We start from the raw sequence: 107,185 nt of genomic DNA, 5'->3' as shown, positions 1-107,185 counted from the left end.
TTAGTATAGTTATATAATTATTTTTTTTAGCGCGTCAAAAATCATTTAAAAAATAATTATAATAATAAAATAATCAAAAATACCTTTTTTTTTAAATTATTATATTTAATTTCATCCAAAGCGTTACTTTAATTATATAAAACACTCACATCACATATCCTTTTTTTATATATATATAATTAAAATTTTATCTTATTTTATTTATATATATTTAATTTTTTAAAAAACTATTATATTTTCTTAAAAATTTTATTTAAAAAAAATATAATATTCTTCATTGTTTACTTTTTTATAATTTTCTTTATTAGTAAGTATCATTTAAAAATCATAGTTTAATAAAATATTGTTCAATTTAATATATAGATATATAAATTGTTATTTGGATAAATTTAGGTTTTTTTTTTTTTTTTCAAAAAATAAAATAAAATAAATTTTAAATAAAATAAAATATATTTGAAAAAAAAAAAGTTGACCTACTTTTTTTTTTCTAGAAATTTTTTTTTATTTTTTATTTTTTATTTTTTAAAAAAAATTGCCGAAAAAAAAAAAATTTGTTTTTCATACAAATATATAATTTTAAATATTTTCTTTTTTTTTTTTCATTAAACTAATTTTTATTCTTTTTTAAATAAAATGAATCAAATAAAATTAGTAAATACTATAATTAAAGAAACTGTTAATAAAAGTACTTCAATTTTAAAATCAACAAGTAAAAATTATAATACTAGTTATTTCAAAGGAAATTTAACTGGTAACACAAGTAGTTTTACTTATCCAACTCAATTTAAATCTTCAACAGTTTTTTGCAACAAACCATATCAAACCGTAGTAGGAGTTTTAATTACCCCAGGTTTTTTAGTTCAAACATCAAATTTTGATAATTTTAATATCAATCAATTAAAATCATATTGTACCAATACAAAAACAACAACCACAACAACAAATACAATGATCGATACAATGACAATGCAAGACGTAGATGCTAGTGGCTGCTTCAACTTCAGCCACAGTTGTTGAAGACTGCCTTAGTACAACCATTGGTGCTACCACAATTTCAGATAATACCAATATTGTAGACCAAGCCATGGAAGAGCAAACTATACAAGATAGAAAGTCAATAGATAATATAGATATAAATAATGAAAACAATAATATAGAAGATATAAATAAATTTAATACATACAATAATAATAATAATATAGATAATAATACATCAGAAGATGAAATAAATATAAATAATGTAAATAATAATAATAATGAAAATATAAATTATAATGAAGAAGAATTCCATTTACATTCAGGTATTTGCGTAATTCCACATCCAAATAAAAGACATAAGGGTGGTGAAGATGCCCATTTTATTAGTGTTGACCGTCGTGTCATCGGTGTTGCCGATGGTGTTGGAGGTTGGGGCGATGTTGGTATTGATCCATCAGAATATTCAAATACTTTAATGGAAGGTTCAAAAATCGCTTCAGACTCCATTCAATGCGAACGTGACCCATTAATAATTATGGAACAAGGTTACCAATATTCACAAGATGTTAAAGGAAGTAGTACCTGTTGCATCGTAGTTTTAGGAGGTAAAACTCTTTTATCCGCCAATTTAGGTGATAGTGGCTTTTTAGTCGTCAGAAATGGTGAAGTTATTTTTAGAACTCGTGAACAACAACACGCTTTTAATATGCCATTCCAATTAGGTACTCAATCAGTTGATCGTCCAATCAACTCTGTTACTGCTAGTTTCCCAGTCGAAAAAGGTGATCTTATTGTTATGGGTACCGATGGTGTTTTTGATAATTTATTTGACGACGAAATCGTTGAAATCGGCGAAAAAAGTAAAGAACCACAAACTATTGCTCGTTCAATCGCCAAAAGAGCTTTCGAAGTCGGCTGCTCAACTACAATTTACACTCCTTTCGCTAAAAACGCTGGTCATAATGGTTATATTTATAATGGTGGAAAGTTAGATGATATCACCGTCATCGTTAGTATCGTTCAAGATGGTCCAATTCAACCAATCAAAACCGATTTATTACTCTTAGATGAACAAGTTAAAAGTGATTATGAATAAAATATTTAATTTTTATATATATATATATTTAATAATAAAAAACCATTTAAAAAAAAATTATAAAATTAAAAATACTTAAAAAAAAAAAATACACCCGCCTTTTATTTATTTCTTTCTTTCTAAAAAACATTTTTTATTGAAATATAAATATTTTTATTTTAAAAAAAGATAAATAAAATTTGTTCAATAAGTTATAAAATACAATGATGGTAATACGAATATTTCTTTTTAAAAAAAATAAATTTATTTAAAAGTTTTTTGCTGTTTTTAATAATTTTTATGTACACAAAGAAAAAAAACAATCAAATTCATTATTAAAAGATTGTTTTTTTCTTTTTTTTTTTTTTTTTTACTTTTCGACCAATTCTTTCCACTGAGAATCACTGTCTAATTCAAAGTGACGATCAAATGAGGCGCCCAACAATAATAAAATTGAATCATCAATATTTAAAACACTTGCGATGGTAACCAATTGATAGTTTTCTCTTTTGTTCATATAGTCATCAGGTTCATCACCTTCAAAAATTCTCCAACCTGAATCATTTGTGAATGTTGGCTTTTCTCTGAAAATATACCCAATGTTTTCTTTGTCGACAAGAATACGATTACTGACTAAACATAATTGATCAAACATTTGTTTAATTGCCAATGGCACAGTTTCGAGATCTGGGTGATTGTATTGGTTGTTTTGATTGTAGATGCAAAGGATATTGTAGTCAAAAAACTCGACTTTGTCACCAAGTTTTAATGATTTCAATTGGTATGGGTTATTATCTAATACACCTTCAAATTTAATAAAAGTATTGTTATTATTGAGATTGGTATTGATTAAATTTGAGCTGGAGAGACCACCACTTTTATTAATGTTACTTGTGCGATTATTTAAATTGATACTACTGTCAAGACCGCCATTGGTACTGTTGGTTGGGCTACCATTACTCTTGTTTGAGGATTGACTATTTACAAGTTTGTTTTTTTCATCTTTGTGGGTACTAGACTCTCCACTACTACCCTCATCAAAGTCACTATCATGGAAATTGGTTGAATTGCCACCAGTTGCTTCACTATGGAATATTTCATCACTTGTATAAATATCTGTTACCTCAACCCACATTCTTTCGGCTTGATTATTTTCACTAAAGATTAATTTTACCAAGTCACCTTGCTTTAAATTTAAAATTTGTTCTTTGCTGGGCAATGAAAATGTATATTTGAAATCATTACCCCTAAGTACTTTAAAAAAAAAAAAAAAAAAAAAATTAATATTTGAAATTTCATTTTTTTTTTTTTTTCCTAAATTTAAAACATACCAACATTGTCTATAGAATATCCAGGATGCCCTCCATTTAAATTGAGACTATTCATTATTTAATAAATAAATAAATAAATATATTATTATTATAAATTATTGTTATAGTTTTTATAAAAATACAAATATATAGATATATTTAAGTTGTATAAATATATAAATATAGAAATAAATATAAATAAATTATTATATAAATGTTAAAAAAAAAAAATAATTGTTATTAGGTTTTATTTTTTTAAAAAAAATATTATTATCAAAAATTGAAATTTTGTTTTTTTTTAAAAAAAATTTTTATTAAAATTAAATATTATTATTTTTTATTTTTTGCCAATATTTTTTATTTTTATTTTTTTTTTGGGTTATTTCCTTTAAAAAAAATATAGACCCCAACCCTTTTTATGTTTAGTTGTAAGTTGTAGTTTGTTTTTTGTTTTTTAAGGGAAATCCCTTTTTAAAAAAAAAAAAAAAAAAAAAAAAAAAAAAAAAAATTATTTTATTATAAAAAAAATAAAAATAAAAATAAAATAAAATTTTAAAATAAAAAATAAAAATAAAAAAAAAATAAAATTTCAAAAAAAAAATATTTTATTGCAGTATAAATAAGATTATTATAATAATTTAAATATTAGAGATAAAAATTTAAATGAATTTTAATTCTTTACTATAATACACACCATATGATATTTTTAAATATTATAATACGCTTTATTTTTAATGTGAATAAAAAAATATATATATAAAATAATTTGTGTGTATGTGATAATATTTTCGACGTCATAATAATTATTTTAATTTATTCGTTTAAAATAAAAAATGATTTATTAAATTTATATGTTTAATATGAAAAAAATAAAATTTAAATTAAATATATTAAAATTATATAAATTAAATAAATACCGATTATGGCTAAAATTTTATTATAACCACTCATATGAGTTCATTAGTTTTTGAAAAGTTACAAATTGTCAAACCAATTTAACTTAACAACTGATTCAATGAGATGCCCAGAAAATAGTGTGTATCTAAAAAAATTAATTAATAAATGGATTTACTAGCTTCAAATTTTAAATTTTAACTTTTAATTTATTTTTGTTTAATTTTAAATGGAATAATTCCAGTTTTAATATTAAAATCATTTTTAAAAAATAAACAATAAAGATTTTAATTTTTAATTTTTTATTTAATTTATAAATTAAAAATTAAATATTAATTTTATTTATATATATATTCTTTTATATAAAAGAATTAGTAAGATTAAAAATTATTAAAGATATGAAATAGTTGATTTTAAAAAAACAAAACAAGAAAAAAATAAATTATAATTATTAATTTTTATACAAGTTGGGGGGAGGGAATCTATTATTAAATCATATTTAAAGTGTTAACTATTTTAAGATTTCTTTGTCCCAACTGTCTTAAATTATTTCTTTTTTTATTTTTTTATTTTATTTTTTTTAATTTTTTTAATTTTTTTTTTTTATTTTTTTTATTTTTTATTTTTTAATTTTTTCAAAAATTGTTTTTTGCCTCCATAACCAATATTTGTTAAATAATATTATTATTATATGCTCTTTTGTAAAGTTTATTATTGTATTTGTTATTTATTAATGAAATAGTTAATTATAGGTTTTTTATTTTTTTTTTATTTAAATTAAAAAAAACAAAATAAATAAAACTGTATTGTATATTAAAAAAAAGAATCTTTTAGTTTTATATATATAAAATTAAGATGCTTGGTACAAGAAAAAGGTCAAGCCCACCATTATTTAATGATAATAGTGGGGTACCAAATAGCAACAATAATAGCAATGGATATATTTCACCACCATCACCATTATCACCAAAACAAACAAATCAATTTTTATTTAATAGTGGCTTAGATTATAATAATTATAATGGTGGTAGTAATAATAACAATGGTTTTACAAAATATCAACCACAAACAACCTCATTTGTAAATAATAGATTAAATCAATTTTCATTAGTTTCAGATTCTGAACAATATTATGATAATCAACAACAAGCTTCATCATCAACATCTTCGTCACCGACATCACTTACATCACCAAATTTATTACCTCCGTTAAACTACCAAACTTATCAATACATTGACGAAAATGATAATTCAAATATTAATAACAACCACACCAATAACAATAATTTTAAAACAAAAAATAAAAGTAATATTAAGAAAAATAATAAGAAATCAAAAGTTAAAAGACATATAAATTTTAAATTAGATGACGGAGTCGAACAACAAAATCAAAATCAAAATCAAAATCAACACTCACCATCGCCAACACAAATAAATAGTAATGATGATGATGAGTTTTATGAAACAAATACCGATTTTGGTTATTTAAATGTATCAACTAAAGAAGATTTGCTAGTTTGTTTAAATGTTTTAAAAAAAGAAATGGGCCAATTTAAAAATTTATCACACAATTTATTATCAAGATTAAATACATTGGAAAGGGGTATTGGTCAAGAAAAACAATTAAGATTAAATGGTGATACTAGTATTAATGGTCATAGTAGAAGTGGTTCAGATCAAGATTCATTCGAAAATAATCAATTATATTCACCAAATTTCTTATTACCACAAAATTCATCTAATAATAATGTAACAACTATTCAACAAGAAATTTTAATATCTACATGTTTACTAGAAATTCAAAAGATAATTGAAAAACAAAGAACTTATGACAGTTTATTAGCTCAAAGAGAAAAGTATTGGGATATCGAGTTAAATAAATTAACAATGCAAATTTTAAATAAATTAAATAACGGTCAGCATCTGCACGAGCATCCACATCACCACCATCACCAAAACCATTTATTAAATTCACCCAATTCATCAGAATTACAAACATTTCACCATGATCAAGAGTTTTACCCCAACAATAATGGTAGTGTTTTAAATGATGAAATGTTTGACTCATATACTGCATTAAATAATATTAATAATAGTATCGTTAGAAATAACTCTAGCAGTAATTTAAGTGAATCAAATAATAGTAATAATGGTCAAATTGCTAGTAGTAATAATAACGTTGGTTTAAAGAAAAGAGTATATAACTCTTTTAAAAGTGCTTATGTTTATTTATTTGGTACCAAAAAGACCATTACATTTTGGAAGAAAGCTATTATAATTGGAGTAATAGTTGTATTATGGCCATTAGTCGCAAATTTAGTTTATAAATTAATAATGTATATTGTAAATAAAAGAAGATTAGCAAAACAATCAAAACAATTAATTACAAATAATTTACCAACAGTACCTAAATTATCATCAACTTTAAAACCATTAAAATCATTAGCTATAAACAATAGTAATAATAGCAATAATAGTGGTAGTATTGCCAATAGTGCTACCAGTTTAATATCTTCAGCATCATCATTAGCACAATCCAATAATAATAATAGTAATAATAACAATATTGTTAATAATAATGTATTTAAAAAAATAAAATCTTCAATTCTATCAAGTAAAAAAGGAGGGGATCTTTTAAACAGCAATTCATCAAATAATAGTCAAATAAGAGCCCCAGATATTGTTAAGGCATTTATTCAAGGTGTTAGCACAGGGGATGGGGGTAGTACAAATAATAGTTTAACTTCATTAACCAATACACTGGGTAATTTAAATCCTGCAGCTTCAATTGGTGGTAGTATTGGCTCGAATAGCAGTGGCAGTGGCAGTGGTAATAGCATTGTTAGTAATACTAGTAGTTTATTAAGTAACGGTTTAAATAGCTTAACTTCATCTGCAGTCTCATCATCATTTTCACCAAGTTCAACTTCATTAGCATCAATGATTATACCAAATTCTACAATTTTAGAGAATAATAACAATAGTAACAACATTAGTAACATTAGTAATTCAGCAACTAATGCTATTAGAAATGGTTTGAATAGGGTATCTTTAAATAATAACTCTAATAATAATACCACACATAATGAAGGACTTGAAGGAAATATGATAAAAATTGTTAGAAATTTACTCAGTCAAAGATAAAAATAAAATAAAAAAAAAATTATGAAAAAAAAAAAAAAAGGTATTTGTTTAATATATTTTTTAATTTTTATTTGTTTCATTATTTAAATCAGATGTTGTGGTTGAAGTTGCGGGAGATGTAATTTTATCACTTGAGTTACTTATATTATTATTATTACTATTGGTACTACTATTTAAACTATTTGAACTATTTGAACCATTTTCAAATTCTTCCAACTCTTCTTCAAGCATTTTCTGTTGATCAATAAACCAGACTGGTAATCTGTTTGGCAGTGTTACTAAATCTACATCAAAAAGTTCAATAAATTGTTCGTTTACATATCTAGTATTTGATTGACCACTAAATGCTTTATACTCCACTAAAATTGATGTAAGATTCCAATTTTGTAATCTTCTTAAACACCCCACTAAGACACCAGTTTGATGAACACCCGATCTATATTAATAAATGGGGGGTTAAATAATTTTATAAATTTTTTTTTTTTTGGTTAATAGTTTGAGATAGTTACGTGCAAGTAATCATTAATGGATAATAATCATAGTTTAATACAATTTCTAAACATTCTTTGATTAATTCATCTGTTAGAGGTTTCCAATTAGAATCTACTTTCCATGATTTTAAACCTAAATGAATCTATAGAATTAGAAATTGAAAAGTATGGTTAATATTTTGATTGGTAATTGTGCAGGTTTTGTTTTTAATATATTTACTAAATTGATATTATTCTCTTGAAAAAAACTTGATACCGCTTTAATTGGAACCTCTGGTGATAATTGTACAACTGTCTTTAAACCTAATAATTTTATAAATGGGAAGTTTGCTGGATATAATGAATTGGTTCTATAAAGCTGTGGTTCAATCGTTCCAAATATTGCAGGTGGTGATAATTGTGGGGGACCACTTTGAATTAATAAATTTATTTGTTGTTCTTGGTGTTGTTTTTTCTTTTGTTGTTCTTTTTGTTGTAGTTGTTGTAGTTGTAATGTATTTTGCTGTATTGGTTGTTGATCTTTTTGGTCTTTTTGTTGTGTAGATGGCTGATCCTTTTGCTGTTGTTGTTGTTGTTGTTGTGATGATGATTGTTGTATTGTTACAGATGATTGATTTAAATTTAATTGTTGTGGAATAATCTGTGATGGTTGCCCTGTTTTCTGTTTTGATGGTGTTAGGGGAACTTTTATTGATGCTTTTAAATTATCATTTTCGCTATTGTCTGTATTCATTTTAAAACAATTTAGTTTTTCATATATATATTATAAATAGGTAGAAGTATGAGTAGGATATCTAATTGATAAAAATAAAAAGTATTGTGATGATTTGTTAAATTTTAAAATTAATAATATGATTTTTTAAAAAAAAAAATTTTAAAAAAAAAATTTTAAAAAAAAAATAAAAAAATTAATTTAAAAAATTATTTGTAAATAGTTTTTTATGGTAATAATTGATGGTTTCACCCAATGTTGATTTTTAAAAAAAATAATAAATGTATACAATTGTTACAAATGATAGGTCAAAAAAAAAAAAAAAGAAAAAAAAAAAACACTTTTTTTTGGTAAAAAATAAAAATTAAAAAAAAAAAAAAAGATCTGTTTAATTAATTTATACAATTATGCTTTGCAATATTTTTTTATTTATTTATATTATTATATACAGTTATTTTTTAGAACTTCCAAAGTTTGTTGGTAATCCTAAAGAAGAGTAGTCAAACTCGTCCTCTTCATACTCTACTTTTGGTTTTTCTTTTTCTTTTTCTTTTTCTTGATCTTGATTTTTTTCCTTTTCTTTATCCTCAATATCATTTTTATTATCTTCTTTGGTTTCATCTTTTTTACCTTCTAGTTTTTCTTTTTCTTCTAAATCTTTATAAATTTTTTCATATTCTTTTTCAGTGTTTTTATTTTTTCCAACAATGGTTTGGTTTGATTTTGCTAGTTTATCTTCTTTAGCTTTTTTAAGTTTATTTTGAACTTGTGATAAGGTTGAACTTTGCACTCTCATTGAAACACCTTTTAACCTGTTATCTATGGGTATTAAATAATAAATAATAAAAAATTAATATTTTAAAATTATAAAGCAATAAAAAAAGGAAACTTACGTCTTTTACTGTTTTCATGATCTAATGCAGAGTTTGAATCTTTAAAATGCATGTCACAGGTTTCACAATAAAAACCACCTTGTTTATCGCCTGGAGTGACACCTTTAATATATGTTGCTTTACCGACTTTAGTTGATAGGTTTAAATCTTTATCTCTTGCTTTAAAAAATTCTAATGGTTTGTCAGTGGGCAAGTCATATCTAATTTTCTTTTTATTTTTATCAGCCTCCTCTTCGTCCACTATTAAACCAGCTTCCCTATCCTTGACCTTTTGTTTATATTCCTCATCATCCCATTTCCTTCTTAATGGTGTGTTACTTTCTTCTTTTTTTTTATTCATTATTTATGAAATCTTAAAATAAATTAAAAATAAAAAATTTAAAATTAAAATTAAAAAAAAAAAAAAAACGAAAAAAATTAAAAAAAAAATAAAAAAATATTTTTTTTTTATATATATTTTATTTTAAAATAATAAAATAATTTTTAACCCAAATAAATAAATGAAAAAAAAACAATTAAAAGAATTAATTCAAGATACATTATCACCAGCTTCATATGAATTTTGGGACGATTTTTATGAAGATGGACTGGGTAAGGGCGAACAGTACGAATGGTACATCCACTATAATCAATTAAAGAACCATCTATTGGAATTGGTCAAGGATAAAGATAGATTATTGCACATCGGATGTGGCAACAGCTTTTTAGCGGAGGATTTAATAGAGGACACAGAATCAATACACATCGAAATACTAAACATCGATGTATGTGACAATGCCATCGAAAGAATGGTCGAAAGAAATCAAAAAATAACTAATCAACGTGTAAAAAATAGTTTAATTTATAAAGTTGCCGATGCCACCCAAATGGTCGATATCAAAGATGGCCATTTCAACGGTGTAATCGATAAAGGCACTGCTGATGCATTACTCTCAACATTGGAGTTGGAAACTGGTGAAAACGAAATGGTAAAATTATTATTGCGTGAAATGTATCGTGTATTAAATAAAGAGAATGGTTGGTTTATCTGTGTATCCAGGAACACTTGTTTAGAGCCTTATTTTTATCAAGATGACCAAGCAGAATGGGATTTAAAAAAAATAGATTTAACAACCAATTCATCAAAAGGAAAAGGAATCCAACAGGTAAATTATATATATTTAGCAAAACCTTTACAATTATCAAACGATTAAAAATAAAATAAAATAAAATAAAATAAAATAAAATAAAATAAAATAAAATAAAATAAAATAAAATAAAATAAAATAATATTGTATAAAACATTCTTTTTTAAAAAAAAAACAAAAAACAAAAAAGGTTTTTTAAAAATTTTTTATAAATTATGAATTTGTATTAAATATTTTGAATTTATCTTTATTCTTTCATTCTTTATTATAATACCATTTCAACTCATATTTTTAATTTGATAGATCAAAATGATTTATCAATGCACGTGTACTTGTAATTTAAAATTCTTTTTTTTTCTAAAAGTGTGTGTGGTTAATTATAAAATAGGGGGGGGAAATTTTTTTTATTTTAATGAATTTCATTTGAATACAATGTCTTTATATAAAAATGCCAAGTTTTTACCAGTACTAATTTAATAATTTCGATATCGAATCGCAAGTAAAGATTTAATTATATATATATAGTAAAAATGTTTACTTGAATATTTTATTCTGATTTCCATAAAATACCAATTTGGCTTTTTTAAAAAAAATATTAATATTAAACATGCAGGTTCCACGTGACATCGTCAAAAAATCTACCAAGTTGTAAAATTAAAAATTAAAAATTGATATTTTTCATATTTTAAAATTTTATAAAATACAATATTCTAAAATTTTATTTTTCTATAAATTGAAAAAAAAATTTTTTTTTATTCATTTTAAATATTATTAAACAATTAAAACAAATATAAAAAAATGGTTGAATTCAAAGTTAAAGTTGGTACTCTTACCCATGGTGTTGTAACCGTTTCAGTTAGTTCAGAAGATACTATTGCATCTTTAAAAGATAGATTAGTTGGCCCAACTGGTGCCCCAATCGATCAACAAATCATTCTTTTGAATGGGTCGCTTTAGCCAATGACAAAACCTTAGGTTTCTACAAGATCAATGCTAATACTAACCTTATACAAACAATTCGTTTAAGAGGTGGTTAAAAACTTAAATTTTCAAATTATTTTTAAAAAAAAATAATTATAAACAAAATTTTGGTTGATAAAATAAAAAAAACAAACATTGTTTGTTAATTCCAAAATAAGAATTTATTTTTAAAAGAGTATTTTAATTATTGTGTTTAAATATAATTTTTTATATTTATTAAATCCAATTTCTTTGGATTTAATTTTATTTTTTTGGAATTTTGTGTGGGTCAAATAAATTTTTTTTAATTTTTTTTATTTTTTATTTTTTTTATTTTTTATTTTTTTTATTTTGCATAACAATGAGCAATAAAAAAAAAGATAATCACAAATTAAAAAAAAAAGAACCCAATAATAAAGATAATAATATTAATTTATGTAATAATATTAACAATAATTTTAATAATAATAATGATGATGATAATCATAATCAATTAAATAATTTGTTATTTTATAAAATTTGGCACTCATTATATTTAAGATCTTTAATTTTAGAAAAATTAAAGATATATAACATTTATCAGCATACAAGAAAATTTGAATCATTTGAGCTGTTTTTAAATCAAAGATACAATACATATATCGAAAGAGTTGAATTCAAAGTCAAAGATAATGATTGCTTAAATATTATAGAAAAGTTAAATCAACACAGCCATTTTAATATTAAAAAAATAAACTTTGTTGGCAATGTAGAGCAAGATATAATCATACCCAGCACTTCAACAATAACAAGTTTAAGTATATCAAATTTTACAAAAGAAACCTATGACTCTATATTAGTTTTATCAAATAATATAAAGAAATTTAAATTTGGAAATTTATATAATAAATTTATAATTAATTCAATTAATAATATTACCAGCAACACTAAATATAATAATAATAATAATAATAATAATAATAATAATAATAATAATAATAACAGTTCATTTTTAAACAGTTTAAAAGAATCATCAATTGAAAAGTTAACTTTTAATTCATTCAATTTCAGCAATTGCGAATTTTTACCAAAGCAACTCAAGAAACTTAAAACCAAAACTTATTTTTTAGGACCAGATTTAATATTTCCACAATCACTTACATATCTAGATATAACTCTAAATGAATTGGATGTCCAGTTGCCCAATACCCTAAAAACATTAATAATTTCAGCAAGTAGAGTTGGCGAAGGAACTCTACCCGAATCATTAGATCATTTGTTTATTGACACATGGGAGCTTAACCACGAAATAATACCTCAGCAACTAAAAAGCCTTGTCATAGGTGGTTTGTTCGACTCTCCTCTTGTAGATTCCAATGGAATATCAATGATACCTAAATCATTAGAATCATTAACGTTCAGTTCACTTCATGTTATTGGTAGACCTAGCAGACCAGGGTTCAATCAAACTATTGGAAGAAAAGATTTAGCAAATTGTAACAAGTTAAAAACTTTAATATTTAATTGTGATTTCGATCAACAGTTGCACCCATCAACTTTACCAAACAGCATCACCGAGTTAAGGTTTACCGAATTTGATAATGGTGGTTTCCAAATGACCCAAAGGTTCTTATTTCCATCATCCTTAACATCTCTTGACCTAGGTTTAAGATTTAATCAAAAAATTGGTGTAGATACACTGCCAAAAACAGGCAAATTAAAGAAACTATGTTTAGGTGAATTTTATAATCAAAAGTTTTTAGACAAATCTTTACCAGATAGTTTGACTGAAATCGAAATTTTAAATCAAAATTTTAGACACCCAATACCAATTAATTTTAGTAACACAACAATCAAATGCAATTATAATTTAAAAAAAATCAAATCATTCTCACCAGATAATTTAACATCAATAAAACTATCAGAGTGCAAAAGAAATCTCAATTTTAGTGATGACCAAGAAAACATTAATAATAACCATAATGATAATAACAATAATAATGATAATAACAATAGCCCATCAAGCAATATAATAAAAACTACACAACCATCACTTAAAAATAAAAAATCATTACATTATTTAGAATTTGGTGGAACTTTTAATCAAACTATATCAATCGAAGATTTACCAAAAAACAATATAATTAAAACTCTAGTTTTAGGTAAATATTTTAACCAAGATATTAATCTCGAAGATTTTAAAAATTTAGAAGAATTAATAGTATATGGTAACCCAACAATCAATCCTGCAGTTACAACCAAAACAAATAGTCTGGATCAATTAGAAAACCAATACAGCTTTTTTAACCTCAAATATATCAAAACTCCTTTAAACAATGATTTATTTTTGGATAATTTAAATCCAATGTTTTATAAATTTTTATTTTTATTAAAAAAAAATAAAAAAAATAAAATTTAAATGTAACTATTTATTTATTATTTATAATGTTATTTGGTATTTTTCTGTAATAAAGAAATAAGTTGAACCCAAGATCATTCCATTGGCATCAGTAACAATAACTTCTGGTAAGAAATGGCTTAAACCACAGTATTCTGTAGCCCCTCTTTGTGCATTTACAATATTTTTAAAATCTTTGATGTTTCTGATAATGATAATAATTATTACATGGTCTAGTACCTTTATAATTACAATATCACTGTTTGGATCTTTTGGGGCATAGTATTCGAATCCAATTTTGTTCTTTCTTGTGTTAAAGCTTAAGGAACCCCATTTTGATGGTAAATATGTTTTAAGAATTTTATTTTCTTCAGTAACACTTAAATATTGAACAGAACCATCACCGGTTTTATAACGTTTTGTAATGAATGAATTAGAATCAGAAACTCTTGCTGCCACTACTTGTGTTATCTGTTGTATTCTTGAAAACTATCAAACTGAAGGTGGTATTACTGTCCCAGAACCACTTAGACCATTTTTAGGTAATTGTTTTAAATATACATTTAAAAAAAGAAAAAAACATATTAATTTTATTAAATTCTCTATCATATTAACAGGCAAAGACTTTATTCCATTCGTCAAATCAAAAACAAAGCAAAAGAAATAAAGATCTGAAAATCCCAAAATAAATAATAACCAATATAATCTTTAAATTAAATGATTTTATATTAAATAGAACCTTTTTTTTTTTTTTGCCACATCCCAAAAATATACCAACTATCTTGTCAATCTAATGATCATTGCTATTTTTTATAATAAAATTTTGCAATAATTTAATAAAGATATTAAATGTAAAAAATCTCACAAATATCAAAAAATAAGCATATCGAACTTATTTTTTAAAACTTAAACTGTGGGTTTTTGTTTTTTAAAAAAAAATTTTCTATAAAAAATTTTTTTTTATCATTAATCAATCCACAACAATAACAAAAACAAACATATATATATAAATAAATAAATAAATAATTATTTGTAAAAAAAAAAAAAATGAAATTAATTTTATTATTACTCTCAATTATTTTTGTTTCCGTTGCTAAAGCTAGTATTACTGTCAAATATGGAACATGTCTTGGAGTATGCTATTGCCCTGCAAAATACATTGAAAATGGAAAGTACAAGGATTTAGATGAAGTTACTATCCCAGATTATCCAAATTATTTAAATCTAAATATGTATTTAAATGTCACCTATAAACCATCTAAAAAAGTAATTGAATTTGTTAAAATTCATGACAAAACTCCATATCACACAGAGTTAGCATATCCAATTGACGAAGATGATAACAGCTATAATGTTACTCAATGTGCCTACATTTTATCATCTAGATTCCACTCAACTCGGGAAGAAACATGCTATTACGAATTTATGTGCAATGCTGATGGCTCTTCATCATCATCAAAGTTGGTATTTAACTATTTTGCTTTTGCAAGTTTATTAGTATTATTTGTTTTATTTATTTAAAAAAAAAATATAAATAAAATAAAAAAAAATTTAAATAAAATTTTTTAAAGAAATTATAACTTTATTTTTATGTATTTAATAAAATATTTAAAAATACATTTAACAAATTGTTTTTTAGAAAATTAAAAAATACAATATCGAAGTACTTAATGCTTATTTAATTGGTATTAAAAGTAATCATTTTAATCACAAAGTAGCCTCTAAAGCCCATGTTGACTTTTCGCATACTGAAATTGTTAATAACATTTTCTTAAGCAATTTTTAACCGATACAAGTATTCAAATGATTGGTATGTACACTCTCATGGCCAGTTCTCATCTTCTCTATATTACTGATTTAGTTTTAAATGGTGATTGGAAGCATATAATTTAAGTCAATTAGAAATTATGATTTTTTCACTGTATTAAGAAATCATTATAAACAAAACATTGATAAATTTGACGATTATATCTCTAAACAAAATATTAAAAATGCTGACGAATGGAGCAAAAGAAATGAATTTTATGATTATATGATTTCAAATCATTTATTATGTTTCACACCCACAGTTATTGGACATTAAATCCACTTTTTATTAAAAACTAGAATTCTTCTTTAGTAACCTGAATGAAATAATATCGCTGTGTGGTATTTTGTAAAAATATCTAATTTATGGACATAATATATTATAAACAAAAAACTATCAGATACTGATATTTTAAAAAATGATTGAACATATATGGTAAGTTTTAATTTTTGATTAAACATATCCATAATTTTTCTTTTTTTTTTTTTTTTTATGTGATAAAATTTTAAAAATTACCAAGTTTTTTATGTGGGGTTTATGAAATTTGTGTGGTAAATATGGTGTGTGGGTTTCGAAAAGTGTGGTGCGATAATTAAAAAATAAATTTCTTTGATTTCTTTTTAAAAAAATAAAAAAAGATTTTTCTTTTTAATAATTTAATCCAACTATTGCTTCGATAATGACAATTTTAAGTAAGTATTTATTATAAAAACTATATAAAAAAATATTAATCGAATATTTTTTTTTAAAATTTATTACACTTTTTTTTTATTTTTTTCACACAAAATTTTAAAAAAAAATAGATTCTTTTAAATACTTGGATTTAAAAGTGATAAATTATAAAAAAATAATAAAAAGTGAAGAGGAATGCTGTAAATATAATAATGGTCATATAAATGATACTGCACATTACTCACCCATAGGAAACAATAATACAGTATCATTATCAAACAGACTGAGCATCACTACATTTTTACACCAAAATTTTGGTGGAGGTGGCTATTATTTAATTAAGGGAATAAACCCCAACAGTTCTATCACCAGTCATAATAACCACAACAACAATAGTAACAATAATTTACCAAATATTCACGCCGCATCTTCTATCTCTACAAATAATATCACACCAACCATAAACACTTTACACAAAAAAATTTGAAATTTTCAAAATATCAAAAAAATAATAATCAATAAAATTTTTTTCTTTTTTTTTTTTATTTTTTGAAAAAACTTTTTGGTGCTATTATTAATATTATTTAGAATTTTCAAATGGGAAAAAACCCTTTAGTTCAATTGTTTTTTATAAAACACTTTAATCAAAAAAAAAAAAAAAAAAGGTTCTATTTCTTTTTTCAAAACAATTTTTCTTTTCATAAAAATTACAAAAAAAAAAAAAAAAAAAAAAAAAAACAGAAAAAGATGAGAAAAAAACGGAAAAGATAATTAAGTGATTATATTTATATAAATATATTTTTAAAAATATGGGTTATATTTTTGATTTGATAGATTAAATTTTATAATAATTATTTCAACCCCCTTTTAAAAAAATAATTTATAATTTTTCAATGATATAGCCGAAGATAAAAATCTTTTTGTGTTTTTGTGACCTGCGCACCAAATTTAGTGCATTGTGCGTTGTGTATATATGTTTGGTGAAAATGGAACCAAATTAATAAAAATAATAACAAAAATTTTTTTAAAAATGTATTAGGTTTTTTGTTTTAGGTTGATAGTTGAACGAAAAAAAAAAAAAAAAAATTAAAAAAAATAAAATTTAAATTAAAAAAAAAAAAAAGAAAAAAAATTTCAAAACAATTTATTTTTATTTTTTTTATTTTTATTAATTTATTTCAATTTAAAAAAAAAAAAAAAGAGATATATATTGCGAATAAAATAAAATCAATTAAATCTATAATTATAATAATAATAATAGTAACACTAACAATATAATATTAAAGAGGTTTTATCATAAAAATAAAATAAAAAATAATGATTAAAAGAAATCAAAAAAAAATCTGACATTAAATATTCTTTTTTTTTTTTTTTTTAAAATTCTAATACCGCCTATACAAAAGTTTTTGTAAATTAATAGTAATAATAATAATAATAGTAATAATAGTAATAGTAATAGTAATATAATATAGTAATATATCTTTTTTTTCTCTTTTCCCTCTTTTTTAAAACCACACAAAAAATATAAAAAAATGAAAAATAGGAAATTTTTTATTTTTTTAATTTTAATAATTTTAATCAATACCATAATAGTTTCGTGTAATAATAACAATAGTAACAATAAAAATAATAATAGTAATGATAGTAGCAATAATGATGATAGCAGTTATATAGATAATAATATTTGGAACAATAATAAAAATTTGCCATGGGGCAAAGATAAACCAAAACCACCAGGACCTAATGGTGATAAGCCCAAACCAAGACCACCAAGACCAACCAAAACACCATATAATGGAGCAGAGGAAAGTTGCGATGATAATACTGGGGATTTACCGGATGATAATAATAATAATAATAATAATAATAATAATAATAGTAGCAGGGATCTATTTTCAAAAGAAACCAATGAAATAATGAAAAAAATTGGATCAGATAGAATATCAGCATTTATACATAGTGGTTGGGAAAGATATAGAAATCAAACTTCAGCAATAAAAAATTCGTTATTAAATAGCCCTCAGTATAACCAACTTCTAAATGAATATAACGAAAGATTTAGATATAATAGTACATCAGATTTAGATAATAATAAAAATAATAGTAGTTTTCAATCTTTTGCATTAAAAGATAAATTTAAACAGTTTTATTTATTAACAAATATTCAAAATATTAATAATTTACAATCAAACAATTATTTATATACATTTAATAAACTAGAAGTTGATAATGCAATCAATATCAATATTAATAATAATAATAATAATAATAATAATAATAATAATAAAAATAAAAATAAAAATAGAAATAGAAATAATAAAAATTATTTTTCAAAATTTTTAATAACAAATAACACAAATAATAACTTTGTTTTTTCAAATAATACTTTAGTTAATATAACTCTAAATAATTATGTTTTAAGTAATAGTACAATAAATAATAGTTTTGTAAATAATAGTAGACTTTTAAATGAATGTAAATTAAATAATAGCACAATAATAAATTCAAATATATCAAATAGTTTTATAGAGAATAGCGTTGCGATCAATTGTACATTTATAAATACAACAATTATAAACAGTAAAGTTAATGGTTCAATAATTTCATACAATTCAAAAATAATAAGGACTATAGCATCAAATAATTCTACTTTTATAAATTCAAATATAGATTCAAGTAAAGTTGATTCAAGTACAGTCAATTTCACAATTTCATATAATAGCGAATTTAACAACACTCTAACTAATTCAAGTCGGTTCGATTTCAGTAAAGTTAATTTAACAAATTCTTTTGATAGTATATTTAATAATTGCACCTTATATTCCAGTAATTTTACTTTTTCATCTATTTATTATTCAACTTTAACAGATTGCAATACTTTAAATTCAACCTTATATAATTCAGTGATTAATAACAGTAGTAATAGTAATAATAATAATAGTAGCGAGAATAATAATGGTGGGAACGATTTAGATGGTGAAATTGAGGATATTTATAATCTTTTGTTTGGTGATAGCACAAGCGATTGTTATAGTTCAAAAGTTATAAGTAATTTTAATAAAGTATTAAACTATGCCACAAATGAAGATTTCAGTTTTGAGGGTATTAAAGAATTCTCTAAAGATAATAAAGATTTTACACCACCTCCACCAAAACAATCAAAACCTGGAGCCTTTCCCCCAACAAAAAAATTTTCAACCTCATCACATTCAACTGGTTCATCAAATACAACTGCAGATGGAAAACCCACTACTGGCTCAAATAATTCAACAACTAATTCAACAACTAATTCAACAACTAATTCAACAACTAATTCAACAACTACCGGAGGTCATTCTTCTAATATAACATCAACATCAACATCGACATCAACAACATTAACATCGACATCAAATACTGATGGTTCTAACTCAACAAATACAAATATTGATGGTTCTAATTCAACAATATCAAATAATTCAACGGGTTATGCTCCAGCACCAGATAATTCTACCTCAGGTTCATCAGGTACATCGGGTACATCAGGCATATTTACAAGTGGTGCTGCCAATCCAACACCTCCACCTGAAGCTGATTCATCATCTGCACATACAATAGTTTATCCATGGAATAAGTTATCAGTTAAATTAGATTTCAGTTATTTAAATCGTACTGGTTTTGCATGCCATCATCGTAATCAAACTATTCCAATCGGTAATCCAAGAAATAACACTGCTTTTTGTTCAAAAGCCAATAGTCTAGATTGTTGGTACCTTTGCAGAGATAGCGATGTTATGACCGATGATTTAATTGATTATTTGACCAATTATATTGTTCCAGATATGATATCAATATTCGAATCAATCCTTAAAGTTCAATCACCAACCCCATTTTTGCTTAGTCGATCCGTAGCAGAGTCCACTAAATTTGTTTGTTATAATAATGTTAGAATTCCATATAAACTAGTTAAAGATGGTATTACAGGTTACAATTTTTATTTATTTATTACAGCAACACCAATTCCTAAAAGAACTGCAGTTGCTTATGGTTTACCATGTAATTTCGAACAGTATTCTAGAGATGTTTTTGGGCGTCCTTTAGCTGGTATCATAAATTTCCAACCATCATCATACAGACAACATCAATTAATCTCGCAAGGTAATTCTGGTTTTTCAAAAGAATTCTATCACAAGGCTGTCAAATATGCAATGCACGAAATGATTCATGTTTTGGGTTTTACTCCTTTCTACTTTAATAGTTATAGGGACATCGATGGCAAAAGATACAATAATCCTGTTATTTCAAGAGCATTGTCCGGTAAAAATCCAAGTGGTGTCTCAGTCTCTAAAGATATAAGAGCTTTAAATACTCCAAGATTAAACTATGTGGTCAATAGATACTTTGGTTGTAAACAAAATGGAATTGGTCTTGAGCTAGAGGAAAGCTCTACATCTGATGCCCACTTTTCATCTCGTATTGCTTTTGGTGAGTTAATGACTGCTTCAACTAATCCTTCAATGTCTCTTTCCGTAATTACATTGGCCTTGCTTCAAGATATGGGTTTCTATCGTGTAAATACTAGTATTCCACAAGAGCTTTATTGGGGTAAAAATCAATCTTGTTCATTTTTAAAGGATAGATGCGAAAATAGAGATAAATTCTTTGGTCATCATTGCTCTTTTGCGGCTAATTCTTCAAATCCAACAATGGGTTGTTCTATGGATCGTCGTAGTGTAAATTTATGTAATATCAAATTCTATAATGAAACCTTAGATCCATACTTTCAACACTTTAAAAATTCAACTTTTGGTGGTTATAAATCTTTAGAGTATTGCACAGCTTTTATTTCAAAAAATCCCAAAATTCAATGTTCAGATATTTTAGTTTCTAACTCTACAGATTCAAGATGCTTTGATATTACTTCAAATAAAGGTGGATCACATTCAGAATGTTTATTAAAAAGGTAAATATTATAATAAATATAGTGGTAATAATATTAATATAAATAATAATATTAATTGATTTAATTTTAATTTTAGATGTATTAATGAAACATTACAAATTCAATATAAAAATGTTTTTTATACTTGCCCACACCAAGGAGGTATAATTAATGTTGCGAATGCTTCAATTAATTGCCCTGAATATGATTTCTTTTGTTCTCAATTAATATTACCAGCATTAGAGGTAATTATAAGATAATCATTATTATAAAATATTAAAAACAAATTTATTAATTTTTTTATTTATTTTTATTTTAGCAACAAGGTGGTGGTGATAGCTCATATCCTCCTATCGGAGATCCATTTTATGCAAGACATGTATTTTGGGTACCAATGGTTTTGGCAATAGCATTAACATTTGCATTAATTGGACTTTTTATCTTTTACAAAAAGAAATTCCCACCAATCACAAAAAAAACAAGATATAGATTAAAATCAAAAATTAGTGATAACGAATTACAAATGAAAAGTTTTAGTGTCTGTAAAAAATTCGAATCTAGTGTTTAAATTCAAATTCTTTAAAACATTTAAACTTTTTTTAATATCCAAAATAAAACTCAAATGGTATAATAATATAATTATATTATTTTTTTTTAAAAAAATGTGGTTTTTATGTTTTTTTTTTTTAATGAAATATTTTGATTACTTTTATTGGCTTGGGTGTTGTGATTAATTAGTTGATATCATTTGAGTTAAAAGACCAATTTAAAACCATAATTATAAAGAAAATACAATAAAAAAATTTTTATGATTTTATAAAGATAATAAAATGATACTAATACCACTATTTTATTTATTTTTTTATATTTTTTTATATTATTAGCCACTCTTTGTAAAGAGTGTTTTCAGCTCTACCATGGGGAGGTTAGTATATTAGAGCTGAATGGTTAGTTATTTATACATTCAGGCAGTATAAATAATTAAACATATACAAATATTGAAAAAAGTGACTTGACTTGATTGAGCTGAATGAATGGTTGTAAAAAAATTTAACTTGTACTTAATGCAAATGATGTTTTGAGTTTGAAAGCTAAAATTTTTTTTAAAGCACTTGTTTCTTGTTGGTGCTGGTATCTTCACTTTTTTTTTTAAAGTATTGTGTAACTTGATAGTTTTTAATGATCCATTATATATGATATTCTTGAATGTTACACAATGCTTGATATGTTTTAATGATCCAATATAATAATTACCTTATAATTATTATACTATAAATATTGATACTATTGAATGATCCAATCCATTTGAATGTGTATAATGATAATAAATTTTATAAAATTATGGTATCAAAATAAAAAAAAATAATAGTTGAATTATAATAATTAAATGCTAAAAAATCCTCGATATATTTTAATGCTAAATAATCCTCGATATTTTTTGATAATATATATTAATTCTTGATATTTTTTAATGCTAAATAATCCTTGATTATATTTTAATGATACACAATAGTTGATATGCTAAATAATACTTGATATTATCGATAATATTTTTTTTTTTTTTTTTTTTTTTTTAATGATATGATATTATATGCTTTAGTAATCTAAAATACTTACCTTATGATCATAATACAATAAAACTTGATAATCTTGAATGATCAAATTTGAATTTACCTAAATATGTATAATGAAAAAAAAAAATTTATGAAATTATTTTCTTTAAATACTTTTTAGTTTTTTTAAAAAAAATTAAAAAAAAAAAAAATTTAATTTAAAATTAATTAATTAATTAATCTATAACTATTTCCTAATTTATTTAAAACATCAATTCCAAAATAAGTAAAATTTGTATTTTCAGAAAAAATGTAGATCTGCTACAATCAAAATTGGTAATAATTTGAAACAGGGGAGGTTTTTTTTTTTTAAAATTTTTTAATTTTCAAATAAATTAAACACATCTTCCTTTTAAAGAAATATTTTTCCATTTATATTTTTTTATTATAATTGATTTTATAATGATTTGAAAAGGAATAAAGTAAGAATTTGGTAGTTCATTATATGATAATGAAATTGGTATGATAGCTGAATGAAAATACATTAAAAAAAAAAAAAAAAAAAAAAAAAATTTATTTAATTTTATAAATTTAATTTTTTTTTAAATTTCTTTAAAATTTTTTAATCATTTTTTATTTTTTTTTGATTACAATAAGCGCTTTTTTAAAATTTTTTTTTTTAAATTTTGAATTTTATTAATATTTTATTTTCCTTTTCAAAAATAAAAATTATGTGATTATGGTTTATTTTGATGATAGTTATTACATTATTCTATAAAAACTCACAATTATTTAGCCCATCACCTTCACCGCAGTACAATCATGAATAACCTCACAATCAAAGTCATAATCCAGCAATATAACAAAAATTTTTGTTTTATTTATTTTATTTTAAAATACAATTTAGTTTATTTTATGATAATTTATTTTTATACAATAACTAATAAAACTAATGAAATAAACAATAAATTAAATGATACAAATAATGTGGATGAAGCTGAAGCATGGTCTTCAATTGATGATCCATCTTTGCTTGTATTGATTTGATCGGCGTTGTATACTAAATTATAGGTGGAACCAGTTTGGGATTTTTTGCAATCAAATGACTTTGAATTTGTTGAATCGGAAAGAGACAATGTTCCATTAATGTTACTATTTGTGGATGTTATAATAGCAAATTCATCGCCTTTCTTTAATGTTAATGAGGCTTGAGCATCTAAATTTACTTCAATTAAACCATTGACGTTGACATTACCATTACATGAAATCTTTGAGTAGTTATTATTTGCAAAAATATTAACTAAAACAACTGCGCTATCTAATAAGCTAAGACTTCCATCAACTGAAATCATACCATTAATAATTCCACCACATTGACAGTTATTTGATGTAATTTTACCTGTACCACTAATTTTACCTGATAAAAAGCTTGCTGAGGTTTTTGAAATAATATTACTACCTGCTAAAAGTACCAATTCTGCGTCCCCTGAAATTTGTGAAATAATTGAAGAGCTAGTATCTACAATATTTGATACAATGATTTTACCAGAATTCTTAATACCTTTTGCACAAGTAGTTTTAGCAGCATTAAGAGTTAATAGTGAGTTTTTAAGTACATTAAGTTCACCGCTGATATTAATATTGTTTTTGGTATTGATTGTGCAAGATCCACTATTAATCATTAGGTTGTTATCTGTGTTTGTTGGATCACTGGTAATAGTGTTGGAGATTGTGGTTTCACCAGATGAGATTATAGTTGAGTTGTTTAAATTGATTATACCTATAATATTTGATGTTGAGTTTAATGAGAGGGTTGAGCCTTCCAATGATATAACTGAATTAATTTGACTGCTTAAACCACCATCCATCTGAATGTTTGAACCAGATAGGATATTTAAAATTGAATTACCTAAACAAAAAACTGGGGAGCTAATTAAACTATCTGCACTAATGGTTACTTTTGCATCAGCATTAATGTTAATTGGGGTTTTAAGGGTTGGAACTTTAATACCGTTCTTGAATATTGTGTTCAAAGAGTTAATATTTATTTTACCTGCACCAGTTACAGAGAATTGACCACCAATAGCAACATTGTTTCCATTGATATTAACATTTGCATTATTACAATTAATGAAGGAGTTAGATGTACTAGCAATACCGGCATCAAATTTGATACTACCAGATTCAAGGTTGAGCTTACCATCAATATTAATAGTGCTTGAGATGATTGAAGATGGGCCTGAGACAATTAGAGTAGCATCTGCTGGAATAATAATATTGGAGTTTGAATCAACTACTAAGTTATTATTAATATTTAATGCAATATTATTTGAGAGGGCCAATGTGGATTTAATCAAATTAATTGTACCTATAATGTCATAGTCGGTATTTTCTGGTAATGTACAGTAGCTGCTTGAAAGTTGTAATGTTGGTAACTTAATGCCTTCGATTGGGAAAATGGTTAAGCCATTTAGTGAAACATTTCCATTAATTTGTAAATTAGCATCACCATTTAAATGAATTGAATTTCCAAAAATAGATGGGGTTAAAATATTTACATTTACACCAGTACCAATATTTAAAATAGCATCTGAACCGGTTGTAATTTGTTTAATGGTACATACTTTATTTGTAACCGATGAATCAGTAGAGGCGACAATATTTAATTGGGCAACACCGTTAAGATTAAGATTAGTATCGATGTTTGAGTTACCACCAATAGTTAAAGAACCAGAGTTTTTATCGATATTAATGGATGCAGTTGATGGACAAGTGAAATCTTTAATAATTGTACTATTTTTAACAAAGGTGATTGCTGAGTTTGATCCTAATAAGAGACTATCAAGTAAAACTGGTTTATTAAAATTACAAGTATAGTCGAGTTTGATAGTTGAACCAATGGCACTTAAAATATTACCATAGAAATTGACGACTTGAGGAGTTGTTGCTGAAATGAAAATCGATGAGGTAGGGTCAATATCAAGGTCACAGTTGAAATCAAATGGTTTGTTGATGTTAAAGTTTGATGAGTTTGTTAATTTAATAATTGAATTTAAAGTTGATTTTAATGAGGCAATAGTACAATTTGTTTTATCTAAAATAATTTTAGAGGTGGCATCAATAGAAAGAGAGCCTAATGAGATGGTTGTTGGTAAGCTATGAATAGTAACAGAGGAGTCAATTAAATTAATTGTGGTGGTATCAGTTGTTATAACATTGTGGAATTGAATATTTGAAGAGCTGAATTGAATAGTTGAACCGGAAATTGAATTAACTTTACAAACAAGGTCACCAATTATATTTCCAAAAAATAATTTAGAACGATTTTCAATCGAGGCAGTACTTGATGCTAAAAGACCTTTAATAGTACAGATACCACTTTTAATAATCAAAGAGGCGGTGTCTAACAATTGAATAGAGGTATTAATATTTGAATCACCATTTAAAGTAACAACAGCACTTCCAAAAAATTTAGGGAATGCTGTAATACCACTTTGAATATTTAATGAACCAAGATTTAAAGTTCCATTAGATTCGAATATACCAGAGGCGATTGATAAAGAACTTGTTACACTTAATGAACTTTGAGAGTTGATATATAAATTTCCATTTACAGTCAATGAGTTACAACTTGACATACCATCGAGCATTAGTGAGCCACCAGCAGCAATAAGAATATTTGAAGAGACTGATAAACTGCCACTACTAGCAATCTTTAATATACCATTGGTAATGTTTAAACTCTTGATTGAGATTTGGTTTGATAAAATAATTGTTGACTGTATCAAAGGATTACTTGTAAAAAATACAACATCATCGGTAATTTTTGGTAAACTAGATGTAAATAAGCTACTAAAAGTACAACCTAAATTTGTGCATTTGTCAGCGTTGATTGAAAATATCTCTGAATTGCAAGAATTTGCTAGCAATACAATTATTAATAATTTTATTATTAAAAATTTCATCTAAATTAATAATTTAAAAATATTAATATAAAATTTAATTTAAATTTATGAAATTAATTATTTTATTATATTTACTTTTTTATTTTTTTTAATAATAATACATATAAATTAAATAATATTAGATATAATGATATAATAAAAATAACAATAATATAAATAAATAAATAAATAAATAAATAATATATAAATAACAATTATAATAGTTTTTTGATTAAGAATATATAAAATAATTAAAAATAATTTAAATCTTTAAATAGTTTTTTTTTTACAAAAAAATATAATATTATATGTTAATTAAAAATTATTTAATTATAATAAATTAAATTATTTATTTACATATTGTGGTTTAAAATTATGTTATTAAAAAGTGTGTAAAATATATCGTTTTTATTTTTTTTATTTTTTTTTCATCTCTCTTCCATATTTTATGTACAGTATAGAAGAGAATTATTGTAAAATATTATTATAATTAAAAGAATAAATTAATAAAGCTGATCATTTAGTGGGGTGTTGATTTTGAAACTTATATATATATTTGTATATATTAAACTATTATTGATTTGATTTTTAAAAGAGATTACGATAAAATAATTATTGTGGGTGTGGGGTGGGGGTGAGTGTGATTCATTCACAATATAAAATTTTATATGGCATATTTAATATACATTGTATGGTTTCTTGATAATATTTTAAATTTGGTATAAAAAAATTGTTATTTTAATTGTTAATCTTTAAAAGATCACAAGCCCTTTGAGATTAGTTTCACAGTTTCTGTTAATTATTTTTTTTATTTTTTACCATTTTTAAATTTGAAAAAATATTGTGTGTTATTTTTAATTAACTGATTTATTTGAAAAACATATTATTATTATTAATAATGGTTTTATTAAAAAAAGATTTGTTGTTTTTTATTTTTATTTTAAAATCTATTAAATTTGTACTATATGATTGATTAAGATTTTAACTAATCAATTATGGTTTTTGATATGTAATCGTGTAGTTACATTTATTGTTATTAAAACTTTAATTGGGCAAAGGGTGTGAAATATATTAAAAATTAAAAAAATTTAAATTTATGAAAAATATTTTTTTTTTTTTTTTTTTTTAATTTTTTAAAATTTTTATTTAATTTTCTTTTTTAACGAGATTGCAATTGGATAAAATAATGAATTCAGATAATAATAATAACAATAATAACAATCTTAATAATGATTTTAAACTTACTGAAAAGGTAACTATTCTATTTTTATTTATTTTTTTTTTCAATTTTAAAATTTTTTTTTTTATTTTATTTTTTTTAATTCATTATCAAATATATTAATTAATTTAAAATCCTTTAAGAATCTAAAAGATTTACAAAAAACATTTGAAGACCCAACTATTCTTTCAAAATTAATAGAATATTATGACGAAGTTGAAAAGTTAAATAAACCAGATTTAGACAATAAAATAGAAAAAGACATAAAAAATATAATAAAAAATAAAGATAATCAAAACAAAAATAGCAACATCAATATTATAACAGATCATCCTCCTCCTGTTAATAATAATATTAATAATACCAATAATACCAATAATAATAATAATAATAATAATAATAATAATAAAATAAATAACACAAATTTTGTAAATACTTCCGGTAATGTAAATAATATAAATTCAACAAACAATGTAAATAATAAAAATTCAAAAACAAAAAAAGTTCAAAGTATAAATGGATTTTGCTTTAAAACATGCAGCAATAAAAATGATAAAGTTTATGTAATGATATCACACTATCCTACTATTGGAACAGCATCATTAACAGAAGAACAAGGGTGGATTATACCGTACAGTTTGTTTGAATTAGAAAACCAACAATCATCATATACAAGTCCATATCACAAGGTTTATCATACTATATTTGGAACTGATACATATAATGAATCCACTAAAGTGAAATCATTAAATAGGTTATTAATTCAAACATCAATTCAAGCAATTTTTCAAAAATTTAAAGAATCACTAAATATTGTAACTATAAAAACCTCTAAAAAAGTATTTCAAAAGGAATTCATGGTATCAATAGTGGACGATAAAGAAATTGACAATAAAATCCAATATAAAGAACCCGAACCAAAAGAAATCATTAACGACGAAACAAATCAAATCCAACCTGTTTTTACAATTCAAAATATTGGTATAAACAATGAACATTTAGATAATCCAGTTATAATACCCAAGTTTATTGAATTCAATATAAAATTACCAAAAATAGTAAGTATATAAATATAATATTTTTATTGAATATAAAACACTAATTAAAATTTTTTATTTTCATATAGAATAATTTAGATGATTTAATAATTGAAATTGAAGATAATGAAAGATTAATTGTTATTGAAGATAATGTAAACTATTATTTAAATGTATTATTAAAACATCATGTTGAAGATGAACCAATTGCTCAATTTAATAAAAAAGAAAAAAATTTATACTTAAAGCTTCAAGTAATTGATGAATCACACAGCCATAATCACAGTCATAATCATAATCATAATCATAACCATAATCAAAATCAAAATCAAAATCAAAATCAACCACCAGATGATACAAATAAAATAATTAAAGAACTCGACAAACTTGGATTATATTCATTTAATGAAAAGAGAAACGATTTACCAGATAAAAATTTAACCCACATACCAAAGACAATAATATACAGTGAACAAAAAAAAAATAGCAAAATTGAAGAAATAGGTGGCGAAACTCAACCATTTTATATTTTAAAACAAAATTTTTCAAATTTAATTTTAATAATTTATGAAAAAGAAATAGACAAAAATTCAATAATAATTAATTCCATACCAGAAGAAAATAGTTTAAATATAATCTACAAAAAAATTAATAATAATAATGAGAATGAAATTAATTTAAATTTTTATTTATCAGATTTTTTTAATAATAATAATAATAATGGTAAAAACAATAACATTGGTTTTCCAGAAGAAAATGGAATTATGCTCAATACTAAAACTATTACATTCACCGAATTTAGTTTTGTCATCGAATTGGGAAAGAAAAAAAAATCGTGGTAAAAAAATTTTAAATAAAATAATTAAATGAAAAATGGTACTTCTCCAATTTTGAAAAATTTTAAAAAAATTAATTTATTTTTTTTTTTTTTTAATTTTTTTATTTTTTAATTTTTTTTTTTTTTTTTTAATTATTTAAATTTCTTTTTTCTTTCATTCATTTAGATAATTTCATTATAATAAATAAATAAATAACATATAAAAAATGACAAATGCTTTAGAAAAATTAAAAGAATTCACTGTAGTCGTAAGTATAATAAACAAACAAATAAAATAATAGTGCTTTTATTATTTTATATAAATTTCGAAAATTTCATTTTTTATATTAATTTTTAATTTAATTTATTAAGGTTGCTGATACAGCTGATTTTGAAGTTTTAAAAAATTATGGTTCACAAGATTCAACTACTAATCCATCATTAGTTTTTCAAGCTGCCAGTAATCCAAAATACAAACATTTAGTAGATAATGCTATCGAATATGTTAAATCTAAACAAGGTTTAAGCCCAAAAGAAAAATTATCATTAGCTATTGATAAACTTTTTGTAAATTTTGGTGTTGAAATTTTAAAGATTGTACCAGGTCGTGTCTCAACTGAGGTAGATGCTCGTCTTTCATACGATATCGAAGGTAATGTCAAGAAGGCCCGTGAATTAATTGCTCTCTACAAAGAAGCTGGTATTGAAAAAGAACGTGTTCTCATCAAATTAGCCTCAACATGGGAAGGTATTCAAGCTGCTAAAATCCTTGAAGAAGAAGGTATCCATTGTAACTTAACTTTATTATTCTCTTTGGTCCAAGCTGCTGCTTGTGCTGAAGCTAAGGTTACCTTAATCAGTCCATTTGTTGGTCGTATTACCGATTTCTATAAACAAAAACAAAATGTTAGTGGTTTTGAAGCCTCAAAAGATCCAGGTGTCATTAGTGTCCAAACTATTTTTGCCTACTACAAGAAATATGGTTACAAAACTTCAGTTATGGGTGCCTCATTCAGAAATAAGGAACAAACCACCGAATTAGCTGGTTGCGACCTTTTAACCATCTCACCAAATCTTTTGGAAGAATTAAAGAATACCGATAGCTCTGTCGTTGTCAAGAAACTTGATGCCAACAATTTACCATCAAACATCCCAGAAAAATTCGTTCCAGATCAAAAAACTTTCTTATACGAATTAAATGATAATGAAATGGCCTACTTCAAAACTGGTGAAGGTATCCGTAAATTTGCTGAGGATTTAATCAAATTAGAAAAACAAATCGAACCATTATTAAATTAAAAACAAATAAATAATTGGTTTTAATGTTGTAAAAAGAAATTATAAAAATAAAATAAATTGTAAAAACTTTTTATTTTTTTTTTTTTTTAAATAAAATATAATAATAGTATATATTTATTTTACTTTTAAGTTTATTTACAAGTGTTTTCTCATTTAATGATTATAGTTTTAAAGTTTTCATTTTATAAAGGTGCTATAGTCTTTAGTTCTTCTTTATATCTTTAGTTTTGTCGGGTATGTCGGTTGATTTACCACCACTTTTTATTCTGTTCACTTCGCTGCTAAACTCCTCTTTAATACCATCGAATAAATGTGAAAGAAATGATTTTTCATTATTGTTATTATTTGTATTGTAGTTATTGTTGTTATTATTGTATAAACTGTTATTTTGTTGTTGGCTTTGAAGTCTTTGTTGTTGCTCATAAATTCTTTGGTTTGCATAAATATCATTTGAATATCTCATTGTTGTATTATTACTATTATTACTATTAAAGTTATTTTTGTTGTTGTTATTATTATTATTATTATTATATGTTGAATTAAAATTTTTAGAATTAGCACCTGAATGGTTATAGTGATTTCTACTATGATTCTGGTGTTGATTGTGACGAGTTTCTGAATAGTTATGTTTATTTGGGTTCTTAAGATTTTTTGGTGGAGTACCTGTTAATTCATCTACCTTATCCCTGAATTGCAATGACATTTTTTGAAATTGTTTATTTTTTGATAAGGTTTCGACTAATTTCTTTTGAACAAAACCTGCAACGAATCCATGTATTATTTTATCCATGTTTGGCTACAACCTTAACAAATTTATTATGTAATGTGTTGTTATAAATTTTAAAACAAAATAAAAAAAATTAAAATAAAAAAAAAAAAATTAAAAAATAAAAAAATAAAAAAAATTAAAAAACAATTTATTATTTTTCGTTATTTTAAAAAAAAAAAAAAAAAATTATCCTTTTAAATATCTTATTAGAAAAAACAAAGAAATAAAGTTTATTAATATCTAATAAATATAGTTTATGACCAACTTTATGGATTTCTTTATTTATCTTTTTTTTTTCAAATTTATTTAAAATTTTTATTTTAAAAAAAAATTAGTAAAAAAAATTAAAAAAGAAAATTTTAAAAAAAAAAAAAATTAGTAAAAAAAATTAAAAAAGGATTTTTTTTTTTAAAATTTTTTTTTTTATTTAAAACCAATTAATTATCTTCAATTCTATTCATATATATACAAAAACTTTTTTATTTATTTAATAATAATTGTATTTATATATTTGTTTATTTATTTGTATTTGTTTATTTATTTATTTGTTTTTTTTTTTATAAAATAGAAAAAAGAAAAAAGTGTAAATGGAAATTGAATTTATAAACAAACTCGAAAAAGCATGTTTGGATTTAACATCACAAAAAAATGAACAAAGAAAGAATGGTGAGGAAAGTATTTCAATGTTAATGAAGACACCTCAACCATATAGCCTTTGTTTCAATTTGTTGGCAAAGAGTACAAGTACATTTGCACATTTTTATTCATTGTTGATGATTAGAGATAGTGCTGTTAGAGAATGGGCTGCATTAGAGTCATCCCTCAAGATCTTTATCATCGAAACATTGTTTCAATATATAGAAAATCAAAAATCAATGAACTTTTTAAACTATGCAACAAAGAATCAATCATTTAATACTTTAGGTGTGGTTTGCAAAAGAGGTTGGCTAGACACTGACAAATTTAATGGTAATCAAGAATTAAATCAAATTATTATGGAAAAAGTGTATCAGTATTTGGACAGCTCAATAAACTCATTTTCACCAGATACCATCGATCTCTCTATTCGTATTGTCAGTTCATTAATCATCGAATTCTCTTCAGGTAGTAAGGCTGCTCATATTCAACTAAGTTGGGAATTTCATCAAAAGTGTTTATTAACTTTTCAGAATCTCCATCTCCAACCAGCTTTTCGTAAAATCATGGAACTATTACACAAATTTCAAAATCATATTCAACAACAGCAATCACTTTTAAATGATAAAAACTTTACCTCACTCTTACATATGACCATCAAGTGTTTTACAGATATCTTAGACTGGCGTTTCCTCGAATCTGGATCACCTACATTAGCCTACATCACTTCATTCAGCACAGTCCAACCAAATTTAAAACCAACAATGGAATGGGCACAACTATTCACCCAAAGCCCATTTCCTGTTTTAACTCTTATCTTTTCACTTTACAGACAATTGGAGAATTTAGAAAAAGTTCCAAGCCTTTTACGTCATTGTATGAATCAATGTTGTGGTCTTACTGGTATAGTTATTAGAGATGCTGGTGTTAAAGATCAATATCTTAAAGAATTGTTGGGATATTTGACTCCAATGATCCAAAAAGCAATCACAACACGTAATTGGAGAGAAATGGAAGATGTATCAAATATTATTTACAAATTTTGCAATGCCTACAAGTTTAGCAGTCTTTTAGTTTTACCAAATGAACTCGTATTACCATTCTTAAGATACACTACCGAATTTGTATTCTCATCTTTGACCTTAATGAAAATTTGGGCAAAACATGGTGAAGAAGAATTGGAAGAAGAGTTTGAAAATGATTGCTTTAGTATCCTCTTAAAAGCATTTGTTGCTCTAATTTCAGATGCCGATATTATCGTATCAAGAAGAAAATCATCAACATTTGAAAACTTTACAGAACAATTCACCTGCTTAAAACAGTGCACAGCTCAAATTTACCAAACATATGTTCAAAGCAGATTGGAACTTTCAGAAATCGAGTTAAATAAGGATAGTGATCAATTAGAACCATCAGCTGTTCAAGAAAATGAAATTGATGAAGATAAACATAAATACGAAGAACAATTAAAATCAGTTGCATACATTGGTCGTTTAAATCCAGGTCAATCGATGGATCTTTTAAAAAATGAAATTAATAAAAGAATTTCGTTATTAAAAGAGCGTATTAGTGATCCAGTAATTTTTGAACATCTCCATTGGTTATTCATTTTCTCTGGCCATCTCTTATTTGATTCAGAAAACAAAACATTATCTGCAATTCCAAATGCAATCGAAGATTACACATTCCAATTATCCTCTGAAAATCCAAATGCTCCAGACAGTGTAGTCGAATTATCAAATGCAGTTTTCCGTTTTGGTTTAGAATATGAAAATCCACTTTTAAAAAACAATCAAGCCGATAAAGTATCCCCATTGGTATCCCAAACTAGCTTGTGGTTTTTAAGTGGATGGAGTTTAGTTTACTTACTACCATCAAAGAGCTTGAATGTTAGAGTAAGCCCAAAAATTTTAGAGGCTTATGGAAGTGAACAATCAGTATCAGGTATTGCAGATTATCTTGTCGATAAAGTTCTCTTCAATTTAAAATGCTGGTCAGGTGACATCGATGTATTAAAAGCAACCTCAGTATTATTAAATTGTTTATGTTCAAATAAAGACTTTTGCAAATTTTTAGTTAAAACCAACAACTGGCCAAAGCTTTTTTATTTAGAAGGTTTACAAGAAGGTCAATTAACCCCATCAGTATACGGTCAACTCTATCAAGCATTTAATAAAGTTGTTTTTTCATTCAGCGATGATAATAAAAAGCAATACTATATGGAATTGGTCAAGACTATGGTAGAGCAATTCGATTCAGTTCTTGGACGTCCAGATTTCACCAAAATTTCACAAGACGCTCGTGTTAAAGAAAATATCTATATTCTTTTAGAAAAATTGAATGGTATTGTTTCAGTTAGTGAAAGTCTATTCGTTGAAGATGTTGAAAATAGTTTATTCCTTACATTGGACCTTTTCACCAAATATGCAAATGCATTAATCGCAATGATTCCATTATATGACCATTGCAACGATGTTGTTTTATTAATTTTAAGATTATTTTCAAATCTTACAAAGAATCAATTAGAATTTTTAACAGAACCTAGAGCTAAGCAAATCTATCCATTCATCATTCAACTATTCAACTCTGTTAGTTCAACATCAAGTCATAAAAAATCTTTAGATTCGAAAGAATACTATTCAAGAATTAAAATGATGGTTAAAATTTTATTCAATATTATTACCTTTAATGATCAAAGTAACAATTGCCCAAATTTAATTGCCGAAACTACATTCTATGGTATAAATATTATTACACCATGCTTAACAAACAACGATTTATTATTAGTAAGTTTTTTTTTTGATGATCAATATTTAAAAGAAATTATTTTAGTTTATTAATTTTTTTAATTATATTTTTTAGTTCCCAAAATTAGCAAGAAATTATTTCATTATTACAACATTTTTATTTGGATCCGAATCAATTCAAGTTAAAGATATTCCACAAATCAATACTATATATTCTTTAATTGAAGCAGGTATTTTACATCACGATTTAGAAATTGTCAAAGGTTGTTTCGAATGTATCGTTAGTTTAACTAAAAATCTAGAAACCACTCACGAAAAAACTGGAGCCATTGATCAACACTATCATCAAGTTATCATTCAATTTATTGGTTCTGTAATTAATTTCCTTTTATTACAAGATTTTAATGTCGATGATTTATTAGCAAGTGCCTCTGAAACTTTATTCGCTTTAATGTGCTCAAGTCCTGATGGCTATAGATCAAAAGTAATTGACTTAATTACACGTCAAGATTCTAGTATCCAAAATAGAGTTGCTCAACAATTTGAAACTTTAACTATTACTGGAAAAGATAGAAAATCAAAAGAGGCTTTTAATAAAAGATTACAACAATTTTTAGTTAATGTTAAACCATTAATTTCTAAAAAATAAAAGGTATAATTAAAATAAATAAAAATAAAAACAAATATAATTATTTGGATATATATAAATCGTATATCTAAATTAACTATTCCCAATTACATTATTTGTTTAATTTTTTTGATTCTAATCATTTTTGTTTTTTTGTTTTTAATCTTTTTTCAATTTTTTTTTTTGAAAAATGTTATTTTTTTTATTTTGAAATGATTTACTCTAAAAAAAATGTAAATTATAATAATTGGTTTTATTTTATTTTTATAAATTAGATTTGATCGATTGTGTTAATATTAGGAACAGTATTTTACAAAGCTATCAATTTGAAGGAATTTCATAAAAATTCCTCAACAAAAATTTTTTTTAAAAATTTTTTTGAAATTTAATTTTTTTTTTTTTTTTTTTTTTTTTTTTTTTTTGGGTTCGTTGCTGTTTCTTTAAATTATTTAAATGATAATTTAATTTTCTTTTTTTATTTTTCTTATAAAATTATTAAATAAATATATAAACAAATATAGGTAATAAATAAAATATATACACATAAATAAAATAAACTTTTAATATTAAATAAAAAAATGGTTGTTGATGGAAATATTAAATTATTTGACCCAAGCAGTCCAAATGATAGCTTAGAAAGTATAAATGAAAAATTAAATGATAATCAAACCTCATTTGCATTAGGAGATTTATCAAATACAACATTTTGGATATCAGCAGCCACGCTCTATGTACATAAATCAAATAAAATCGAAAATATAAATCATACTATAAGCGAAACTTCAAAGATTATTCAAGATCTTACACACGAAAAAAAGTCAGATGATAAAAAAAAGAAAGAGGTAGTTCAACATTATAAAGCATTATGTGATGTATTCAAGAAAAGAAACGAACCATTATCAGTAGAAATGATTAAAGAGTGGCATGCAATTTTAATGAATGGTGCTATGCCAAACCCCGGTCAATTCAGACAGCAAGAAGTTATCACAGGTAATAAGCTATTTATCGAATACAAATCGATTCCATCTCTATTAGAAACTTTAGTAAATAAATACAACCTATTTGTACAAAAAGAAGCCAGAGAACATATTAACAATAGATCAAAGCAAACTCCATATTCATTAGCTGCATGGATCTCTCACGCTTTTCTAACCATTCACCCCTTCCTTGATGGAAACGGCCGTATATCCCGTTTATTAGAAAACTATGTACTATTTGAGTTTGGTTTCCCATTCCCAATCCCAGCTTTCGATAATAAAGAAGACTACTTAGGTGCCCTCAGACAAGCCGACAGAGATTTTAAAAATGGTAGAAATACTTCACAGCTAGCCCATTTAATTTTAAATGGTTCAAATAAAATATATACAATGTATTTAGCAAATAACGCATTAAAACAAGAATTAAAAAATGATGTAAGAGCTTCAACTGAAGTAAAAGATGTAAAATTAGATATTTAAAAAGATAAAAAACAAAAAATAAAATATAAAGTTGTTGTAAAATAAATAAATTTATTTGTTTTTTTAAAAATAAACCCTCTTCAATCCACTGTATTCACTCCTTTATTTTCTTCATTAATTTTGCTTGAAATTTTGTTTAAAACCATTGATATGTTTTAATTATTATTTGAAAGACTGAGATGAGTTAATGTAGTATTTTGAGTTAGAATTTTGATATTCCCTAATTTGATCAATAGTTACGTACACTGTAGCTTTACCTTTTCTTCCTAAAACTATTTTATTTCTATCATAGTTGTTTGGCCAGAGCGAATTAATGATATTCATAAAATAGTTGATATGATTGATTAGTGCTAATTTGATAAGTTGAAACATGATTGTACACTATCGGATCAATAGATTCCACTACTTTGACCAGAGATTATGCACAGCTTGATGAAACAGATTCGGTACTTCAACCTTTTACCAAAAAAAGATTCACTACCTGGCGTAAAAGATTCTTATGATTGATCTGTCTTTTGTTTGAACTATTTATGTGTATTTACTGTGTTGTGTAAAACAATATGAAAAAATTGAAAGAAATTTTATATAAAAAATGACAATCTGAGATTGGCACAATAAATCGACTAGAATACATTGTTGGTATGATTAATTACTGTATTTAAAGAAAAAATTAAATAAAAAGATTATTAATATATAGTTTAATATAAAATAAAATTTTAAATAAAGATACCATACCCAAGTTACGATTTCTACTATAATGAAAATAGCAACATGGTGAAAGCCTCTTATAAATCTATGGAAACTAAATATTCTACAATTCTACTTCTAGAAAATGTTGTGTATTACCAGCGCTTGAAATAAAATAACTAATTCTGATTTTTCACTTCCCTAGTTCTTTAACTTTTTTTATTTTAGTTTTTTTATCTAAAATTTAATACTTGCTAAAACAATATCATTTAAATTGTTTGGACCCTACAATTCTATATTTAACACTTGAACTACCACATTAATAACTATTAGATGTAGTACTACTTGAAACTGCATTTAATTCTACCTAAATCACTATTTGAAACACTACTTGAAACAAAATTACAACCGCTGTTTGAACCAACCACATTTGATTCAATATTTATACAACTGCTTGAACCATACTTAAAAAATTGCCTGAACCATTTGAATGACATTTGACCACCATTTTAAAGACTATTTGAACCATTATTGGACCACCATTTAAACTACTACTTGAAACATTGCTTGGGCTGCCATTTGAACTACTATTTAAAATATTGCTCGGACCACCATTTGAATCACTACGCGAACTACCACTGGATCAATATTTGACCAATTAAACCACTACTTTAAACATTACTTGGGTTACCGTTTGAACCACGACTTGAAATATTGCATGGACCACCATTAGAACCACTACTTGAAATATTGCTTGAACCCCATTTGAGCCACGACCCCGAAACATTGCTTGGACCACCATTTGAACTACTACTTGAAATATTGCTTGGACCACCATTTGGCCACCATTTTACCTATTACTTGAACCATCATTTTGACCTTTAATTGAATTTGCTTAAAGTTGTAAATACGTTTGGGCAATTGCTTTTCAGATGCTGCTTATCAGTTCCTTATTTAAATATATTATTTATTGAACCTAATTATTTAAATAAATATATTATTAATATATGTTTAAAAATAATTTGTAAAAATAATATTATTTTACATACCATTTTAGTCTATAAATTATTGATTAGTTGCACTAATACCGAAATATAATAGACAAATGTCAATACATACTATAACTTTTTAGTGTTAAATTATAATGTTGAATATAATTGATTTACATCTTGAACCTTATATATTTTTAAATCATTTGGCGTAAAGAACCATAGTGTTTGTCATGATGAGATAATATAATTGCTCTATAATTTTCTATTGAACTTGGAAGAATTTCAATGAAAGAGCTGCTATCAGATTCACCAGATGAAATAACTGTAATCTTTGATTTTAAAATTTCAGCAGCAGCAATTAAAGTTAAATGGTCACCCCAAGTACCTGTTCTTGCCATTTGGTTACAATATCTATTCCAATTATTGGTATTTGCAAATTGGTGTAGTTTTGCACCATTTGGGAGGGTGAAATTTTTATTTCTTATGAGCCATGTGGAAATGACTCTTCTTATCTCAGCACTATGGTTCAAGTTGCCATAAAGTTGGTCAGATAAGGCATGCATCTGACAATTGCCATCTCCTGGGATGTCCCTACTATTCTCTAATTGGTAGAGCTCCAAACGTTGATTTAAACGTCTTATAGCTTGATTTCCAGGTTGTGGTGATGGTTGTGGAATAGTGACACCTAAGTCAATATTCATATGTTCTAGTTTTTGTTGTTGCTGTGGTGGTAGTGGTTGTTGTTGTTGTTGTTGTTGTTGTTGTTGTTGTTGTTGTTGTTGTTGTTGTTGTTGAAGTAGTTTTTTATTTTCTTGAAAATTATGCAATAGTTCTTTATAACTAGGTTTTGATGCTGTGGGTTTTGGTAGTGGTTGTTGGTTGCTAGTTGTTGGTTGTAGTGGTGGTTGTTGTTGTTGGAATGGCGGTTGTTGTTGGAGTGGTGGGTGTGGCGTTGGTGGTTGTGGGCGTTGGTGTGGTTTTGGTTGTGGGGTTAGTGATTGTGGTTGTGACTATGGTATTGGTTTTGATTGTAGTTGTGGTGGATTGTGAATTTTATGAAACTCTTCATAAAATTCGTCGTTGTAGAAAAAGTCTTGGTCGTTTTCTGTTCCATCGGCGTAGTAGTATTTGGTGGTATTATTCTTAGTTTTTTTAAAAAACCAATAAAAAATGAATAAAACAAAAAAAGAAATAACAAAATAAATCATTATTCTATTTTTTACAAAAAATATTAAAACAAATATTATTATTTAAAAATTAAAATAAAAACAAATACAATTATTTAAATATTAAAATAAAAATATTTAAAAATTTTTTTTTTTTTAATATGATATACAAAAAATAACAAATATATATTATATAATTATTATGATATGTGTGAAGTTGAATGAAATGTAAAAAAAAAAAAAAAGTTATTTACAATGCAAAATTATGTGTGTGTTTTTGAAAGCTATAATTTTTAAAAAAAAAAAAAAAAAAAAAAAAAATTTAATATATACTATTTTTTTTTATTTAAAACAATTTAAAAAAAATTAAAAAAAATATAATTAAATTAAAAAATATTATAATAAATAGATAAAAAACATAAAAAATATTATTTTTACATTATTTTTAATAAATTTTGGAAAAATAATCTTAATTGGGAACTTGACTTTTATACAGATCACCCTTTAATCAACTATTTAAAGTAAAACTTTCATCTTTTCAAGAAATTTATAATTTTTAAAAAAAAAACAGGTTCTCAATTAAAGTAGGTGCCATATCTGGTTTTACAATTTTCAAATAAAATTTAATCAACACTTTTTATTAAAGAGCATACAGATGCATTTAATTTTTTGTTTTATTTTTATTTTTTTTTACTTTTAATATAATAAATTTATAAAATCACACAATATAAAAGATAATTAATTAATTTTAATTAAAGAAAAAAATAATTTTAAAAATAAAAATTAATATTAAATCAATTTTTTTTTTTTTTTTTTTTTTTTTTAAATAATAATATTTTTTAAAGCAAAATAAATAGTAAACATAAGAATAAATAATTATGTATAACCTAAAGTATAGTATTAATTTAAATATGGATAATTCAGAAAGATTAAGATTTTTAAATGACATAGAGAATAGACTAAATAGATTTCAATCACCAAATCAAGAGATATGATAAGAATGTCAATTGGTATAGAAGAAAGAAAAGCTAGATTTCAACAAAACCAATTTAAAAATAATTTTTCAACACAGCCACCACCACCACCACTACAACACAAAATGAAATCCATATTTATAGACAAAATATGGAGTGTTACACAATGTAAAGTAATATTTCATGAGGGACTTCTGATTGTCCACCCAAACACTGCCTTTATTTCTAACCCTTAAGAATAAAATAGATTATAAAATAAAATAAAAAAATAAAATATTATAATTTTAAAATAAAAAAATAATTTTCTTTTCTTTCAATTTCTTTTTACCTCTTTTCTTTTCTTGGTTTTTTATTTGAACTATTTTTAATTTAAATCATTTCTTATTATTTTAAAATTATTTTATATTCTCATTATAATAGAACTTTTAAATCATCTTCACTTTTATAAAAAAAACATTTAAATGATTAAATATAAATTTTATTAAATGGGTTGATACTACATCAAACAAAGTGTTTTATCCACCCAGACTAGCAAATTTAGCGCCACAATCATCATCTTTAATACGTTTGGATGGCATCTTGAAAGCATTGATGAAAAAACTTGATAAAGCAACAATTAAAATTAAAGAAAGTAATAGTTTCATTTCTAATAAGAAAATAGTTTAATTAATAAATAGTTATTATTAAACCAACATTTAATATTTGTTTTTTTTTTATTTTTTAATACTTTCCCAAAAGTTTTTATTTTTTATTTATACTTTTTTTTTTATTTTTTTGAAATTATATTTTTTTTAACAGTTTTTAAATTTTGATTTTTGTTTATAATCCGGTTTATAATCATTCTGGAATTATTATTTTTAAAGATGATGTGATAAATGTTTATAATAAAAATAAAAAAATAAAATTAGGGAAAAATTTGTTTTTCTTTTTTTTTTTTAAAAAGGTAAATAACCAATATATAGTTTTTAGTTTATTGTGATTTAATATTTTCGATTATTTGATCTAAATAAAGAGCAACATCTCTTCTATGATTTTTATCAACAAGTGACAATATTTCATATTTAAAATTTTCAATTGAAACTGCTAGACCAAGTCTAGCACCTAGAGTGAAATCGTCTTCTGCTAATAAAGAGACGAAGCCTAAAACTAAAGAACAACCACCACCAATAAAGGCTATTTTTTTCAAAAATTCTGGTTCCATTTTTACTATTGTGCTAATTAATTGGCTAATAATTATTATTTGTCTATCCTGGGTGTCATTATCTGCATCATATTGTTTTCTTTTATTTTCATCATATAAAACTCTATATGCATTGCTTATTTCTTGAAAAGCTGTGTTATCACCTCCTTTATCTGAATGTCTCAAGGCCAAGTTTACATAAGCTTTATATATTAAAAAACAATTAATATAATATTTTTTATTTTTAATATTTTGAAAATAAATTACCTTCTCTAATTTGAGCTTTAGTAATATTTTGTCTATTTTTTGTATCTAATTCCAATACTCTATATAAGTTGGTCATTTTTTTATTTATTATTTGTTGTGAGAGTTTTTTTTTTTGCAGTTAATGGTGAATTTTTTTTTTTGATTTAATTTTTTAATTTAAAAAAAATTGGAATTAAAAAAAAAAAAAAAATATAAAAAAATAAAAAAAAATACCAAACATTGATGAGATTTTTTAATTTCTAAAAATTCAAATTCTAATTGAGAGATAGGTTTTCAACAAAATACAAACAATTAAATTGGATAGTATCCAATATTTTAAAATAAAAACTACTTTGCTTTAATAAATAAATAATTGAAATAAAAAAATTTGTTTTTTAATTAAAGAAAAAAAATAAAAAATAAAAAGAAAATAAAAAACAAAAGTAAATAGTTGTTTTTTTTGAAAATAATGAAATAATGAAAGGTTTAATAGCACGTTATTTTATTTTAATTTTATTGGTTAAATATTTGTTCGTAATATTTGATTCCGTTTGTGATCAAAACAGGTGAACACTTTAATGTTGGCATAATAACGATTAATAAATTTTCAATTGTCATTTTGTTTTGAGATTCATAAAGTACAATTTGTTTTAATAAAAGTAATAAAATTTTGAAAATGTGAAAAGAGTTTGGTGTTATACTTTCAAAAATGAATTTGAATTCTTGAATTTTTTCATCCTCTGTTTGAGAGGTTGCCAATTGAACTGAAGTTGAATATTCGTCTAAATCGGATGGCACTAGTGAGTGAGGTAATTTTCTAAAGAATGTTTTAACTAAACCACTAATTGCATGAATATCATGTTGATTTAAATCTATATCTCTACCCTGTTCAAAATCTTCCTGAAGCTCTTGAATCTCTCTTAAACTTCCTGATACTCTAAATATACCTTCTTCTCTGATACCCTTCTCTAAAATATGACTCAAGCATACATGTAAAAGGTATGGTACTTTTAAATATTGTTGTGATGCTATCGCTGATTGATTCTCTATTATTTTGGTAATTGGTAATCCAAACATTGGATAAATTGGTGTTAAATTTACAGGTGTTGATGATAAATGTTGTGGGTTTGAGTCAAACAATGTATTATTATTTGATGATGTTGATGATGATGAAAATGATTTTTTATGTGATTTACGTGGTTTACCGCTACTATGACTATTATTATTATTATTATTATTACTGAATAAACTATTTATATTTGAAACTGTATGATATTGATTATATTTACTTGGGGTTGCTATTGGAGAGATACCGTTTGGAAGTGTATTTGATTGACCAATATTTACCACACCGTACTGACCTTGATGTTGTGTATTAAGTTTAATCGCATTAGATAAAATACTAAACCATTCAATGCAGTCATCCTCTCTATCACTTGCCAAATAATATGGCATTCTCTTTTTTTGTATTGCACCTGTCATATATTTCGATTGAATAATTTTAAAACAATTCTTTCTTGTTGAAACTGAAGCTCTCTTTAATTTTGTACCACCATTTAATAAAATCATACCACATGGGAAATTATCCTAATTTAATAAAAAAATAAAAAAAAAAAAATATTAATATTAAATTTTTTAAAAAATAGTATTTTATGGTTTTAAATATATTACATTTTGATGCTTAAAATAAAATAAAGAACAATCCCTTAATACAAAATACCTTTTTTTCCATATTCTTAAAATATCATCGCCTCTTTTATATAGCCAACCTTCTTTGAGAGATTTGGTGGAGGTTAATGGAGTAACACCATACATACTAATGGTTCTGTTCATATACTTTTCTTTACCATTTGCGCCTTCTTTCTTTTTTGATGATGGAGTATTTGCCAAATAAACTGATTTCCAATTGTGTGATTTATCAAAAACTGAAGCTGGTGTTATTAAATGAAATACAAATCTGATCCATAATAGGTTATCATTTGCTAGTTTTTGCCACTGTGTTGAAACCTGTGCACAAATTAATAAATCATTTGGTTCTAAATATGAAAATACATATAATGATAAATGTACTGGTAATAATGAAAATATATCCGATATCTCGTTATTGACGATGCCGTTGCTTAACAATACATCATCATCTTCATCATCATCTACTAAACTATCATCCATTGTTATTGAATTACTTGAATTGGTTAAATCTTGGCTACTATTTAATCTTTTTAATAAACTATTACTAAAAATATTATTACTATTATTTAAATTTGATATATTATTTATATTACTATTGCTATTTTGCTGTTGTTGTTGCTGCTGAAACAAGAAAAGTTCATTTTGGCAAGATTTTAAATAATTTATTTTTTGTGTAATTTTTTCTGATATTAATTTAATTTGCTCTTGATCTGGTTGAAATTTTTCTAGTAATGGTCTTATTGGGCTATCATTACCATTATTACTATTATTATTATTATTAAGATTATTATTTGATAATGATATTGCACTTAAAATTAGCTCAATCTCACCTAATTGATTTATAAAATTTGGATTTTCTATTGAACCAGTTACTGATAATGAGCTTTTTTCAAAATTTGCTTTTTTCCACTGATTTAATGTATTTACCCAGTTTAAAATTGAAGTTTCATCAATACCTCTTAAACTATATGTTTTCTTTATAAATAAAAAAAATAATTAATATTTTAAATTTTCATTATGATTTCTTTTTTTTTTTTGTTTTTTTTTTTTGCTTGTTATAATTACTTTTTCATTTGTTATAATAAATTCTAGTCTGAATGAAATTGATTGTTCTATATGAGTTGTTTTTACAATGGGTATTGATTTAATTCTTTCTGATAATGATGTTGGTGTAAGTGGCTGTGATAGTGCTCCGCTTGATGTTGTTGAATAATATAATGTTCCTGTGTCTGGTTCAAACCAAAACCATTTTTTTTTATATAATTTTACATTTGAATTTGGTAGTTGTGATTTTGATTGTTTTTGTAAATATCCCAATAACTAATAAAAAAAATTAATATTAAAAAAAATGATTTTTGTTTATATAAAAAAAAAAAAAAACTAATAATACCTTTGCTTCTTTATCTGCACCCCTTGTAGTACTTCTATTTGATGTTGATGGTGATGATGATAATCCAGCTAAACTATTTGATGAAATTGATTTAGAAACCCATGGTGTATATGATGAGGATGGATTACTACTCATATTTTAATTTTTCTATTATATCTAGATATTTATTTTTTGTTATTTTATTACTATTATTGTTATTACTATATGACTACTATTGAATATTTGTTATTGTTATTATTTATACTAATGTTTTAGCTCCTCCCTCTCTCTTCTCTCTTCTTTATCTTTTTTAATCATATGACTAATAATATACAGAATATATATAAAAAATTTAAAAAAAAAATAAAAAAAATAAAAAAAATAATTTAAAAAAAAAAAAATAAAAAATTAAAAAATAAAAAAAAAAATTTTTGTTTTGAAATTATATATTTTTATTCTATATTTATTACTTTAAAATAATGAATAAGTGATTATCATTAAAAATTAATCGATGATTTGTAATAAAAAAAAATATTAAATAATAAATATTGAATGCATGAAAAAAAAAAAAATAATGAAAAAAAAAATTATAAAATAAAAAAAATAAAAAAAATAAAAAATAAAAAACAGATTTTTTTTTTTATTTTTTTATTTTTTTTTTTAACTAAAAAAACAATCATATTCACTCTTTTGATCCAAATAAATAAAACAAAAATATATATCTTTTAAAAGATTTTAATATATCTATTTTTTATAATATATTTTTATATAAAAATATTATAAAAATGTTAAAACAAAATGTAAATAAAAAAAAAAGCTAATTTAATAAAGAAATTATTAAAATAGTAATTACTATTAATTTCTTATAATATTAATTTTTAGTTTTTATAAAATTTAAAATTATAAAAATATTTTTTATAATTTTAATTTTTTTTTTTTTAAAATTATAAAAAAAAAAAAATTTTAATTTTTTCCAAATTAAGTAATTTTTTTTATAACAATTATGTATCTAATATAGAATCACAAAAATGGAATTCTTTACCATATGAATAAATTATAATAAAAAAATAATAATCAATAAAAGGATATATTTATTATGTTAAAAAAATATTATTTTAATTTGTTAAATAAATTTATTTTAATTTTTATTTATTTATAATTTGAAAAATTGTAATTATTAAAATAAAAAAAAATTTTAGTTTTAAAATTCATTTCCCACACTTACTACTCATACAAACCAGTAATAAATATTAACATATATACATATATATTAATAGTAATAATAATAATAAAAAATGAATGATACAAAATCAAATGAAGTTATCAAACCAAAAATCTCAACAGAATTAGATGATGGAGATAATAAACTTTATTCATTCGAATCCAATTATGGCAAAAGCTTTACTTTTGAAAATGGTCAATTAAAAGAACATAATGAAAATAGTACAGTCACTAAAGGTAATGAACATGGTTCCATTTCAAAAAAAACTGAAAAGAATACCCAATTCCAAAAGCCATTACCACCAACCCCAAATGATAAAGGTAAAGATAATAATAATAATAATAATAAAAAAAACAATACACCAATGACTAATACTAAAACTTCAACTTCAATTAATAACAATGATAATAATACTGTTGCACCAAATACAACCAATTCTAAAACTCCCTATAATACACCAAACCAAAAATATCAAACATTAGAGGAAGCTAATAATCCAGTAGATTTTGGTAGATTCAAAGAAAGCATTACTAAACTCCAAAATCCAAAGAAAACAGGCGAGGACTCTACCAATGACCCTCAAAAAGAAGTTGCTGACAATTTAGGTCTTAAACATTTAAATAAAAATCCAAATGTTGGTCCAGAGCAATACTTTACCTCATTCCAAAAATTTGTTCCAAAGAACAATACCACTGATCCACTACCAGATACAAAAAAATAGAAAAAGACATAATTTATTAATAAAATTTTAAATAATTCTTTAAATGAATTATTATTTTTAAATAATTTTACTTATTTTTATTTTTTATTATGATTTTATAAAAAATAATTTCTAAAAAAAAACAGTTTATATTTATATTTTTTATTTTATATTTTTATTTTATATTTTTTTTTTAAAAAGGTTATGTTAAAGTATTTATTTTGGAGATGGAGTTGGAGCTGGAACATATTCTTTGGTAAGACCAATGCTAGTTGAAGTAGTCATAAGAATACCGACAATAACAGCGTAAAGACCTAAAGCACCACCGAAAATTTCAATAATAAGCATTTTAACAAAAAGGGCTGGATTTTGAGCATCACCGAGTGCACAACCACTACCACTGATACCAACACAAATACTGTTAATTATTTAATAATAATAAAAAATTTTGTTTTTCGATTTTGATAAAATTTAATTTAATTTAATTTGATTTGATTTGATTTGATTTGATTTGATTTGATTTGATTTGATTAGATTAGATTAGATTAGATTTGATTTAAATAAATTTTTATTTGATTTGATTTTAAATTAATAGATTAAATAAAATATTAATGTTAGTTTTTAAATGCAATGCAATAATTATTATAAAAGCTACATACCCTGAAAAAACATTACAAAAACCAACTAAGAGACCAGCACCAAACATCATGTAACCAGCCATATAATCAGTTGCTGGGAATTCAACATTTAAAAACTTCTCGATTTTACCCTATAATATTTGAAATGATAAATTAATTAATTAATAACCTGTGAACTTGATATAAATCATATCGTTTTTTATCCAAACTATATCTATCGAGTTTTATTAAACATCCATTAATCTAATCGCTTAATAATTTTGTTTGATTTCTTTACATTTAAAATAATAGCAAGAATAATACCGTAAATAGCTACGGCTTCACAGAAAATAATACTAATAATATTTTTTGAACGAATTCTTGGTTCTTTGACAGCAGCACCCATTAAAGAAGCAGCTGTGATCCAAATACCCCAAGCTGAACCAACAACTGATAAGGCCAATGAAATACCAATACCTAATTTTTCATTTTTTTTATATATAAATTTTTTATGATTATTACAATAAATTATTATATGACAAAAATTATTGATATATTTATAGTATATTAATAAAAGTTGTTAATAACTGATGGGTTTTATATTTTATTAATGAAAATAGTTAACTACATACCAATAGCACCCCAAGTTGATGGAGCAATAGTTGCAATAAAATATGTACTTAAACCATAATATGATGCACTATAGTCGATTGGACCGCTATAATCTGATGATGCAATTGAATTTGGGTTTACCATTTCTAATACATATAAATTAATAAATGTACAATTTATATATATAATTATGAAAAAAAAAAATTAAAAATTAAAAAAAAAAAAAAAAAAATTTTAAAAAAATTTAAAAAAAAATTTTAAAAAAAAAATAAAAAAAATAGTTTATCAATAGTTTTTTTCCAACACAAAAAAAACATAAGAAAAATTAATACGGAGATAATTTATATGCACACACAACCAGTTCCTTCTATTCCCTGGTTATGAAAAAAAAATAAACTAATGATTTTTAATTAGATAATATAAAAATAGGATTTTTATGTATTAAATTATATTATTTATATGATTATATTATATATATATAATAATAATAATATTTTAATAAAACAATAAGGAAAACGAATATAATTTTAAATGATTCAATTTTTTTTTTTTTAATTTTGGAAATAAATATTAAATTTGTTTTTTTTATTTTTTATTTTTTTTTTTATTTGTTTTTTTATTTTTATTTTTAATTGTAATATTATTTAAAAAAAAATAATTGTTTGATTAACTCAATTAGCTAAATGGACTACTATATTTGAGCCCTATTGTAAAAAAAAAAATAATTGGATATCAAATAATAATATAATCATTTTTATTTAGAATATTATTAAAATTACTTGTTTAATATATAGGAAATCGTTTTTTATAAATAAAAATAATAATAAATTTCTTATTTCAAAACTAGCGACTCGAGCCTGGTACTGGTATATTATGTTTTTATAAAAAAAATTTTAAAATTTTAAAATTTTTTTTTTTTCAAAATATAAATAATTCCAAACTAGTTTTTTTTTAATTTTTTATTTTAAAACACTTTGTTTCATAACATATAATTATAAAACTCTTTTTATTAAATAATATATAAGTTAAAAAAAGTTATAATTATTTTTTTTTTTTTTAAATTTTAAAATCATATACAGGTAAGAATATCTTTAAATTAAATATAATGTTGTTTGTTTGTATAAACCTTTCTCTTTTTTGTAATCAAAAAAAAACAATCTATAAAAAAGTTATTTAATTTAGCCCCCAACCACCAATATATTTTGCCTACACCGCGCCATAATTATAATTGTTTCTATTTATACAATTTAATAATAGTAATAGCAAAAATTAAAATAAATCAATTGGAATAGCTTAATAATCATTATCATGATATATTTATAATCACAACTCCTATATTATTTTAACATTATTGCCACCAGGTGTTATTTTTCCTTTTATTTTTTTTATTTTTTAAATTTTTTTTAAATTTTTTTTTTAAAAATAATTTTTTTAATTTTTTTTTTTTTTTTTTCAAAATTTTTTTTTCTATCAATTTTTTTTTTTTTTTAATTTTTTTTTAATTTTTTTTTTTAAATACACCCGTATTAACATATAATTATTTTTTAATTAATACACAGTATATATAAAGAACAAAATGTTCCAATTATTAAATTTATTAGCCTCTGCTTCATCAGCTGAATCCCAACTTGCCTACGGTACAAGAATTATCACTGACTCTTGGTAGGTTCATTTTATAAAATAAAATATACAGATAAAAAACCAAAAATATTAATACAATTTTTTTATTAAAAAATTTAAATAATAATTTAAATATTTTAGCCCAGTCTATGCTCCATTCTTTGGTGCTATGGGTATGTATATTGATTAGTTATTATTTAGTTTAGGTTATAATGTTACATTAGGGTTCATTTTTCAGATGGTGATTTACAAATTTTATACATTTTTTTATTTGTATTTCTTAAACAATACCATCTAACAATACAACCTTTAGATAACAGGATAATATAGTTTACAAAATATCAATCAAATAATATATTAATATTCATTTTATTTAATTAGGTGTTACTGCTGCCTTAGTTTTCACCGTTATGGGTGCTGCTTATGGTACCGCTAAAGCCTCAGTTGGTATTTCAAATATGGGTGTTATGAAACCAGATCTTGTTATTAAAGCTTTCATTCCAGTCATTTTTGCTGGTGTTATTGCTATTTACGGTCTTATTATTTGTGTCATTCTTGTTGGTGGTATTAAATCAAATCTTCCATACACTCTTATGAAATCATTCACTGATTTAGGTGCTGGTTTAACTGTCGGTCTTTGTGGTCTTGCTGCTGGTATGGCTATTGGTATTGTTGGTGACTCAGGTGTCAGAGCTTTCGGTCAACAACCAAAATTATACGTTATTATGATGCTTATTCTTATTTTCTCTGAAGCTCTTGGTCTTTACGGTTTAATTATTGGTATTTTATTATCATCTGTCTCAGATAAATATTGCCCAGGTACCCCATTATCCCCAAGCAACAAAAAATTAACCGGTCTCGAGTAATAAAATAATCAATATTTAAAAAATACAATTTTTTTATACAATAATAATATGGTAAAATATTAAAAAAAAAACTCTTTAAAAAAAAAAAAAAAGTAATATAATAAAATTAAAAAAAAAAAAAAAAAAAAATTTAAAAAAACTTTATTCAAATTATTTTTGGAATATATTGTGTGTTTTATTATCTAAAAACTATCATTTATTTAATTAATACTTAATTATTGATGATTTTCAATTTCATTTATTAATTTTTTCGGTTAAATACTCAATTATTTTTGTCAAACGAAATTAAACTAAACTAAAAATTTATTTTTATTTTTATTCAAAATATTTTCAAATCAAAAAAAAACTAATTAATACAGATTGTTAAAAAAATTAATTAAAAAATAAAAATTTATATATAGTTTTAATTATTTGTATTGAAATATTTTCATCTTTTTTTTTTTTTTTTTAAAAAAAAATTAACGTTTAGTTTTTTTTGTTTGGATTTTTTATTTTTTTTTATTTTTTATTTTTTTTTTAAAAACTAAAAATTCCCATAATTTAGTAATCATAATGATCAAACCAAATGAAAAATATTATGGATCTAAGCAATTTGGTAAGAATGCTCTCAATTTCCCAAGTCAAATTGCATTGGTTATTTCTAGATATAATCAGTGTGTCGATGGGAGCACAGAGTAAAGTTTCATTAAGTTTTTTTACGACTAAACGTTTTCACAGTTTTTTTGTTAATGGCCTAGTGAATAAATTTATTTTAAAAATTAAAGAAAAAAAAAAACTAAATAATTTATATTATTTAAACAAAATGTTTTTATAACTATCGGTTATGTAAATATTTGTTATATTTATAATAAGAGATTTCAACATTACTATCAATTGATAGTAATATTAAAAATTCTTAAAATAAAATATAATAAATATTTATTTACCCATATTATATTATTATATATTATTATTTATCACTTATCACTTATTCAACAATTAATCAATTTTTATTTTATTTTTTTATTTTTTTTTTTTTTTTTTTTTTTTTTTTTTGTTGAATCACAAAAATAAACATAAAAATAAAATTTTTATTTATATTTTATTTATATTTTAAATATGTATATATTATCCAATTTATTTAATAATAGTTTTTTTTTTTTTCTCATACCTTTAACACCAGGATATTGTGATACTGGTGGGTAAAGGAAAATTAGCTCCATATAAATTTAATTTTGTGTTAAGGAAAAAAAACTTTTTTTTTTTTTTTAAATTTTTTTTTAAAAATTTTTTTAAAAATTTTTTTTAAATTTTTTAAAATTTTTTAAAATTATTTTTTTTCAAAATAATTAAATAAATAAACTATATTTTTATATACATATATATATATAATATAAAATGTTTCAATTATTAAATTTATTAGCCAGTTTAAGTCCAGAATTATATTTAAACGGAAATCGTATTATTACTGATGCCTGGTAAGTTTTTTTTGCATATGCGATACACGAGGAAATTTTAACTCTTTCCTTTAACTCCTATATATGATATGATTTGATTAATCTTATCAAAACATCAATAGGAGATTTTATATAAAGTTTGATTTTTAAAATTAATACTAGTATTCTAGTTTTAAATTTTAACACTTATTTATATGATATTTCCTATTTTTATAAATTATCTATAATATATAAAAATAATTTAATATTGAAATAGTATTAATATTAAAATTTAAATTTAAATTTATAGTCCAGTTTATGCTCCATTCTTTGGTGCTATGGGTATGTTTTTAATATATATAGGTTATTCAGAATTGTGCAGTAGATTTTATAAAAAAACATTATAAATCAACAGATCACTCCTTCAATCAAAACCTTCAAACAAATTTACAATAATTATAAAACAAAAGATGGAACCATTTATATTCGATTATTATTTAATTTTAAAATTTTTCAATTTCACATCAATCATACAACTGATCAAACAGTTAGGATTATACAAATAATTAGTTATTATATTTTAGATCAATTTATGTATTGTTGTGGTTATGAATATATTAATATTATTATTCCCCATGAGAGATAATAATAATTATAATTATAATAATAATGATAACAATGATAATATTAATAATGAAAAAGAGGATTTGATAATAAAGTTATAGTTAATTGAATAATAATTATGGTTATTTTACAACTAATAAATATGCTGCGCAATCAAATTAAACTTACCAAAAATCATTGTTTTTATTATATAATAGTGTTACATATATATTAATTGTTATTCATTTTATTTAATTAGGTATTGCTGGTGCTTTAATTTTTACAGTTATGGGTGCTGCTTATGGTACCGCTAAAGCTTCAGTTGGTATTTCAAATATGGGTGTTTTAAAACCAGATCTTGTTATTAAAGCTTTCATTCCAGTCATTTTTGCTGGTGTTATTGCTATTTACGGTCTTATTATTTGTGTCATTCTTGTCGGTGGTATTAAAGTAGATAAACCATACACTCTCTTAAAGGCATTCACTGATTTAGGTTCTGGTTTAACTGTCGGTCTTTGTGGTCTTGCTGCTGGTTGTGCCATCGGTATTGTCGGTGATTCTGGTGTCAGAGGTTTCGGTCAACAACAAAAATTATACGTTATTATGATGCTTATTCTTATTTTCTCTGAAGCTCTTGGTCTTTACGGTTTAATTATTGGTATTTTATTATCATCAGTCTCAGACTCTTATTGTCCAGGTAGTATTTTAACTCCAAATGGTTATGTTGATCTTTAAATACAATACAAATATAAACAAAACAAACAATTAAAATAATATAAATCAAATCAACCTTTTTAAAAAAAAATATTTAAAAAATAAAACTATATAAAAAAAAAATAAAAAAAAAAATTATAAAAAAAAAAAAAAAAAAAAAGAAAAGAAATCAAATATTTAAATGTATTTGGTTTGATCACAAAATAAAAATTATTTTATTTAAATTATAAATATCACAATCAAATACACTCATAACAAAAATTAATAGGTTTATTTCCTTTTTAAATTTGTTGCACAAAATGGGAATTTATTTAAAAATTATTAAAAAAATAAATTCACCTGTTTGTTCACACGAGTTCGCACTCCGACATTAGTTTCCCACTCAATAAAACACGTCATTTGGAATAATTTTCAAATAATAAAAACTGCATGCATATCCATACAGACTCCAAAAAAAAACGATTTAGATATTTCCTTTTTTTTTTTTTTTTTTTTTTTTTTTAATTTTTTTTTTTTTGTAAATTTATTTTTTTTCTAAATTATTTTTTAATTTTTATTTTTTTTATTTTTTTTAGTTGAAAGTGTTGTGTGTGTATTTTATTTTGTTGGATTATAAAAAAAAATATCATTTGTTTTTTTTTTTTTTTTTATATTTTTTATTTATTATATTGTATTTATTTGTTTTGATAAAATAAATGAAAACATTACCAATTAATAATACTAATAACAATAAAAATGAAAATAACCACAATAATGATCATCATATGATAATTGGATCAATGTCCAGCGTTGGAAGTATCGAAGACATTGACATTGATTCAGAGCCACCACCAATCACAATCAATTTGCAAAGACCAAACACTAGCAATAATTCGTGCATTACAGTCGTTTTAGAAAAAGATAATTGCACAGATATAAAATCAGTTATAGAAAATTTAAAGGTACATAAAAATATATTTAATGTTTTTTTTAAAAATATATAAAATTAAAATTTAAATTTAAAATTTTTTTTTTTTTTTTAAATTTATAGGTTCAATTAGAAAGTACAATAAAAGATTTGAATTTTTTCAAAGATAATTTTGAACAGATTGAAACAAACAATCAAATTAAAGAATGGTCATATTTTATTCACAATATTAAAAGTAATTCATTAAACAATTCAAATGTTTATTTAACCATACCAACAAGTTTAACATCATCTGCATCATCATCATCATTAACATCATTAACATCAGCACCTGCATCATTAAACAATAGTGGTAATAATATCATCATTGCTTCACCAGATTCATTAAAATCAAATGAAATATCAAAAGATTCAAAAACCTCAAATAATGTACCATTAGCCTTAACACAAAAACATCAACCAAACAACAATAATAAAACCAATGAAGAAGAAAATACAAATTCTGAAGTTGATAACATTCAAATTACAAATTATACTCAAGGTCCATCTATAATAACACAAATGAAAAAGAGATTTGAAAATAAAATTAAAAATAGTAATTTAAATTTAAACACAAGTAATAGTAATAATAATAGTAATAGTAATAATAATAATAATAATAATAATAATATGAATAATATGAATAAAGATAATAATTTTTCAACATCATTATCACCACCAATATCACCACCAATATCACCACCAATTTCACCACCAATATCACCACCATCATCACCACCATCAAGTATTATATCACAATCTCTAGCTACATCAAGTGTATTAAATCCCTTATCAGTTACAAAAAGGATGAATAAAATTAAAACATGGACATCCACCAAACCTTCTTCATCATCTATCAATTTTGGATCTAGTGTTAAAACTTCATCACTAAATATTACTGGTTCAAGTAGATTTTTTACATCCAGACAAGATAGTTCAAAATTAATGGTTAATAGTAGTAGTGGTAGTAATGTTTCAGTACCATCCTCACCCCCATCTTCACCTTTAGTAAATCCTCAATCACCAAATGTTTTAAATGAGGAAGAAATAAATGAAACTAATAATAATAATGAATTAACAGTTGAAGAAGAAGAGTTAAAAAAACAAATTTTAAAAGAAAGACAAGAAAATGATTTATTAAAAAAGAAACAATATTTTTCAAAAGGTTATTTTGTAAAGACATGTAATGCATCACATGATGATTGTACAGAGGAAGAGGAGATACCAATTAATGAAGATCATTGGGAGACTAATGTTATAGTAGTTCTACCATGTAGACATCACGTTAAGGTACCAGGTTCATCAAGTAGCACTATCGAGTCTATTAGACAATTAGCATGGGCAAGTGGTAAAATGCAAGGTCATATCAATTTAGATAAAGATGAAAAATCATTTACATTGAAATGGTGTAACAAAGATTGTGCCTTTGATCAAGATACCCCGTTACTTCATTTGGTACAATACAACTTAAATTATAATACTCAAAAGGTGGGCAATATTAAACTAGAGTTGGTATTGGAGGATGAGCTATGCAAGGAAAGATTGGTAGATTTACAAAGTTTGGAAATTAATAATGGTAAACCAAGTTATTGGAAATCTCATATTGACGAGGTTTTAAGATTTAATAAGGTTTTACGTGACATAGCAATTTTCGCAAATCCTCAATTTAATAGTATTATTTGTGCCCGTACATCACCCTATCCACCACCTCAATCTATTCCAGAGTTTTTTGTTATTAGAGTTCACATTAAAGATCAAACTAAATCACTTCGTTGCTCCAATAACCATACAGCTTTAAGTTTAATGACAATCCTTTCCGAAAAATTAAAAAATACAATACCCTTCAATCCCACAGAATATTTGTTTATAATTACTGGTATAAATCAATATATTAATCCAAATTTAAATTTATTATCAGTAGAATATATATTAGAAAAAATTAAAAGAAAAGGTGAAATTGATTTAACAATTATAAATATTAATCAATTAAATAATAATCAATTATTAAAATTAAAACAAGATAATAGTAATAATAGTATAGATAAACAGGAATCAAATTCAACTTTAGATAATGTTAAATTATTATCAAAAGAATCATCAAAATTAATAAACTTATTATTAAATAATAATAATAATAGTAATTGTAATAATAATAATAATAATAAATTAAAAAATAATATCAATAGTGACAATGAAAATCAATATATTAAATCAATTTTAATTGAAGAAAATTTAAAAGTAAGATTGTTGCATGCTCATGAAATATTTTCAAGTAATATTTATGAAATTATAGGTAGTGAATCGACCAATATACAAATATATATAGAAGTTAGTCTTTATTTTGGTGGTGAATTACTGGCAACCCAAAATAGTAGATTGGTTAGTTATCAAGATACAGTAGTTTGGAATGAATGGATAGAGGTACCAATTTCAGTATCAAATATACCAAATGGGTCTCGTATGTGTTTGGGTTTACATGCAAAGTATCGTGGTGAAATTTATCCAATTGGTTGGGTTGGTCATAGATTGTTTGATTCTAAAGGTATTTTAAATACATTTGCTCCATTCTCTTTATTGTTATGGCCAGGTAAAATAAATCCAATAGGAAGTTGTGTAGATAATTTAGAATCTAAAGATCAAGCTATCATTATTGCATTCGAATTTAAAGAATATTTCGTCCCAAAGATCATCTATTATGAAAATGATATTATTGGTCATTTAAAGAGTTTGGAAAAAGATAAAGAAAGTAACTCCGAATTGCCATCAGCATTACCATCTGTTACCACAGAAGATATGGACCGTGTTGAACAAATTATGCTTCAGGATCCATTATATCGATTAACAAAGGAGGAAAAAGAGTTATTTTGGAAAACACGTTATTTTTGCCAAACTAAACCCCAAACACTTTCAAAATTACTTCAAAGTGTCGAATGGACAGATTATAGACAGGTTGGTGAAGCTTACCAGTTATTAGAAATTTGGCCTATTTTACCTGCTGTAGATGCTTTGGAGTTATTGGATCCCAAATTTGCAGATTCTGTAGAGATTAGAGAGTATGCTGTAAAATGTTTAGATCAAATGTCAGATTACGAATTAGAGATTTACTTGTTACAATTAGTACAGGCTATCAAGCATGACGTATTCCATGGCTCAGTTTTAAGTCTCTTTTTAATTGGCAGAGTTTTACAAAACATCGACTTGTTGGGCCATTATTTCTTTTGGCATTTACGTGCCGATATTGACAATCAAGAGGTTTGTGAAAGATTTAGAGTACTCAGTTCTGCTTTCTTACGTTATGCTCCTCCTCTTTTGGGTGAAGAACTTAAAAAAGAAATTACAACTCTTCGTATTTTAGAAAATTTATCAAAGCGTGTTAGAGAAGTGCCATATGAAAAAAGAAAGCAATACGTCGAATCACATTTAACCGAAGAGCAAAATTTCCCAAAAGATATATTAATACCCTACGATCCATCTATCAAGGTTCTTAATATTGTTCCACAAAAGTGTAAATCAATGGATTCAGCTAAAGTGCCATTATGGGTAACATTCAAAAACTCTGACTCATTCGCTCCACCTCTTCAAATGATGGTCAAAACAGGTGATGATTTAAGACAAGATATTCTCACTTTACAACTATTAAGATTAATGGACCACATGTGGAAATCTCATGATTTGGATTTACATATGACTATTTATCGTTGTATAGCAACAGGTGTTGGTACAGGTTTAATCGAAATTGTTCCAAACTCGGAAACTGCTGCAAGAATCCAAGCAGCTGCTGGTGGTTTTAGTGGTGCATTCAAGCAGACTCCAATCGCTAATTGGTTAAAGAATCATAATCAAACAGAAAACAATTACCAAAAGGCAGTTTCCAAATTTACTCATTCTTGTGCTGGTTATTGTGTTGCAACCTATGTACTCGGTATAGGTGATAGACACAACGATAACATTATGATTGATAAATATGGTCATCTTTTCCACATCGATTTTGGTCACTTCCTTGGTAATTTTAAAACATTTGCTGGTTTCCAACGTGAAAAAGCTCCATTTGTTTTAACACCCGATTTCGTTTATGTAATTGGTGGTAAGGATTCTAAAAATTTCAATTACTTTATCGATATTTGTTGTAAAGCATATAACATTGTTAGAAATAATGCTCATATATTTATAAATATGTTTGAATTGGTAAGTATAGATATATTATTATTATTTTAAATTAATAAATATTAATTATTTTTAAATAATCATTTAGATGTTATCAACTGGTATTCCTGAACTTAAAAGTGAAAGTGATATTGTATATTTAAGAGATAAGTTTAGATTGGATCTCAACGATATCGAAGCTGCAGATTACTTCAAAAAATTAATACACGAATCAATAGGTACATTAACAACCCAACTTAATTTTGCTTTTCATATATTTTATCATAGAGCAAATCTTGTAAATGGTCAAGAAAAATCAACAAACAATGTCAGCAGTAGTTTAGTTTATGGTAGTAGTTCAAACAGTTCAAATAGTAGTAGTTTAAATTTATTAAAGAGTAGTAGTGCAAACAATAATAATAATAATGGCAGTGGAAACAATAGTGGCAGTAGCACACCAAGAGAGACTAGTAGAATTGACAAATCGGAAATTAAAAAAAATATTAAAAATATAGAATATGAAAAAGATGAAGATACAGTCAGATCGATAGATAAAGATGAAAATAAATAAATTATTATTGTTAACATTTTTATAACAATAAATATTTTTTAGAAATTAATGTATAATATTTTTATTAAATACCCAAACATGTATTTTGATTTCATTAATGGTTTTATTTTTTTTTTATTTAATTTTTAATAAACCAATATCTTTTAATATTATTTATTTTGGGGTTCTTATATAAATTTTAAATATGACCTATTAGTTCAATATTTATCATTGGGGGTTTACATATTTATTCCGGGAAATACCACTACTATCACTTTGATATTTGGTACCATCTTAGGTTTAATAATAAATTTAAATATTTAACAATTTAAAAGTATAAATAATTCAATTAAATTATTATCAATTATAAGTTCATTTTATATTTTATATAGAGATAATAAAATACTCTATTTTTAGTTTATACAATTAATAATCTATCTATAAACAATGCATATATATTGAATAAAGATTTAAATTTATTAGATTAACTTTTATTTGTCTTATTTATTTATTGATTTTCTTTTTACATTTTTTTTTATATTCCAAATTATACTTTTTTCTAGCTTTATAATCATGATAGCATTGTGAGGGATTAATTTTTATAAAAATTTGTTAAAAGTTGATGCAAGTTATTCAAATAATACATTTGTTGCACTAACAATCAGCAATTTTCATCAATTTGGGGATGTAGCTCATATGGTAGAGCGTAAGGTTTGCAATAATACAGCAACATCAGACCTCCTTAAGGGAAGGGGATCGATACCCCTCTTCTCCAATTTTTTTTTTTTTTTTTCCTGCCGGGCTTTTTTTTAAATCCAGGGCCACATTTGTAAAGATCACAAAAAATTGGTTTGTTTTGGCTATGGAGCGTATATTTTATAATAAAACTATTGTTGTTTACAACCTCAAAATGGACTAAACTAGCTACTTTAGAATACTTAAAAGGTTTAAAAAACATCAAGGAAAGACACGCTAAACAACCACAAACAATTAGCAACATCAATGAAGAATATAGAAAATTCAAAAGAAGAATAGCAAGAGCATACTTCATCAGCATCAAATCTTTACCAAATATCAACAGTTTAGAATATTTTCTTTAAAAACATTACAAAAAACATTAAATAAAATTTACTGATTAATTTAAAGCATTTGCTTTTTATTATCTTCACTTTTAAAAAAAAAAAAAAAAAAAAAAAAAATATTGTTGTTTACAAAGAAAAATAAATATTTATTTTATTATTTAAAAAAAAATAAAAAATTTTAAAATATGATTATTCCTATATTTTAATAAAACACAGGTGTTATAATTATGATATTATTTCTTTAATAACAATGGAGTACAATTAATTTTTATTAAGTAGCCCCATCTTCATTACAATTAATTAAATAAAATAATTTTTAAAAATTAATTTTTCAAATTTTTTAAAAAAAAATTATTTTTATTATAAAATTTTTTTTTTTATTTAAATATAATTTATAAAAAAAAAACACAAGTGTTCACATAATAATAATAATAATAATAATAATAATAAAAATAAGTATTAATAAAAATGACAACTACATTACATGAAGAAATCAAAAAAATGGAAACAAATGAAATTATCCCTCAAATAGTAAAGTCAGTTCCATGTAAAAAATTAATAGTAAAGTATGGTATTAGAGAAATGGATTTGGGAGATGTTATAACACCAACAGCAGCAAAAGATAAGCCAACATTAGTAGATTATGTGTACGAAAAGGATCAATTTTATACATTAATATTAATAGATGCCGATGACCCATCAAGAACCAATAGATTAAATGCAGAGGTTAAACATTGGATTTTGGTTAATATAAAAGAGAATAATGTAAATAAAGGTGAACATTTGGTTCAATATTTGGGACCCACACCACCTGTTGGTACATTTTTACACCGTTATATTTTCATATTATGTAAACAACCTTCAAAATTAGATTTCAAAGGAGAATATAAAATACCATTCACGTATGAAAATTATATTAATTATAATTAAATACTAAATATTATAAAGAATAAAAAACTAATTTTTTTTTTATAATTTTACAGTTTGGAAAATAGAAAAAATTGGAGTTCTGATGAATTTATAAAAAAATGGGATTTAATTATAGAAGGAATAAATTATTTTGAATGTCAATATGATGACCAAGCACAATTTATAAATGAAAAATTAATAGAATCACAGGAAGAATCAATAAAAATTAAATAAAATTATTTTATTTAATTTTAATTAATTTAATTAAGATTAATCTCTTCATTTTTATAATAATATATTTATTTTTATTTTTTTTATGTATTTTTTTTTTTTTTTTTTTTTTATGTGTTTTTAACTAACAGTTTTTTTTTTTTTTTTTTTTTTTTTATTTATTTTTTAAAAAGTATTAAATTAATATAAAAATGTAAGTAAATTATATTATAATATGAAGATTTTAATTTTATTATCATATTAATATTAATGTTTAACTATTTCAGGAAAAATTTTTTTGATTTAAAAAATCATACACATCATGAATTACCAGACGTAAAATATTTTCTTCCTTTTTTTATTTTAACTTGGATAGCAGAATTTTTACTTCAGATATATGATAATGTATATAAGAATAAAAAAATTGAGAATGATATAAATGACTCAGTGCTTTCAATTTTTCACGGTGTTTTTCATTTTATTATTCACTTTTTTTTAAAACCTTTATTTTTTTTGCCATATATATATTTGTAAGTATTTATTTAACCTTTACAATTTTTTTTATTATATTAACTTTTTCTTTAAAAATAGGTGGGATAACTATAGACTCATAAATGAGTTTTCAAATAGCTTTATATTAAACTCTGTTTTATCATTTTTGCTAATTGACATATCAATTTATTGGTAAATATGGACTACTTTAAAAATAATAAATATATATTATATTAAAAAAAATTATTAATATAAAACATTAGGTTTCATATTCTAGAACACAAAACAAATATATTTTGGGCTTTCCATTTACCCCATCATTCATCAGATTATTATGGCCTTCAATTAGCACTAAGACAGAGTATCATTGTTTATTTTGTATTTTGGATACCATTCATTTTTTATATGCCTTTCTTGGTACACCCATATTACTTTTCACTATATTTTTATATTAATAGATATTTAGCATTTTTTTCACACACAAGGATGTTAAGTGGTATTAATATAAAGTATTTAGATTTAATTTTGGTAACACCAAGTGTTCATGAAATTCATCATGCTAGTAACAAGGAATATATAGATACAAACTTTGGTTCAATTTTAATCATATGGGATAGAATATTTGGTACTTTTCAAGATGATATAGGAATTAAAATAGAACTTGGGATAAGCGGTATACCAAATGCATCAAACACAATGGATTGGATAAACTTTAACCATTTTGGCCATATGTATAGAATATCAAAAAGATTAAAGGGTTTACACAAATTAAAGGTTTTATATAAATCACCAGGATGGTTACCAGAACATCAATATGATGAAAAAGATTTGCATCCAAAAGATAAAAGTATTTCAAAACAACCTGTCAAAACCATTGCAAAGAAAAAGGAACCCAATAGTGTTCTTAGTTTTATTATGTCTTTTTATTTACTCTCTGAAACAGCTCCAGCCATAGCACTACTATTTGCCATGGGTCATTTAAAGTATTATTTTTCAAATATGGACTATGTAAAAATAATGGTATTATTTTTAACTCAAATTCTATTTGTATCTTTTAACCTAGAAAATAATAATAATAACCCAATCATAAGAAAAGGCCAAAATAGCAATAAGAAGCAATCTTTTTTCGGAGTATTCAAATTATTTTCAATCTTTCAACTAATCAGATTGTTTATAACTTTATATTATTTTTATACATATATAATTTATGACACCAATGATAATAATATCATTTATATATTTAATTTTTTGTTTTATTATACCGCTGCACAAATTTTATTATGGTTATACTCAATCAACACATCATTTTATAATATTATATATTCAAAATAATAAAATTGGGAAAATTAAAATCAAAAATCAAATAAAATTGGGAAAATTTAAAATCAAAAATCAAAAATTTAATAAAATTTTATTATTGAACTGACCAGGTATCGGTAATTAAAACCAAAACGCCTATAATTGAAATGAAAAAGTATTTGGAAATTTATGATTTTTTATTTATTTTATTTTTTAAAATAAAAAAAATGATATTTCCATAGCACGATTTTTTCGTTTAAAAATAATTTTTTATTATTTTTTTTAATTTTTTTATTTTTTTTATTTTTTTTTTGTTCATTTTATTTATAAATTTTTTTTGTGCAATACCAAACAATGAGAATTTTAATATTTTTAATTTTATCTCTTTTAGCCACTGTATCATTAGGTCAATATAGTTGCTCCAACCCATGTTATGGCAATGTAAGAGTTATATTAATTTTATTTTATTTTTAAAAAAGATATTAATATTTTTTTTTTTTTATTAAAATACAGATGTGTTGTAGCACACCTTCAAACAATGAATATTATTTAACTACTTTTTGTGATGAGGTAGGTTTTTATTTTTATTTATTTTTTAAATAATTATTTATTAATATAATTATTTTATTTTTTTTTTTAAAATAGTCAACAGCTTGTGGAACACCTTGTAGCGCTCAAACATATTTCAGTAAATAATTAAAATATTACAATTAGTTTTTTTTTTATATATTAATTTTGTTATAATACTTTAGCTGCTGATAGTCAACGTTTTGGTTGTGGTGTAACACTCACCATTTGCTCTGCTAGTGGAGGTAGCACCACTACTGGTGGTACAGGTTCAGCTGGTACATCCTCATCATCAAGTGGAAGTGGTAGTGGTAGTGGTTGTAAGTATTGATTTTTTTCTTAAAAAATTGTTTCACCCAAATTAATAGTTTTTTTTTAATTGATATTTTTAGCTGGTTCAGGCAGCGCATCAAGCGGAAGTGGTTCAGGTAAATAAAAGTTATTTTGTTTAATAATTATTACATTCAAGTTTAACTAAATTTTTTTTTTTTTTTTCAGGCTCATCCAGTGGTTCAGGTAGTGGTATGTTTATAATACAAGATTATTTAAATAATTAAACAAATAAAAAATTAATAATTTTTTTTTAAAAAATAGGATCCTCATCAAGTGGTTCAGGCAGTGGTAGTAGTAGTGGAAGTGGTAGTGGAAGTGGAAGCGGAAGTGGCTCTACAATGGAAATTGGAGGGTAAGTTTAGAGCTCATTACTATACATAGTCATATTAAAAATATTAATTATAATTTCAATAAATAGATTTTATGGTGTTTGTGTTAAAGCTGTTACCATTGATGCTGGTCCAAATATCTCTGTTGAAGAAGAAGCTGGTATGGCTATTATTGATGCATCATCACAAGTTTGCCAAGATCTTTTTGGTTCAAGTTCATGTGGATGGTCAGATAAAAGAGCTATTACAGCTGTTCAATCATCACTCGAAGATGGTTTCCCAGTCAATACCCCATTCAATGTCACCTTTGAAGAATTTAATAAAATTGTTTACAGTGGTATGATTTTAAAAGACCAATGCTCCAGCAAAAATGATTGTAAATTCAATAAACAAAATTAGACATCAATTAAAATAACCAATCAAATAACAAATTAAATATTTAAATTTTCAAATAAATTATTTAAATTTAAAGTTTTATATTATAACAAAATAATTTGTTTAATTTTTTTAAAAATAATTTATAATTACAAATGTCTGATCAATTTCAACTTATTTATAATTATTAATTGGAAAAAAAAAAAAATTAAAGTTTATTTTTATTTTAAAATTAACATCATTGAGAAATGAAAATCAATTTTCAAATAAATTGTGGTTCTAAAAAAATTTGTTTTGTTTGTGGGTGTGTTTTGACCAAATTTTTATTTATTTTTTTTTATGAATTTAAAAAAAGAAAAAAAAAATTAAATAAAATATAATAATCACCAAAAAAGGAAAATAAAAAAAAACGAAATGGAATTACAATAAAAAGAATATAAACAAACAAATAATTACATTAAATTTCTTTAAAAAAAAAGAGGAAACACAAGAGAAAAAATAAATAAAAAAATAAAAAAAAAAATATAAAAAAATTTTTTTTTTTTTTTTTTTAAAATTTTTTTTAATTTTTTTAATTTTTTTTTTAAAAAAACATATTTTCAATTTATATATATATAAAATAAATTAAATAAATAATAAAGATATATAAATTAATATATAAATAATTAAATCGACTTTTTTTTTTTCCTTTTTCAATAATTAATCATCACAATATTAATCAAATAAAATAGTAAATGGACAATAGTAAACCCAAAGAAGGAAATTCCGATAAACCACCACAGAAACCTCAACAACAAAAACAGCCAAAAGAAAATAAACCAAAAAATAATAACAATAATGATAAACCAAAAGATCATAATAACAAACCCAAAGAAAATGGTGAAGTAAAACAAAATAAACCAAGAAATCAACAAAAATCGAATGATAAGAATGGAAATAAAAGTGAAGGAGGTGAACAAAAATCACAACAAAACAAACCACATCATAACAATAGTCACCATCATCACCATCATCACCATAATAAGAAATCAACAACAACAGTAACATCAACAACATCAATAACATCAACAACAATAACAGCCACAAATAATAATGCACCAAATAAAAATAATAAAAATAAAACTTTAGAATTCCAATCAGATAAATCATTAATCACATTATTAGATTTAAAAAGATATGAAAATCCAAATAATCAAGATAGTTGTATTATTTGTTGTGATCCAATAATATTTTATTCAGTGGGTATTTGTGACCATACAGAGGTATGTGGATTTTGTGTATTAAGACAAAGAGAACTTTATAAAGATTTCAAGTGTTGTATTTGTAAAACTGAATCACAAAGTGTAATAATCACCCAAGATAAAGAAAAAAAATTTGAAGAATATATGAAAGAGAAATCCAACTTATCACACAACAGCAAACTGAAAATTTACTTTACAAGACCGGAATTAGAGTTAAGCTTACCAAGACTCTGGAACGCAATTTGTCAAATCTGTAATGAAAGCCATGGAAATTTGAAAAAATTAGAACATCATTTGACCAGTGACCATGCATTAATGTATTGTAAGATTTGTTTAGACGATAGAAAGGTTTTCTTGGCAGAACAAAATCTTTATGAACCAAAGAAATTACCAATGCACATGGCTGATTGGGACGGTGGTACAGGTATGGCAAATAGCAAAAAGAAAGGTCATCCATCTTGCAAATTTTGTAATAAATATTTTTATGGCAACGATCAACTCTATGATCATTTAAACAAAAATCATTTTCTTTGCTTTGTCTGCGAAAACAAAGGCCTTCTCTATCAATATTTCCCAGATTACGCAAGAATCCGTCATCATTTCCAAGATGAACATTATCCATGTATGCATCCGGAATGTTTAGAAAAGAAATTTATTGTTTTCGCTGATGAAATTACCCTTCGTTCTCACGAAATATCGACTCATTTAGATATGAGTAGAATGTCTAAAGGTCAAAGACGTAATGCTACTGCAGTTAATGTAAACTTTGAGCGTACTTCTTTTTCATCACAAAACCAAAATTCAAATTTTGGTAATCAACAAATTCCATCAGCTGATTCATTTTCAACAAATTTAAGTGGCCATCAAGTTATCCCAAGACAAACTACCACCACAACCACTACCACCACTACTACTACCACCACTAATAACAATAATAATGTTGTTTCACCATCAGTTTCAAATGTTAGATTATTGAATGCTCCAGCTCCATCAACTTTTAATCCAGATTTTATTAAAGAAAAAGAAAAAGAAATTTCTCAACCTGAAATTGATGAAAGAAATAAATTACTTATAACAAAGATTAAAGATATTTTAAATAACGATAAGAAATATCAAACCTTCAAATCATTATCTGTCGATTTTAAGAATAGTAAAATTGAGCCAAATACCTACTACACCAAATTCCTTGGTCTTTTTGGCACCAAAGCAAACGATATTTTTGATGAATTAATTGCTCTTTTACCAGACAAATCAAAGAGAGAAGCTCTATCACAAATCCATTCTTACATGAAGGTAGTTGAAGATCAATACCCATCATTAGGTGGCGCTATTTCTGCAAAAGCACCAAAAACTTCAAAAAATGCTCCATCGAATATCTGGTCAACTGGTTCATCATCAAATCTTTCAATTGTCAAAAACAGTCCATCCAATGATGGAATTTTATCATACCCTTCTTTTGTACCATCAAATCGTACTACTACCACCACTACAACCACCACCTCCTCAAGAAATAGTAATAGTAATCCAAACTCGGCATCTTCAATGGCTTCAAGATTACAAAGTGTACCATCCAAATACATTGACGACTCTGACTCTGATGAAGACTCTTACCCAACATTATCTTCAAATAATAATCTCGGTGGAGATAGATATACCTCAACAAATAATTTTTCGAAAATACAGGTAGAATCAAATAAAAGTTTCGCCTCAACTATTAAATCAAACTCATCATCATTATCGTCATCAACCACATCCATTCCAAGCAGTAGTAATTATAATTTCCCATCACTTGCATCAAACCCATCACTTAGATCAAATAAAATCCCAACTAAAGATGAATTCCCATCATTACCAGGCGCTGAAAACTTTGTACCAAAACCAAAGAAGGTTGTACAAGAAGAAAAGAAAGAGGAAAAATTTATTAAAAAAGGAGGTAAACAAAAACAAGTTTTACTTAAATTTGGTTAAATTGATATATAAATTAATAATAAAAAATTCAATTTTCAACAAAAAATATTGAAAATAGAAGTAATTAATAAATAATCAAATAATAATAACACAACTTCAAAATCATTTTCATTTTCATTTTCATTTTTTTTTTTCAATCAATGAAATTTATATGACAATTATCCTCACAGATTTTTCGTTATTTTTTTTTTTTTTTTTTTTTAAATTTTTGTTTTTTTTTTTTTTTTTTTTAAAAATAATTTTTTTTTTTTTCTATAATTTTTCATTTTATTTTTTTAATAAACGACACTTATTCAATTATTTAATTATTTAACTTACCAAAGGTCATATTTCCTTCAAAATTAAATAATTAATGATGAACAATTTATTAAAAATCAAACCCGATTTAATAAGATGTTCAATTAAAAATAACAGGCAATTAATAAATAATATCATTGTTTTAAATCAATCATCATCATTGTCATTATCAACATCATCAACATTTTTATTACAAACAAATAAAACAAAAAATGAAATTGGTTTAAGAAATTATAATACAAGAGAACAACAACCATACCAACAAAAAACATTTTCAAAATACCCAACTGCAGAATTATTCAAAAGTTACAGTAGAACTCTTGTTGATCCATTAACTGGTGATATTGATTTTTTAAAGTAATAATCATTTTTTAATATTTTTATAAGACATAAAATATAAAATTAAATTCTAATTTTTCAATTTATATTACAGGATCAAAGAAAAAATTGATTTTTTTTCATCGGAACAAAAAAAAGATAAATTAGAATTTTTATTTACATGGGCAACTAAAGTAATGAAAACTAAAAATATATTAATCTTAGAAATATTTTTATATCAATTTAGAAGATTAAGAATGCCAACATTTTTACAAGCATTACAATATATTAATCAAAATGATATACCACAAAATATATTTATATTCAATATTTCATTGTACTATTATTCAGAGAATGCTATGATGGATGAAGCAAGAAAATTAACAGATTTATTATTATCATTGGGTTCTCAATTGCCAGAAAAAGCATATTTAGCAATCATCAACACATTTTCGAGTGACCATGCAATGCTCAAAAAAGTTGACGAATTAATAAAGACCGATAGTGTATCTGACGACAAGACTAGATTATTAAATGAGCTATTTATACTCTATATTGAAAGTCATAGGGATTTGGAGTCTGCTTTATCACTTTTAGATATTTTAGAAGGCGATCAACTACAGGTTTATTTCAATACAATGATATCTTTACTTCAATTTTTTACCAATAATAATATGCAGGACCATGCAGTTTCACTCCTAAAGAATATAGGCCTCAAATATCCAACTTGGTTTGGTAGTAAGAAGTTCTGTGAAAGAGTAGCACCAATGATTTTATCACTTGGTCCACATTTACCTGAAATTTTAGAACATGCCGAAGCAAATGACTATACCTCTGTCAATTTATTCAACACTTTAATCAACACTTTTTCAATTAATAAAAACACTAAAGCTGTAGTCGAGCTATACAATAAAATGATTAAAAAGTTTGCACCAAATCCAACTACAATTAAGAGTCTTATCTTTTTAGCAGTCAAAGAAGAGAATGTAGAGCAGTGTCTTTATTGGTTTGGTATATTGAAGGGTTTAGGATTCTTTTTAAATTCAAAGCTTTTCGTTTATTTCATTAGATTCTTTATTCAAAAGAAGCAATACGATGTTGTTGAAGAATTGGTTGCCGATTACAAGGTTAATAGATCGTTATGGACACCAATGTCAACCGGTTATATCATCTATTACTATAACTATGTTAAAGATAACCCAGAGTTAAGAAAAGACATCGATCCAGTATTTTTATCACTCTTTGAAGAAACAGAGGATTATCGTGCACAGAGCACTGATCAAATTATTCAATTATGCTTACTTGACGATCGTTATGAAGCCGCAGAAGATTGGTTCAAAAACAAATCATTAAAATATGGAGTTGCACCATCCATGAATTCATATTTAAATTTTATTTCTTACCATCGTATAAGAAACGAATATCAACAAGCTGACTATTGGATCAAAAAAATGAAGAACGAGATTGATCAAGATATAATCAATTCAAATGATCAAATTTTTGATTATTTCCACAAATTCTACCAACCAAAGAATGATAAATCTGTAAAATCAAGCTATAAAGAAAGATCATTAAAACGTCTAGAAATCATCGAAAAAATTCAAACCGATTCAAATACTGCTATTCAAATGGTATTCTCATTACTAGAAAAAAGAGATTCAACAATTAATGAAGAGTTCTTTATTACCGTAGTTAGAAAATTAGCAAATATGAATAGAATTGATGATGTTAAAAGAATTTATGAATCATCTCTAGTATTTGGTTATATTCCTACTTTCCAATACACTTATGCATTTTTAAATAGCTTCTATAGAAAATCATCCTTCTCTAAATACATAGACTACATCAACAATCCACCAGTTGGCGCATTCAAGAAAGATTTTGAAAAGTCACATATCTGTATTCTTGCTGGTTTCTCATTAAGAAAATGTCTTAAGCTACTAGAAAACGAAAAAAGATATACCCAATACACAGACTCTAAAGAATTTTTAAATGGATTATTATCAAATTTAATCAATATGAATCAATATTCCAAAGTAAACATTTTAATGCAATCAATGCTCGATAAAAGCGAAAGAATCAGAGGCTCACATAATATCATATTCGATGATAGTGTATTAGAGTTTTATTTAATCAAGTTTATTCACAATCAACACCATATTCAATTCATCAACAAGCTATTAAACTATTTCCAAATCAATTCTATTCAATTCAATATTCCATTAATTAAAGCAGCAATGGCATCAAATCTTTTAATTGAAGGTAAAATTCAAGAATCATACAAATTATATAAACAAGTAATTTCAGACTATGGTAATATTACAATCTATGAACTAGGTATTAGAATCTATTCAAAGATCTACCCAATTCCACCAGCAGAAAACATTCAAAAATGGGATGATTTAAGAAATAAATTCAATATCGATTATGGTGTTAACATTAAGTCAATGTATTATCAATACTTTAAATCACTCATCGAAATTGGCAGATCTGATGTTGTCAGGAGAGAAATAGCTTTAAAAACATTTGATTTCTCAAATCTCAACTTTGAAACAATCAATTTAATCTTTAAGGTATACGAAGGTAGTCCAGAAAAAATATTAAAATTAGCAACATTACTTCATAATAAGAAATACTCTATTAAAGATAAGCATATTTTAAAACAAATCGAAGACTCCCATGTAATTTATCCAAAAGTAAATCCAAAAGAAATTAAAGAAATTTTAGAGAAAGTCAAAACCTTTAATTATATCGAAGAATTCAAATTTAACGATACCGAGGTACAACAATTAGAGCAAATTATAAACTTAAAACAAAATCATATAATTTATAACGAAAATTATTTAGAAAATGGTTTCAACGATAATTATAATAATGACTATTTTAATAATTTTGGTAATAGCGGAAATAGTGGCAATATTAGCAAAACCGATATTTTAATGGTTTAAAAATCAAATCAAATAAATATTAAATAATAAACAATAATAATAAAACATAACAATACATGTGGTAATACATAATAGTACCCCAACAATTATACTAATTAAAAAATAAAATAAAATAATCTTCTATTTTTATTTCTTTTATTTCTTTTTTTTATTATTTATTTTTACTTTAAAAAAAAGAGGGATTTTTTAATTTTGATTAACAAATTAAATAAACAATTCCACCATTACATAATTGGACTGGTACTAAGTTAACTGTTGTGATATGTGGGGCACATGGGGCTGGTGCTGGTGCAGGTTTTGCACATCCTGATCTACCACTTCCTCCTAATAAACCACCTAATAAACCACCTAATAAACCGCCACTTGCATTTGAGTTGCCACCAAAAGAACTAGAAACTCCACCAGATACTACTGAGCTTGAGGCTGATGATTTTGGGTTACCTAAATTGATGATTGAACCTACACAGATATATATTGAAAAAATAATTAATATTTTTTTATTTTTTTTTTTTATTTTTTTTTTTTAAATTTACCTAAGATTGTCATTTTTGTTTAGAAAAGAAATGTAATAATACTTTATATTAAAAAAAAAGTTTTACAAAGTTTTTTAGTTATTAAATTAAATAATTGTTTTGAAATGATTTATTTTTAAAAAAAAAATTTCAATTTATAAAAAAAAAAATTAAAAGCTTTTATAAATTAATTAATTTTGAAAGTAAATTGGAAACTTTAAAAAGGATTCATTCTACATTTTCTATAAGAATTTTAGGATAAAGTAATTTAAACTCTTTTTAGAAAATCATCAATTTTAAAATGGAATTAATATCTATTAATTTATAGTAATTTAAATAATATGAATCATTAATAATAATATATACTTTAAATAATCTATAAATAAATATCTCTTTTTATATTATTGTATCAATAAATAAAATACCCTTTATCATTTTTAAAATAAAATAGTAAAAAGACAAACATTTAGAACATTCATAGATTTATTTAAAATTCGATTCCCCCCTTTTTTTTAAATTTTAAAAAAATATAAATAAAAATGTGTGGGGTGTGGGGTTATTAATGCTTTGTAAATATATTAATAGAGTTTTAAAAGCGTAATAAAAATAAATTTTTGTAAAAATAAAAATATTAAATATATTTTTTGAATTATAAATAATTTAATAATGGTTTATTTTATTTTGTTTTTTTAAATAATTTTATAAATTATTTATTATTATTTATTAAATTTTTTAATAAAATTAAATGATTTTTTGATGGTTTGATATTATATTGTTTCTTTAAATCTGTTAATCTGCCTAATAAAAACTGAACTAAAGTAGTATCAATGATAATAGATTTTTCGTTTGATAAATAATCTAAAACTTCAATTAGATTTTCAATATTATTATTATTTATATTGCTATTATGATGATTATTATTACTGTCATTATTATCATTATTATTATTATTATTATTATTAATTTCTTGATTTATTTTAAAATTATTTATTTGTTTGGATTTATTATTTAATAAATAACCAAAAGTTATTAAATCTAAAATTGGTTTACTTATTTGAGTATTATTTTCTTTTATGAAATTTATTAAGGCATCTGAAGGATAGTTGTAATAGGACATACAATAAAGTAATACCGAGTCATTCATATTATCGCTATAATTACTATTATTTGATTTTAATGTGGCGTTGATTTGTTTAAGTTGATTATAATAATTTAATGATTCTTTAATATTGTTAATTCTTGATAAACCCCAAATTAATTGATTTAATACAAATTTGTTTAATTTAAAGTTCCATTTCTTTTTTAATTGCTCTAAATTCTTTAAAGAGTTTTTAACATCTTTTTCAACAATTAGGTGATGATAGAGAATTGCCATGAATGTTTGACTGTTGCCTTTAAATTTATCACTGGATGCTTTCTTTTTACTTGGTTTATAGTTATATGCCAATGCTGATAAATTATCTTCGTTCAAATAGAGACCCTCAGTAGCTTGATATTTGATTTTGTTATTAAATGTTTCTAAATCTAATTGAATACCTTCTCTTTCCATTTTATATTCGAGCATCTCTGCAAATTCAATGTCACTATTTTTATAGCAATGGATTAAAATTGGTTTATATAGTTCTAAAGTTCTTAGTTGTTTGGAGTTGTTTATCGGGTTCTCTCTAATTGCCCTATTGATGGCCTCTTCTGTTAACGGTTCGCCTAAACTAGCCAATCTACTTTTCTCTCTTTCTATAATTGGGTTATACAACAACATATACTCCTTTTCGTTTGCAGAGAATTGATTAAATATACCCATAAATTCATCGAATACTTGAGATGTTGTAGTATTTTCTTTTTGCTTTTTAAAGTGCTCATAGTAATGAATAAATACCTCTGGATAAAACTCTTGGAAATAAGACTCCATGTTTGAAGTGAGCATTTCGGCTGATGTAATTTGGTCTTGATTTAAAAATGCTTGAACCATATCACTATAGTCTGTTGGTGTAATATGTTGATTTATACTAATGCTTTCTAATAATTGGAAAAATCTATATAGTTTCGAATTCTTTTTTAAATACTGAAAAGCATACGATATCGCTAAGTTATCTTGAATAAAGTTGGTTTGGTGGTACTCTCTAGTTTTTTCGAAAAGTTTGAAATAGTCTTCTTGGTCTAAAGCTTCCTCAATGACTTTCTTATCTTGATCATTTAATATTAACTTATTTAGATTATTATATAGCATTGTAGTGGGTGTTGATTCCTTAAATAAATTGCCTTGGAGATAAATTTGGAATGAATATAAATGTAACTGTAGTCTATCTTTGAATGAGAGTGATTCAGCTGCATTGTTAATGGATGATTTAGTTAAAGTTTTATATTTTTCTAAAATTTGCTCTAAATCGGTCATGTTAAAGTGGTGTTGGAATGGATCTGTTTTGTTGAACTTGATAGTTGAAAGATTGCTCGATTTAATTTTATTTGATACCCTGTTTTTACTTCTTTTTAATTCTAATAGTTTAATTTTTTTATAAATTTTATTACTTGCTTTTTTAAATCTTTCTTTTTGAATATCTTTAGTTTCGGTTGATATTTTATATGATTTTTTTTCGAATGATTTTCTTTTCTTTTCAATTCTTTTCAATTCTTTTTCTTTTTCAATTCTTTGTTTTTCAATTCTTTCTTTTTCTAATTTGTTTTTTTCTTCTTCAATTTTCTTTTTATCTTCCTCTTCTTTCTTTTTTAATTCATACATTTTATCAATTTTAATATTATTTACTCCAAACCCAAATATATCTGTTTTTGGTTGTGGTTGTGGTTGTGGTTGTTGTGGTTTTGGTTGTTGTTGTTGATCTGTTGTTGGTTTTATATCTTTTACTGGTTTTTGTTTTGCTTTTTCAACTTCTTGTTCTTTATAAAATTTATTTGTTAATTGTTTTAATTGATTTTCGAGTAAAATTTTTTCATTAACTTTTTTCTTTATATTTATTGTGGTTTTTGGAAAAATTGATTTTGGTCTCTTTATCCATGGCTTATATAGAAATGTTACTTTTGGGCCTTGTGAATTATTGTCATGATCATCGACATCTTCGCTGTCATCCTCACTGTAATCCTCACTGTAATCTTCTTCACTGATATCATCTTTTGATAAATCTTCGGTTTTGATATCTTCGGTATTTACGTCATTTTCTAAATCAATTCCTTTGTCTAAATTGAACTTTTTAAAATCTTTAAGATCCTTTATATTTTTTAAATCATCGAAATTTAAACCATTTTTTTGAAAAGTGTCCATAACAATATCTAAAATTTTGCTGCCTCCACCATTTGCACTACCGTCATCTTGATCATCATTCTTTTTTTTTGTTGAATAATTCCTATTTTTAATATCTAAATTATTTAATATATTACTCTTATTATTGTTATTATTATTGTAATTATTATGATGGTTTAAATAGTTTATTATATTTAATCTGTAATTTATTTTATTTAAATAATTTAAATTATTTTTTTTTATTAAATTAAACATTTTTTCGGTATGAAAAATAAAAAAAAAAAATGAATTAAATTTAAAAAAAATAAAAAAAATAGAAAAAAAAAAAATAAAAAAAATGAAATAAATTAAAATTAGATATGTATTTAAAATAAAAACTGATTTTATTATTTATTTTTTAGTTTTTAATATTATTTATTCATTTTTATTATTTTCAAATCGTTATTACATTTGGCTGTGTTGATTGATTTTTTAAATTTAAAATATCCAATGAAAAAAATGATTTTATATTTTGTATGATTTTATTTAATTGTGGAATTTTGGTTAATACTATCCAGATTAAAAGTAAACCTAACCCTATAGATAAAGGAATTAGGAATACAATTGTTAGGGCAAATGATACAGTAGATCTATGTAAAAATTCTTCAATCCACTGGAATAGTGTCGCCAAATTTAAACCAATAATAAAGAGGGCTATTATTGTATTGATTATAATGATGGCTATATGGTTTTTAAAATCTCCCATTATATCTCTACGACTTGTAAATATAACTAGTGGTACAACTGCAAATGGTAAACCTATTGATAAAATTACTTGAGATAAAATTAATAGTGTATAAGTTGCTTTATCACCAAATACTAGTATTACTACAATCGCTGGAATTATCGCCATGAGTCTTGTTATAATTCTTCTAATCCATGGTCTAATTGTAAGCTTTACGAATCCTTCCATTACCACCTGCCCAGCCATTGTACCTGTGATGGTTGATGAATTACCTGATAAGAAGAGAGCTAGACCGAACAATATCGCTGCTAACTTACCATCCATCAATTGTTCCAACATTTTATATGCATCGTTAAGTTCTGTAACCTCAATTCCCCTTTTCCAAAATACAGATGCTGCTAACATTAAAATTGAGATATTAACAAAGAATGCGCAGTTGAGTGCCAACACTGTATCGATAACATTATATTTGTATGCTTGTTTAATTGAGCTTTTAGAGTCGTGCTTGATCTTTCTTGACTTTACAACTGAACCATGTAAAAATAAATTATGAGGCATTGTTGTTGCCCCAACTATACCTGTGGCGACCATAACACTATCAGAGTTTAATGTTGGTATAAAGCCTTTGAATACTTCACTTGCGATTGGTTTGGATAAGAAAAGTTCAATTACAAAGCATAGTGTAATTGAGGTTAGTAAAAATAGAATTAGGAATTCTAATTTTCTAATGCCCCATCTTTGAATAGCTAAAAATAACAGAGTATCTAATGAGGTAATGGCAACACCTGCGATCAAAGGTAAACCAAACAAAATATTAAGACCAATGGCAGTGCCAATAACTTCAGCCAAATCAGTTGCAACAATAGCCAACTCTGAAATAATCCATAAAACATAGTTTATAAAGGTACCGAATTCTTGTCTGCACATTTGAGCCAAATCATTTCTTGTTACCAAAGCCAATTTAATTACTAAGGTTTGTAAAAACAATGCCATTATATTTGAAAATAGTAAAACCCACATCAATTGATACCCAAATCTAGACCCACCTTCAATATCAGTGGCCCCTAAATAAATAAAAATCTATATTAATATCTTTTTTTATAATGGTGAGTTTTAGTTTAACTACATACAATTACCAGGATCCATATAACCTACTGATATGAATAAAGCAGGTCCTAAAAATGATTTTAATTTTTTAAATGAAAAACCTTTTTGATTTTCATTTTGTATTAATACTGTATAATCTGTATTCTCGATATCAAATTCTAAATTTTTTGTTAATGGTCTTGATTCTTTTTCGTCCTCCGAATCATCTTCAGATGAAATAGGTGATTTTGAAATGATAAATTCATCAATAATTTTATTATTATTTGCGCTATTTTCGTCAACAATACTATGGTTTAATAAATTTGGTGATGAGATGGAAGATATTGGTGAATTTGACCCACCATTAGTAACATTTACATTATCAAATACATAAATATTTTCATTAAGGGAAGTTTTTTTAAAATCTACTAATTCAATTTCATTCCAATTATCTATTTCATTTAATGATGATTCTTTATTACTATTATTACTATTATTACTATTATTACTATTATTACTATTATTACTATTATCAATATTGATTTTATCAGAATTATTATTATTCATTATTTTTAAATAATAATACTGTATTGTTATTTATTTTTTAATATATTAAAAAAAATTTTTATATTTTTTTAATTTTGTTTTATAGTGTGATTAAAATAAAAAAAAATATTAGAATTATTTTTTTTTTTTTTTTTATTTTAAAATTATAATAACCACACCTGCTCTTTGCAATTTTTTTTCTATATTTGTGTGTGAATGAAAGTGTGTGTTAAAATTTTATTAATATATTACTTTTTTTATGAAAATATTATATTTTAAAACTATAAATTTTCATTTTTATTATTATTTATTTAATTCTAAAAATAAATTAACTACAATTATAAATTACTTCTTTAATTGTTTATTGCAAACCAATTATTATAAAAATATAAAAATAAAAAATAAATTAAAGAAAAAAAAAAAAAAAAAAATTATTATCTGGGGGGAGGGTGATTATTTTATTTTTTTTAATTTTTTTTAAATATTATCATAATTTTTTTTTTTTTAAAAAAATCAAATTAATTAATCACCTGTTTATTTTTTTAAAATAAAAAAATTTGTTGCAATAACAAATATTTATTAATATAAAATGGAATTTATAAATAAAAAAATAAATGAAAAGTCAAGAGATATTTTACAAGGTTTAATATCACATGCAGATAAACAAGCACGTAAATCAACAAGAAATGAATTAATTGAAATAAATAAAGGTCATTACAAAAAATATTTAAATCTTGTTCCTATGATTGCCACTGTAAAAGGTATGTATTTTAAATTAATAATTTATATAGATATAAAGAAAATCAAATTTAACATTTATTTTTTTTAACAGTTATTAGGACATGCTTTAAAGAACCCTTAAATTTTCACATGGTTATTGAGTGTGAAAACTCTAATACAACACCACAAAAAACCCAATCTAGATACAAATCATTTGACTCTAATTGGAGTGAAGATAAACCATTTGAATTGTTTGTATCTTTTTATAGTTTATATATATAAAACAATTTTTAATTTATTAATATTTTATTTTTTTAGTTTGATGGAAAAAATAGAAAAAAAAGGATTTAATATTAATTTTATGATTATTCAGGAAAATAAATATCTTTTTAATAATACCAAATCTATTTTATCAGTTCATATAGATCAAGGTTTTATTGGTTCATCTTTAGAGGTTCGAAAGAAAGTTTATTTCGAAAGTATTAGAGAAGGATTGGAGGACGATATTATTATAGGAAATATTGAATTTGAAATTACAATGGCACCAATTAAAGATTTCGGCCTAAGATATTGGGAAAGATTACCAGTTTTTGACCCAAACTTTACAGTTCCACCCTATGCAATGCCATCAGATAGTTTTGTACACCATGATGAGTTTAATGAACTTATTGTTGGTTTTGTAATTGTATGTAAAAATTAAATATGGAAATTGAAAAAAATTAAAAATATAAACTAATAATGTTGTTAATAGGTATACTGGTTATTAAGAGGTGAAAAAAATTCATTTGAAATGTTACCACCAAATATTCAATCAAGATGTGACTTTAGCAACACTGATGAATTTTTTACATCAAGAAGACTCAATGGTTGCAATAGACCTTACAATAATTTCGAAATGGTCCAAGATAAAGAGTGGCAATATGAACTTAACCTTTGCTTTACAGGGTGGGAAATAAAAAAAGATGTTTGGTTTCCAGATAACACCAGTTGTAGATTCAAGCTAATCAATGATGAGTTAGAAATTCATTCAATTGCATATCAAATGCATAAAGATGGTGAAACTATTGTACAGATGGCCGATGGATCTCAAGAATGGAATGATTTAAAAATAAAATATATGATGATCGAATTCAACTATAATATTAACTGGGGCCACGTCGGTGTACACTATATAGTTGAAATGTTTAACATGGCTTTCTACAGAAATATAGTTCACAACCCCATCAAGAATTTATTATATCCACATTTTGATGGTGTAATATTTAACAATTGGTTGGTTGTAAGACCCATGATTGACGGTGTAGTCACTTTAGCAGCAGCATTCACATATGAGGGTCAAGTTCAGATGCTTAGGGATAAATTCAAAGAAGTCACTTACAAATGGGAACCAACATCTCTTCCAGAGAATATCAAAAACAATGTATATGATCCAGCCAATCAAGCTATATGGAATGGAATAAAGGAATATGTTGAAGATTTCTTTTTACATAACCAAAATGAAATTTTAAAATACTGGGGGGAAATTGAAAAAGTTAGTGATGATTTAAAGGAACATAGTTTGAATCCTGATAACAATCAAGTTGAAATTAAAACCATTCAAGATTTACAACAGTGTTCAGTTTATATTATTTATCAAGCAGTATTTCAACATGCATGGATCCATTGGAAAGCATGGGATGAAGAAGCAGAAGCCGTAATTTTCAACAAGGGTGGAGAAACATCACTAAAAAATATTAAATACTATCAAAACTTGGGTAATGCAATCGAAGCTGGTGTACAATATCCATCACCATATGTAAGACAGTATCCAATTTTAGATAGTGAATTTGGTGGGCCCGAATTACTTCAAAAGAAAATATGGGAAAATGCTCATAAAATAAATCCTGGCATTTCAATTGGTTCTTTAGTTATGTCACCAAATATTTAAATAACATATATATCTTAAATATTAAAAAATAATAATTAATAAATAATAATTAATAATTATTAAAAAATATTAAATAAAAAATACCTTCTCTTAATCTAAATCTTTTTATAGGTGTTTTTAATAACAACACTTTGTGGGGTTAAAAAAAAAAAATTTAATATATTTTTTTAATTTTTTTTTTGTTGGGTTAAAAATTTTTTAAATTTTATTATATTGTTATAATGGATACATGTAATATAGAAAGTATAAGAAATTTAATAAAAGGTGATGTTTTATTTAGAAATTCTGAAGGATATAAGGAGAGTGTAAATAGTAGATGGAATATTGATGGCTTGAACTATCCATTAATAATTGTAAACCCCATCTGTGATGAGGATATTAAAAATTCAATTTTGTTTTCAAAAAACCATAATTTAATTTTTACAGTAAGAGCAGGTGGTCATTCATTAAAAAGTGTAAGTTTTTTTGTTATTTTAATATACCCTGTTTATCATATTAATTTTATTTTAGGATAATGTAGATGGGTTATTACTAGATTTAAAGTATTATAAAAACATTAAAGTGGATGAAAATAATAAAATATTAACTGTAGGAGGTGGATGTTTATTAGGAGATGTAGATAGAGAGTCACAAAAGTTCAAATTGGTAATTCCAACGGGTCAAGCAAGTGATACTGGTTTAGCTGGTTTATGTTTAGGAGGTGGTGTAGGACACTTGACAAGGTAATTGTGCAATAATTTATTTAAAATATTATAAATCAAAATAACTAATTCTATATTATTTTTAGATCATTTGGATTAACATCAGATAATTTAATTTCAATAAATTTAATAGATTGTGATGGAAATAAAAAAATTGCAAGTAAAAATACAAATTCAGATTTATTCTGGGCATGTAAAATGGCAGGTTCAAATTTTGGAGTTGTTACAGAACTAACTTTTAAAGTTTATGATTTAGATAATATTTTATTAGGAAGTTTTATTACAGGTATAGAAAATGGAAAAGAACTGTTAAATAAAACATGTCAATTTTTAAAGGAAGAGTACTTACCCAGGGAATTATCAGTTTCAATAACCATTGATTTTAATACAGTTGTTATTTATGGTATTTATAATGGTCCAGAAAATCAAGGGAAGGTAGTAGTTGAAAAGCTTTCATCATATTTACCAAAAAAAGATTTAACCACAAACAGCATAGCCAACATAGAGTTTACAAAGCTTCAGTGTGCCTTTGATGAATATCTACCTAGAAACAAATGTTATTATAAGAGGGGTTTTTTTATATCAATAAATCCAAATGAAGAATTAATTGAATTAATCACAACTGAATTTAGTAAACATCCAACTGGAACCATATCTGCAGTTTTCACTCATTTAGGGGGAGCATTAAAAGACTTTAATGACTCACCTTTTGCCTTTAGAGATTCAAAATTTCTTATAACAATTCTATCAATAATTCCAACACCAAAAGATAAACCAATTATTTTAGAATGGACTAATCAATTATTTTCAAAGTTAAATAAATTTAAAACAGCTGACTATTCTAATGTAACTGATGAAATCTTAACATTGGATCACTATCATGGCTATAATATAGAGAAATTAAGAGATATAAAACTAATATATGACCCAAATAATTTTTTTAAAAGTAATAAAAATATAATTTTAAATAAATAAAAATATTTTTTTAAAAACTACAAATTTTATTTATAAATGTTATAATAAAATTATTATTATATTTTCTTTTATTTATATTTATTTTTTTATTTTTTGTTGCTTTTTATTTATACTGTTATTATAGAAAAAAATTAGAAAATGGAATTAGTAAATATTTTTCAAAAATGTTATCTATATTAATATTTTAACTTACTTTTTTTGTGCTACTTTGATTTGATGGAGAATATCATTATATACAGTATCTCTATCTAAAAAACCAGAGAAATTATAAATTTTGTTTTCGTTTGTTTTAATTTGAATTGCGTTAAATATTAAAGCAACTTTAATTTTCTTTACTTCTACAATATTTAATAAAGCTACAGAAATCTTATTACCAATAGAAACACCAACTTGTCTTAAAAGATTATGAAAACCTAAATATCTACTACTAATGATTAATAAACCTAATTGGCCATTATATGAACAATGATACTCTGAAGTTTTTTTTAAAAAAAAAATTATATTAATATTATTTTAATAAAAAAACTAATGAATACTTTAAAGTTTTATACATACTGTCAATAATAAATTCAGTTTCAGGAATAACTTTAATTTCTGAAATATCAACATTTGTACCATCTACAACTAAAGGCTTTTCATCTACACCATTAATTTTATTTACAAATGTACGAGCCTCTTTATCAAAATCCACTCTTGTGGCTAATACTGAAATAACCAATTCTTTTGTTGGCTGTGGTTTGGAACTACTACTGCTACTTGTGCCGCTAAATGATTTCTGATTATATGTATCAATTAATGAAGTTGAATCCATTTCAGAAAGTGAAATTAACAAACGTAATGGTTGGAGTTTTTCTTCTAAAATGGGTGTTGCAATACCACTGCCTCCTCTATGGAATAATACGATTAACTCTTTAAGAACTGAATTTACAATTGCAATTTGATCAAAATTTAAAATTACAATGTTTGCTTTATGGAATGGTAATATTTTTTCTTTTGGTCTTTGAATGAAAAGGTACTGAAGCTCCTCAACAATTTGACACCATAACTTCTTAATGAATGGTTTAAATAATTGCTCTCTAAGTTTACCATAGAGCTCTTCAATTTTTGGTGTTAAAAATTCTTTAATTTGTGATAGAATCATCTTTTCATATCTAGCATTGATTTTTGCGGGATTAACTGAGTTATTACTGTTACTTGTTGAAAGGCCTTCCATTAAAGAACCTGATGAGTTTGATTGTGAGCTTTGAATTGAAACAAATTGTGTTGGAGGTTGTTGAATTGGTGATGATATACCTGTAGTTGATGTTGGAGTGTTATTACCTGAATTATATGACGTTGATAATGAACCACCTTCTAAACCATTATTTGTAGCTACAATTTCAACCTGATCACTAGGTACAACAGGTTCAGTAAAATGACTATTCTTTAATACCAATGGTTCAGAGAATAAAATTGATGAAAAACAATAAAATAAATAATTTTTAATTCTAATCACTAAAAAATCCTCTAAATCTTGAATAGTTTGATTAATGAACTTCATTGTATCGTCTAAACAAAGCTTAAAACTATCTTCAACACACTGTTTAGTTGTACGATCCATTTGCTGAGTTTCACCTTGTTTTTTTCTTTCTTTGATGTTGTTGGAAAGATTTGTATTAATAACTTGAGATAAATGTTCCAACTTCTTTATTGATTGTTCAATGTTATTATAGATGATGCATGGTTCAACATTTAGTGTGAACAGTACTGGTCTATCACCACTTTCAATTTCGGTATGTAATATGTAATGCTCAAACTCTTTCTTTAAATCGCTAACGTAATGCACTACCTCAGATGCTATAACTTCTAATAACTGCACAAATGAGAATGAGTCTGGTAGCCACATTAATGAATCGAAATCCTTAAGAGATTGGTCGCAGGCATTAAAAAACTCTATAAAACTTGAAGAGTGGCCCAATGTAATTGAAGCCAATGTACGTTTATCATCTTTTTTAATTGAATTGGTGCAAAGTCTTGATAGATTACTTTTAATTTCTTTTAACAATTTATAGACATATGTTACAAACAATTGTTTTAATGGCATTGGTTTAAATCTTTCCATTGAAATTGATTTGGTAAAATTATGGTAATCTAAAATTCTTTTTACCAATACCAAAATATTTGGATGGTATGGAGCCCAACTACAAAAGTCTTCCATTACTGCTAAAATACATGAACCCCAGCAATCAATTAGATCGCATGTAATCTTTACATCGATTGGGAATGATCCTTCATATTTTAATGTACTGTTGACTTCCTCTTGAATAATACCAATAAGCTCTACCAACATTAACGAAATCTCTGAAATTAATTTAATCTTTGATTGTAGATCTAATTGTAAGAAACCCATGGCTGCAATATTTTCTTCAAATTTCTTTTTTTGCTCTACCATAATAGTTTTGGTTAGTAATTGGTTAAAATTGAGTTGTGGAGCCTCGCTATTATGAAAGTTGATGATCTTGATGATAAAGTGCAAAGAATTTACCAAACTTTTTAAAGCACCTCTTGGCTTATTACCTGGGAAAGACTCCATATATCTACCGACAGTATATTTAATCTGTTCCATTAATGGTAAAACCGATGAATTTATGGTTGTTATTTCACTCTTTAAAAATATATTATCGAGATCATCACCAGTAGAAATTTGATAAATACTTTCTAATACTTCTTCCAACTCTATTATATAATTCTTACTATAATTTGAAAGAGCGGTTGTAGATGAAGCTAATGAAGGCTTCATCTCTGTAGAGTATCTCTCTGACATAATAGATAGCTGAATTGCTAATGTAGTTGATTTCGATAAACCATATCTAATACTATATTGATTTAAAAGCATTTTAAATGAACCCAAAATCCAAACATCTTCTTCCTTATCATCATTTGTGGTATCATCGAATGGGTTAATAAACTTTGGTGTTGTGGATGAAGATGAATGTCTCTTTGAAGATAATGGTGAAAATTTGAATTTTGAAAGTTTAAAATCCTCTTGTCTTTCTAAAATGAAATTTAGCAATTGGGTGTACAAAGGAGCATGTAATACTGTGCATCTGTGTTGATTATTAATTGAACTTGTTGGATTATCTGCTGGATTGGTGTTATTAGAGAGTGATTCGGATGACTTTAGTACCTCTTGACGCTTTGGTACGTTAATTAAATATTTGTTATACTCTTGGAATTGATATTGATACTCAAATGAAAGATGCACTCTACCAGTACCATGAATACTTGTAATATTAAACCAATGGTCTTTGTGTAACTCCAATTGGTCTTCAAAATGATCTTTAATAGACAATTCAATAATGCCAATACACTCATCATCCTTTCCATTACCCACAGAATTCATTACTAGAATTTCTAATTTCGATCTTGGTTTTTTAATTTTAATTATAAATGATTCTGACCAAATTGGATCGGTTTCTTGCATAATAGTTGTAGTTTTAACTAACTTTTCACCACTTGACAAAACTAAATAACAGTTGACACCTTGTTGATTACTATTTAATTTTAAATTCTCTGCCTCTAAAACATTAATAAAAAGGAACCCGATGAAATCCTCTTTGAAAATTACTGAACGCATAACCCTAGTTAAATTATTAATTTCTATAGACTTCCAAGTTTCGTATAATTCTTTTTTTTCAAATGTAAATTCACTATAATAAGGATTTGCATCTAATAAAAGTGATTCCATTCTGCTCTTCAATTCTACCAATATTCCTTCATCTCTGTATGATGAATTAATTAATAGATTCTTTGTGATTGTTCTGGCTTCTATATCGTCAATATTTAATTTTTGTTGCAATTTATCTAAAAAATCTTGTGGATTTTCGATGTCTTGTGGCTTCATTAATGGCAATGAATTACTGAAACAACATTGTACCAATTCATACAATAAATTCTAAAAAGAAAAAAAATTTAAAAATTTAAAATAAAAATATTAATATTTAAAATAATTTTAGTATTTTTTAAAAAAAAAACAACTTACTCTATCATTTTTATCAAAATATTTAAATTTATCGATAAATGATTTGAATGGTGGAATCTTAACAACCTGAATTAAAGAATTTGATTTTGTAATATTATAATCTCTTAAAGTTTTCTCTTTTTGTAAAACTATACCCCTCTCTGAATTTTTTGGTAAATAAAAGTAATATTCTTCTGCATAAATTTTATGTGAATTATAATTTGAAACTTCTCTATAGATATCTGAAATTTTGGTGTCGACTGATAATATTAATTTAATTGTTTTTAATTTATCTTCTACCAATTCAAAAATTAAATTGATTTCTTTAACTGGTATCTGTTTTTTGAAATATAATAACTCAGATGATGTAGTTGCTGGTGAGGTTAATGATGAGCTGAAGTAACTTGATAGGACTTTTTCATTTTCTAAAATATAAAATTTCTTTTCACCTCCGGTCGATGACAATGATGGTGATGAATTAATTTGATTAGATTTGACTCCACGGTGGCTTAAAGTTACTGATCTAGTTGGTATTATCATATCTTTATTGTTTATGTTGTTTATTATATTATTAATACTGCCTCTATCCGATGATAGCTGCGGTGATGGTGGCGCTTTTGAATTATTATCTGTACCATTATTGTTATTATTACTATTTATATCTATTAATTGATCTATGGAGTACATTATTCTTTTACTTGATCTTTTTGATTTTTTATTTTTGGATTTTGCTAATATATATTGCTGTTGGTCTTCATAAGATAAATTTGAATTTGTGAATAATTTTGATTTTAATTTTTCTAATAAATCTTTGACAAGTGAATCATTTGAAACTGAAATTGTGATAATGCTGGTACATCCTAAAATTTGATAATCTTCAATTTCAATTGAAATTTTAATATTTGTCGATGCTGTTGTTGGTAAAAAACTATCCTTTGTATCTGGATTAGTTGGAGTACCTCTTGATGGTGATGAATTCAATTGGTTTGGTGATGGCGCTTGTAAACTAATTGATAACGATCTTTTTTTAGTGCCACTACCTGCTAAATTTGTAGGATTTGCTGAAGATGATGACTGTGATGATTTGGGTAAAGGTGATAAATTTCTAACCAATTGCTGTTGATTTAATGGATTATTACTACTATGTTGGTGATGACCATTATTTATCATTGATATTTCTTCGTCCTCCTCCTCATTTAGAACACTAGTTGATAATGATGAAAGATTTGATTCATCGTCGTTACTATCATCATCCTCCTCGATATCATTTGCATTATTGCCGCCACCATTAAGTGTCCATTGGCTGGTTAAAACCTTGTAAGCTTTTGATCTGTGGATAAAAGATGCAAATACATATTTCTTTTTCCCTGTTCTGATTTGAATTGCATTTGGTAAATAAAAGGAGCCAATTTTTTTCTTTATACTCTTGATGTCTTTAAAACTAATTAAAAGTTTCTTATTTTTAGCTAGATGGGATGGACTACGAAAACCAATGTAACCCTGTGTAATATACATTGTACCAGAGTGTGACATACCAACCATTTTCTTTGCTTGCTTTGTACAATAACACTCTGAAATAACTTGCTCATTATGTGGTAATTCAGGAAACCATCTAAACATCAGTGGTAGTGACTTCATAGTAGTTGAATCATTTTCGGGCACTAATTCGAAATTTAATATAATACACATTACCTTTTCTTCATTTTCTTCATCCTTATTATTACTCGAGCTTTTATTACTACTATTACTTGTATTTAAATCGTTTTGTTGTTGTTTTTTATTTTTTAAAATGATTACCTTATCTAATGATGATGGTGCTAAAGTTGGTGTTGGTGATGGTGGTTTCTCATCAAAACCTTCTAAATATATTTTTTGATGATTGCTGTGGTTTGCTGGGTTAACACCATTTGCTATATTGGTTCTAATCTCTGCTGTAATAGGTGCTAAAGGTACAGTCGCAAAAGCAAATGATTCGCCACTAGATAACATTTCCCATGTTTCTACCATAATTTCCATTTCACCTGCTGGATAAACCTCTTCATTAACCTCAAATATAAATGTCTCTTTTTGAAATACTACATCTTCTCCACCATTAACATATTTAGTTTTATATTTACTACCATGTAATTTTAATTTTACTAATACCCATTGTTTCTTTTTTTTTAAATATTTCCCGCTTGTAACTATGTTTTAAAATTTCAAAATGAAACAATATAAAAAATAAAAAATAAAAAATTAATAAAAATATAAAAAAATGAAAATAAAAAATATGTATTTTTAAAATTATTTATTTTATAAAAAAAAATATCTTACCTGAAACTAAAAGTCTTTCTTTCATTTTAGTTAATTATTTTTAGAGAAAAAAATAAAATAAAATAAAAAAAAAAAAGCAATATTGTGGTTTATTTTAATATTTGTTTGTTGTTTGTTTTGTTTGTTTTGTTTGTTTTGTTTGTTTAATTAATTAAATTTTATTATTATAATTAAAATAAATAAAAATATTGTTAGGGGGAAAATGAAGGTAAAAAAAATAAAATAAAAATACAATTATAATTTATGTGTATGTATGGGTGGGGTGGTAAATATTTATTTTTGTTTTTATTTTTGTATGTACAAACAAATCAAAAAAAAAAAAAAAAAGAAAAAAAAACCAAGATTTCTTTGGATTGGATTTATATGAACCAATATTTATAAAAAAAAAATTTAAAATTAACTTTTTTTTTTTTTTTTTTTTTAATTTTTTTTAATTTTTTTTTTTTTGGGTTAAAAAGTTTTATTCATTATCTGAAATAATTTGAAAATATTGTGATATGGTGATGAATTTGCATTTATTTTTCGTTTTTTCATTCAAAAGAAAAATATTTTCCTTATAATAAAATAATAAAAATAGTAAATTCATAAATTGTTTATACTATAAATGATTATTTGTATAAAATATAATAAATAAATAAACACACACATTATTTTTTAATTTTTTAAAACACACCACCACACTTCCATAGTAAAAATGGTTCATTTAAAGTTTACTTTTATAGATGATTTAGATTATTTTTAATTTTTTTTTTTTTATAATAAAATTTATTTATTTATTATATATATTTATTTTATTTATTTATTTATTTATTTTTTTTTTTTATTTATTTATTTTATTTAATAGCTATTTTAAATAAATAAATATTTTATTTTTTAAAATTAAAAAAAAAAAAAAATTATTAGTAACCTTAATTATTTATATAATAATGTATATATTTATATATATTCTAAAAATATATATATATTTATAGAATAATAGTTTTAAAATGGTCGAATTTATTAGTTCAATGTTCGATTTTAGGGAATATGAAGGGTTTGATGAAATAGAAAAAGTACAGTTTCAGTTAAAGTGGATTTTAACCTCAATGATGATTATACGATTACCAATGTGTTTTATATCATTGGTCATAATTGTTGATACCGCAATAGAGTTTTTTACAATATTCATAGGTTTTTTAGGAATTTCTTATTTAAAAAAAGTTTTTTTAGTTTCGGTTTGTATAATAATAGAAAATGCAATATAATTAATATTTAAATACTAATATTGCTTTTTTATCAGTATTGCACATTATCAGAAATCAGTTTTTTTTTGTCATCATATGGAATATGCAGCTTTCTCAGTGATGCTCACCCAAATGATATCATTGTTATTATCAAAGTTGGAGGTGGTTTAAAGATTTTTTTCGTAGTAATATTTATTTTATGGAGTTTATTAATGGTAATTATTAGATATTTATAATATTTAAAATAATATTAAAAATTAAAATTTTAATTTCTTTTCTTTTTATTTTTAATATAGTTTTATAGTATCAAGTTAATATTAGATTTATTTCAAACTTCAGAATCAAAACCATTACTATTTAGTTTTAGTGCTTCTTCTGAAAGGTTTGATCCAAATAGCTCCCCTTCTTCCGAGAATAGAATGGTTTAGTACTATTATAATTCAGTATCATCTCATTACCTCATCATTAATATTATCAACACAAACATATTCTTTCATAAGATATTTATGAAAGTAGTCACAATAAATAATATATGATAATTAATTAATAAAACAAAATTTGTTTTTTATGTTAAATATTAATATATAAAATATTTTAAAAAATAATAAAAAAAAAAAGTATTATTGTTAATTAATTATTAAAGGTTTATATATTGTTTATTTTACAAAAAAGGTTTTTATGATGTCTGTTTTTCATTGTATATATTTGAGTAAGTTTATTCTTTAGTTACTTGATCTTGTACTATATTGCTATTGGTATTTGGTTGTGCTTGATTTCTTAATTGTTTAAAAAACTCGGTTGTGTTGTGTACTTTGATTGGTTCGAATTTAGGAATATTATTATTTTGATCTTGTGAGTTTTTAATTTGTTGTAAAATATCTTCTTCTTTTTGCTATAGAATAAAATAGGCAATAATTAATGTTAATATTAGTTTTTTTATATTGTATAGTAATAATCTTTTTACTTACAATGTGTGATAATACCCATTTTAATGGGTTTGATTTACCAGTTAAAGTTGAAATATGCTTATCAGCTTGGTTTAATCTATCTTCTAATACTGTAATGTTTTTATTAATGTTACCTGATAACTCTGCTAATTTGTCAATGATTGGAAATAATTGTTGAACCTCTTGAGTTTTTTCGAGTAATAATGGTATTAATTTTGATTCTGTTTTATCTGAATCGGTTTGAATCTAAATAGAAACCATAGTTATTAATATTAATTTATTATTATATTTATAATAAATAAAGGTTATATTATGCTATTTACAGTTTCAACAAATGCACCAAATTCGTCAATTCTTGCCAACATATATTCAATGGTATCATCTATATTTTTAGCTTGTTCATTGGTACTTTGTGAATATCCTAAATAATGTGAGTATCCTTCTGCTACAGTTTTGACTAATAAATCATTATCCTCTGGTGTATTTAGTAATGGATTGGCATTTAAGTTACCAAATAAACCACTATTATTATTTATTGGTGATGCCATATTTATATTATTTGTATTGTTATCTGTATTGTTTGTGGTTGTAGTTGTAGTTGTAGTTGTAGTTGTGGTTGTGGTTGTATTTTCTACAGCATCAATATCAGCAGTGGCGGTTGCTTCTGACATTTTGTTTTTTTTTTTTTTTTTGTTTTTTTTAAAATTATTTGAAATATTTATTAAAAAAAGTTATTTATAAAACACCCCAGTTGAAACACCCCTTTTATTAAAACAAATAGCTATTTGTGTTTATAAAAAGATTAAAAAAAAAAATTATAAAAAATTATAAAAAAAAAAAAATTTTATTAATATTTAATTATTTTTTTTTTATTTTTTTTTAAATTTTTTTTTATATTTTTTTTAATTTTTACTTTTCTTTTTTTTTTTTTTTTTCGTTTTCATTTTCATATTATTTTTAATTCATTATTGGTAAATATTATAATAATCATTTGATCAATTAATCATTAGCATTGATTGTTAAGGAAAATAAAAAAAAGATTTGTGTTGGAAATTTCTAATTTATATAGTATATTTTTATAGATCCAAAATGAGACACGTATCAGCTCTTAAAAAACTCTGTAGATTTTGTCAAACCATCAGAAGAGGTAAAAATGTTTTTGTTTACTGTAAAGTCAACGCAAGACATAAGCAAAAACAAGGTTGGGTAAGTTCATATTACTATTGTTATTATTTAAATAATAGTAAAACTTTAATTTAAATTTAAAATAAACTGATAAAACGTAAAATACTAACCAATATTTATAATTCTACAGATTCAATAAATTATATAGCCAATAAACCAATACAATAAAATATAATTAAATACAACAAATTCATACAACTAAATATAACAACATAATGCAAATAAAATATTTTTTATTTTAAATTTTTTAAATGATTTATTTATGATTAATTTTATTTATTACCAATAAATTTAATTTTAATTTTAATTGATTTTAATTTAAATTTAAATTTAAATTTAAAATTTTAAAACGAATCACCCAAATTTATTAATATTGTAAAAACTATTTATTGTGGGGGTTCAAATTATTTTTTTTTTTTTTTTTTTCTTATTTTGAAATATCCAAATCGGATAAATTTAAATTTTAAACAAAAAACAAAATAGTTATATTGATTTAAATTAATTTATAAATTTTGTATAGTTTTTATTTTTATTATTATTTTTATTAAAAAAAAAGAAATTTAAATTAAATAGATAAATATGGGAGGAAAAGAACATTATCATGGTGAAGTGCATGAGGAACCATCGCAAATTGCAACGGAATATCCACCACCTTTTGACCCACCTCTCTCACAAGAAATGGGTATGAATGTATCAAATGTTAATACATTAGATATCAAACCAAAATTCCGTGAAATACCAGTTGATTGTCAGTGTAGTTATTGTCATAAATATATTACAACTACGACATTTTTTAAAACTGGAACATTAACATGGATCTTTTGTTTGGTCTTTATTTTTCTTGGTTGTTGGCTAGGATGCTGCCTAATTCCAGTAAGTTATATTGCCATTTGATTTTAATATTCTTTTTTTTTAATACTAACTATTTCAAAAGTTTGCATGTGATAGTCTAAAGGATGTAGTTCACCAATGCCCCAATTGTCATAACAAGTAAGATTAAACCCATTAATACTATAATAAGAGAACTAACTAATTTGCTAATATTATTTATTATTACTATTTTAGGTTATATAGATATGATCGTTTAAAAAAATAAAATAAATAAAAGAATAATTATATATTTGTTAATTTTATTCTATTTTTAATTATATCATTTATTTGAGTATGGGGGTTAACCCTTTTTAAATGAAAATAACATTGAGACATAAAAGGATTCAAATAAACACAATCAAATAAAATTAATTTTTTTAATTAAAATAATTAAAAATAAATAAAAATAAATTTTTTGGAAAAAAAAATAAAAAATAAAAAAAAAATAAAATTTTAAAAAAAACGAAAAATTTTTTTTTTTTTTTTTTTTCTTTCTCTTTTTTTCTTTTATTTAAACTCAATAATTGTCAAAGCTACAGGAGATACCACTCTTGTAATTATATTTTTAAATAAAAAACATGACAACTATAGGAGAATTATTTCCAGGGTTACGTGAAAATTCTTCATCAGAGACCAACAGAAGACTCTATGCAGTATTAGTAGCCGTAACTGATTTAATTCGTTTTAATAAAGCACCAATCAATGCAACATCATATTTTGCAATTATTTTGAAAACTCTTTCAGAAAATCAATATAAGAAATCCCAAATTCATGATTTAGTTAAATTATTTTCAATCATTTTACCAAGGTATTAATATATAAATTGTAAAAATAAAAAAAACCGGATTTATACTAATGATATTATTTTTTTTATTTTTAATTTTTTTAGAGTTTCAAATCCAGTTATCAAAAATCATTCAGTTAATGTTATATTACAAATGACAGCATTATTAGAACATTATGTTAGTAATGATACAGCATTACATGCAAATATTGCAAGTGAAGAACAACAATTAATTAAATCAGCTGTATATTGTTTAGGATATGTATTGGTTTTAGCAGAAAGTAATCAATGGCAAACTAAAGAATATTTAAGAGGTTATTCATTTATACTTAAATTAGCAGTCAACAATACACAATCTAAAATTCGTCAAAAATCAGCAGAACAAGTTATTTTAGTTTTAAACAGTATTGGAGCTATTCAAAAAGGTGGTTCAATTCATAAACAATTAGCAACTGTTACAAGTCAATTTTGTCATGAAGTTTTTAATGGACTTACTTTAGAAACTATGGGTATTGCTTTTTACACTTTAAATATCGTTACTGAAGCCCTTTGTTTATTATCTCCATCTTTAATCTCACTCTTATTAGAAGATATGATCAAATTAACCTCTCTCTCAAACTCTGCTCTCACTGTTGCTTGTTACAAAGCAATTGGATCATTATTCTTTAAAACCAATCCATTAATTGGTTCTCAAATTCAACAATTAATTGATGTCTTATTCCAACATCCACCAACTGGTTTAGATTATAGATCAATGGTCACCTATACAGAATTATTAACTCAATCTTATTTATATTTTACAAAGTAAGTATATCTATTTAAATGTATAGTTAAAAATTAATAATAGTTTATTAATAATTCATTAAATTTTTTTTTTTAAAAATAGAATCGATCAAAAATTATGTAATCAACATGTTCATAATTATTTCATAGTTTTAATGAATAACTTTGGTTCAGATAAATCAGAAATTACAAATACAACTATGGAAGGTTTTAAAACTATTATTTTTGAATGTGTTAATAAAGATGTTATTGAACAGGGTATTCACTCATATCAACAAAAATTAAATGGTTCAAAGAGTGCTATTAAATCTTCATTGGAATCAATTGTCGAAACTATTGAAAGTGGTTTAAGATTAACATTCAAATCATCATGGGATTTAGTTTTATTAATTATTCAAGCTCTCTACGAACAATTGGGTCCATATTCTTCAATTATTTTAAATAACTTATTAGTTGGTTTAGATAATCTCTATCACTCACCAGAATTCCATCACCAATCACATTTAACTCAAGTTTTAATTACAGTTTTAGGTTCAATTGGTCCAAAGAACTTTTTAAATATTTTACCATTAAATTTAGATTCACCACCAAAAAAGTATGTATATCCCATAGTTAAAATTTAAATATATAAAATTTTAATATTTTTTTTATTTAAAATTTATAGTAAAGAAAAAATTAATAGAAATTGGTTATTACCATTAATGAGAGATAATATTAAATACACTCAATTATCATTCTTTATTGAATATTTCTACCCAATGGCCTTAGCAATGAAAGATAGATCAAAACAAGCAGAGACTGAAGGTAAATATGTTGAAGCTAGAAATTTAGAAATTTTATATTCTCAAGTTTGGGATCTTTTACCAGGTTTCTTAAATCATCCATTAGATGGTGATCAATCATTCAAAGTAATTGCTCGTAATATTGGTGTCGCCCTTAGTGATGAATTGGGTCTCCGTACTGTAATTTGCGTTGCTTTAACCCAGTTTATTAACAAATTAAAAGAATCACAACAAACTAAAGTTAGTCCATACATTCCATACAGAAAAACTCATCATACAATGTCCCCAGAAAGAGCTACTCAAATCTTAAATTCAGTTTCAGTTTTCTCTAAAAACTATTTACCAATTCTCTTTAATATTTTCCCAACATCAAATCAAGATCAACGTTATTTTGTTCTCAATGCCATTGAAGCTTTTGTTTCAATTACCGATAGTGTCACACTCAATAGTATTTTCAATTCATTAATTACCAAATTAGTTGAAGCTTTAACTGTTGAAGGTATCGAAAAGAAACCATTAAGCAAGGATGCCATGAGCGAGGATAGCGGAAAAGCTTCAAAGAAAGAAAAAACAAAGAAATATTATCTTACCGATTTAACCATTGGTTTTGTTAAACATTTAGATGAAAACAACCTTAAAGTACTTTACAAGATTATTAAACCACAATTAAAATGCTCTGATTCAGGTCTTCAAAAGAGATCCTTCAAGATTTTAGTCAAGATTTGTGAACACCACGAAAGCTTTATCCTTCAAAATTTAAATAAAATCAAAGCTTTACTCGTTAGCAACTTAATGCAATCAACATCAAATGTAAAGAAAGCTCGTTTAAAGTGTCTCAGAGAAATCATCCTATCATTATCCAAAGCTTCCAATAAAAAAGATCTCAACGATGACCAAGATGACCAAGACTTTGATGGTGAACAAGACGATAAATCAAATGAAAACAAACCAGTTAAATTAAAAGCAGGTTGGACCCACTTAAAGACCAAATTCATTCCATCATTAATCCCAGAAATCATTTTATGTACAAAAGAAACCAATATTAAATGTAGAGAAATTTCAAATGAATTACTCATTGAAATTGGTAATATTATGTGTATAATCTCTGTCAAGTTAACACCACCAAAAAGAGGTGTTTCAATGGAAGATCACATTGCCAATGCTCACAGTCAAGCCATTCAAGAATACCTTCAATTAATGATTGCTGGTTTAGCTTCTATCACTCCACATATGGTTTCAGCTTCAATCGTTTCAATTGCTAGAGTTATTCACCATTTCTATAAAGATTTAAATGATGAATTTGTAGGTCAAATCGTTACTACATCACTTGTACTTTTAGCATCACCAAATAGAGAGATTGTTAAAGCTGTTTTTGGTTTAGTTCGTGTTGTTATCGCTTCATTCAAAGATGCCAAAGTCATCGAATCAAACTTGGAAGTACTCATCAATGGTCTTGCTAAATGGGGTGGTATCGATAAGAATTACTTTAGAGTTATCATTCAAATCCTTTTAGAACGTTTAATTAAAAGATTCGGTTATGATCAAATCTACCCATTAGTACCAGAAGACTTTAAGAAAGTAATTACCAATATTCGTAAAAAGAATGAAAAGAAAGAAAAACTTAGAGAACAACTTAAAGATTTACAACAACAAACTCAAGATGCATCAAGCGATACTAAATCACAAAAAGGTAAATCTGTTAAGGGTGCTAATGACGATGATGAACAAATGTTAGCCAGTGATGAAGATATGGCCGATTCAGATAGAGACCATAGTGAAGATGATGCTGATATCGAAGATTTCCTTTTCAACACTAAAAAGAAGAAGAAGAATGATCAATCAGATAACTTCCTCATTAAAGAAGGTGAAGACCCAATTGATTTCTTTGATAGAAATGCATTCTCTCATCTCAGCGCCAAAGCTGCCGCCAACGCCGTCGCTGAAAAATTATTTGCTCAAGCTGCTAAAAACGGAGGTAAAATTAAAAATCCATTCTCATTAGATGAAGACGGTCGTATGATCATTGAAGCTAGTGATGAAGAAGGTGAAGATGGTAAAAGAAAGAGAAAGAAGTCTTTCCTCGATCAAGTTTTCGAAGAACAAGAAGAAGCTTATGAAAGAAAAGCTGGTTATCATGCTACCAAAAATAAATCACTCCGTAAACAATTTAACAATAATAATGACGATGATGATGACTCTGATGACGAAGATCTCGAAAGATACAATGACGATCTCAAATCAAACTTCTCAAAGAGAACCTCCAAAACTACCAAAACTACTAGAACCACTGGTGCCAGATCTGTTGCCCTTACAAATAAAACAGTTGGTGGTAAAAAAATTAATGACGCTCGTATTGAAACCGCTACTCTCCGTTATAATAGAGTTAGAGGTGTTGATCATTTAGTAAACTATCAAGATAAAGAATCAAAGACTATGGTAAGAACCAATGTTTCAAAAACAAAAGGACAAGGTGATAATCGTAAAAATAATCAAAAATATGAGCCATTCTCTTATATTAAATTGGATCCAAGAGCTTTAAATAAGAGAAGAGGTTCAAAACCATCATCTATAGCTTCATTAGTTTCAAAGAAAAAAAAATAAATCCAAAAAATAAATAAAAATAAAATAAAATATATTTATATAAATATAATTGAATTCCTTTTTAGAGTATAAATTACTTTATTCATATTGACTAATTATAAAACCATTATAATTAATCTGCATGAATATGTAATTTTTGTTTGTGTATAATTCAAAACTTCTTTTATTTCTTTTAATTATTGATATAGTCTTTATCCTGATTAATGATGGGGTTAAATATTTATGGAAAATTAAATTATTAATTCATTGTATAAAATACTTTCTTAGAAAAAATAGATAAAAAAAAATAAAAAAAAAAATAAAAAAAAATTTTAAAAAAAATTTTTAAAAAAAAAAAAAATTTAAATTTTATTTATTTTAATTTTCACAACAAATGCATTTTATAAAAAAAGATAATTAATAAAAATAGATAGATAAATAATTGTATATATAACAATATGACATACCTAGAAAATATAAAAAGGTATTTAAGTTTGGGAAACGATGATGATGATTCAAGCAGGAAAAAACCTTTAATTGATATGGTGAATACTCAAAATGAAGAGATAACTGGCGATATAATCGAAAATATATTTTTACTTGTAAATGTAACGAATCAAATTAGATTACTATAAAACTCAACAAAAGGAATTCTTTTATTAATACCAATTTATATTTTAGAAAGGTTTAAAGAATAATAATAATAAAATGCTCGAAAAACAGCTTGTGTGGATATTACTAGAGAAAATAAAAAAGCAGATAGATTTTTTAAACGATGGTAGACTATCAGGACTATTTCTAAGAAAGTTTACAGAGGATGATTGTTATATAAAAGAATTCCTTCCATTTATAAATTCAATAAAAAAGGATAAAACAATACCCTATTCAACCTCAATTGTAGATAATATTTTGACACCATCAGTCGATTACCTTACTCAGAAATCATTATTTTCATATGTCAATTTTTATATATCATTTATAAATTTCAAAAATAAAAAGAGACAAGAGAGAACTACCATCGATGTGGATTCAAGCTCACAAGCAGCCCCACCGTTAGATTTCAAAGAACTTTTCACCTCTTTAGATTCATTTTATGCAAAAATTTTGGATTTCTTAAAGTCAGATCTACTGGTTGAAAGATTAGGAAATGGTGAAAAGGATAAAGATGAGGCTTTTATAGACTTTACCCACGAACTATTCAATATCTATTTACTTGGCTCCAGAGATATTATACCATCCCTATTAAATATTACCCCAGTATTTAAAAACATAATCATCAATCATTTGGTACCAACTAATAAACAAAACAAATTAAATTATTCAAGAGTCTACGAAGATGCATTAAATAAATATAATGATACCTTTAACCATGTAATAAGAGAATTAAAAAATGTAAGTATTTGTATAATCCATAATCAATGAGAAATATTTTTATAAACCAATATTAATGTTGCATTATTACAGGATGGAAAAATATCAACTAAAAACTCAAAACTATTTAAATTTTTTTCAAGCTCAGTTCAATTTTTTATTCAAAATTTTTCACCAATTTTTAGCTCTTCTCAATATAACAACACAATCAAAGTATTTATAGAAATGGCAAAGTATGTATTGTAACAGTTTCTACATAAACTCATTTTGACATAAACTAACAAAAAAACTTTCTTTTTCTATTCAGTCAATTAACACCCAATAAAGAACTTGATGAACAAAATAAATTTCTTCAAAGTGAAATACAACCAATATTCGAAAAAAATATAGAATCGTTTTTACTAGCAAATACAAATGATATAGCATGGTTAAAAAAACTTATAGATTCAATTTTTAGCAACCTTGTAAATAGTAATGATGATAAAAATAGCATCAACAGGACCAATCAACATTTAAAAATATTTAAAACCATAACGTTATTATTCAAAAATTCAAAACTTTTAAATGGATCTCATTATAGCAACGAACAACAACTATCATCAACTTTGGTATTATTATTCAAAAGCAGTATTACTTTATTGGAAAACTGTTATTATGAAATATTTCAACTGCCCACCACCCAACTGGGTATCATAGAAGCCTTTAAATCATTTGTACTACAGTCATCAGTTACTAGAAACAGCGAATTCTTTAATCAACTGGTATTATTAATTTTTTATTCAAATAGTATCATTCAAAGTTTTCTAATTAACATATGGTATACAATTATTAAAAACTCTACCGAATCTTTTCAGAATTGGAATTTAAAATTTATAATTAAACTTGTAAGATATCCTTTAAAATTAATAATTATACCTCACCCACACATTCTAATAACAATAAAACTTTAACATTACTTTTAGGTTTTAAATTTTAATGACAAATATGAAGTTTCAGATTTCTTGGATAAGATATCGATTCTTTTAAAAAGAGTATTTACTTTATTAAGCAGCGAACAACAAAAAATTGTCTATAGATATTTAGTATTGGATGTTTTAAAAAATCTCAATCAAAATGAAATTCAAGATAACTCTAAACTTTTACCAAATTCAATTGCCATCTTCTTTTTCATTATCGATAATGGTAATATAGTAATCGATTACGAATTGAAGAATGAAATTCAGTCAACCCTAGCCCCATTTTTAATTACAAAATTAAATCAAGAAAACATATTATCATTCCCGAATTTAATGGTAAATATTAATAAAAATATAAAAAAAAATGCAAACCAATACTTATATATATCTCTTAAATTCTATAGGAAAATTTATTATTTATTATAAGCAAAATCAAATATAAATTAAAATCAAAGGATACAGTTTTAATAAATAATATTTCAATTTCAATTTTAAACTCGATTGTGCAATCAAAAGAACTATGCAAATTATTTGAAAATACTTTTGTAGTGCCATATTGTTTGGATATTATAGGTGTAAACTGTGAATATTTATCCATGGATCAATTGAATAAAGTACTTTCAATCTGCTCAAGTATAGTTTCAGCTCAGCCTACGACAACAAAATATCCAATATGTACATTAATCGGTAGAATTGGTCAATCAAATACCTGCAATAAACACCTGATAAAACTAGACCATGGTTCAGTAATTCAATGCCTCAAAAACATTTACCAAAATCTTTTTAACTCTGCATCGCTGACCCTTTATTTAAATATTGAAGAGTCACTAAAAAGCTTTATAACACCCACAACAACACCATTTTCAAATAATACAAATATAATCCTCAATGATAATGGAGATATGGAAATGCAAGAACTGCACTCATCACAGCAAGAAAACTTTATTAAAATGTATTTGGATCAAATTATACCAAAAGAAGAAAAGAAAAGAATTGAAGATTTCTTAAATTCAAAACCACAAACCTACTCTACAATACCATTGAATGACAAACGTTTCATTGAAGAAATTAATGAAATTCAAAAATTTGACCATTTTAGAAAGAGTAATTTAAGAGAAAGATATAATATTTTAGATTGCCAAAAAATAAAAATCAATCAAATTTTACCAATTAACAAACCGTCATCACCATTATCATCACCAACATTAACATCATCAAATGGTAAACTAATGCTCTCATCGAATGGTAAATTAACAAGCTCAACCCCACCCAAAGGTTTCAGCAAAGATGAATGCAACTATGGTTTAGAACTAGTCAGAGAAGGTATTTCGAGGATAAAGAAACAAATAGAATTTGGTATAAGAATGGACAAAGACACTCTTGATAACTATAGAAGAAATGTTAAACAAACTGCTGATCAAATTATAGAACTACACGATAACTTGTTTTATATAAAATAAAATAAATAAAAATAAAAAACAAATTAAAAAAATATAAAGTAAAATATAAATACTGTAGTGTCATAATCAAATCTCAACTAAAAAATAAATTAACTTTTTTATTTTATTTATAATAAAAAAACATTATTTATTTTTAATTATCTTTTATTATATTATTTATTTTATTATATAATTCATCTTTTGTAATTGATTCACTTTCTAAATCGATTTCAATTGACTTATTTCTGGACTTTGAACCTTTTGAAACTTGTATATTACTTTTTCTAAGCCCCAATTCTTTTGATAAAAATTCAACAACCCCTTTATTGGCTTGCCCATCTATTGGTGGTTCTGATATTCTTAAAGATAAAATTTCATTTTCGAAAGATATTATTTGATTTTCTTTTGAATTTGGATGGACATTAATGTTTAATTTTAATATTGGTAAATTGATGGGTTGTTTTTGTGATGGTTGCTGTTGTTGCTGTTGTTGCTTTTCTTTTTTTGACATTTTATTTTTACTTGAATAATATCTATTTACTGATATTGGTTTTAATACTAATATTCTTTTTAACATTCTATCATTTTTTTTATTAATTTAGTGAATATAATTTGATCATTATTGTGTTTAATAAAATATTTTTAAAATAATTTGAAAAAAAAAAAATGAAAATTAAAAAAATTAATTTTTTTATTTTATTTTTTTTGGACTGAAAAAATAAAACCGAAAAATATAAAGTCCTGTATATTTATACAAAATAACAATTTATTTATAACTATTTATAAAAAAAAATAAAAAATAAAAAAAAAAAAAACTATTTCATTGTAAAAAAAATAGAATTTAAATAATAAATTAACTGAAAAAAAAAAAATCGTGCATTTGAAAAAAAAAAAAAAAAAAAAAAAAATTTTTTAAAAATTTATAAATTTTTAATAAAATAAAAAAAAAAAAATTTCATTTCTCTTAAAATATAATTTTAAAGAAAACTATATATATATAAATAAAAAATGGTAAAATAAATAAATATTAGATCCGATTTAAACAATATATATTAGATTTACTAATAATATTTTAAAATTTTATATAGTCAATACCAAAGATTAGTGAAGTTAAAGATTTAACTAGAATTGAAAGAATTGGTGCACATTCACATATTAGAGGTTTAGGTATTGATGATTCTTTGGAACCGAGAGAGGTTTCACAAGGTATGGTTGGACAAGTTAATGCAAGAAAAGCAGCAGGTTTAATATTACAAATGATTAAAGAAGGTAAAATTGCTGGTAGAGCCATTTTAATTGGTGGTGAACCAGGTACTGGTAAAACTGCAATTGCAATGGGTATTGCACAATCATTAGGTAAAAACACTCCATTTACAGCTATAGCAGCAAGTGAAATATTTTCTTTGGAAATGAGCAAAACAGAAGCATTGACACAAGCATTCCGTAGATCTATTGGTGTTAGAATTAAAGAAGAAACTGAAATTATTCAAGGTGAAGTTGTTGATATTCAAATTGATCGTCCAGCAACTGGTAGTGGCGCAAAAGTTGGTAAACTCACATTAAAAACCACATCAATGGATGCACTTTATGATTTAGGTAGCAAAATGATAGATTCATTAACCAAAGAAAAAGTTCAAAATGGTGATATCATTCGTATCGATAAAGGAACCGGCAAAATTACCAAGCTTGGTAGATCACTTTCAAGATTAAGAGATCACGAAGTCAGTGGCAGCAAAGTTAACTTTATCGAGTGCCCAGAAGGAGAAATTCAAAAAAGAAAAACTGAAGTTCATACTGTTTCACTTCATGAAATCGATGTTATCAATAGTCGTGCTCAAGGTTTCTTTGCACTCTTTGCTGGTGATATTGGTGAAATTAAATCTGAAGTACGTGAACAAATTAATCAAAAAGTAGCTGAATGGAAAGAAGAAGGTAAAGCTGAAATTGTACCAGGTGTTTTATTCATCGATGAAGTTCACATGTTGGATATCGAATGTTTCTCTTTCTTAAATCGTGCCCTTGAAGACGATATGTCCCCAATTCTCATTATGGCAACCAACCGTGGCAATACAACTATTCGTGGAACTGATTATAAAGCCCCACATGGTATTCCTTTAGATTTACTCGATCGTCTTTTAATCATCAACACCCAACCATACACCGAAAAAGATATTTATAAAATCCTCAAAATTCGTTGCGAAGAAGAAGATGTCGATATTCAAGAAGATGCTTTACAATTACTCACTAAAATTGGTGTTGAAACTTCACTTCGTTATGCAATTCATCTCATCACCTCCTCTTCACTTGTCTCTGTCAAAAGAAAAGGTACCGATGTTTCTGTTGATGATATTAAAAAAGTTTATGATTTATTTGTCGACGTTAAAAGATCAGTTAAATATTTAAAGGATTATCAAGACGAATTTTTATATAACAGCAATATGGAAACTAATTAAATAATCATTAATAAAAAAAAAAATAAAAAAAAAATAAAAAAAATTTTAAAATTATAAAAAATAATAGTACACATTTTTTTTTTTTTATATTTATTAGTAGTATTAATAAAACTTGTTTTAATTTTTTTATTATATTTTTATAAAATTTATTTTATTTATTTAAATGGTTTCTTTTTCTGCATCTTCCAATGAGTGAAGTTGAAATTCATATGTGATATCTTTATCTTTTAATTTTTGTTCTTTTTCTGAATTTTTTTCATCTTCTTTATCTTTTTGTTCCTGTGGTTGTTTTTGTTTATTTAAATTGAAATCTACAAAATCAATAATTGAATCCAAATTTCTTGTTAAATTATATGCTATTGGGTTTAATGTTTCATTTTGTAAAAACAATGAAATATATGGATATGATTGAATATGTGATTTCATTAAAGTTGGAACACTGTTTTTTTCTACATCGTAAGAAAGGATTTGTAAATCCACACCATGCTTTTTTGATAATATAGCCGCTGCTTCCTTGTAATAGATCTCCATAGTTTTACAAAATCCACACCATGGGGCATTAAAATAAACCAATGAATTCTTATTCGACTCTAAAACTACACTTTCAAAATTATTAAATACAATCTTATTAATACTATCCGTTGATATTGTTGTAGGTGTTTCTGTAGTTGTTATATCATTTGATAATTTTTCTGAATATTTAAATGGTGATAATTTTTTATCTAGGAAATCGTTTATGAATGTCGAAATTATATTTGTTGTGAATGGATCTTCGTTTTTATTTTTTGAAATAAAAAATTCTTCCTCTTGAAAATCGATTATAACCATTGCTGGTAAATGAGTAACACCTAAACGATCACCAAAATCCCTAAAACTAATACCGTCGACATAGTAAAAGTTTATATATTCATTAAAATCTCCTGCAACTTGTAGTAGGGTGTCCAATTCTTTTGAGAATGGTCTATCGTTTAATGCTAATGTTGCTGTTGAATTATTTAAATTTAAAAATAATAAAAATGATTGTTTGATTTTATTTGATAGTACTCTGTGTACTGAATCTGGTGTTAACTCGTTCTGCAGAATAAAATAAAAAATGTTTATTAATATACATATTACTATTAAAATCAAAATATTAAATCAAAAATATACATACAATAATTGGTAAATAGTGCGCTGATAACCATCTTAGAATGGTACTTATTTTATATTCGACATTAAAGTGAAGATAGGACTTTTGAATTGGTTTAATTAAAACTATACCCTCTGAAAATGGCTCCGAGATACCAAAATGTTTGACTAACTCTTGAATTACTAGAGTATCGTTTACAAACGCAACTGGGAATTTGTATGATAATTTTTTAGAAAGCTTTTGAAAAACGACAGCGCCCTCATGGGTTGAATTTGGGAAGAGACCAACCAAACCATATGGAACAGCTCTACTAAACTTATCATACTTTTGGAAACTATCCAAATAAACACTAGCTGGAATTGTGTGTCTACGTAGGAAAGAAACCATTGTAGCCGGTTGGGAACTTGAACCTCTTGGTATAATATTACCTCCATTTCTTCTAAACAACTCCATAACTGGATAACCACCAATTGACTGTTTATCTCTAATAACTGGATATTTATGACAATTAGCTTTTGCAAACAATACCTTTAATCCCAATGATTGAACCAATCTATGTGCTTCTTCAAACTCGCTCATTAACGCCTGTGATCTGCTGCACCATGGTGCATAAAATAATACATAAACAAACTGATTCTCTTTAATAACACGATCGAAATTTTGCTCTGTTAAATCCAATATCTTACTATAATCTAATTCATAACTTGACTCTGGAGGCCATTCAAAAGGTTTCTTTGGTGCAGGTATGTTGGGGGTAGTTGTTGCGACTACTGTTTCCAATGCTGTAACTGTATTACCTGTTTGTGGGTCTTTTGTTTGCCTTGAATCCTCTTTAATATCTGCAGTTGGTGTTGATAAAGTTGTTACGGAGGGATTAGTTGATAAACCTGATGGTGTTGTATTAACTGGTGTTTGTTTTGCTTTTTCATCCTTTTCAGTACTTTCATTAACTGTTTCTTTTGACTTTTCTTCCTCAGTATCATTATCGCCACCAATACTATTTGATTTGTCACCACTCTTATAACCTTTGCAAACATTATTCTTTATATAGTCTGAAAATTGAGTTTGAACAATACTGTACTCGATTGAATTTGGTGAATAACTATCAAAATAACCTTTCAAAACCTTATTTATAACTTCTTTATGCTCTTCTTCTGATAAATCTGCATTACATAATATTTCTGTATCAATTTTAAGTTCAACAACCTGATTATCTTCATCACTATCTTCAATGTGGGTATCTATTTCATTATTATTATTATTATTATTATTATTATTATTATTATTATTATTATTATTATTATTATTATTATTATTATTATTATTATTATTATTATTATTATTATTATTATTATCGTTATTTTCACCCTGGTTTTTGTTAAAATCTAATGGTTCTTGGATTAAATCCTGTAATGTTGGTTGTTTTTTGAGATCATTAGTTTTTAAATGATCAAAATTTTCTTTTTCCTCTAATGATATCGATCTATCAATTTTATTATTATTATTTTTATTAACTATATTTTCATTTTTATTATTATTATTATCATTTTTATTATTATTATTATCATTTGATGTTGTTTCAATTTCTTGAGACAACGATATTATTAAATTACAAAGAATCAAAAATATAAAAATTATATAAACATGCTTATATTTAAAATTTATCATTATGTAAAACTATTTTATGGTGCATGTGTGTAAAAATCTATATATTATACAAATAAAAAATGAGGACTATTATTATTGATTTTAGACTATTACAACCACTTTTATTAATAGT

At 24.3% G+C, this 107,185-nt stretch overlaps 47 protein-coding genes across 47 annotated transcripts; 30 read left to right on the top strand and 17 right to left on the bottom strand.

Annotated features, from left to right (window-relative positions):
* Nucleotides 1-633: 633 nt before the first annotated feature.
* Nucleotides 634-2,074, top strand: DICPUDRAFT_86952 (uncharacterized protein; the record flags this gene model as incomplete). Its single annotated transcript, XM_003285949.1, has 3 exons — nucleotides 634-760; nucleotides 851-985; nucleotides 1,020-2,074. 3 exons carry the CDS (start codon nucleotides 634-636, stop codon nucleotides 2,072-2,074), a joined length of 1,317 nt encoding a protein of 438 aa, XP_003285997.1.
* A 230-nt stretch (nucleotides 2,075-2,304) lies between these two features.
* On the bottom strand, nucleotides 2,305-3,517 carry DICPUDRAFT_97239 (uncharacterized protein). The gene is made up of 2 exons (XM_003285919.1): nucleotides 3,385-3,517; nucleotides 2,305-3,307 (listed from the first exon to the last, which is right to left on the bottom strand). Exons 1-2 carry the CDS (start codon nucleotides 3,437-3,439, stop codon nucleotides 2,424-2,426), a joined length of 939 nt encoding a protein of 312 aa, XP_003285967.1. The 5' UTR covers nucleotides 3,440-3,517; the 3' UTR covers nucleotides 2,305-2,423.
* A 1,400-nt stretch (nucleotides 3,518-4,917) lies between these two features.
* Nucleotides 4,918-7,425, top strand: DICPUDRAFT_97238 (uncharacterized protein). The gene has a single exon (XM_003285948.1). It carries the CDS (start codon nucleotides 5,113-5,115, stop codon nucleotides 7,399-7,401), a length of 2,289 nt encoding a protein of 762 aa, XP_003285996.1. The 5' UTR covers nucleotides 4,918-5,112; the 3' UTR covers nucleotides 7,402-7,425.
* Nucleotides 7,426-7,650: 225 nt separating this feature from the next.
* Nucleotides 7,651-8,283, bottom strand: DICPUDRAFT_22039 (uncharacterized protein; the record flags this gene model as incomplete). The annotated part of the gene is made up of 3 exons (XM_003285918.1): nucleotides 7,651-7,837; nucleotides 7,911-8,035; nucleotides 8,113-8,283. Coding segments are annotated over 3 exons (483 nt in total), but the record flags the coding sequence as incomplete, so codon positions are not given.
* Nucleotides 8,284-9,202: 919 nt separating this feature from the next.
* Nucleotides 9,203-9,804, bottom strand: DICPUDRAFT_11599 (uncharacterized protein; the record flags this gene model as incomplete). Its single annotated transcript, XM_003285917.1, has 2 exons — nucleotides 9,203-9,423; nucleotides 9,498-9,804. Coding segments are annotated over 2 exons (528 nt in total), but the record flags the coding sequence as incomplete, so codon positions are not given.
* Nucleotides 9,805-9,997: 193 nt separating this feature from the next.
* Nucleotides 9,998-10,690, top strand: DICPUDRAFT_30175 (uncharacterized protein; the record flags this gene model as incomplete). Its single annotated transcript, XM_003285947.1, has 1 exon — nucleotides 9,998-10,690. The coding sequence occupies one exon, from the start codon at nucleotides 9,998-10,000 to the stop codon at nucleotides 10,688-10,690; it is 693 nt and encodes a 230-aa protein (XP_003285995.1).
* A 732-nt stretch (nucleotides 10,691-11,422) lies between these two features.
* Nucleotides 11,423-11,581, top strand: DICPUDRAFT_149915 (uncharacterized protein; the record flags this gene model as incomplete). Its single annotated transcript, XM_003285946.1, has 1 exon — nucleotides 11,423-11,581. The coding sequence occupies one exon, from the start codon at nucleotides 11,423-11,425 to the stop codon at nucleotides 11,579-11,581; it is 159 nt and encodes a 52-aa protein (XP_003285994.1).
* Nucleotides 11,582-11,945: 364 nt separating this feature from the next.
* Nucleotides 11,946-14,244, top strand: DICPUDRAFT_149914 (uncharacterized protein; the record flags this gene model as incomplete). The annotated part of the gene is made up of 2 exons (XM_003285945.1): nucleotides 11,946-13,833; nucleotides 14,045-14,244. The coding sequence occupies 2 exons, from the start codon at nucleotides 11,946-11,948 to the stop codon at nucleotides 14,242-14,244; spliced, it is 2,088 nt and encodes a 695-aa protein (XP_003285993.1).
* A 141-nt stretch (nucleotides 14,245-14,385) lies between these two features.
* DICPUDRAFT_149913 (uncharacterized protein) lies at nucleotides 14,386-14,628 on the top strand (the record flags this gene model as incomplete). The annotated part of the gene is made up of 1 exon (XM_003285944.1): nucleotides 14,386-14,628. One exon carries the CDS (start codon nucleotides 14,386-14,388, stop codon nucleotides 14,626-14,628), a length of 243 nt encoding a protein of 80 aa, XP_003285992.1.
* Nucleotides 14,629-15,008: 380 nt separating this feature from the next.
* DICPUDRAFT_149912 (uncharacterized protein) lies at nucleotides 15,009-15,854 on the top strand (the record flags this gene model as incomplete). The annotated part of the gene is made up of 2 exons (XM_003285943.1): nucleotides 15,009-15,425; nucleotides 15,738-15,854. 2 exons carry the CDS (start codon nucleotides 15,009-15,011, stop codon nucleotides 15,852-15,854), a joined length of 534 nt encoding a protein of 177 aa, XP_003285991.1.
* Nucleotides 15,855-16,447: 593 nt separating this feature from the next.
* DICPUDRAFT_76897 (uncharacterized protein) lies at nucleotides 16,448-16,927 on the top strand (the record flags this gene model as incomplete). Its single annotated transcript, XM_003285942.1, has 2 exons — nucleotides 16,448-16,460; nucleotides 16,572-16,927. 2 exons carry the CDS (start codon nucleotides 16,448-16,450, stop codon nucleotides 16,925-16,927), a joined length of 369 nt encoding a protein of 122 aa, XP_003285990.1.
* A 1,045-nt stretch (nucleotides 16,928-17,972) lies between these two features.
* Nucleotides 17,973-22,313, top strand: DICPUDRAFT_76896 (uncharacterized protein; the record flags this gene model as incomplete). The annotated part of the gene is made up of 4 exons (XM_003285941.1): nucleotides 17,973-21,382; nucleotides 21,459-21,606; nucleotides 21,681-21,903; nucleotides 22,246-22,313. 4 exons carry the CDS (start codon nucleotides 17,973-17,975, stop codon nucleotides 22,311-22,313), a joined length of 3,849 nt encoding a protein of 1,282 aa, XP_003285989.1.
* A 1,530-nt stretch (nucleotides 22,314-23,843) lies between these two features.
* DICPUDRAFT_76895 (uncharacterized protein) lies at nucleotides 23,844-27,680 on the bottom strand (the record flags this gene model as incomplete). The annotated part of the gene is made up of 2 exons (XM_003285916.1): nucleotides 23,844-26,879; nucleotides 27,678-27,680. 2 exons carry the CDS (start codon nucleotides 27,678-27,680, stop codon nucleotides 23,844-23,846), a joined length of 3,039 nt encoding a protein of 1,012 aa, XP_003285964.1.
* Nucleotides 27,681-28,044: 364 nt separating this feature from the next.
* Nucleotides 28,045-29,956, top strand: DICPUDRAFT_76894 (uncharacterized protein; the record flags this gene model as incomplete). The annotated part of the gene is made up of 3 exons (XM_003285940.1): nucleotides 28,045-28,110; nucleotides 28,221-29,135; nucleotides 29,204-29,956. 3 exons carry the CDS (start codon nucleotides 28,045-28,047, stop codon nucleotides 29,954-29,956), a joined length of 1,734 nt encoding a protein of 577 aa, XP_003285988.1.
* A 156-nt stretch (nucleotides 29,957-30,112) lies between these two features.
* On the top strand, nucleotides 30,113-31,322 carry DICPUDRAFT_46484 (transaldolase). Its single transcript, XM_003285939.1, has 2 exons — nucleotides 30,113-30,200; nucleotides 30,304-31,322. Exons 1-2 carry the CDS (start codon nucleotides 30,159-30,161, stop codon nucleotides 31,228-31,230), a joined length of 969 nt encoding a protein of 322 aa, XP_003285987.1. The 5' UTR covers nucleotides 30,113-30,158; the 3' UTR covers nucleotides 31,231-31,322.
* Nucleotides 31,323-31,432: 110 nt separating this feature from the next.
* DICPUDRAFT_86946 (uncharacterized protein) lies at nucleotides 31,433-32,020 on the bottom strand (the record flags this gene model as incomplete). Its single annotated transcript, XM_003285915.1, has 2 exons — nucleotides 31,433-31,791; nucleotides 31,894-32,020. The coding sequence occupies 2 exons, from the start codon at nucleotides 32,018-32,020 to the stop codon at nucleotides 31,433-31,435; spliced, it is 486 nt and encodes a 161-aa protein (XP_003285963.1).
* Nucleotides 32,021-32,586: 566 nt separating this feature from the next.
* DICPUDRAFT_149906 (uncharacterized protein) lies at nucleotides 32,587-36,031 on the top strand (the record flags this gene model as incomplete). The annotated part of the gene is made up of 2 exons (XM_003285938.1): nucleotides 32,587-35,421; nucleotides 35,498-36,031. The coding sequence occupies 2 exons, from the start codon at nucleotides 32,587-32,589 to the stop codon at nucleotides 36,029-36,031; spliced, it is 3,369 nt and encodes a 1,122-aa protein (XP_003285986.1).
* Nucleotides 36,032-36,588: 557 nt separating this feature from the next.
* DICPUDRAFT_149905 (uncharacterized protein) lies at nucleotides 36,589-38,328 on the top strand (the record flags this gene model as incomplete). Its single annotated transcript, XM_003285937.1, has 2 exons — nucleotides 36,589-37,449; nucleotides 38,194-38,328. The coding sequence occupies 2 exons, from the start codon at nucleotides 36,589-36,591 to the stop codon at nucleotides 38,326-38,328; spliced, it is 996 nt and encodes a 331-aa protein (XP_003285985.1).
* Nucleotides 38,329-38,825: 497 nt separating this feature from the next.
* On the bottom strand, nucleotides 38,826-39,206 carry DICPUDRAFT_149903 (uncharacterized protein; the record flags this gene model as incomplete). Its single annotated transcript, XM_003285914.1, has 2 exons — nucleotides 38,826-39,008; nucleotides 39,204-39,206. The coding sequence occupies 2 exons, from the start codon at nucleotides 39,204-39,206 to the stop codon at nucleotides 38,826-38,828; spliced, it is 186 nt and encodes a 61-aa protein (XP_003285962.1).
* A 134-nt stretch (nucleotides 39,207-39,340) lies between these two features.
* On the bottom strand, nucleotides 39,341-40,354 carry DICPUDRAFT_149902 (uncharacterized protein; the record flags this gene model as incomplete). Its single annotated transcript, XM_003285913.1, has 2 exons — nucleotides 39,341-40,156; nucleotides 40,343-40,354. 2 exons carry the CDS (start codon nucleotides 40,352-40,354, stop codon nucleotides 39,341-39,343), a joined length of 828 nt encoding a protein of 275 aa, XP_003285961.1.
* Nucleotides 40,355-42,256: 1,902 nt separating this feature from the next.
* On the bottom strand, nucleotides 42,257-42,809 carry DICPUDRAFT_149899 (uncharacterized protein; the record flags this gene model as incomplete). The annotated part of the gene is made up of 2 exons (XM_003285912.1): nucleotides 42,257-42,669; nucleotides 42,734-42,809. The coding sequence occupies 2 exons, from the start codon at nucleotides 42,807-42,809 to the stop codon at nucleotides 42,257-42,259; spliced, it is 489 nt and encodes a 162-aa protein (XP_003285960.1).
* A 416-nt stretch (nucleotides 42,810-43,225) lies between these two features.
* Nucleotides 43,226-45,926, bottom strand: DICPUDRAFT_149898 (uncharacterized protein; the record flags this gene model as incomplete). Its single annotated transcript, XM_003285911.1, has 4 exons — nucleotides 43,226-44,246; nucleotides 44,433-45,376; nucleotides 45,467-45,721; nucleotides 45,792-45,926. The coding sequence occupies 4 exons, from the start codon at nucleotides 45,924-45,926 to the stop codon at nucleotides 43,226-43,228; spliced, it is 2,355 nt and encodes a 784-aa protein (XP_003285959.1).
* Nucleotides 45,927-47,065: 1,139 nt separating this feature from the next.
* On the top strand, nucleotides 47,066-47,713 carry DICPUDRAFT_86943 (uncharacterized protein; the record flags this gene model as incomplete). The annotated part of the gene is made up of 3 exons (XM_003285936.1): nucleotides 47,066-47,312; nucleotides 47,475-47,501; nucleotides 47,583-47,713. 3 exons carry the CDS (start codon nucleotides 47,066-47,068, stop codon nucleotides 47,711-47,713), a joined length of 405 nt encoding a protein of 134 aa, XP_003285984.1.
* Nucleotides 47,714-47,782: 69 nt separating this feature from the next.
* Nucleotides 47,783-49,072, bottom strand: DICPUDRAFT_46478 (uncharacterized protein). The gene is made up of 4 exons (XM_003285910.1): nucleotides 48,942-49,072; nucleotides 48,608-48,786; nucleotides 48,352-48,461; nucleotides 47,783-48,110 (listed from the first exon to the last, which is right to left on the bottom strand). The coding sequence occupies exons 1-4, from the start codon at nucleotides 49,063-49,065 to the stop codon at nucleotides 47,909-47,911; spliced, it is 615 nt and encodes a 204-aa protein (XP_003285958.1). The 5' UTR covers nucleotides 49,066-49,072; the 3' UTR covers nucleotides 47,783-47,908.
* Nucleotides 49,073-50,683: 1,611 nt separating this feature from the next.
* DICPUDRAFT_30216 (vacuolar ATPase proteolipid subunit) lies at nucleotides 50,684-51,407 on the top strand (the record flags this gene model as incomplete). The annotated part of the gene is made up of 2 exons (XM_003285935.1): nucleotides 50,684-50,714; nucleotides 50,923-51,407. Coding segments are annotated over 2 exons (516 nt in total), but the record flags the coding sequence as incomplete, so codon positions are not given.
* Nucleotides 51,408-52,784: 1,377 nt separating this feature from the next.
* DICPUDRAFT_76883 (uncharacterized protein) lies at nucleotides 52,785-54,160 on the top strand (the record flags this gene model as incomplete). Its single annotated transcript, XM_003285934.1, has 3 exons — nucleotides 52,785-52,864; nucleotides 53,133-53,164; nucleotides 53,685-54,160. 3 exons carry the CDS (start codon nucleotides 52,785-52,787, stop codon nucleotides 54,158-54,160), a joined length of 588 nt encoding a protein of 195 aa, XP_003285982.1.
* A 674-nt stretch (nucleotides 54,161-54,834) lies between these two features.
* Nucleotides 54,835-59,799, top strand: DICPUDRAFT_149892 (uncharacterized protein; the record flags this gene model as incomplete). Its single annotated transcript, XM_003285933.1, has 3 exons — nucleotides 54,835-55,080; nucleotides 55,170-59,270; nucleotides 59,338-59,799. 3 exons carry the CDS (start codon nucleotides 54,835-54,837, stop codon nucleotides 59,797-59,799), a joined length of 4,809 nt encoding a protein of 1,602 aa, XP_003285981.1.
* A 1,529-nt stretch (nucleotides 59,800-61,328) lies between these two features.
* Nucleotides 61,329-62,003, top strand: DICPUDRAFT_30182 (uncharacterized protein; the record flags this gene model as incomplete). Its single annotated transcript, XM_003285932.1, has 2 exons — nucleotides 61,329-61,762; nucleotides 61,844-62,003. 2 exons carry the CDS (start codon nucleotides 61,329-61,331, stop codon nucleotides 62,001-62,003), a joined length of 594 nt encoding a protein of 197 aa, XP_003285980.1.
* A 298-nt stretch (nucleotides 62,004-62,301) lies between these two features.
* DICPUDRAFT_97231 (uncharacterized protein) lies at nucleotides 62,302-63,919 on the top strand (the record flags this gene model as incomplete). Its single annotated transcript, XM_003285931.1, has 3 exons — nucleotides 62,302-62,315; nucleotides 62,571-62,663; nucleotides 62,735-63,919. 3 exons carry the CDS (start codon nucleotides 62,302-62,304, stop codon nucleotides 63,801-63,803), a joined length of 1,176 nt encoding a protein of 391 aa, XP_003285979.1. The 3' UTR covers nucleotides 63,804-63,919.
* A 205-nt stretch (nucleotides 63,920-64,124) lies between these two features.
* Nucleotides 64,125-65,485, top strand: DICPUDRAFT_53943 (uncharacterized protein; the record flags this gene model as incomplete). The annotated part of the gene is made up of 8 exons (XM_003285930.1): nucleotides 64,125-64,211; nucleotides 64,284-64,340; nucleotides 64,416-64,458; nucleotides 64,523-64,657; nucleotides 64,730-64,765; nucleotides 64,836-64,859; nucleotides 64,932-65,022; nucleotides 65,089-65,485. 8 exons carry the CDS (start codon nucleotides 64,125-64,127, stop codon nucleotides 65,396-65,398), a joined length of 783 nt encoding a protein of 260 aa, XP_003285978.1. The 3' UTR covers nucleotides 65,399-65,485.
* Nucleotides 65,486-66,108: 623 nt separating this feature from the next.
* On the top strand, nucleotides 66,109-68,583 carry DICPUDRAFT_76878 (uncharacterized protein; the record flags this gene model as incomplete). Its single annotated transcript, XM_003285929.1, has 1 exon — nucleotides 66,109-68,583. The coding sequence occupies one exon, from the start codon at nucleotides 66,109-66,111 to the stop codon at nucleotides 68,581-68,583; it is 2,475 nt and encodes an 824-aa protein (XP_003285977.1).
* Nucleotides 68,584-68,935: 352 nt separating this feature from the next.
* DICPUDRAFT_149889 (uncharacterized protein) lies at nucleotides 68,936-72,146 on the top strand (the record flags this gene model as incomplete). The annotated part of the gene is made up of 2 exons (XM_003285928.1): nucleotides 68,936-69,237; nucleotides 69,446-72,146. The coding sequence occupies 2 exons, from the start codon at nucleotides 68,936-68,938 to the stop codon at nucleotides 72,144-72,146; spliced, it is 3,003 nt and encodes a 1,000-aa protein (XP_003285976.1).
* Nucleotides 72,147-72,342: 196 nt separating this feature from the next.
* On the bottom strand, nucleotides 72,343-72,692 carry DICPUDRAFT_149888 (uncharacterized protein; the record flags this gene model as incomplete). Its single annotated transcript, XM_003285909.1, has 2 exons — nucleotides 72,343-72,587; nucleotides 72,680-72,692. 2 exons carry the CDS (start codon nucleotides 72,690-72,692, stop codon nucleotides 72,343-72,345), a joined length of 258 nt encoding a protein of 85 aa, XP_003285957.1.
* A 672-nt stretch (nucleotides 72,693-73,364) lies between these two features.
* On the bottom strand, nucleotides 73,365-76,166 carry DICPUDRAFT_149887 (uncharacterized protein; the record flags this gene model as incomplete). Its single annotated transcript, XM_003285908.1, has 1 exon — nucleotides 73,365-76,166. One exon carries the CDS (start codon nucleotides 76,164-76,166, stop codon nucleotides 73,365-73,367), a length of 2,802 nt encoding a protein of 933 aa, XP_003285956.1.
* Nucleotides 76,167-76,512: 346 nt separating this feature from the next.
* Nucleotides 76,513-77,892, bottom strand: DICPUDRAFT_6368 (uncharacterized protein; the record flags this gene model as incomplete). The annotated part of the gene is made up of 2 exons (XM_003285907.1): nucleotides 76,513-77,699; nucleotides 77,766-77,892. Coding segments are annotated over 2 exons (1,314 nt in total), but the record flags the coding sequence as incomplete, so codon positions are not given.
* Nucleotides 77,893-78,856: 964 nt separating this feature from the next.
* Nucleotides 78,857-80,914, top strand: DICPUDRAFT_86938 (uncharacterized protein; the record flags this gene model as incomplete). Its single annotated transcript, XM_003285927.1, has 4 exons — nucleotides 78,857-79,028; nucleotides 79,100-79,238; nucleotides 79,306-79,672; nucleotides 79,739-80,914. The coding sequence occupies 4 exons, from the start codon at nucleotides 78,857-78,859 to the stop codon at nucleotides 80,912-80,914; spliced, it is 1,854 nt and encodes a 617-aa protein (XP_003285975.1).
* A 221-nt stretch (nucleotides 80,915-81,135) lies between these two features.
* DICPUDRAFT_149884 (uncharacterized protein) lies at nucleotides 81,136-82,590 on the top strand (the record flags this gene model as incomplete). Its single annotated transcript, XM_003285926.1, has 3 exons — nucleotides 81,136-81,369; nucleotides 81,425-81,636; nucleotides 81,702-82,590. The coding sequence occupies 3 exons, from the start codon at nucleotides 81,136-81,138 to the stop codon at nucleotides 82,588-82,590; spliced, it is 1,335 nt and encodes a 444-aa protein (XP_003285974.1).
* A 78-nt stretch (nucleotides 82,591-82,668) lies between these two features.
* DICPUDRAFT_97228 (uncharacterized protein) lies at nucleotides 82,669-88,928 on the bottom strand (the record flags this gene model as incomplete). Its single annotated transcript, XM_003285906.1, has 5 exons — nucleotides 82,669-82,702; nucleotides 82,784-83,063; nucleotides 83,146-86,524; nucleotides 86,612-88,773; nucleotides 88,904-88,928. The coding sequence occupies 5 exons, from the start codon at nucleotides 88,926-88,928 to the stop codon at nucleotides 82,669-82,671; spliced, it is 5,880 nt and encodes a 1,959-aa protein (XP_003285954.1).
* A 961-nt stretch (nucleotides 88,929-89,889) lies between these two features.
* On the top strand, nucleotides 89,890-90,554 carry DICPUDRAFT_30157 (uncharacterized protein; the record flags this gene model as incomplete). The annotated part of the gene is made up of 3 exons (XM_003285925.1): nucleotides 89,890-90,117; nucleotides 90,183-90,330; nucleotides 90,448-90,554. 3 exons carry the CDS (start codon nucleotides 89,890-89,892, stop codon nucleotides 90,552-90,554), a joined length of 483 nt encoding a protein of 160 aa, XP_003285973.1.
* Nucleotides 90,555-90,841: 287 nt separating this feature from the next.
* DICPUDRAFT_76871 (uncharacterized protein) lies at nucleotides 90,842-91,744 on the bottom strand (the record flags this gene model as incomplete). The annotated part of the gene is made up of 3 exons (XM_003285905.1): nucleotides 90,842-91,018; nucleotides 91,095-91,319; nucleotides 91,397-91,744. The coding sequence occupies 3 exons, from the start codon at nucleotides 91,742-91,744 to the stop codon at nucleotides 90,842-90,844; spliced, it is 750 nt and encodes a 249-aa protein (XP_003285953.1).
* Nucleotides 91,745-92,162: 418 nt separating this feature from the next.
* DICPUDRAFT_30169 (uncharacterized protein) lies at nucleotides 92,163-92,333 on the top strand (the record flags this gene model as incomplete). Its single annotated transcript, XM_003285924.1, has 1 exon — nucleotides 92,163-92,333. The coding sequence occupies one exon, from the start codon at nucleotides 92,163-92,165 to the stop codon at nucleotides 92,331-92,333; it is 171 nt and encodes a 56-aa protein (XP_003285972.1).
* Nucleotides 92,334-92,837: 504 nt separating this feature from the next.
* On the top strand, nucleotides 92,838-93,354 carry DICPUDRAFT_30205 (uncharacterized protein; the record flags this gene model as incomplete). The annotated part of the gene is made up of 3 exons (XM_003285923.1): nucleotides 92,838-93,131; nucleotides 93,193-93,248; nucleotides 93,324-93,354. 3 exons carry the CDS (start codon nucleotides 92,838-92,840, stop codon nucleotides 93,352-93,354), a joined length of 381 nt encoding a protein of 126 aa, XP_003285971.1.
* Nucleotides 93,355-93,706: 352 nt separating this feature from the next.
* DICPUDRAFT_149879 (uncharacterized protein) lies at nucleotides 93,707-98,078 on the top strand (the record flags this gene model as incomplete). Its single annotated transcript, XM_003285922.1, has 4 exons — nucleotides 93,707-93,936; nucleotides 94,018-94,716; nucleotides 94,799-95,290; nucleotides 95,360-98,078. The coding sequence occupies 4 exons, from the start codon at nucleotides 93,707-93,709 to the stop codon at nucleotides 98,076-98,078; spliced, it is 4,140 nt and encodes a 1,379-aa protein (XP_003285970.1).
* Nucleotides 98,079-100,980: 2,902 nt separating this feature from the next.
* DICPUDRAFT_86934 (uncharacterized protein) lies at nucleotides 100,981-101,844 on the top strand (the record flags this gene model as incomplete). The annotated part of the gene is made up of 1 exon (XM_003285921.1): nucleotides 100,981-101,844. The coding sequence occupies one exon, from the start codon at nucleotides 100,981-100,983 to the stop codon at nucleotides 101,842-101,844; it is 864 nt and encodes a 287-aa protein (XP_003285969.1).
* Nucleotides 101,845-102,001: 157 nt separating this feature from the next.
* Nucleotides 102,002-102,331, bottom strand: DICPUDRAFT_23568 (uncharacterized protein; the record flags this gene model as incomplete). The annotated part of the gene is made up of 1 exon (XM_003285904.1): nucleotides 102,002-102,331. A coding segment is annotated over one exon (330 nt), but the record flags the coding sequence as incomplete, so codon positions are not given.
* A 500-nt stretch (nucleotides 102,332-102,831) lies between these two features.
* On the top strand, nucleotides 102,832-104,276 carry DICPUDRAFT_76866 (AAA ATPase domain-containing protein; the record flags this gene model as incomplete). Its single annotated transcript, XM_003285920.1, has 2 exons — nucleotides 102,832-102,834; nucleotides 102,912-104,276. The coding sequence occupies 2 exons, from the start codon at nucleotides 102,832-102,834 to the stop codon at nucleotides 104,274-104,276; spliced, it is 1,368 nt and encodes a 455-aa protein (XP_003285968.1).
* A 131-nt stretch (nucleotides 104,277-104,407) lies between these two features.
* DICPUDRAFT_46457 (uncharacterized protein) lies at nucleotides 104,408-107,185 on the bottom strand. Its single transcript, XM_003285903.1, has 2 exons — nucleotides 105,430-107,185; nucleotides 104,408-105,350 (listed from the first exon to the last, which is right to left on the bottom strand). The coding sequence occupies exons 1-2, from the start codon at nucleotides 107,071-107,073 to the stop codon at nucleotides 104,436-104,438; spliced, it is 2,559 nt and encodes an 852-aa protein (XP_003285951.1). The 5' UTR covers nucleotides 107,074-107,185; the 3' UTR covers nucleotides 104,408-104,435.

This window comes from Dictyostelium purpureum (genome assembly GCF_000190715.1).
Source record: "Dictyostelium purpureum unplaced genomic scaffold DICPUscaffold_58, whole genome shotgun sequence".
NCBI lineage: Eukaryota > Evosea > Eumycetozoa > Dictyosteliales > Dictyosteliaceae > Dictyostelium > Dictyostelium purpureum.
The sequence above is the reverse complement of the archived record's forward strand: the minus strand, read 5'-3'. Positions and strand labels throughout refer to the sequence as shown.

What these genes read in the sequence shown, in the direction of transcription:
- DICPUDRAFT_97239 (XM_003285919.1), bottom strand. Translation starts at nt 3,439, where the DNA reads ATGAATAGTCTCAATTTAAATGGAGGGCATCCTGGATATTCTATAGAC. An exon ending in ATATTCTATAGACAATGTTG is followed by an intron (nt 3,308 to 3,384) that starts GTATGTTTTAAA and finishes TTTTTTTTAAAG; the next exon opens with TACTTAGGGGTAATGATTTC.
- DICPUDRAFT_97238 (XM_003285948.1), top strand. Translation starts at nt 5,113, where the DNA reads ATGCTTGGTACAAGAAAAAGGTCAAGCCCACCATTATTTAATGATAAT.
- DICPUDRAFT_46484 (XM_003285939.1), top strand. Translation starts at nt 30,159, where the DNA reads ATGACAAATGCTTTAGAAAAATTAAAAGAATTCACTGTAGTC. An exon ending in TAAAAGAATTCACTGTAGTC is followed by an intron (nt 30,201 to 30,303) that starts GTAAGTATAATA and finishes TAATTTATTAAG; the next exon opens with GTTGCTGATACAGCTGATTT.
- DICPUDRAFT_46478 (XM_003285910.1), bottom strand. Translation starts at nt 49,065, where the DNA reads ATGGTAAACCCAAATTCAATTGCATCATCAGATTATAGCGGTCCAATC. An exon ending in ATCAACTTGGGGTGCTATTG is followed by an intron (nt 48,787 to 48,941) that starts GTATGTAGTTAA and finishes ATGAAAAATTAG; the next exon opens with GTATTGGTATTTCATTGGCC. An exon ending in TTTTGTAATGTTTTTTCAGG is followed by an intron (nt 48,111 to 48,351) that starts GTATGTAGCTTT and finishes AATAATTAACAG; the next exon opens with TATTTGTGTTGGTATCAGTG.
- DICPUDRAFT_46457 (XM_003285903.1), bottom strand. Translation starts at nt 107,073, where the DNA reads ATGATAAATTTTAAATATAAGCATGTTTATATAATTTTTATATTTTTG. An exon ending in CGCACTATTTACCAATTATT is followed by an intron (nt 105,351 to 105,429) that starts GTATGTATATTT and finishes TTTATTCTGCAG; the next exon opens with AACGAGTTAACACCAGATTC.